Raw genomic sequence first — 144,179 nt, forward strand, 5'->3', positions numbered from 1 at the left:
TTAAGAGGGGAACATATTTAATTCACTTGATCGATCATCCTTAGATACCTTTTTCACACGTCCATTGAAATATGTATTTCTCAGTTTTAGTTGCTAAGTAATCGACGACCCTTATGTAGTTGCTTTCGGTAATCACGTAAAATAGTGACTTAAAGCATGAATACGCCTTTGGGCACTTTGATAGTTATCTTTGAAGAATAACCAAAGACCCGTAATTGACCCCTCTTGGATCCATAAAAAAACACGATTAGTCTTAAAAGGAGATTAATGTGTTGTTGTTTTTTGTCTGCAGATCTTCTTGGACTCTTTTGTTTGCATCACGCAGACCACGCACAGACATTAGTCTTCACAGACTATTTGTTTTTTTCGAAGATTATTGATCTAAAAATGTTTACGCGTCCTCTTCTTAGCACAGATTTGGACCAGAGTCTTATAACCTTTTCAGACACCTTCTTATTTAAAAAACACATATATCTTTGTTTTTATTATTTTTAAAACTTTGGTTTAATCCAATTTTATCTATGATAAACAATTTGAAAAAAAAAAGTTACAATATTTCAATTAAAAAAGGTTTGACGACACAAACATAACCTTTGTGAGAAATTTATAAATAAATATTTAATTACAATAATGATCGTTGGAACTGTTTATATAGATGTGAAAAATCATAATATCGTCTTATATTTTTTGTGTCAAATTTTATAAATCATTATTTAATGTAGTATCATCTATTTCTTGTGAAAAATATTTACGATCAGCTTTTAATTGATTTAATTGAAAAAGTAAAATAAAAATTTTCATTTTAAAATCGAAGTTTATTCCATCATTTTAATATGTTACATTTTTTTGATGCATAATTACAATGTTTAGGTATAACTTTGTCACTAATGCTTATTGGTTTTTTTATCAAATATATACGTTAATTCGTAGTATTTTATTTTCAATTTTTATATAATAATACATAAAGTTTGATCTAGATTTGGTAATTATCTATAATAAAGTCGGAAAAAGTATTGAAAAACATTTTTAAGTTTAAAAAAAATTAGTTTCTTTTGAATTTTAGTTTTTTTTAACAGTCTGCAAACATTAAAAAAGTCTTTTTATTTCAGACTACATATGGTTGCTCTAATCTCTTCTAATGCAAATATTTTGTTTTTAAAAAAACAAACACCTAAAGAACAAACAAAAGGCTGTAAAAAATTAGTCCAACAATAACGGTGAATAACCTGACATGAACCTTAGGAATTTGAACGATGGACCCATATTTGAGGGCTTTGAATATAGCAGAAAGCACATGACTTGGTCCAGTTGAGGCCTGGCCATGTCAACATTTGTTGAAAAAAAATAGAAAACATTGCCAGGCAAATCAAGTTGGGTAGTTATGAGTAAATTTTAAAGAAAGGTTTTGAAAAAAAAATTCGTGATGAAAGAAAATTAGATAAAAAGTTATTTATATTTTTGAAAAATCTATGGATAAACAACTTTTGACTTAAACTCATACATTTTTGTTTTTTAAATTATGATTCTACCACTTATTGTTTTCATGATACCACTGGAAGTTCGTGATTTTGTTGAATCAATTTTGGGACAAGTTTGAGTCCTTATTTTCCTATATGTATATTTTAGGGTTCTTTTAGAGATTAGCATGTAATGAGTGTATTCTTATTATTTGTTGAAAATAAGATTATGTCGTATGGATCAAGAGTTTATTTTTATCATTTTATGTTTAATTATATTTTTTATCTTCCCGATTTATTCTGATTATTTTCTTTAGGACAATAAAATATTTAAGCTTGAGATATTTTGTTAAGTTGCATTTCATGTATATTTTACCATGTTTTATTTAACATTTAACATAATTTAATGTATATAATAATAAACATTATGCATTGAATGACATCTTTGAATTGCACATTATTTATGTGATATGGTTTAGCGGCGGATGCATAAATTTTGTTCGTAGGGGGCACTAATGATAATCGTGTTGGATCAAAATAGTCAAAATGACCTCAAAAATAAACTTGTGTGGAGGCTCCATGAAGCTTAGGGCGTGTTCGACAAAACTAGCTAGTAGAGGGTAACGGGTAACTTGTAGCTTGTAGCGTTTTGTTAAACGCTACATGAAGTAACATTTGGATTTGAAGCGTTTTGATTAAACTAAACGCTAGAAGCTTGTAGTGTCAAACGAGATTTTTTGTTTTAAACGGAGAGTTTTGTCAAACGCTAGAAACTCTCAAACTCTTCGTGCCGAACACGCCCTTAATATAGTCTAACATGTGGTCTAGCGAATCCAAAATTAAAACTCACATAATTTCAAAACAAACCCAATATTGGAATGCTTTTTATTTATTATATTTCATTTAGAAATTGCAATCATACAATAAAACCCACTTTTTATTGTTTTATCTTAATTGTTTTATCCGTATTTTTGTCTAAATATTTTAATATCTTGTTACCTCTTATTCCCTATGTGCTCCCTTTCATTTTATAGTATTAGTATGTGTACATCTATTGTATCGGTTTTATCAACCCTGAGAATCACGATTACAAAATTAATTAAACTTTCATAATAAACATTCAAAATTATTAATCAATTATTTTAAATAAGTTATTAAGAGATATTTTTTTGGTTATATAAAATTGTAATCGTTGATTTAAATAATAAATGAAACTATATCATCTTATAATTTGTATTAATTATATCTTAATTTTTATTGTAATGTTATTAATTTAATGTAATTAAAATGCGTAAATTTAAAATTTGAACTTTGAAATGAAAAATCAATAGGTTGACAAGTGACATGTCATTAATTAAGAAACTTAATAGGATGACATATGGAAAAAAGAAAAATAAAACTATTTTTTATTAGAATATGGAGATTATTTGTTGCTCTAGCTAAACACCACACCTACTGGTATAAACACGGTCTTATAATACAAATACTTGAATGAATAATGCAATCTGTTGAATGTCTTCGACACCTTTTAATTGTAGTTCAAACTTGATGAATTGAAAATAGAGCACCTCATAAGGTCATGTTAAAGCTCAATTTTATGTTTGTTGAATTTTGGGTTTTTGATTTAGAAAATATGTCATATTTAATATGCATTTGTAAAACATGATGAAGTAATTTCTTTGACTAAATTAAAGGTGGAAGGGATGAATGAGATTGTTGGGAAACCAAAAACAACTATTAAGCCAGACAAAAAATATTGCAAAACAAGGAAATATAACTAGTTTTGGTCAAGTGGAAACATAATGTTGGACTAAATTGTACGACATACACAAAAGACAAAATGAAGAATATATATATACACATTTAGTCGATTATGAAGAGATTATGAGGTTAACATCTTTTTAAGGAAGGGTGGGTTATAACATACTCAACTTTTGTTATAAGGCTTACTTGACTTGTATTATGTGCTTAAAATGTAAGAAAGCCCTGAAAGATTCCAAGTACATAACAAGAAGGGAAAATGATTCTAGAGAGTAACTAACTGTTGAGTTTGTTCTCATTTGGTCATTTTTTTCTGTAATATACCATCGAACTTGTTATTTGTGTTTACCATAACCCTTTTGACTGGCTATCATAGGTTAAAGGGTTATGGTGAACACAAATAACAAGTTCGATGGTATATTAGGTACAAAAAAAATGAAATGGACCGAATGAGAACAAACTCAACAGTTGGTTACCGTACATAGTCATTTTCCGTTTACTCATTTAGAAAAAATCTCACGTCATCTCCTGCTTATATTAATGACTTTATGAGATTCATTATTGTTTCTATTCAAAACATAACCCACGATAAAACATTATTCATACATGTACAACTTTGTAATACACCTGAATATTTATTAGGGGAATCTTTATTAAGCAGATGCATTTCATGATTACATTTACATTTCCAATCAAATGATTTATCGTATCATGGATTATGGACAAGTCTACAAACGAGTGGAATCATAAGGGCTGTGATTTTTGAGCTTACTTAGCTTTAAGATTGAATTCATGGGATCAGATACAACATCAATATATACAAGATCATACAACTTTTGCAAACACATCACCATAATATACCTTGAGGTAAACATTTATGCTGATAAAGATACCTCTCATACACAGTCATATCCTTTTTGCATATCCTTTTGCAGAGTGTTGTTGACAGCTAACCACAGTAAACATAACATAGACAATGTTTTGACGAAGCTACCCTTCCGAAACGTTCTTCATGTACATTATGACCTAAGAAGGTTGCAGTCTTTGATACTTTTGCAGCTTTAATTTCATTTAACTTTTTGGGGAAAATGACTCAAGAGAGTAACCAATTGTTGAGTTTGTTCTCCTTTGGTCCCTTTGCTTTTTTTTTTGTACCCAATATATCATCGAGCTTATTGTTTGTGTTCACCATAACCTTTTGACCGGTTATCACAGGTGATAGTCGGTCAAAAGGGTTATGATGAACACAAACAACAGTATATTGGATAAAAAAAAGGAAAGAGACCAAATAAGAATAAACTCAACAGTTGGTTACCCTCCGAGTCATTTTCCCTAACAAGAATGTTGATCATTGTAAAATCCATAAAACACGAAATACAAGTGGAATCCTGATAGATGTTATCCTGTCATTCATGACGACGTAACAACTTTTATAGTATACTTAGTAGAACTTGTATTAGGTATACGTAGTGCAACTTGTACTATATTGTTAAGGCATGAATAAAAGAAGAGTGGGAAGATGTTGTATTTTATTAGGGCGGTGCAAAAATTTCATCTTAAATAACTTTATGATCAAACCTGGACTTTTTGGGAACAAATTGGGCTTAATTGTGTTTACTATTTAACGTACATAGCAATATAGCATATATTTTTATATATTTAATGTACGAAGTTGGTAAGACATGAATGAAAAAAGGATACCTACTTTTCTTTTGTGCCTTTATAATGAGCTTTGAGCCTTTGACTCGCTTTAATTAGCAGTCCAACAACATTGCTTCCACTTGAGTAACAAGTACAAAAAATAAAAAAAATAAAAAATAAATAAGAAAAAATAAAATAAAAGCCTGTTAAAGTTTTTGTGTTAAATAACTTTATGATCAAATTTGGGCTTTTTGGGAACAAATTGGGCTTAACTGTGTTTAATCATTTAATGTAGTCAGCCTTTTAAAAATAATATCGTTAAATGACCAATGCAGCCCTACATATTCCCTCGTACATACAAACAAAATACAGGTTTTGAAAAGCTTGCGTTCTTCTGTGGTTGAGAGTTGAGAATCTAAAAAAATGGATATTCGAGCGATGAGCATTGGGAGCCTCACGTCATCGTGGAGAAATCAAAAACCTCCGAAGCCCTGTTACTGTTCCAGCCGAGATCCTCCTCCTCGGAGGCCACCGTCTCCTCAAAATGGCGACGATCGGAACAACGACGGCAAAGGTATTAGAATTCGGAGCTATTTGTGTACGTTTATGATTCGTCGCTGTTAATTTGTGTATTTCTTGTGGTTACATGATCATGATTTGATTGTTCTGTTCTCGGAGGTCATAAGATCTTACTTGGATTAGGGGAGCTGATTGCTGTGAGTGAAATGAAATTGTAGAGATATACCTAACAGAATCAGTTTATAAGTCCAAAATCACTAAGAAATCATTGATTAATCTAGTAATTGGAGCGTTAGGAAGCGATGCTTCATGATTGTGCCAATGGTCTTGAACTCTTGATACTGTTTTTGCACATCATGTACAGACAAATCATCAACAGATTGGGATAAGGCATGGTCAAGTTTCAAAAAGCAAGGGAAAAAGAGCTTGTTTTCACAGTTTACCCCAAATAAGTATGTAAGCTGGAACCCTAGGCGATCCAACTACCCATTGTCTGAGGAAGTAGATCCCATTAAGAGGGCAGAAAGATCAAATTTAAGTCTATGGACTAGTCCAGGTTTCACCCTTGGGGGTGCAATTGTCATTGTAACCGTTCTTCTTGTGTACACCATTCTTTTTCCCGTCAAGTAATTAAATACATACTCTAAGCATTCAGCCTTCCAGTTTCATAGGAGAGAGGTCTGATGCTGTACATAACTCATGTCTATTCTCATGGAGATTACTCTGGTGGAATGTCTAAAGTTGAAAGTTCATGAAATATGTATATGTAATAATCGATTTCCGCTCTTTCAGAAGTCATTTGAATGTATTTAGTATTTACACTATATATATATATATATATATATATATATATATATATATATATATATATATATATATATATATATATAAACTACGAGAGTAACAAACTTTTGCGATTGTGCACATATATGTGGCGGGTTGACTTGGACTATTCAGATGATGTGGTTCATCATTTCTGTTTAACTACTCTTCTCAAAAAGTTCTATAAAAACAAATATCATTCTCATCTAATATGTATGTGTGTTATGAACAAAATCTATAAAAAATAGCAAGCAAAAGACTGAAATAGTATGAAATCAATAATGAAAGAAGTCTATTCAAACTTTAACTATCTTGATCAACGCCCCTTACTTTAACTATCTTGATCAACGACCCTTGTATGTTTTGGATATCACAATTAATAACACCATCTCAAACCCATTCTTATTTTTTAACACAAAAATGGAGTAAAAAATAAGGTAAATAGTGTTTCATCTTTGATCCTATTTCATCTTTTATCCTATTTTCACCCTAAAAAGAATATTCCAAGTATATTCAATTCTTCCAACTTACATAGGTTGTCAAAAACACTTATTCTGTTAATTTGGTTTTAACAAAAATATAATCTATATTTTTTCATTACAATAATATTAAATAAATAAGATTATATTTATAACATATTTATAAGCTTTTGTAAAATACCTTATCGTTTTTTAAAATTTCATTATGTATTTAACTTTTTATAAGAATTTGATGAACAAAACACAAACTTTATATTTATAATTAGTTAATATAATTTAATATATAAGAAAATATTATAAATACTAAATATTACATTTAAATTATAATTAGTAGGTAAAAATAAATTAATAATGCATAATTATATAAATAAAGGGACTAAAACCGACAACACAAAGTTCATCATCATTTTAGCAGAAATGAATAGTATAATACCCTAAATGGTGTAATACTATTCATATCCCCCAAAATAGGGGAATAAATGGGGGTGGGTTGGAGGAAAATGGGGGTAAAAATAGAAGAAAAAATGAAAATGTAAGTGGGTTGGAGATGCTCTAAACATGCTCGTTGCTCCATAGTTTGTATCAGAAGAAGAGTATGAAATCAATAATGAAAGAAGTGTACCTAGATACTAAAGCACTATTAGACAGATTATTATGAGTATAGAGTTAAATGTGTAAATATTATATATATATATATATATATATATATATATATATATATATATCATGTAATCTTATATTCAATCAATATATAACTTATTTATCACGTTATCTTGGTATCAGAGCTGTTTTTCTCGGCTAGGTTACAACCCTAGCTGCCGATAAGTTACAATTCACCAGAACACTAGAACGATCATCGCATCCCCACATCCTTACAGAGCCTTCACACAATTTTTCTTTAAACGATAATCTTCACAGAGTCTTCACAAGTCCAGAACCATAATCTTCACAAAGACTTCACAAGTCCATAACAATCTTACAACACATCAACAAATGACAATCATCAATCCTTTCTCCACAACCGAGAAGACTTCACACAATTCTAATAAGTTCCCTTTTACCCTAACTCCTACTAATTATGGTTTCTTGAAGATTATGATTCATCCGTTCCTTGTTACCCACAATCTTTTTGGGTATATCGATGACACTATTCTGTGTCCCACTCAAACCCTTCCGGCTGCTGACAAGGCTAACTCTGCAAATCCTACACTAAACCCCTCTTATACTGCATGGCTTGCTAATGATGCTCATGTACGTATGCTTCTATTATCCACCATATATGAAGCATCATATCCTCATGCACAAGGAACGATAACCAAGGACCTTTGGCTCTCTGTACAACGAGCCTATGCCCCTCAATCTTCATCTAGAGAGTATACCCTTAAAACACAGCTTCTTAAAATCGAGATGAGACCTGATGAAGCAACCTCTACATACCTTCTACATGCTCAAGAATACTCAGATGCCCCAACAAACATTGGTGAACCTGTCAAAGAGAAAGACATTGTCATGCTTGTGATCCCTGGACTTTGCGAGGAATACAATGGGCTAAAGTCCGCCCTCTTTGCGAGGAACACAATTGATATTTTTAGCCCAAAAATTATTCTTTGGCAGTTTCAACCCTTCCAGAAAAGTGTTTTTCGGTTAAAGCCCAAATGTTTGCAACTTTTACAATTTTGGCCCAAAATCCAAAAACTTTACATTTTTTATCCTTTTTGGTAAAGAAAAGCATTTTTAAACCTTGAAATATATTTGTTTAACTCTTTATCCCCTGTTTTGAGGAATTTATCATTTCAGCCCTTTGAAAATTATGTTTTTCACAACTTTGGGCTTATTGGGCCGAAAAGCCCAAAAATTTGCCCATTAAGCTAATATTTACATTTCAAGTCCTTTGAAGAGCATAAATTTCATAAAAACATTTATTTTAACTGTTTTGGCTCTTTTGACCCTCAAGAAAACCGTGAATGGCAACTTTTCACCCAACTTTTGTTTATTTGACAATTAAAGCCCCAAAATTTGTTTTATGTTACAATATGTTTATTTTAATCTTAGAGGGTATTTTTCTTGACTTGTTTAGTGTAGTATACCTTAGATCATGTTTTTTTTCATTCTTATGTCATAGATCTCGAGATTTCTTCTCTTTTTGTTGCATATTTACCACATAAACACTTACAATCACATACATGCATAAAATCATACATAGCACACACATACACATAGATCTACTCATTTTACTTGTATTCTCCCCCATAAAACTTGTAAAAACCGAAAAGAGAGGGATATGAACTCACCCTGAGTTTGTGGGTTTGGTTTTGAAGAAGAATGGAAGAAGTTTGATGCTATTCTCGGCCTTGCAAGCTTCTTGGAGGATCTTTGGCTTAGATGTGCTCTAAGATGCAAGATCCCGAGTTTGAATAGATTAGGAGGAGATTTTTGATGAAATGAAGTAGTTAGATCATGGATTTAAGCACCAACTTACCTTGAATGATGATTTTTGTGGAAGAAACTCCTTGAAAAGCTCTAAGTCTCGAAATTTTTTGGAAGAATGAGTGTAAGTGTTCTTGAGAGGATTTGGAAAAAGTTGGAATGAATTTTGTGAGTGTGTGTGTGTTTTTTCCCTTGGCCGAGAGTAATAAGAAGAGAAGAAGAAGAAAAAAAAGAAGAGAGAGAGAGAGAGACAGAGAGAGAGAGAGTTGCATGGATGTATGGGATGTGCATGGAAATCCATAAGGTAATAAGGAGGTGGCTAAGCCTCCTTATTCCACTAGTTTCTTTTTTTTTCTTCTTGGGCCGATAAAAGAGAGAAAAGGAAAGATTTTGGGCCGTTTTGTGCTTAAGCCCATATTATGATCCAGTTAGATGATTTTTGGCCCAATTGGTCTTTGGAGAGGGTTCACGACCCAAAATAAATCAAGGAATGATTTTTTTATGGTTCATTAAGGTTAATTAGGTTAGTTATGGACCAATAAGATCCATTAGGGTATTTTATTTCATTCTAGGCCCAATATGGCCCAAATTATTAAATAAATGGAAGTGGGTCCAATTAGAGCCCATTCTAGAGTTCTAAGCCCAAAATAATCAAATTGGAAGCTTATTGGCCCATTAGGCCCAATAAGGAAGTCCTAGTCTAAAATGGATTTAAATCGGGATTTCTAGGGTTTCCAATTCTTTGTTGACTATTTGTAGTGCTTGTATAAAGTGTTTGATGGAAGTTTTGTTGTTATTGAATAAGCATCTTACATGTTTTCGCATTTTTGGTTCACATTTGTTATCATTGTTGTTGTTACAAAGCATCAAAATTTCCTAGTTGTGACAATTTTACATTGATAATTCGATTACAAAAGATTGGATACAAACTGACTATTTAAGTTAAATATATTACATAACTACCCAGTAATCTGTTATTCATATACATACATGAATACTAAATAGAAAGAAATAGTCTTAACTATTCTAAATCTTGCAACAGTATAAGACTATACTAGGTGCTTACAATTTATTTAAAACATTGAGAGGGGTAAGCGATGACGCTTAGTGAGTTCAATAATAGATACAATATAACATTATGTCATATATATACATCAATATGGCGAAAGCAAAGAGGAACAACAAAGGCATATGTGAAATCATGTGACAAGCTTTCCATTTCAATCAATGACTTGATTCAAAGATATACAGTCAAACAGACTTAACAATTTCAATACTTGATAAACATCAATAACACTTCGGCCCAAATGACACAGAAAACATACAATTTCTGATTAACATTTTGGTAGATTTCAGTCTTATAGCCCTGTCTAACCATCAGCCAATGTCATAGAATAGAAGTCATTCTCTTACGGAGACATGATCTACTTGGCCAGAGGCTACGTACTAGTACCAATGTGAATCTAAGTCCTTTCACTGATCACATGGTCAAATGTATTACTTTGCTATCAAAATAGCGGAAAACAATAACACGGAAAAATAACCCGGAATAATAACACTGAAAAGCACATGACACATATAACACATAACATACAATTGTTCATATATATTGAACTCACCGTGAATTAACCGAATAATGATATGACGATTCAGGCAACACTTCGTTTCTATATATGACTTTCTTTGATGAAACCGATGATTTTAGTTAAAATGCGGACTTTACGCGGGCATAGTTTCGACTGGAAAGATGATTTTCTCGTGAACTTCGGGGCGTCGAGACTTGCTTCGGGTTTTAGGGATGATACCGGGACTTTAGGGGGGGTTAAAAGTAGCTTGGAAGAGAGTAAAAAGTGAGAGAGAGTGAGAAATTGTAACCTAAAACTGGAGGGCTTCGATTCTTATTTATAGGCTGAATTTCGAGATTCACGACGTGAACTATGCTTGTTCACGTCGTGAGGTTTGATCCCAGTCATCCCCTAGGCTTGCCGTGTGTCTTCTTACTTAGTGGTATTTTACGAAATAAATAAATGATGTATAGGAAAAAGTTAAATGATTCTCAGCTTTACAAAAAGACATATGAGAACTAACTTGTTGTGTTCATAAATAATTAACACGATTGATGATAAACATTGCTACAAAATCAAAATAATATAAAATTTATAATAAACCACTTTAAATACAAATCTAATTAAATTTAATTTATGATATCTAAAATTATATATAATAAAACAATAATATAATATAGCACATTATTAAATATGTCATATTATCTGCTAAATAGGGATGATGGTGTTAGGAATAGCCAAAATACCAAATTTAACTTTTAAAAACAATGATATAGAGATCTATATAAATAAGAACTTTGAAAAAACAGATAACAAAGATTCATCATACAATTTGCATTACATTCAACCACATTTTAAATTTTTTAATTTAAATTATTATATATTCACTAAAAAATTCAACATAATAAAGATTCATCATATATATATTTTTTATATAAGTTATACTGTTAAACAAATTTCATTAAAATTCTAGATGTTATACAATTTGAATTATTTTTTTATAAGTTTATAAACATAATGAAAATAATTAGTAGTGCTTTTTAATTAAATATATTAAAATTTAATAATCGTCACTCAAATGTCACACGAATGTCAGTTTACATATGGATTACATTGACTTTTACTTTTGTAACTTTTTTTTCTTCAAAACATAGATATATATTAGATATTTTTCATATTCAATATTATTTTACAATTTTATATCCTAACTATATCCTTACACAAATCAAATATTTATATAAAAAAGAAGATTAATATGTTCATTTGATCAAGCATTTTCTTACCATTTTAATTATGTTTATAAACTTGCATATTACGTGTTCTTTGTAAAATAATATGTTTTCGGAAGAAAACTAATTGATCCAATGTGACCATTCAATAAAAAAACGAATCAACGTACTGTAAGGAAATAAATTAGCAAAACAAAACTGTTAAACACTCTCACATTTGTGTCCCGCTGCATCGTGCGGGTACCCACAAGTATATATATAGGGAGTGGTTCAAATAAAAACCAAAAAAGGTTAAAAACCGTAAGAACCTCTAACTTTAGATGTTTATAAAGGGTTTAAGGTAACCCTAAACCCTAACCCCTAAACCCCAAACCCTTTATAAACACCCTAAACCCTTTATAAACATATAAAATTAGAGCTTCTTACGATTCTTAACCTTTTTAGGTTCTCATTTGAACCTTTACCTATATATATATATATATATATATATATATATATATATATATATATATAAGTTATGTCAAATGTCAAATCATAGGGGGAGGGGTTAAAAAAATGAAGGGCGGTGGTGGATTACGTGGACCATTGTAAAAATATAAATAATGTGAGTGTGATGTGAGTCTTGTCATATAATCTACTATAATAAATAAATGTTTTTTTTGCTATTTGTCACACTCTCATTCAATTTGCTAAATGTCATTTTGTGGTTATTTTGAATTATTTTTTTTTTCACATGTCATTTTATTAATTTTTCTATTTTATTAAATTTCACATGATATTTTAATGTAATAATTGCAATAAATGTAATAATAAATAGATATCAATTTCATTAATTAACTTACCTTTTAATTTCAAATTTTCTAAAATTAAAGCTCATTAGTTTCTTTTGTTTATTTAATTAAATTATTTGTTGAAATTTAAAAGATAAAAAACATTTCTATTATAATAATTCATTATTTTTTTTTTTTTATAAATTCAAAATTCTCAAATATTTTGATTTTTATATTTAATTTTTTTTAATTCACCCATGTAATACATGGGTCTCACAACTAGTTTGTAATAATGTAGGTTTGTCGTTCCTCGAAACATGAGTACATGAAAGTATATTGTACTAGATTTTCATCTAGTCACTTGTGGTTTATAATTATGTAAAGACTTTTAAAAAGTCCTTCTTGTGTATAAATTGGGCGATGCTGAATTAAAAAAACGATGTTATGCATGCACCAAGACACAATGTAGTCACTGCAACGAAAATACAGAAGAAACACTTTTCATGGAAACGATGGATGAATAACAAAAAAGAGGTCGTAAGCAATGACGTTTGAAGACAAGAAGTCGTAAACAATGACGACTGAAGACAATTATAAATACTCATTGTCGTTTGTAAAAATATAAATAATGTGAGTGTGATGTGAGTCTTTAGGGGGGGGGGGGTCCAAGGTGGCCACATCATCGAGGAGTGACACATCAGCCTCCTCCATTGCGTTAAAGTCACGTACCGAATACCGACCAATCTTACGATGAAGTCTCAATGCTTAACATATTTTTTTTTTTATAAAAACACATTTAATCCAAGATTCAATAAATGGTTGGTATGATAGTCTTTGATGTTTTCTTTTAGCTTTTGATAGTTATAGGTACAAAATTAATAGTAGGAAGGTGAACAAAAACTAATGACACAAGAAAAAAACTCGAATTCCTATAAAAGAAAAATTAAATTGTTTTTCTTGGTCAATAAAACAGCGTTTTGTCCCATGAAAGTTAAAATAATAAGTCGACGTTACAAAATTTAAAGCTGAAAATGTTCAAAATTTTATATACATTTTTTTTTTTCTTTTGCAAACAAATAAAAATAAAAAATAAGTATTATCCCTCTATTATTACCTGCCTTTCAAATACAATCTTCGCCCCCAACCAAACAACTGAAAAGTGAAAACCGAACAAATCAGCTCGGCCGGTTAGCCGGGAGATGAGAAGCACCACCACTCTTCTCATGCTTAGCTCCTCCGTTTCCACCGCTCCTCCACCTCTTCCCAAACACACGCTACCTACTACTAACCCTAAACAACCCTCCAAACAATCAAAACCACCACCACCCCCATCCTCCTCGTCTTCTTCTCACTCTCACTCTCACCGTCCTCCTCTCCTATCCACTTTCAGGTGGGGGGAACATCGCCAGAGCCACAATCGGATCAACTACTATGCCGAACTAGCTTCGAAGCTCGTGGAAGATGGCAGGTTCGAGGATTTTTTCATGATTGTGGAGACGGTTACTAGCGGCGGCGGTAGTTCTGCCTTGAAGCCTGTCGAATTTGCAGCACTGTTGAATTCGGAGCTTGTTTCTAAGGGGATTTTGAGTGTGATTGAGAGCGATGGGGGCGTGAGGAATCTGATCAAAGTGTTAACCGGTTTTCAGAAATTAGGGATTGGTGGTGCTGGTGCAGTGGAAGTTTTTCTGTCCGATAGATCTGTTATGGAGGCAATTGGACGAGAATCCATGAAGATTTTGAAATGTGGTGGTGTGGAGGAGGTTGCTGATCTCATGGAAACGCTGTCCGGTAAATTTTCGTAAACTCATTGTGTAATGTGTAGTAGTCCCCTTTGCGTAATACATTTATGATTTATCTTCTTCTACCCCCTCAATGTGGTGCAGGATTTCATATATCTATCGAAGATGTTGTGGAACCAATTGAGGTTATACGAAACTGTGTCAACAAAAGAAATCCACATGCGGCCATAAGGTAAGCTTAGTTTCCTACTTCCGATAATTATATATCTATGATTCTATGCTTTCTGTTCTGCTTCATGTTTCCTGTTCCTTGATGCTAACTAGCTCCTTTTGCAGATACTCGGGTTTGTGTACTCACTCTGATGAGATATTCTGTACTGCAATTCATGAATTTGGAAAGAGAGGAGATATGGCATCTGCACTAACTGTTTTTGAAGCATCCAAACATAATCTGGGTCGTGTAAATATGTATGCTTATCGCACAATCATAGATGTATGTGGTCTTTGTTGTGACCATTTGCAATCTAGGTCCATATACGAGGTATGCTAATGCTCATAAATCATAATATACCAACTTCCTTAAAATTTTGGATGGTGTTTCTTCTATTTATGCATCAAAGATGTTCTTTATAGATCATGGTTCATTTATAGTAGATTTTCTTCTGTGAATTTGGTGCAGGAGTTAAGTGCTGAAAACATCAACCCAAATCTGTATGTATTCAACAGTCTTATGAATGTAAATGCCAGTGACCTGAGCTACACGATGAATGTATACGAACATATGCAAGTAATAATAATACTCTCTTCTTACAAAATCACACATTAGTTTAAAAAGAATTTTGACTAATTCAGTTCACCTATTCAGAATGTGGGCGTTACTCCAGATATGGCTTCATACAATATCCTTCTAAAATCATGCTGCCTTGCTGCTAGAGTTGATTTGGCCCAGGAAATTTACAGTGAGGTAGAGTGCATGGAATCAACAGGAACATTGAAGTTGGATGTCTTCACATACAGCACAATGATTAAGGTATCAAATTCATCTTTATATCCCAAAAATCCAATGTAATGCTTTTTGTTGGGAAAATGGTCTTAACATTTGATTTTTATTCTTCTGTTGTTCTAGAGTGTAGAAAATTGTTAGGAAAATGGTGTGAAAGATTCCCAAGAGTTTTCATATTTTATTATCTGAAATGTCAGGTATTTGCAGATGCAAGAATGTGGGAGATGGCACTGGGAATGAAACAAAAAATGCTTGAAGCGGGTGTGACTCCAAATGCAGTTACATGGTCATCATTAATCAGTGCATGTGCAAAAGCAGGTCTAGTAGATGAAGCATTTGTATTATTTGAAGAAATGATGGTATCCAATTGCATGCCAAATTCACAATGCTTCAACGTCTTGTTATATGCATGTGTCAAGGCTTTCCAGTATGACAGAGCCTTCCGTTTATTTGAGTCATGGAAAAAGAATGAATATGGAAACATCACAAACAGACAAAATCTGTCACAAGGGAGTTTGGAAGTTTCCATGAAGGTTCCTTTTAGACCCACCACTTCTACTTATAATGTGCTCATGAAAGCTTGTGGCACTGATGACTTTCGTGCAAGAGGTTTAATGGATGAGATGAGGACAGCTGGCATTTTCCCTAATCATATAACTTGGTCCACTTTGATTGGTGTTTATGGAGGTTCCGGGGATGTCAAGCGTGCTGTACAGGTAAGACAAAATTCAAGTAATTATATTATATTATATTATTATTAGCTCTAATAACATTTGCTAATTCAGTGCAGATTTTGAAAACCATGCGTAACTCTGGTGTCCAGCCTGATGTTGTTGCGTATACAGCAGCTATTAAGGTTTGTGTAAAACAGAGGGAATTGAATTTGGCATTTTCATTGTTTGCAGAGATGCAGAAATATCAAGTACAACCAAATATGGTAAGGAATATGATTTAATTATAATAATTCAAACTGTTTTAACAAAAATATATATATATATATATATATATATATATATATATATATATATATATATATATATATAAAACATTGAATTCTTGTTTTGAATTGTAGGTTACATATAACACACTTCTGAGAGCACGTACCAGATATGGTTCCCTAGAAGAAGTGCAACAATGTTTATCTATTTATCAACACATGCGTAAAGCAGGGTAAGGGGCAACAATGTTTATCTATATTAATAAGTTGGTGATCATATTTTTGATTAATAATAAATATTAAATAACTTAGCATCTGTGTAGGTTTAAACCCAATGATTACTATCTGAAGGAACTGATAGAGGAATGGTGTGAAGGGATAATACAAGATAACCATCGGCCACAAAACTCTAGCAACAGAAGAGATTTAGGAGGACCTCAAAGTTTACTTCTTGAGAAAGTTGCATCACACTTGCAAAGGGGTAACACAGATGCCCAATCTATAGCTGTTGATGTTCGAGGCCTCACAAAGGTAATTTATTTATTTAAAACAAAAAAATGAAATTCCCACCAACGTTTTCTAACACAACAATGTATTGATTGACATTTGAAAGGTTGAAGCACGGATTGTTGTCCTAGCAGTTTTGCGCATGATAAAAGAAAACTACCATTCAGGTAGAATAGAATTAAATTCTGTATTTTACTATCTTATAGAGACTGGACTACTGGAGTATAAGTTTGATGGTGAACATGTTATGTTTTGGTTGCAGGTGAACTGGTAAGAGATGACATGTTGATAATACTGGGAGTACATGAAGTAGGTGATAAACATGAATTTGATGTAAAGGATACAATAATCAAACTTGTAAGAGATAATTTAGGTCTTGAGATTCTCTCATTAGGACCAAAAATCCCAAGTGAGATAATAAGAATAAATGTGGAGAATCCATTCCATCCAAATCCCGACTTATTATTATTAGATAAAACCCTCCGCCCCCCAAACAGAAGACCAGCAGTTTTTCAGAGGTTGAAGGTCACAAGAAGGTCCTTGTATCATTGGTTACAAAAGAAAATCAAATCATAAATTTTTGTTCATAATTAATTGGTCCCTCAATGTACTTGTAATAATTTGTAACACTACTCTATAATCCAATTTATTGAATATAAATAAAAAGTCATCTATCATACATTCATATGTTCATTTACAATATTTTACATAGAGTACCTCATCCTCATGTCTCATGACTCATGACTCATGAGCAACAAGCTTTAAGTATCTCTTCTATGTTGGGATCATCCCCTGCTTCTTTGTCCTTGTGGATGTATGAGATGTTGCTTATCCCTGGACCTGCAACTATGATTCCACCTTGTTGCCTACACAAGGGTAAAATGGTCATTTACTCTTCTTATTCAAACAGTCGGTCCAAAAAGAAATATGCATACATACCAGCCACCTTTGGTACGAGTATCTTTTTCAAACGAAAGCTTCCAGTCTTGTCGATAACCTTCCATGTATGCTTCTATGATCTTCAAAGCTGCCTGTGTTTCTCAAATGATTCGCATATAAGAAAACTTTAAAACTTGATTTGATGATTAAGCAAAAAACATACTCCGGGTGTAAAAGTGGTTGAAACTCCAGAAACGAAGCTCAGTGCCTTGTATGATGCATAACTAGGATCTGCATATACTTCTGCAACAAGCAACAAGAAATATGTCATTTCTGTTACATAAGTTTTTGATGATTAAATCACATCTCAAATTCTCAATGCTTCAATGTTGAAAACATACCTCCTTTGAAACCAGATTGCTCAGAGAATGTTCTTGCCTGCACATGGTGAATACAGATGGAATTGTCTCATCAACTTCATAAAACACTTGTCATGAACCCTAAATCAAAAGTAACATGATCAATACACACACACACACCTGATCAACACTACCAGGTCCAATCAAGACAAGCGCCACACCTGAAGCATCCATCGTATCCTGATTGAAACGCGATCGAGGAAAAACAACATGAATTTCATCATCGTATGTCTAAAAAAAGTGCAAGATTCAGTTCGTAAAATCTGAATACCTTCTTAGCAGCAAGCATATCAGCTCGTCTGCGACAAAGGACACATCTGCAATTCAACACGTAAAGCAATTGGATTAGGGCACTGTATTCTTGTGTAGATGAATTAGGGCACCAAATTCGCGCTACGATTTCTCCGATGATCGAAAATTCTATAAGATGATATGTCACATGCATACCCGAAATGACGAGCGAATGCAACGACAGCCTTCCGATCTTTCCATAAATCAGAAATCAAAATCGAATTCCCATTCAAATCAAACACCTCTACTCTCTCCAACAGACTGCCCGTTTCTTCGCCAATTCCAATCGAAGATTCAGCAGTTCCTGCGCCATTAATATGCCAAATTACATACCTTGTGGATTAGTATGTGAATACGAGGGAGAGGAATAAAACTTGCCGGTTGAGCTGGAGACGGCGGCGGAGACAGGGCGGCGAGTATGTGATGAAGAAGCGAGGACCGTTTTGTTGGCGGTGACGGAGGGGGAGAGAGTGAGATTATAAGTACAACTACTACTTGTACAACTTGGTGGCGAATTATTAGCAGGAGAGAGGTAAGTACGAGTGATCGGAGCGATTGTTGAGAGAGTAATCGCCATTTTCCGTCTGAATGTGTTCTCGCCGGAGAAACGATATCAATTCTAGCCGTTGAAGGTTCGTTGACTCTCGTGGCGTAGGTCGTTACACGTGGCCCTCTATTCTTGGGAGTCTACGTGTCTGTAAAAAATATTATTTAATCTAAAAACAAAATCAACTTATAATCGTCAAAATTTTAAGAACATGCCTTTTAAAAAGCATATATATATATATATATATATATATATATATATATATATATATATATATATATATATATATATATATATATATATATTAAACTCAATTTATCTTGATATCATCTTCTAAAGTTCTAACATTATTTAATAAAGCTGAAAGAAAAATCTCTCCAAATATATTACATCTTTTGAAATACAAAAATAAGTATCTAAAACATGTTGCATTATTTTTTTATTGTTATTATTATTATTATTTCGCAAAACAAGTACGTAGTATTTTTTTTTTTTTTTCAAAATGTAATATTTAATGTAAATGGGTTTTATAAGTAACCTTTAATCGAACTTTATATTTCATCATCTATACCCATTGGGAAACCCTAAGAATATTAGTTTTTTTAGCTATTAATTTATTTTAAACATATCAATTATATAATTAGATCAGATATTATATTTTTACAAAGTATCCTATATTAACAAATTGCTTTCTTTGTATTTTTTTTTCACTTCGCACCAAACAACCATTATATCTGAACTTTTTCTAAAATAACGTCATGCTTGTTAAATATTTTAAGTTATAAATCATCTAAAGTCGTGAATTTTAACATATTTAACATGTTATTATATCGTAAGAAATTTAATTAATGTTATACATTATTTTGCATAAACATATAAAATTGTTGGAAACCTTTTATTATGGAGAACACACCAATCACGTTAGGTCGAAACCGATGCGTGCCGACGCTTAACTCCCAATTCGGCTTTCCCCCTCCAACTCCATCTCTGTCTCTGCAACTCTGCCGTAGAATCCTCCAATGGCGGCCCTCGCCCGCCTCTTCAAAACCCAATTCCCATTTCTACTCAGGCGATCACTTTCCACCACCACCACCACTGCCACCGTTTCCGAAATCCAGCCTCAACGTCAACGTCCCAATTCTTCCATTCTGTTTCCGCTTACTGATGATCCCAAGGGTTCTAGGAATTTCCAGTGGGTGTTTCTAGGTTGTCCCGGCGTCGGAAAGGGCACATATGCCGGTCGACTCTCCTCTCTTCTCGGTGTCCCTCACATCGCCACCGGTGATCTCGTTCGTGAAGAGTTATCTTCCTCTGGTCCTCTTTCCCATCAGGTATCCTTATCAATCTTCATCCATGACAATCGCTACAATTTAAGCCTTGGAAGTTATCAAGTTATTCATAATTACAAACTGGGATCATATATTAATCCGTTGCAAATCATGGAATTCGTTGATTTTGGCACTAAAATTTTCTCTATTTATTTCAGCTCGAGGAGATAGTAAATCAAGGGAAGTTGGTTTCAGATGAAATCATATTCAACTTATTGTCGAAGAGACTCGAAGCTGGAGAATCAAAAGGTGAATCAGGATTCATTCTAGATGGTTTTCCACGAACAATAAGACAAAGTGTAAGTGGTCATGTAATATTATTCCCAATTCCCAAATTGTGATCGTTATAAACGAATTTAACATACAGGAAATTCTTGACGAGGCGACGGAAATTGATCTAGTGATAAATCTGAAACTGAGGGAAGATGTATTGATTGAGAAATGTCTGGGACGAAGGATATGCAGCGAATGTGGAAAAAGTTTCAATCTGGCCTCAATCAATGCAAAAGCAGAAAACGGTTATCCAGAAATCACCATGGCTCCGCTTCTTCCACCTCCACAGTGTTCATCGAAGCTCATTACTCGTGCTGATGACACTGAACCAGTTGTCAGGGAGCGGCTTCGTATCTACAAGGAACAGGTAATTATTTGTCTGTAGGTTGAGTTCACCCTCCGTTATGTTTATATAATTTCAGATTAAAATTCGAATTATGAATTATGGATCTGTATTTGTGTTTGGGTTTGGGTAAACAGAGTGAACCAGTGGAGGATTATTACAGAAAGCAAGGGAAGTTAATGGAGTTTGATCTTCCCGGAGGGATCCCGGAATCATGGCCAAAGCTGCTGGAAGCCCTTAACCTAGACGACTACGGTGACAAAAGGTCAGCGGCGGCGTAGTTGATCGAGTTCATGATTATGGATACCAAAATATCTGTCAAAATATCCAAGTTTATACTGTAAAAAATTACACTATTTATAAAACTGTTAATTTTGGTGGCACTTCATTCGTCTTGGAATTTTTTTGAAATAATGTATTTTCTGTCTTTGTAATTTATATCATATAATAATTAAATACTAGTACTTAAATGTCTATATATTAATATAAATATGAGTTTTAAATTAGTAAAAATATTTTATTATTAATTAGATCTTTAATTATTTATGTTCTTTTTGTAAATTACTGATACAATATTGGCAGCTAAAATATACCCGTAAAATAACAATATTCATGTTATTGTGAATGAGTTATTTGATTTTTGACGGATCATGAGTCTACTGGCTAGTCCACCCTCAATCCAAGATATCGAACTTGATCGGGAAACTATTTTAACAACTATTTTTTAGTGAGTGATGTTATTTATTAACTGAAGAAATTAATAATATAAATATATGTAGTGTAAGGGACCATACTCTGAATAAAACTAAAACCTAACCATCATTAAACTGAAGAAATTTATAATATTATATTTATGACGTGCAAGAGACCATACTTTAAATAAAACTAGACCAACCATTATTAAAATGGTTCTGTATTTGTTTCTATTAAAATTAGGAAACCAAAATCACATTGGTCTGTTGTTATTCAGTTAATAATAATATGGTGAAGCAGCAAAAGCTGAGAAAGTGAAAAAAAATCGCCATCCGTGGGACTCGAACCCACGACCACGTGGTTAAAAGCCACGCGCTCTACCAACTGAGCTAGAACGGCTTACATTTTGCTTGTTCCGGATAATTTATATATACGTTCACTGATTAAAACCCACGTTATTTTTGGCTAAAACTTTAAATTATGCTGTTTGACGGTACTCAAAAACTATTACTTAAATTAATCATTTTTTATGTAAACAACTAGGCGAATAGCCGCACATTGCGCAACGTAAAATTACGTACTTAAATTTTTGACAAATAAATATTAAAAATAATATATGTTATTGATATTTATATCATAACACCTTTCATATTTTACCCTCATATTACATGTTATTCAAAATACAACATTTTAATTTTTAGAAATATACTAATGTTTGTTTTTTGTATTTGATGAGTTCTTTTCTATCAAAACCAAAACATCCAAAAAATACTACGAAACTTATGTTTGTTTATCACCACACACCTCTATTGCTCTGCTTCAATCCAGATTACGCAACTGCAAATGCACAAAGTGATATTTATATCTGTTAATATATGCTAAGTAAATAATGTGATGTACTTATTATTTGTTAAATGCATATCGATGCATCATATTATTTCATATTCCAACATCGGCAAACTAAAACCATATAGGCATAGTCTGGATACCAACATCTAATTTTTATTAGGGACTAATACAAACACCTCTACCACAAAAATGCTTGGTTGAGACTAAAGGTATATATACAATAAAATGAAAGCAAAAATGATTCTCCTCGTGACTTGAAAATGAGCATGACAACTCATTGGTATCGGTTGTACCTGTACATCATTAAAATATGCATAACCTGACTTTAGTCCACATGTGATATTTTATAGGATCAAATAGGAAATCATGACTTTAATGGAAACTAAGACCAATTGACATGTAAAACAATTTATATGTAGCAATACATTTACTAATATGACTTCAAATTTTCCGATATCCACCTTGTGATGCCAATGATGAATATTTCACAATTTCCATCTTTGTTTTTTATATTCTTAAGTATTAAACTGGTTTTAACAAAAAAAAAATCTTAAGAAAAATAAAAATTCTTACACACATGGATACATATGGAAGTGTCAAATATTGAAGGTAGAGATAATTTCCATTGTTGAAGGAACGATGATAAAAACTGAATCTATTCAAAGAATTTAAAATGATCAGCAAGATTTGTTTGTGTGTGCATGAACAAATATTAATTTAGTACCTGTAGTGAATGGAATTAGATGCATCTTTAAGCAAAAGTTTCTACCCCGAATATAACATGTGGCATACCGGAAGCAACCACATATTGAACAGTTGGTAAAAATGAATTATTGAAATTTATATGAAAAGTAATACACATATAAAAGTCTTTTTTACTTCTTTAAAGGTCCTTAATCCTTTCAAAATATGACAAATATGTTCCTATTATTCACCGTATTTATACTTGGTCTTGTTAAGTTTGATGTTGTTCATGTTATTTTTACATTGAAAAGACAATTAATAATCATTATTAAAAAGTCTTTTGAGTGTTATTAGTTAAATTAGGGGGTTTCAAATGCATAAGAATCAAGGAAATTAAATTAGGGGGTTTCAAATGCATAAAAATCAAGGAAAAATACTTCCTTTATAAGATATATAGATTCGAATTACCACGTTTATTTGAAGTGTACGGATTTTCGTAATTGATGTTATTTGCTTGATTTTAAAACCGAACTAACAAATGCCACAAATCGTTTATTTTTATTTATTTATTTATTTTGTATATGGAGATGACCGGTTAGACATGTATATTCAATGTGAATAAAATATAATAAACCGTCTTGATTACCTATTTATAGTTTTTTTGGAGGTCATTGCACCGTATTTTATCATCATTTCTCTTCCACTTGTAACTTCCTTGACATTCACTGTAACACCCATTTATTTATTAGTTAAATAAATAAATTAGTGAACGAGTGGTAGCCTAAAATAAATAATTATATATGAAATGATGGTCTCGTAGAGCTAATTGTCACACTACAAGAGATTGGGGGTTAAAAGTGTGAGTTTGGGACTCATTTTATAAATATCTATGAAGACAGGGGCTCTGTGGTAATTACTGGGAATTATTTTTTAAAAGAAATGAAGTGGAGGGGCTGAATATGTTATAATTAAGACATTGGGGGACTGTTTGGTAAATTGTGTACCTAAGTTGTAAGGATTTTAATGGTGAGGGTTCAAAGGGTAATTATTGGATTTACTTTGAAAGAATAAGAAAAGGGAAGGACCAAAGGTGTTGTTATGGGGAAAAGTTTGATGGGCTACGGGACTGTAAAACCCATCACCCGTTAACCCTAACCCTAGCATGAAGGCAGTCGCCATCATCGGAAGACCTCCAGCAGCCACCCTCACCTTCTCTCTGCTCCAGCCGCCGGAGCCAACCCTGCTATGTCGGAAAGAAAGCAAGACTGTTGTTGTGGATTACCGCCGCCTCCCCTCTCCGTTGTTAAGGTCGCAAATAGCGTTTCCGGCAAGGACGTTTTTGCCAAGATCCTATAGCCGCCGACGACAACAACCTCACTATCGTTGTTACCATTCATGGATAGAGAAACGACCCTATCGATCCTTCTTCCCCGTTTCTATTTCGGCGGTACGCTGCTACTATTCCATTGCCGTTCGACCGCCACCTCCCTGCTATTACCACCATACCCTCCGCCACAATCATCACTGTTGAAGACGAAGGGCCGCCATGGAGCGCCAAGGCAGTATGTGGCCGGAGGAGACCCTTGGTTGGTCATCGTCGCTGGTTTGCTATCGCCAATGTGAATCAGCCGCTTGATCCAACTGTCGTACGCCGCCACGCGAAGGTTGTGCTGGAGTGTTGTATGCAGTCTAAGGTTTATGTGTGTGAGTTTTTCAAGCCGGAAAGACAAGGACCGCCACTGCCACCACCGTGAGGTGGTGGCTGCCGCCATGTGCTGCATGTGTGTGTTCATTTTGTGGAGTGTGTGTGTTTGTGTTTATTTCGAGTTTTAGCATTGTAACATGTAATTGGAAATGGAATAATGAGAAAGAAACTCAAATCACCACCTTAGGGTGGTGGTTGCCGCCACCGGCCGCCATGTTGGGTGGCGGTGTGCTTGTCTTGTGAGTTGACTCGATTAGGGATGCTTGAAACCCTAATGGGCTCAAAGGAGCTCTAATGGGCCCAATAAAGCTTAATGGACTCTAATGGACCCAATAAAACCCTAATGAGCCTAGTAAGATTTTAGTGGGCTTAATAGGCCCAATAAAGCCCTAATTGATATAAAAGGCCAACAAATTGATAAGTGGGCTAATATTTGGATTGGAAAACCCTAATGCCAATGAAAACCTAACTTTAAGAATTAATCAGATCACACACACGAGAATTATTTAATAACTTGAGATATTAAATAATAATCATTTGCAGGAATTAATCTAAGCAATATTAGAGTTAATGAATTAAGTCCTTAATGGATTAAGTCCTTAATGGGTTAAGTAGGAAACTTAATCCTAATCATCATTTTATGTGAAACCCTAATTTCACTTGGGTATATTATTGGGCCTTTATGTTGGGCCTAAATGATTGAGATAATAATGGACCATCCAAGACCAAGCAATTGAACTAGAATAGTTTAATGGGCCTAGGGTAAGGCCCATGTAAGGGGCTTGGGCCCAATTTGGAAATTTGGGCCATAGATGGGCCATAGTTTGGGCCTTAATGATTATATGATGTTGGGCCTTAGAATGAGACCATGTATAGGCATAGGCCCAATTTGGAAAATTAGGCCATGTGTTGGGCTTTGATTCATAATTGACTTTGGGCCTATGGATCGGGCCTTGGGCTTGAATAAGCCAAGCTAGGGGTAATGTAGTAATTACCCAAAGAATGTACTTATGGTAATGTATTGGGACCCAATTATTAATTGGGTGTTATTTTGGTGTTGACAGTTCGGGAATCTGTTAGCCAGCAGCTAGGGTCGAGTCTGCGGGACTTCAGCAAGTGTGGGATTGTGTCTTCGGGACTTCAGCAGTGTGAGGTGAGTTACCTTCCAGTAGCGGTGGGTCTACGGCCACAATACCGGCCCACCAGTAGGAGTTGTATGTTAGATGATTGTCTTTGTGATATCATCTAGGTTTGCTACTACCTGATATGTTATATGCTGGCATGATATGTTATATGTGATAGTAGTAGAGTTCGGTTGTTAGGACCGAAGGGTAGGTCAGACACCCCAGATATGTCTGACAGCATGTGATGATATGTTTATATGTTGGCATGATATGTTATATGTGATAGTGGTAGTAGGAGGGGAATAGTCCCCATGTTCGGTTGTGAGGACCGAAGGGTAGTTCGGACACCCCAGGTATGTCTGATAGTATGTTTGTGTTATGATATTTGTGATAGTAGCTGAGTGTAGGCAAGGCCCGTATCTCAGAGATAGTGGAGTGTGGGCGAGGCCCGTATCTCCCAGCTAGCGGAGTGTGGGCAAGGCCCGTATCTCCATGAGTGTGGGCGAGGCCCGTATCTCCTAGCTGTTTAGTATATGATTGTATATACTTGCATGTTATGGTTTCATAGCTGAGTGTGGGCAGAGCCCGTATCTCAGAGATAGTGGAGTGTAGGCGAGGCCCGTATCTCCCAGCCAGCGGAGTGTGGGCAAGGCACGTACCTCCATGAGTGTGGGCGAGACCCGTATCTCCTAGCTGTTCATTATATGATTGTATGGTATGTGGTACGATGGGGGAACTCACTAAGATTTGTGCTTACGGTTTTCAGTTTTGGTTTCAGGTAGTTCGTTTTCAAAAGGAAGGAGTCGGCTTGATCGCAGCGCATCACACTATGGTTTTCCGCACATGAGATCCTTGGGATTACACTTTGATATTGTTTTATGATAACATGTTTGATTATTTCTACTTTGGTTTTGACATGACATAATATTACAGATGTTTTATTTCACTGTTGGTTTTAAAATGACGTAATTAAAAATAAAATTTTTGGCCTGTATTTTGGGATGTTACATTCACCTTTCTTTTTTATGTCTCCACCTTCGTGCCCGTATTCCCTATTTCACCTAAAACCAACCACCATACTCTTATATATCTCACACCTACACGAGAACATCCATTGTCGATCGCTGCCCATACTCAAATTTCTTTCAATTTGGTGCAAAAAATTTCAAAAAACACTACTATGGGCCTTCCCCTTAAAGATGCACCACAAGTTGACGCTCTCTAACACTCGACTACATGCAAACTGATTCAATTTCTTTTTATATTCAAACATTACCTTTTAAATAGTTGGATTATTTTCAGATTGAAAAGGAGAAAGAACAATTGTGTGGAAGACCAATGTCTCTATTACTAGGGATGTCAAAAAGTCCCGTGGGGGCCCCGTCCCGTATGGGGGGATTTGTTGAAAAAAATCGGGGACGGGGGCGGGGGCGGGGGCAAGGTTAACCCCCATTTTAATTTCGGGGGCGGGGGCGAGGATTGGTAGTCCCGTCCCGAAACCCCGTGGGGTCCCCGTTAATAAATTATATAAATTGACATATATTAATTATATAAATATAATAAACAATAAAATGATTTTTACATGCAAAAATTCAACAAAAAACATGTTTTTAAGTTGCTTGTAACATGTAAAATTATGTTATAAATATCTATTTGTTACCCCAAAAATAGTTTCTTTTAACCCAAACAAGAACTTATTTTAGCCCATATAAGTTAGCTCAAAATCAATCGGGGGCGGGGGAACGGGGGCGGGGGCGGGGGTGGAAAGGATGGAGATTTCGGGGGCGGGGGAACGGGAAAATTTTGGGGGCAGGGACGGGGGATGCAATCCCCGTCCCGTTTGCCCCTGTTGACATCCCTATCTATTACTGATTTTCTTTGTTGACGACCATCCAATCACCACCACCTCCTTGAGAATTGTCATTGAAGCGGTAACATAGTGTGCACGATATAACTGATACATTGAAACATCAGACACCGACTACACCAACATAAACAAAATGTTTGCATTTTCTTAATCAACCGATCACACCTCACGTAGATGTAAGTGTTGTGATTCTTTTCAAATTAAAGATGTAACATCATTTGGTTTATGTACCTGACAAATATTTTCTTACTTCTACTCAATATTAAATTCGATTTAATGGTGTAACATCCTATTTTTCAAGTAGCTTCAAATTCATCCCTTGGATTTTAATTATGTCATTTTTGGCCCTTGGTTGGAAGGAAGTGGCAAGAAAGGACCATGCATGCAAAGGTGGCAGTTGGGTGAGTACGCCCAACGTAGAAGGTTAAATGGTCGTGGGTGTTGTAGACGTACGCCCAACGTACGAGATGTGACACTAAACCCTAATTTTAGGGTCAAGAACTATATAAAAAACATGAGGACTTGAACCCTAGCCCCTTATCAACCTTCCCAACCTCAGAAAGATCCTAGAACGTCTCATCCCTTCATTCTTGTGTGATTTTAATCTTGAGAAGCCTATCTTGGTGATTTTTAAGTTTGGAAGAGGAAAGAAGAAATTGGCAAGGAAGGACTTGGGAAGTTTGAGCTCATAGATTTGGAATAGCATCATCATTTGAGACTCTTTGGAGGTATAAAGTTCATAACTTTCCTCAAGAATGCTTAGATCTAGTGTAGTTTGATTTTGAAGTCATTTTGGTCCCAAATATAGAACTTTTTGGTGGATCAGAATGGATCAGGTGGACTGAAGGCCCGGTGCGGGCGGACCAGTCACACTGTAGACTCGGGATGCATTGTTGTTCTGTGTTGGTTATATGATATGTTTATGGTTGTATGGGGTTGTTATTTTGGGGGTAACTCACTAAGCCTTCGAGCTTACATCTATCGATTTATTGTTTCAGGTACAAAGGATGATCGCGGAAAGGCGAAGGCGTGACCGTACACTTCCTCATATTTTGATTTGGATTTCTGGGATACTCTGATAAGAAACTATTTTGAAAATAAATTTATAATAACTATTGATATTTGAAATATTTTCAAAAGTTTAAATTTGGCATGAATTTTATGGATGTTATAATACGAACAAAAGCATTTGAAAAAATTTCCTCAACGAACTACACTTAAAATGTGGCCTTTTGGCTTGAGTTTGTTTTAATAGTGGATTATGTATTCAACTTGCAGGCTTTGCATATACAAGAGTAATATCTTGTTGTTTTATGGTTCAAGGATACCATTAAACCTTGATCGTTGTCTATTATACACCTACAATCTATGTAATCTTTAAGCATTGACCTATATTGTTACCTTTTATTATTCGGCCTTGACCGAGTATTTGGTTGCTAGGTAACCTCATTGATGTTCTCTAATGGTATGAGATCAACTTTGAGAATGTTAAGAATACACAATAAACCGACCTGTTGTTGAGTTATAAAAGGATTAGTTTCGGATGAATATTCAAATACACATCATATCATCATATCATATCATCATATCATGTCATATCATATCATATCATATCATATCATATTATATTATAAAAGAAGCATTTTTTCTTTCACAACATTCATTTGAAACTCTCATGCATTTTTCCTTTCACCACATTCATTTGAAACTCCCATGACTTTTCATTTTCTTTATAATAATGATTATAAGTTGTTTAATAAGATTAAATAAATATCAAACCTAAAATGTAATCATATATAAACTAAAACTTAATATTAAAAGAATACATTTACTTCTACTTATAAAGTTATATTTTTTTAACTTTTTACATATTATACTTAATTTATTAGTTTTAAAGTATTGTTGAATGTAAATCATTATCATTTTAAAGCTACAACTTTTGAACAATCTGTATAAAATATTTAAATTATAAAGTTAAATATAACATTACAGGACAAAGTTAAATACAAATTTTAGTGTAACTTAAACACTCCAAATAATATTTTATAAACAGTGAAAAGTGATAAATTATAGTGACTTTCTAATAATGATTATAATTTGGTTAATAAGGTTAACTAAATATCAAATCTAAAGTGTAATCATAAATAAATTAAATTTCAATATTAAAATAGTATCTTTACTTCTACTTATAAAGTTATGTCTTTAACTTTTAACATATTATACTTAATTTATTAGATTTAATATGTTGTTGTATATAACAAACCATTATCAATTTAAAGCTACAACTTTGGAATAGTTTAGATAAAATACTTAAACTGTTAATTTAAATATAACATTATAGTGTCAACTTAAATATAAATTTCAGTTCCACTTAAAAAAACCCAATGAATGTTTTGTGAATAGTTAAAAGTGATAAATTATAGTGCTAACCGCAAAACCTAAATTATAATATCAATTTAACTAAAATATTTCCTAAAGCTATTTGTATAATCGTTAAAAGTTTTCAAATAACGAGCTTAAAATAACTTACAATGACAATAGTTAAAAATAACTTTATATAAATGATTATATTGTTATCTTTGAAATAAAAAAATAATGGTTGATGTTCTAAATAAATGTAATGATAGAATACGTTAAGAAAATAATTTTTAAAAAATTAATTAATAATAACAAAAACTATAAATAACATTAAGCCATATATTATATTTAATTTTATTTATCAGTAACTAGCGGGTAGAAGTCATTTAAACGGTTGAGATTATACAGTTATAATATATATATATATATATATATATATATATATATATACACACACACACACATACTAGTAGTGTACCCGCGCAAAGCGGCGGGGCGCATAAGCTCTTTCGGTGATATGTTTTCTTTACAAAAATGTTATGTTCCAAAAGAAAGTACATGTCGAAGACAATATAATCAAACTATGGTGTTATTTGTTACATGATACATCAAATAACCGATAAAAAGAAACCGGTCAAGACGACACAAAAGAAATGTTTAAGTTGTTCAAACAAAAATAATAAAATTATATAAGAATACGCAAAATATGAAAATGTGTAATAAGACATGACTGATTATACATTATTAATCGTGCAATACTTCTTTATACACCGCACTAGGTGTAAAACCCGTGGGACCCACAGTTGATTGATTTAAATAGAATCATAATTTTGATTACATAATAAACGAAGATACCATAGTTAAGAAAAAAAGATAAATACATAATAATAGTATATTTATTTTATTAAGATTGGCATTTGTAAGTATTTAAAATTTATAAATTTTAAGCAATAAAGAATTTTTAATTATAAAAATTTATTTAAAGTAGTGTAATTAACATGAATAAAGCAAAAACAATGAAATATTATAAGTTAATTAACATGAATAAATCAAATACAATATATTAATATAATTTAATCAAGTTATATAATTTAATTAATTAATACTAAAAATAAATAAAAGATGATACAAAATAATTGATTATAAATTACCAAAAACTTCCTTATAAACAACATTGGAAGTTTTATTGGTTAGCTTACCATCCTTATCTAAAATTAACAATTTTAATCCCTCTTTGCTTTGAACTCTAGATAAGGCAACATATAATTGCCCATGTGAAAAAACAGGATCTTTGAGATACAAGCCAACCTTGGATAACGACTGTCCTTGACTCTTATTAATAGTCATAGCAAAACATACAGCCAAACTGTCTTCTTTTGAATTTGAATGGAATTTTTTTCTGATCGCGTTAAAGACATTCTTGGAATAAATGTCTGATTTCCAATATTAGTTCCAGATAAGATACGTGCCTCGATAACACGTTTGCCCAATGATATCACTTGGAGTCTTGTTCCATTACATAAGCCATTTTTTTGATCAATATTTCTTAGTAACATAACCAGAACACCGATTTTTAAAACTAACTTATGATTTGGTAAACCCGAAACTTTGAGACCATTTAAAACATCAGGTGAGTATAAATATGCATCAAACTGATCATGTACAAATTCAGATTGGCATATACTATCTGAACATAAATATTCAACCTCATCTCCTGGAAACTTCAATAGAAAACGGTCATTTATTTCCTGAACCACTTCATTCTTTGGAGCTAGTATTGCTCTTTCTTGAAAATAACTTGTATTGTTGTAATTATCCAAAATCGAAGTATATACAAACTCAATTAATGAACCTATAGGATCATTTGGATCACTAATGAGAATATCATCCGGAATATCAATAACCGTTTCACCGTCATTCTGACCACCAAGTTTTCCTTCTCCTATATCCAATAGCCATTCTACAAAATCTTTTATTTTTTCTACAGCAGACGGATCCCTTCCAACCGTTAGCCTCATGTTTTTTGTTAACTTATGGATTTTGCAATGTTACCATAAATATGAAGAACTTAAAGAAGCATTAACAATGTTTTGTCTGCTGCCACCCGGAATAACATGCAGAATTTGTCTGAAATCTCCTCCAAAAACAATAACTTTCCCTCCAAATGGAATATTCGACTCAGTAGAATTTTCAGACCTCAATACATCTTTTAAACTTCGATCTAAAGCTTCAAATGCATGCTTATGGACCATAGGTGCTTCATCCCAAATTATCAAAGATGTTTTTCTCAATAAGCTAGCAAGCTCACTACTTCGATTTATTTTACATACAAAATCCTCAATAAGTTCAAATGGAGTTATAAATCGAGAGTGGGCTGTTCTACCTCCGGGCAATAATAACGAAGCAATTCCACTTGAAGCAACATTTAAAACGATATGACCATCACATCTAATTGTTGCAGATATTGTCTTCCATAAAAAAGTTTTACCTGTTCCACCATAACCATAAACAAAGAAGACACCTCCTTTATTTTTTTTAACTGCACCCATGATATCAAGGAAAATGTCACGTTGCTCATTTGTTAATGCAAGAAACATACGGTCAAACTCAGTCTTTATAAGGAAATGTCATAATCTAGCTCCTCGGTGATAAGTCGATTGTTTGAAGAAGAAACAAAATCAACGTCCGGGTAAGGCATGTTTTTATAATTTTTGAGAGTGTTGTTGTTACGAAGTAAAATATGTTCTATCTCGTACAGAGTTAAGTTTATAAGCCGATCTTCACTAAGAGTTAAGCCTGGATGACAAAATATCAAATTAATTACATATATTATTAACAATATTTAGTTATAATTAAAAATTTATCAAATGCATGTTAGAAAATAAGTAATTTAATTTTTAAATAAATAATAATAATAAAATTTTAATACCTGATAACTTTAATCTCTGTCGTTGATTATAAAGAATTCCATCCACCAAATACTCCCATGTATTTTCCCAAACAACTTCTGGTTTAGACATATTGTTACACATCAACAATGTGGCAAATAAGAATCGTAGATAAAAACCAGATCCAGAATGACTTGCTTCTTTAATTGCATCGATGTATTCTTTGTCATCATCCAAAAGCCCAAGAGCATAACAAGCATCTCTAAAAGACAAATATTCTTCACCATTTACTGTGCGGATCTCTTCAAATGATCTCGGACCTTTCACCTTATTTAAAAGAATCCTTAAGAAATAAGCTTCCTCTAGATTAGGTGAAACCGAATGAATTCTACCAATGCACTTTCCTACTTTCTTAGGCTTCCAAAACCTATCCTTACGATTCCAAACAAACTTTGTAGGAAACTCAACATACGTAAGTTTTTGTGCATCACGAGAAATTACATTACACTCCATCCAAGCTGTGAACATTGAAGCAGCAACAGAAGGTTTGTCCAAAACATCATCAATATCATCGTCTTCCCCATATACAATCTGCTGTTGGCCAGGAAGATGAAAAGGTAGTCTAACTACAGAAGGATATATGTAATGAACATCATATGTAAAAATTCGCCATGATGCTTCACATGCAGATAAATATCTACAATCGTAATATTCATTTATTTCATCGACCGCATCATGATTATCACAATCATTGTTGCTTCGTACAACGACAATTGTAGCTCTATCAGGTCCTTTGTTTATGTATTTGAATAAATACTTTATAGATGATCCCTGATTGCACCATTCAACATTAATATGTGCCTGATATCTTTTCAATAGATATTTGTTGTAGGGGATAACATTTCTATTATCCAACTTGACACCTGATTTTTCAACAAAATGACCATTGTTTCTTCTCCTATATAAGGGAAAACCATCCTGATCAACAGATGTATGATTGCAGAATTGCTTTGAAAAGTTTTTAGAGCACTTTTTGTCCACCATGCATGGGCAATTGATATTTGCAGCTCCACATGGACCATGAATCATGAACTCATTCACAAGTGAATACAATTCAGGATCTTCATCTTTGTTTGGTATTTCGGCGGATATTATGGGATCGATTAATTCAACAGTGGGTAGCTTGTAGTCAGAATGCATGAATAGACATATATGACTATGTGGCAAACCTCTTTTTTGAAATTCAATTGTATAAACAACTGCAAAATATTTTGCACAAAAAAATATGGTTAGACCATAAGCAAAATGTTAAAAATATGAAATAAAAAGCATTTAATCTCATGAATTATGAAATAAGTTAATTTTAAATACCTGCTTGAACTATGCCGAAGATATGATTCTTCCTTAAGTCTTTAATAAATGCATCAAACTTGATCTTGAACAACCTACATAGTATATCAGGTCTGTCTTCTGGTTGAAGTGAAGTATCCTTAAGAAACCTTTTCACCTCTGGCCATTTGGGATTACACGTAAAGGTTATGAAGAAATCAGGATATCCAAACCATTTACATAACGACATGGCATCCAAATAGTTTTGAAGCATATAGCGTTCACCACCAGTAAATGATGAAGGTAATATCACACGTTGTCCGACGTTGGAGATACTTGTAGCTCCTTGAGCTTTTTGCTTACGTAAATTCTCATAAGCCTCGCATCTAAGAACATGTTGTTGTCTGCGTATGTAATGCAATCTCTCACTTTCAGTCATAGTATACGCATCTACCATAAATTGTTGAAACAATCTTTTTGAAGTAAGAATCAGTGAGAACGAATGATCCCTGTCTTGAATTCTAAAAGCGAAAAATTCTCTCATTGTACATGTCACCCGCTTGTTGTTGGTTGTGTCTGTAATACCTCTATGAAGAATGTCAACACTGTAACCATCATCCCCATATGGAAATAGTAGTGGATATTGGAGAGGAAGGTAAGAAGGATGCAATTCATTGATACGTTGTAGAAAACCCGATTTTGTTTGAACAAAGATATCTCTATTTTCAATCGAATCTGAAATGTCACCTACATTTAAAGCTGCAACCTCAGAAGCAGTTGGTAGGTTATATGTTCTTCCATCACAATTCCTTTTCCCGATAATTCTTAACTTCATATCAACGTGAGGATTTTTTTGAAAAGCATCTCTTACCATTCTATAAGAGCTAACCAAGACATTATTTGAATCTAGCATGACCTTCAATTCTTCAATAATATCATTATCAAATGATGTAGATTGATGGTTTTCCCCACTAAATGAATGGAAAATATAAATAACATCAGCAATATATATATATATATATATATATATATATATATATATATATATATATATTAAAATAGAGTATGAATAAGAAAATTGAAAATTTACCGAAAACATCTCTGCCTATTTGAATTTTCATTATCAGTATCATAAATGTATAACTGAAAGAATTTTGGTTGCGATCCTTTTGCTGGTAAAAGACTTCCAATACTATGATAATTTTGGCCACCAAGTCTGAAAATGTATGGAGCATTTCCTCTATTGATTGAAAAATCAATCTTACCACCCATCGATGTAAAAGAAAACATTGAATTGTAACGTCGTATATTTTTCCTGAAGTTTTTGCTTTTACAATCGTTTGATTGAAACATTCTTTCATAAGTTGGTGGTGCCTTTTTTTAAATCAGGTAGTTGAACCTTGCCATAACCACAACATAATGAAAATTTTGTGCTCTTTTTTTGTTTGCCTCTAATGGATTCATTTGTCCATAACTTTGCACGACATGTTTGGCATACAACAATCTGATCACCATGATCCAAATATTCTGTAAAAAAATTAAGTGTTATTAATATAATACTAACTTTATAAATATATACCATATAGGATTTGATTTGTAAAAAATAATAAAAAGGATATATTTTTGTTTACCTTTGGAAATACCAACGATTAAGTTTTCAGATACGACCTCATGTATATTTTCTACATCTGCTGTCAAGTCAATTAATGAAATATGAGATAAATGTTTCGATTTCCTTTTTAATTTATGACATCCTGGATTTAACATGATCGATGATGAAGATTGACATATTGTAGATGCAATTCTGGATGTCATATAAAGCACAGAGTAGTTACTTTTATTTGCTAACGTTGAAGTGTGGTAGTTATTGAAACCAATGTTAGCTGAAACAAATAATAGTAAATTAAAAAAAAAAGATTATAAATTTATTAGAGAATGCATCATAGTAAATTTAAAAACAAAATTATTACCATTTGTAATGTTAGATAACGAAGTTCTAACATTTATGTATGAAGGAGAAAATTGTAAGGGCGTATTTTCATTTCCTCGAGATCTATATGAATGAACATTTTCATTTTGAAGAACAACGCTCTTAAATTGATCTGCAAAAAAATATATTATAAAAATTGAAGACATGACGTAAAAAACAAAGTAAGAAGGTAAAATTATATAAGATTATAGGGTAATAACATAAAAAGATGAGAATTTATGTATTGTATTTTTCAGCTAAAGTGTAAAACGTGGTTGATTTTAATAAGAAAATTACAGCTATCCATGTTTTTTAAGACATGTGGAGTTGATGGATTTAAAATGCTGGATCTTGTATTTGTTGTCTTCAATCGCTTATTATCCAAATATAATTTTCTCCGTCTTCTATTCTCTTTTGCTTGCAAGTAGTAGATATAGTTGTTTTTTTTTTTGCATAAGGAATATAAGCATATGATATAAAGTTAACAATAGGTAGATAATTGTATTGATATAGAATATTAATAATAGTGAAGAAATAAATGTACTTTTGTAACCTTTGTTAAAAAATATTCCAGATGATGAAGATTCAACGTACAACGAAGCATATAATATATTTGCTTTTTCTTGTCATGTTAATACGGGTTGGTGTTAGAATAGTACATATTTTTATGCTATTAAAAAATATACAAAGAACTTAAAAAATATGTAAAAATAAAATTAAAAAATGGTAAATGATAAACATACCGTTGTTAATTGAAGAAAGAACATTAGTAGCGGTTGAAGATTGTTGGATTGATGTAGCAGACAAATTAACGTGTTGTCTATTTTCTAAGTAAAAAGTATTTAATTTTCTAGTCTTTTTAGAATTAACCGACTTCATGATCTGCTTGTGTTATGAACAATTAACACAATTTAGTTAATAAAATAAATGCTATGCACATAATTAATAAAACAACACAACCGGATTTATTATTTAAAATTAGACGATAGCCATGGAAAAAAATAATTAAAGTAAATATAATATAAGTGGGACCATAGTTGTAATGTAGTTACAATCTAATATTTTTATGTCAAGAAAACATAAATATAAAATAATGACAATACCACTAAATCATTTGTCTTAAAAATGATTTGTACATCAATATTATATACATCAATACCACTAATTTTTTTTAAATTATAAATTATAATATATAATTGCAGTTTAGTATTGTCATTATAGTCATAGATTTATTATAGGTTAATAATTTTTTTTTTTACTTTATACACTTTGAAATGTATAATTTATCATTAAGATCCCCTATTTTCAAATATTGGCAGCCACGTATGAAACATCCCTAACCTCCTAAACCTAACGTACGAATCTACATTTCTCCATTTCTAGGTATTCGAAAAACAAAGAAATGATGAATGGATGGGCACAATTAAACATAGCCCTAAACATATCTATCCAATTGACTACAAATCTCGTATGTGGCGTACAAAAAATGAAATGGAGCTATTATTCAGAATGTGTATGTAGGTCAGAACCTTGACGATTAAACAACATAGAACGATTTGTCTCGATATTCTCCAAAATCAGGAAATCAGAAGGATGCGATTAGTTACATATTATCGTGTGTTTTGAAATGGAATGTGGAACGATTCGGAAGAGGATATCGTCACCAGCATGAGTCAACATAAGCAATGATGAATCAGAATAAAGTATGAAGGCTAAGAAATGATGAATCAGAGGAAGTTGTCAACGTTCTACAAGTTTGTCCATTTCTATCGATGAAGGAAGTGACGAAGGTAAAAGATGTCGAAGAGAAACTTACAACCAAAGTCGATGTCGAACTCAGAGACTTACATCAATTAATAGTCGATGTCGAACTCAGAGACTGAAGAAACGAAAAATTGGGGGTTGAAGACAGCAAGATTGAAGGTAAGAGATGGTCAAGTGTTTGTTAATGTTAAGTTTTATTAACAGAACATACATTATTGGGAAGAAATTTACCTGGTTTTGTTTTTGCAGAAATCTTGTTTATAAAGATATTAGCGAAAACTGAAGAACTTCAAAAGAATACCTCGAAATCGATTAAGAATGGAAACACAATCAGGTATCTTTCAATTTGCTAAAAGTTTTGAATTTAGGATTGTGTGAGTATTATTTTAAAATTTTGAGATTTGAATTTGCTAAACATTAGGCTTAATTTTGTGCAAAATTATTCACTGATTTATATTAATATGAGTAAATAAAAGAATACCTTGAAGTTTCATTTTTTGTGATATTTGTTAATATTATTTAATTTAGATTGTATTTTAAAATTTTATTTGTGCAAAAATAATTTCATATTAAAAAAAAATCACCGTGTGTTGAAAACAATATATATATATATATATATATATATATATATATATATATATATATATATATATATATTTAGTATTATGCATAATTCTTGTATTTGGAAACTAAAACTTATTAATTTGTTTATTGTACCTTACATTTTTCTTATTTATTCAAAACAAAAGAACCTAAAAAACTAATTATTATGTTATCATATTTGATTCAAAAGTAGATACGGATATCTGAAAAGTAATTATATGCTCAATAAATTAATTGTTTTAATCCTGAATAGGAAAATTATGATCAGATACCAGAAAGGGAGATCCAAAACTCTTAGGTTTTACTTTCAAATATAATAATCTTATAAATCACAATGAACAAACAATTGTCAACCATCTTTTGTTTAACCTATTAAACCCTATTGATGTGTTGATTGATAAAGATTACAAACCATTGAGCTGATGTTCTCTTAGATGGACTGTTTTGCCCTTTTGGTTTTGCTATAAGTTGGAATGTTTTTCCCTTTTGTGTTGGGTGGCTTCATTTATGTTGTTTACTACTTGATTTTGTTGTCTTTTTCTTGCTAGACCCCGGTATACTTGGTTTCAGATGTCTGCTGATTCTTGCTTCCTTCATATGAGGTTTATTGGCCTTTTTGCCTTTGTTGATGCTCCTGGTATGTTTTATGTCGCTTTATAGTTGATTGCCTTTTTTTGGTTCATTCCTATTAGTTCATTGCCCTTTATGTGGCTTTATATGAAAAGTAGGCCGCTATATTATGAAATAAGTTATTTGGTAAAACGGTCCATATATAAGGGCAGAATTGTCCTTTTCTATTAAAAAGAAATAATGATAGTTTTTTTAGTATACGACATAAACAAAAAAACAAACAATGATAGGAACAAGGCAAGATTAATAGGAAAGGGCATAATTGTACTTTTCTATTAAATACAAAGAATAACAGATTTTTATTTTTATTTTTATATTTTACACGACTTTGAACTTTTTGCCATTTGGCTAAAAAATTGCAATAATGAAAAGTAAATAGCCATGGAATGTATATGAATCCATGGAAAGTCACCTGTGTTAGGAAAATAATGAAAAAAGGTTGTTGTAAAAAACTGCAATAATTACATTTTTGCATGTTTTTACATAGGTATGGATGCAATAAATAGCAAATCACTTTGAATAATTCAAGCAATTTCAGAAATGTAATTGTGATACAAACAAATTTTAAAGCGAAAGTGTCAAATAAGTAAAAATGTACTGTTAAACCACTTCAAATAAACAAAACAAACGTCTAAAAACAAACGAAAGTCCCCAAAATACTTGAACGAAACAATGAAATAGTCTTTAAAACAAAACCAAACTTAATAATTGTTTTTAAAAACCATAATCAACTCACTTCTCCACTTTTGGCACCCAAACCGGAGTATCTTCACCCAAAGATTCCCTATTTGATTTTATAGAATTTGCATCACCATCATCTTCTACATCATAAACGTCATCACCATAACAACTCACTTTTCCACTTTTGGAACTAAAAGTGGGTTTCCCTCTCCCATTGATTTTCTTTTAGATTTTATTGAACTCAAATCACCTCCACCATCAACATCATAAATGTCATGGAGGTTACGCTTTAAATCACCTGATATTTTCAATGGACTTGTTGCGGATGTTATCAATTGTTGAGGGAGTAAAATTCTCATCCGTTTGTGATATGACATCCTAAATTAAAAAAACATAAGCTGACAAGCGATCTAATTAAATATAAATAAAAGTTAATATGAGAATATAACATACATTTTGAACATTTTGAACGACATCATCTGATTCCAGGGGTACTTCATTTAAGGACACTGATTGAACACTCTAGAAAATAATATGGAAATATGTAAAACGTTATGTATGTAAATAAAAAACAAATATAAATATTGAACATTAAAACATTTGAAACAACCCAAAAATACCACCCAAAAATTTCGATTTTTATTATAACAAAACCCATGAGACTGAGTATCACATAATAAAACCATATGTTGCGTGTTTCAAAAACCATGATAAAATACTATAAGAAAAACTGAATCACAACTGTATCCAAACATATCAAGAAAACTAAATCAACTCCCAAGACAAAACTAAAGTTGTGGTGTGTGCGATGCCATCATTCCGAGGTCTTCCCTTTCCTTGCGGAAGTACCTGAAACCAAAACTGAAACTGTAAGCACGAAGCTTAGTGAGCTCCCCCAAACTACCACATACCACATAATAACATATAAGCACATACTGGGCCTTGCCCACTGCATCGGGCCGAAGTCCGGGCTAACTGGGGCATTGCCCCCTACATCGGACCGAAGTCCGAAGCTGACTGGGACCTCTGTCCCCTACATCGGACCGAAGTCCGAAGCTGACTGGGACCTTCGTCCCCTACATCGGACCGGGGTCCGAAGCTGACTGGGACCTCTGTCCCCTACATCGGACCGAAGTCCGAAGCTGACTGGGACCTTTGTCCCCTACATCGGACCGAAGTCTGAAGCTGACTGGGACCTCTGTCCCCTACATCGGACCGAAGTCCGAAGCTGACTGAACATAGCATAAACATATCAACTAGCATAAACACATAAATCCCGTCTGAGCCACGGAGGCGTCAAACATACTAGCTACTGCATTGGACCGAAGTCCAGAAACTACGGCTAACTGAACGGGCCAGCATTGTGGCCTTAGACCCGTTCCTACTAAAGGGAAACTCACCTCGTGAACTGGCTGTTGTGTGAATGGCTCTGGAAGCTAACTGCTGCTGCTCCGGTATCTCCCCGGCTACAAGTCCATAAACACACTCAATCAAAATGCTAAACACTGCACTGGGGTAAAATGACTCTTTTACCCTTGGTCAAAGTCAACTCTCTCGGTCAAAGTCAACCCACAGTTGACCTGACTCACCGAGTTGGGCCGCCAACTCGCCGAGTCTCTAGTCTCACTTCTCAACCCTACTCGTGGCTACTCGTCGAGTATGGCATCGACTCGACGAGTACCCTCTTGATCCAAGAACTCAGACAATCTTCACCCGACTCGCCGAGTCATATGAACAACTCGACGAGTTGTTCTTGAGCTAAGAAGATTGCCTTGGACTCGCCGAGTTGTATGAACAACTCGTCGAGTCCCTCCATTACTGAGTCTGCCCTCCAACTCACTGAGTCCAATCTACTACTCACAGGCTTCCACTCAACATCACTCAAAAAGGGGAAAAACGGGACTCGCGACTTGACTCGCCGAGTCGTTCTTCCGACTCGCCGAGTCACATCCATGCAGCTACTCTAAACTCGATTATGCTTGAATCCAGCGTCTGAAACTTATAGATCTGGGCTTCCTTAACTCGATTAGCACGTAAAGATTCTATCTTTACGTGCCCATAAGCAACCAAGAAGATAATAAGGCTCAAAAAGCATAATAAAGGCTAGATCTAGGGTTCTTATGCAAAGCATCATCAAAAAGGCAATAGATCCGGGCTCTACAACTACTAAATGAACAGATCTAGGGATATCTCGACCTATTAAGGCATCCATACAACTATAAGGCTTGGAAAATGCATCAAACTAGCCCTAGAAGAGTTCTAATGGAGGTCTAAAGCATAAAACAGAAGGAATCCGAAAAATACCTCAATGAACTCTGCTTTTGCCCTTGGATCTTTGCTCTACACCTCTTCTCTTTGCTCCTTTCTTCTTCTTCTTCTTCTTCAAGCCTTCAAAATCCACACACAAAAGCACTTAAAACAATAAGGGATGGATTAGGGTTTTCTCACAGCTCTCTGAGGGTGAAGGAGGCGAGTTTGGGGCACATAGCATTGCTTAAATAGTGAGCAACCCGGGGATTTAGGGTTTCTTCCAGGCAGGCAGACTCGCCAAGTCCCGAATATGGACTCGTCGAGTCGCCGACTAACACGTGCACAAAACTCGACCCTACTCGACGAGTCAGGCCATAGACTCGCCGAGTCCCTCAATGAAACTTTTAAATAAATGCCACAGGAACAACATACCAGAGATGGGGCGTTACAACATTATTTACCATAAGTTCTAGTTTACTTTCCAATTCTAAAACAACGGACTCATCTTCTGTAAGTTTGACAACGGTGTAGATATTGTTATAGTTGGTGACATTGTAGGATGTAATATCTACAAGAAACACAAATTTGCGGTTTTTCAAGGCGTTCATTTGATTTGGATATAGTTCCAAACTGTCGTCAGCCTGTAAGAAGATTGTTTAATATATTAAAACAAATAAAATGTTATTTGATAGAAAAGTATGAATAAAATATTATACCTCTTCATGTATTTTTTTTCAACTCGAATGCACTTATATCCAACAACCTTTTTGCTTCCCTATCAAAAAGAGTGAATCTGATGGTGCCAGTATGATCTTGTACGTTGATTGGAATTATATACCTAAAAAATATTAGATTATTAGTAATTTTGTTGAAGGATTGAAATGATTAATATAAATGGAGGTATGTGTATACTTTATAACAGTATGAAAATTCGAATCGTTGCTAGCTGCATTTTTACACTTAATTACAACACTATCTTCCATCTTGCCGGGGGCGGTATAGTAAATATCGGTTTTGGGCACATTGTTTATCCTTCTTCCACATTTGTAGCACGCATCGTAATACCAAGGCAGATTCTGTCTTATATTGACGATGGAAACAACTAATAGAAATTTCATTTCCTATATCAAATAAAATGTAAAATTAAAAAAAAAAAATACAATGTTCAAATAAAATTAAAGGATATAAAGTAAAGAACATATACCTTAAGTGGTTTTGTGATCTCACAAACAGTTTTTAAAGGGAAATCGCCTTTAAAATCATCTATATAAGAGGTAGAGTAGTTTGGGGGTGTAGTAATGCTTTTTTCAGACATATCTCCTTTGTTATTAGCCTTCAATCTGCAATGTTTAAAATTAATTTATTAAAAATAAGAAATTGTATTCATTTAAATAAATATAATAACATAAATAAGTTTAAATAAAAATAAAAAAAAAACTAACTCTTTCTTAAACTCATTAATTTCAACAATGTCTGAATTAATGAACATTTTGGTTACATCAAAATGACTTTGGGCTTGACCAATTCCTGTAAAAACAGATTAGTCAATAAAAATAGATTGGAAAACAAATTAAGTAATAAAATACAAACCATTCTAAACGTTAAGTTTCACGAACTGCATCACTATAACAACACAAGTAATCGTGGTGTTACTTTTCAGGTAATGTGACATCTCATGTGCCTGACTTCCAAATATAGTGACATTGAGGTGTACAGACCTAAATAAAAAATTAATTTAATTAGTATGAAAAAATATGACTAAAAATAATAAATAAATGAAATAAATATCATCTCACTCTAAGTTGCTAATAGTCATCTTCATGTAATGTTTTGATGGATTATGATTGGTTGTCTCAAGTGGCCTAAATGAGACAATTAGCCCAATAACATCTACAGAATTTTAATAAAAAAAAATATAAGATTAAGTTAAATACTAACATTTATAATTTATTCCATTTAGTTATAAAAGTGAATGGAATAAAATTAAACAACTAACCAAATAATGTGTCTCTTGGGCATTTATGTTCGATGATAGAGTTGAAATCAGCAAACACAAAACCATTAACGGGACCCGAAAAATCATCATATTTTTTTACGATACTTTTCCAATCCAAAGTTAATGTCTGTTTCTGACCGGTAACACAAACCATTTTTAACACCCGCCAAGTTTGGTTTTAAAATGATATAACTTTCACCTTCCTTTAAAAGGTCACGAAATCTTGAAAATTTTTGGTGGAAAACACGAGATTGGTATTTTGTACCCTGTTAAAACAAAAACAAAAAAATTATTCTTTGAAACATATGAAATATTTAGTGGGTTTAAAAAAAGTTAACTAACCTCCTCGTCCATGACGATCATTTCAATCGATAAAACGTGGTTATTTTTTATAAAATTCCAAATCTTTAACACCCGTAGTTTGAGATGTGAATCATCAGCAATATGTTCAATGTGTTTTAGATATAGTTTATTGCCGATATTCATTATCTGCGAACAATTGATAGCATATTGAAATTATTATCAATTTTGCCCTTTTCATTATAAATTGAAAGCATATTATTAAACAGTTAGTATTAAATGCAAACAATTATAAACATATTACATCATATATTACAGCACATATATACACATATATAGATGGAAAACATTATTGTTTCAAATACTGTTAAAAATACATTCACTTTGTCTAAAATATATACATTCACAAAGTTGACATGGGTAGAAATAGGACCTAACATAATTTTGTAAACATTTGACAAGTTAGAAATAGAGCAAAAACAGTAAATATTTGTTTATTGAGTACTTGGATTTGGAGTGTAACAGATGCACAGAAAAAAATGACAAACATGACTAATAAATCCAAATTGTAATTGTAATGACTAATAAAAGATTAGTCAAAAATTTATTTATTTACGAATATTTAAAATTAATATATACAATGAATATTTAAAATTAATATATACAATGTTATCTGTAAGTTTATAACGAATATTTAAAATTAATATATACAATGTTATAATATCATATCTATGTTTTGTGTGTACACATTTGATAAAATCATGAGTTTGTACAATATAATATAAATTTATATCGAGTGAAAAAAAAAAAACACAATCAATATATACAATAGTGTAACCGGTTAAATATGTATTTAGACAACAATATTTCAGTATTTTACCTTACATCCAACATTGTATCAATTTTTAGGCAAATTTATAGAACAATTATCAAATGCTTTACATTGAAGAGTTTTTTTTTTTTTTTTTTTTTTTAACAATCACCACGTGCAAATCATGATATCAAATAATTCCATACATGGGCAATATTGTTTCACTCCACGTGCAAATGATGATATTTTCCATCACTAACTAATATGATTAAAATCAACAATTTTAGGAAATTCCCACAACTAAAAACAACTATTCACATACTTGGAAGGTTTATTAGTAAAAAAACCAAAAAAAAATAATAAATAAAAATAAACAACAACAATAATGCTAAACATAGGTATGATCATCAAAAAATGATTTTGTCTGATTCTATTAATTTTTTTTATGAATAAAATCAATAACACAACCTTAATTCTTAGCTCATGAAACCCAACACAAAAAGTAAGAAGAAAAGGAGTGAGTTGACTCACTTAAATAAGCAGATGAATATGTTTACTTAAAACCTAAAACAAAGGGTTAAATTGAGGAAATAGTAACATACTTTTTTATTATTATTATATTATCCTACTTTCTGATTCATCATAAAAGTACATTGTTAAATTTTGAACGTGTTTACAATTTCTTTTTGTCTGTTTTTCTTATTATTATTTTCTGGAAAGTACTTTGTGTATATACAGAATAAAAAAACAGTTTAGCATCACATTATGCTAATTGCTATATTATTTCGAGCAAAGTATTATTATTTCGAGCAAAGTATTATGCTATTTGCTATATTATTTCCAACAAAGAAGGATGAATTGAATGTTTAATGCTAATTGCATTGATCCTTTATAGTAGAATAAAAACAGAAAAAAAAACGGTTTAGCATCCCACTACAATATTAGCTATATTATTTCCAGCAAAATATGATGAATCAGAAATGCTGAGATGCATTCGATACAGAAACCATGAAGAAGATGAAGGAGAAGGAAATAAATGCAGAAATAAATCACGATAGAATAAAGACTAACCTTATGCGTTGAAGTTTGATGAAGCAGAATTTCAAAGATGCAGTCGATACAGGAAGAATACGAAGCAGAATACCATATATCCAAGTAACCGGTGAATATATAATTCAAAAACTGAAAGAATCGTGATGTTTACGATATTTAAGGTAAGATGTTCTGTTATCTTTTAATTGAAAAATTCTTCCTGATTTTATGTGATTTTTAATGCAGCTTTATTGGAATAGGAAGATTTGAAATTTCAAATCCGAAAAATTAAGGTAAGATGCTTCATTATCTTTTAGGTGATTACATTTTGAGTGCTAAATTTGTATAGATTATTATTTCCGAAAACTGATACTGATTTTATTTATGTACAGATATATACGAAAAATAATTGTAAAAATCTTCCTGATTTTATGTGATTTTTAAATATGAATTCCGTAAATTGAGTATTGAAGAATAGTTTTTTTCATTAAAGGGCAAATAAGGAATTTAACTTTAACTTTTTGAGCGGGAAAAATTGTTGGGGGGAAGCTTATTGATTGCCACGTGGCGAGTTGGTACCGTTTTATTAGATTAGGAGATTTGTCGGGTATGGATATTTTATCTAAAATTTAGTTTCTAGAGAATATTACTTCTTTTAGACAAATAGTTTATTGCATCTAAACAATTATCATTAAGTGTTACGCTAACAGAAATAAAATCAATTAGAACTAAAAATGAAGAGTTGAAATTCTTTACAAATAGACATGAATACTTTATTGATTGTGCATTATTAATCGTACAAAACTTTTATATTACACATTTGATGTATAGACTGCACTGTCGTTGAATTCTTTATCAGGGATCAGTAATACTTTTGTATTGGCACGTGATATCTCTCTAGATAATGCCACATAAAGTTAGTTATGCGAGAAAACCGATTATGAAAGATAAATTCCTACATTTGGTATTGTTTTTCCTTGAGCTTTATTGATTGTCATCTCGAAACATAATCAGATTGGAATTGTTTTCTCATCAACTTGAACATGAACATGTCATCTTAAGACGGACATAGAGGAATCGTTGACAAAAAATACCATCTTTCTAGCATGTTGACCAACAACAATTTCATCATCAATGACATTGTGCTGAAAACTTTTACATATCAATTGAGTATCATTACACAATCAGTTTAATGGGTCGAGATTTTGTAACAGTATGATCGGGCATCCAACTTTCAGTCGTAGGTAATGAGGAGGTAAACCACTAACACCGACGGTGTTCAAGAATTCCACGAGATGGTAATTATTTATATCATCTAAGATTTTAAAGATTTTAGATTTAGTGACATAAAAAGAAATTTTATTTTATTAGACATCTTGAACATTGGTTAATCACAAAAGAAGTCCTTATATTGTTTTGTATTAGATTTAGAAGTAAAAAGTTGTTATAGATCGAATCTTTTCTACTTTTTTCGTTTTGAATAATCATAACATTAATAAATCAACACAAGTTTTTAGTTGATACAAAATTATAAGAACGTTGTATATATTAAAGTAGAAAAGTTATAAGAAATAAGATAATTATTTAATGTAGAAAAATGTATCGTTGCTATCAATGAGTTCCATTTTGATGAAGTGAAAAAAAGAAATTAAAATCGTGTTTTTTATGTCTAATGAGTGATGGGTTCAAATCATTACCCTACAACTTCACTTTCAACTACAACTAATTATGTAACAATGTTGAAATGTGTTCTCATTATATTTGAATTCTTTATTTATTAATAAAGATTTTTTTCATTTTCTTTCTTCCTGTTAATTCTTGTATATGTATCAAAGTCTTAAACAATCATATTAAAATAATAATAAGATCATTTAATATCTTAAATTGTTTACATCATAAAAAGATAAAAAAATGTTATTAATTTCTGCTAAAAAATCACATGCATTCATATATAGAGCAATGAATTTATTATAATAAAAGGTTATAGGTTACAGAGGACAAAGTATACAGACAAGATGAGAAAACAGTAAAATAAATATATAGTACCTTTTCAATGAGAAATGTAGGCAAAGGAAACAATAAAGTAAATATATCTAGTACATGAAAGTATAGAAGCTTAAGCTTAACGATTTTCTTATAACTCTATTTTTTTTCTTATAACTCTATTTCTACATAAGTTCATATGCATTGGTGTTAATAATCATTTTATGCATAAAAATAGTAGTGAATTTAAAATAAAAATAACATGGTATGCATTTACATCGTCAGCAAGAAATCTCACAACAGTCAGGTGTGGCTATCTTCTACAATAGTAAATAAACATGAATGTTGCTTAGCAAATTGTTCCGATTCTATAATTTTGTTTCAACTTTGAATCCAATTCTCCTTTTACAGTATCCCATAAAAATGGAGCATATTAGAGATGGAAAATGATATAGCATGTAATTTCATTGATTTGTTAATGAGTAGGTAAAACAATAAAAATAAAGAAATATAAAAAAAAGTGTGTTAAAAATCTTTTAGAAAAAAAAACACTCATTCAACAGGAGCCATAATGGCAACAGGAACGACAATAGGAGCATGCAAAAATAGATCTTCTACGATCTCTTCATCTTAAGAAACACAACAATGTTCTACATTAAAAGCCTTTGACATACCTTAATCAGGTACCTGCAATAAAAAAACAAAAAGATGTGTAAAAATTATGGTTCAAAATACTTTTGAAGACCACAAAAAGGACAACATTATGGACTAAAAGAAATGTTATTATTTTTTAATAGAAACAATTATGGGGATAGTTTTGTCAATAATAAACAAACATTATAAATTAACAACAAATTATTAATGAAAATAAACTACCTTCAACATATGATTAGGGTCGTCCTGCTCTTTCTGTTACCCACACTTTAATTAAGTTCTTCGTATAACCTACAAGAAACAGATGTCAAATAAGTAAGATAAGTAAAATCCATCAAACCAATGTTTATCACTTCTAAAAAAGTAGAAAACCTAATAACTCCATCTGCAAGGAAATCATTCCCAACACATCAAGAAATAGATTAGTTTTTAGATTCAAATTTAGAGAAAAAGAGACAAAATAAACTTTGAATCATAAAAATACCAACATATTGTTCAACACCAACACAATGAAGATCAAATGAATCCTCCTTGGAATAAAGCTACTTCATCTTATTTAGTGGTGTGGTCCACCCTAAACATCTATGACCATCTGGAGCTTTTCAATAAAGTCATATGCACCTTCATTGGGGCTTTATTCCACCAGAACAAAAAATATATCCAAGAAACTGAACTACTAAAACAAAAATAAAAAATAAAAAATAAAAATGACTCATTCCTCGTAAAATAAACCAAGACATTTATCAAACAGTTTGTATGCATAATGTTATCCCAAAAATTGGTTCCACACAATACAATATGTTGGGGCATAAAGACCCAGAGATAGATTTGTGTTCCTTCGTTAATCCTCTCTGTAAAAACAATGTTGTAACAGAAAGCCTAGACTAAAAAAATAAACAGCCCCTTAGATTCAGCTTCAGCAAAGTAGTAAAACAAATATCTCCATTTTGATTCATGAATGGAGATGTAGTCTCATTAATTGCTTCATGAGACATGTTGGAAATGGTAGCCCAATCAGACCAAAACAACAATAAGGAAACTTAATTATCTCTTCCATGCCCCAAAACTTTTGTGATGTTATATAATAAAGGCTATATTTTTCAACATCTATATTTCTCTTTACCATGATGTATATGAGTTATCAATCTTCATGCTCTTTACCAGAATCTGTAAACGTGGCAGAGTAAGTCCATCCAGATTGATAGGCTTTAAAGCTGGCTTTGCATAAGAATTGTCACTTCTAGTAGTTTTAGGAGCACATGTTGGATATAGAGAACTAATAATTAAGCTTCACTAAGGTAAAATAGAAAAGATAAAAAGAGTTGGAGATCTGCCTTCAATATTCCTGTCTAAACTGGCAGTCATTTTGAAAAATTGATACGCTATAATTACTTGCCTGCAAGGTACACAGTGAAACACATAAGAATCGAGACATAAATTGTATTTCTAGTGGCAAATAAGCACTATTACTTTTGAAGCTATACATGCATTACAAAAAGCAAACAGTCTTAACATAGTAGATGTAAAAATTCCAGTTTACCCATAAAGTTCAAACCTGTGATGTAGTTGAAGCCAACAAAGATGAGATTCATGAAAACCTGCTCAAATAAACATTTTAATATTAAGATATTTCTTACTATGGAAAATGGTGAAAATTCATGGAAATAAAAAGAACTCCATATGGAAAAAAAAAAACACATAGATCTAGATGCAACGTGAAGATTTGTGATCAGGGACATTTCCAATCACCCAATACCTCAGCTTCTAAATTATGAGAGGATTCTGTCAAGACCTAATCACAAAATTTATAAACATAAACAAAAATAAGAGGAAGATAAACAATTATATGGGTTTAAAATCATACATCTTGTTTGTATAATATTTGCAAATCCAGTGAATGTGGTTAAAACAAGATATATAGGTGTTTCTATGCAACGCACGAACATTGTCTAGTTATAATATAAACTCGACACAAAACTATAAGATATATGGTTAAAACAAGGCTAACAAAAGTTTGCAATAACAAATTCAATGTCAACCAGAAGGATTTCCCCCACGTTGCGAGGGTCGGAAGGTGTCATTTTTTGTGAAACTATAGTACGTAGGCCGAATTGGTAGCCACAGTAAAGTATGTTGCTATTCTTTGCAACCAAAAACCACAAGCTATATAAAGAATTGTAAGCATTAACGGAATTACTCAAGATGCAAGAGCACTTGGAAGTATAGTAATGTGTTTCAAGGGATGGGTGAACTGCTATGTTGGTGTTTTGGAGTATATGCAAGTACTTTATTACTTTGAGACCTTTGTTGACAACAAAGCATAATACAAAAGAAAATTTTACAAACATGAGTACAACTTCACTTATCATTCAAATCTCAACTAACTTCATTTTTTTCATCCCCAATAATCATTCACAACACACGGATGACAATACCAAGTAACTAATCTTCAAGAATCTTAAAGCAAACGGGTTGGTTGAAAATTTGAATCAAATGCATATTTAATCATTTGATGATTCAATTTGCAATCAAAGATAAAATCTATTTAATTTGTTTTGTGGCTCTGGGATCTGTTAAGTACCTCATGCATGTGCCATAAAGAAGTATCCCATACAACTCCATGCGTTCATCTCACCCAATACACATTCTGGTCCTACTTATGACCACTCTTCTTTGGGAGTCTCGGTTTTTTCAGTTCCCATTCATTTGTGAAAATAGATAATAAAGAAAAACATACTTTTTGTCAATAAGCAGGTTATCAAAATAGCTTAATGCAAGAAAAAGCAATGTACTTCATTTAATTTTTTATAGCTCCCTACTTTCATTTGTTCCCATTGCGACGTCATGCCTGGAAAAATATAACCAAATATAGAAAGGTCATCAAACTGTAATGAAATTTTCATTGATATGCTAAGAAAGAAAATTATAGGTAGAATATTATAATTGAGTAGACAATCTAAAGTACAATGCTATAACAAAATTTAAAAAAAAATGGAAGTAGAATGTTATGATTGTGTATATTAGTAAAAAAATGGAAAGTGTAATGACGCAAAATGTAGAAAATAAGGATGAAACATGAAGCAAACCCGATTGGTGTCAATTTTGCCAAAAACTTTAAATTTGTCAAAAACTTGTAACTTTTCTAAATTTTAACATAACAAATTGTAGTATGGTCAAAGTGTATGTAGGGGTAACATGGTAGAGAATTTTTGAAAATAATGTATATATGTGTGTATTTTCTATTTTTATCCACTCATCCAAACACTACACCCAAATCAAACCAAAATCACCATTTATGGTTCAAGTTGCAGTTTAACCGAAGTGAATCATTTTTATACAAAATAAAATATTATCATCACATTTTTTAGTTTTTTTGAATCAAACAAAAAATGCATTTCGGTTAAACACTTGTATATAAATCTCTTCCTTTTTAGTTATTTCATATAATTTGTAGTGGTAAATGTATGAATTAGCAATGTACATTTATTTCTGTTATAAATAATAAAAGTGGGAGGCTATAAAAAATGAAAATATAAAAAATGAGAATTCAGGTCAGTTAAGGTGCTTAAAGTTAGGGGTAATTAGGTAATTGTACATTTGTCTAAATATTCATACCTGAGCCATGTCTTCTAATAAACCATTGCCAACTTTAAGGTCTGAAACGACATGAATAAGTAATTAGCAGCCAACACTTAACACTAATTTAAAGAAACAATAATATTTGTTAATCTAAATTAAAATTATCGTCTCCTTACTTTTTTTGAAAATTATAAATGTGGTTATCAGACAGAACTCGTAACATTTTTTTCATGGGCAATATGTCCATGAAATTGATGACAGAGATAACGGTTTACAGTAACCACATGTAAAATAACCATTTCCAGATCAACATATAATAATGAACAATTAATAAGATTATAAACAAAAAATTAATTATTTCCATTTAAACCTCAAAAAGTTATTTGAACCTAAAACTCGAAATGAATTTGAAGTCGTTGTTTGAGGGATTTTATAGAAATTTCGGTTCCTACTTGAAGTATAATGAACATATTGCCCTTTTTAATAAATATTTACTATTTTTTATTTTTATTCTATAATATTATTGTATTTGTATAAGATAAAAGGACATCATGTGTTGATGTTGTCCCATCAAAAAGAAATTAAGCATTTGGAGGAAATCTAATATATTGATGCTTGCTTGGAAAATACATCATTAACCAATAAAGCTAATTAAGAAACAAAGGAATACTAATACACTAAAAAACTGATTTTATATAAATGACCATCTTACCCTTACCAGATGTGAAATAGAAACTGGAATATTTATCTTTCTAGCAGTTTCCATGTTATCTAATACAAAACCCATGACTTCCTTAATCTGAATTCTTTATAATGTCAAGGACTTAGGGCATGAAGCATATCATCATATTCATCTCTTGGTGCATCAGATAGTTTTTCTTTCTAAGTGAGTTTCATGTTCAACTTTTTTAGCTTCACATACCTTGAAGAACCATACATCGAATGTTTTATAAGATGAAGACCTGAAAAGAAAACTCCATACAAAGTTGAAACAAATTATCTATTTTTTTAATTGTAATTTTATAATTTCAATTCATATACAAATATAGGCACTATGCTTCGGTTTTAACCCATAATAGCAATGTACGTTTGATTAAAAAGCAACAACCATTTATCAACATTCAAAAGTTGTCCGGAACCTGTGCACAAGGAAAAAAGATATTGGTATTTATAATGCATTAAAGATCTCACATTTTTATATTGAAAAGCAATAAACGTTTAAAAAGCTTAAATGTGAACTGGTGCAAATGTAAAAGTGATATAAAACTACTAATTGTTTGATAAAAAAAACTAAAAGTGATAAAAAGCTCACATTTATTTAATATAGTACCAAAACATCAATAAAATATCTGTAAATGACCATATACTTGTCTCCATCCCCCAACCTACAAAAAAAAATTAGCTTAATTAACCCTTTTTGTATAAAATAAAATAACCACACTCTAATAAATAAATATAAACAAATTTATAAAAAGTTAGTATTGAACAAATTAAATTGGTTGCCATCAAACCATATCATGTGGGTGTGATTGCTAGTTCACCACCTATTGACAATGAGAACATTAAGAGTTGTAGTGAGGCTTCTTGTAATTCTGAGCGACTGGTTTTCATGTGTTCACCACCTGTTGATTTAGTTTCACAGTTGTGAACCTTCAAATTGCAACCAAATACTGTAGAATAAAATGGAAAACTGAAACATAATTAGAGCTTTTTATCAAGTAATTATAAAACAAAACATTGATCTAATTAAATTAAATGAATATTAAAATCTAAACTATGGAATATATCCCCTTTTGTTGCTCTTGATGGCACAGAGGAACAATTAAAGAATAAAAAAACATATAAGTCATATGATACCCAAAAACCATTGGCAGCTGAAATTAGAAGAACCTAAAACACAAAAAAAGCAATAATACATAAAAGAGACTATTTAAACGTACTTGTGGAGTTAAGAGAGACAACTGCTAATTCTTGGTTGGACTCCGGAGAGCCAAATATATATTTTCCTGCAAAATATAGTTCCCTATTCATAGGCAAATCGTTTCCAAAATAATCAAATGTAAAAGATTCAAAGAAGAATACATACCTCAAACCCATCAACCATCAAAGAAATTTGTTTGTTTGTCTGCTATCAATATCATGTCTCTTTTCTTCCGATTAGCCAAAGAAGGAAAACCAAACATATTAACTGTAAATGTTTACCTGAATCCATGTTGCCTCCGTTTTCCTTTTTCTTTTGCTCGACAGATGAGCCCGCAAATATAAACCAAAGGCCTTTGGAAAATTATTAATCATGTCAGTAGCTTCATCTTCATCTGTAACAGCAAATATAAACCAAAGGACGAAAAGGAATAAAAGAAATCAATGCAATAGGTAGATGGAGAACAAAATGAACAATCACCGGAAAAAAATTGTCGATTGAGCATGTACAGTTTTCACTTCTTACAAATACATCAAAGCTTAGGGCATTCTTTGGTTGATACATGATTTCTACAATTGGAGGTGTGCAAAGCAAAATCGATCAGTATCGTAACTGGATTTGCAAGGAGATGCAGAATCGACAGGTTGCTGATACCGTAGAACTTGAAGTCAACGATTCTCAGAAGAAGAAGGCATGTGATGGTGGTGGTGGTGTTGTTGTTGTGCCGAGCGAGCACCATCCAAGAACACTATCTCTTGACCCAAATTCACCACCGAACTCGTCTGTGGTGATCTCGGATTGTTCCCTGCCCTTTCCCACTCGACGAAATCGCCGGGAACGAAGCAACAGGAGCCGTTGGAGCAGCTCCTGCCGCCACCGTGACCAGCCCCTCATCGAAATTCCTCAACCTCTGGCCTTTGTCTTTCCCTCTCGTCGGACTCATCGGAATAGGAAAGTGGAAGCAGCGGAGCTGCCATCGCCGCTGACTGGAGTCCCGGTCACACCCGCCTTCACCGAGCTGCTATCGCCTAGTCACCGCAACCATGAACTGCTACTGTGAATTCCGACCCCCACCCTTATACTTTCGTTCCTCGGTACTAATCAGGTAGACATGGGAGATAAATTGGTCTTGTGATTTTCTCCCGTTCACGATCTGTAAATGAATTGGGGGAAACGATGGCCATGTATAAACCAAAACAGATAAAATGGAAGCGAAACCCGGTCGGTTGTACCAGACGATGAGAAACCGTCGTTCAATTTTGGAAGCAATCCTGGAAGGGGTTTGTTGATCGATGGGATTTGTTGATACTGTCGCAAAAAGGGGAAGACGAAAGAGGAATAAAGGTATCCAAGCATTTGAGGTGGTTCTTCTACCATAGATTGTCAGTAACATCAATCCAAAGATGATTGGTTAAAAAAAACAGTGAACCAAATTAAAAAGAACACGTGTAAACAGACAAACTATATAATAAATACATAAATTAACCCTCTACAAAAACAAATAACAAATGAGAAAGCATTGCAAAACATTCATACATAAGGGACCATTTTTGTCAAAACCACTTTACCGTAGCTAGCTAAGGATAAATAATTTTAATATATAGTATAGTTATCAGTCCCACTATTATATTTAATTATTATATGTTTGATAATTGTTTCTAAACTAATAAGAAATTTAGATTTTAAAATATTAATTTATGCTTCCTTCTTCAAGATGAAACTCTTGCTTCAAAATATAGGGTGGCAAGATGAGAAGAGTCTAAAGTTGAGGGGGGTAATTTTTATACGTAGTGCAAAGTTTCCAATCAGAGAAGATCTTTTTAGAGCCAAGCGACAGCTACGTGTCACCACTATTCACCCCCCGTATGATTTGGTTCGAATCCATTTGGAACGCTCCATTTTCCGTTTCAGTTTTAGTCCAACTCACCTTCCACGTCACCACACAACCTGTCCACGTACATCACAGATCGGACGTGTATCCCCACGAACCTAAACTTTGTCCACGTAATTTGACATGTAGGATCTCATAAAATCTTTTTAGGCAGTCCTTGGATTTATCCAAATTCAAGTCATCAGTCCCTCTGATTTCTAAACCAGTCAATCTCATTTCCCCTAACCAGATTTTTTCTTTGTATTCCTATTTCGAAACCCTATTTTTTAACTTGCTAATTTTGTTTTGTTATTGTAATTCTGGTTGCTCTGGATCTTGAGTTACAGGGAATTCGATTCGTTTAGCCAAAGCTTTTACGGTAACTCTTAAGCACTTGTTTTTTACCTGTATGTTTAATTTTAGTTGAAGATTAGCTTCGATTCGCGAAATATCTGCAGCTGTTATCACTTAATTAGTAAAATATGTCCGATTAAGAGAATTTGTCGAGTTTTTCTTGCTTTTGTAGTTTCGATTGTAGTGGTTATCCAAAAAGGTCATGTTTTCAAGTGGAAAACTTCATATGGATTCTGCTAGTTTTTGGTCTATCAATCTCGTAATTGTATTGTTAAAAGGCTTAAGATTTGTATTACAATTTGAGTTGAAAACTAGCATAGTTTAACATCAAACATCAAAGTGTATCTGTATTTGCCACTGAACGAGTATTTGGTAAAGTGTGGCTAATCTGCTGTTTTGTTGTTTGTAACAGGGATAAATAGTGCGTATAAGAATTCACTCTTGCAGGTATAGAATAGTTTGGCTCAGTTTTGGTATATTCCTTGATCATAAGCTATGTCCATGGTATTGTTAGTTTGATATTCTCTCCTTGGGTATCTGCTTTTGATTTAGGGCAGAAGGTTTTGTATTTGACCTTTGAAGGGATTCGATAACTTGATGTGTCAGCTATGTGCTGCATATTTTCTTGCATTAAGAAGGTTTGACAAGTATCAAAAGATAGTTCTCCAACCTTTCTCATCATTGATGTTTTTGAATATCATTAGCAGGAAGTGTCTTAATGAGCAACAGCCAAGGAGGGAGCAAGGGTCAACAGGTGAATAATTGTGTGAAATCTGAGTATCAGGGAGATGTGAATAGATTTGTGAGTATAGGACCAGGTTCACAGGGAGATGATGAGTCAAGAACTAGTAGAATTGATGAAAATGTTCAAGATAGATGCAATCAGGTAGCAGTGGAAGTGAATCCCAATGCCCCTCCTCAAGCACCTCCACAACAACTTCAAGGTTCATTGGTCCACTGGGAGAGGTTTCTACATGTTAGATCCATTAAGGTCATGTTGGTTGAAGATGATGATTGTACACGTCACATTGTAACTGCATTGCTTCGCAACTGTAATTATGAAGGTTAGTCAAATGTTAACCATTTGCTCCATATAATAAGTACCTAACACATATTTTCTATCTTTTTTCTTTCTCTTTTTGGCAGTTATTCAAGCTGCCAATGGACTTCAAGCCTGGAAGATCTTGGAAAATCTATCCAATCACATTGACATTGTTTTAACTGAAGTAGTCATGCCTTGTCTTTCAGGAATCGGTCTTTTATGCAAGATTATGAGCCACAAGACACGCAAGAATATCCCTGTGATCAGTAAGTACTTATGTTATCCTTTCTATAAAACAAAATTATCAGCAAAATTTGTCTGTCTTTCAAAAGCTTTTTACCACATTGACGGTATTAACCACCATGCATAATGAGATTGTGTGCAGTGATGTCTTCTCATGATTCAATGGGTTTGGTTTTTAAGTGTTTATCAAAAGGTGCAGTAGACTTTTTAGTGAAGCCTATTCGGAAAAATGAGCTTAAAAACCTTTGGCAACATGTATGGAGGAGGTGTCACAGTGTAAGTCATTTATACCAAGTTTAATCCTCCTGCAATAATGTTTAATCATATGATTATTTCAATTTATTGGAAATATATTTCCCGTTTCCATCAGTCAAGTGGTAGTGGAAGTGAAAGTGGTACACAAGCTCAAAAATCTGTAAACTCAAAAAGCAATGTAAGGTACGATAACAGCAGCAAAGATGGGGATGACAATGAGAACACCAGTGGTGGTAGTGATGATGGTAGTGGCACTCAGGTAATTATTGCAACTTTCTTTTTGTTTGTTATTATTATTTTTTTTTTTCAGAAAGATTAATTTAGACATGAGATGCAGAGTTCTTGGACAAAACATGGTATTGAACGTGAAAGCCCGGAATCAGCAATTCCATCCAACCAAATATCTGAGCATCCAGACAGCACTTGTGGCATAGTTATCCGTTCTCTACAAACTCAACCAATAAGAGACACCAATAATCACAAACCACAACCCTATACAGGTATTCATATGAAGTTGATCCAGAAAATGTCATTCCAAAACATTTTTACTATTTCCATGACAAGTTTTGTGTTTCTCAGATAACGATGAAAATGGCAAAGAGATTGCAACAAGCATGGAAAATGGGAAAACTGAAAAGATTATGAATGCCAACGGAATCCATGATTCCAATGGAGTAGAAACTGAAGAGCTTGGCACAAAAAGGGCACGTCCTCCATCTAACAGTGACGAGGAAGAAGTTCAAAATGGCTGCAATATATTGCGACATTCAGAGCTTTCAGCCTTCACAAGGTCAAAACCTAAGAAAAGGGCAGTATTGTAATTTGATAAGATATGAGTAATAAGCTACCGAATATGTTACAGGTATAAAACAACCTCAAATGCTATAAAGTGTACTCCTGGAATCATTGCTAGCTGTTCTCAACCTGATAATAGATCCAACATGGTGAAGAAAGAATCCAAACGTGATGTGCATTCAGAAGGATATCTTATTTATCAAGGCTCAAGTGAGGTTCGTATGAGTAAATTTCAGATAGTTTGTTGGAAATCATGTTTGGTTGCCATGAAGGAATGGAATTGAGCATTCCTTGGAGCCAACCAAACATGACCTTGCTCATTCCATTCCGGTATACCAAACAAACAGATCCTATATATTATAGTTAAAAGTTGGTATCAAAAACTGATCTAAATTTTACTCTGTTCAGCAAGTGATACCAAATGACATGACACCTGGCAATGGCAATGTGGTCCATGATCAAGAGCTTCACATCCATCATCATCACCATGTCCATCATTACCATAACATAGAAACAGATGAGCCATTGCCAATGTCAAATGATGATGATGATGATGATGATGATGATGATGATTTTGGTCTAACACAGTTGGCTGCAGATGCCCCACATTGTGGATCATCAAATATCATGGGTGGTGGTAATGGTAAAGCAGAAGCTAACCTACAAAATTACAGTTTAAACAAAAGTGCATCAGGCAGCAGACATGGAAGCAACGTGCCAAATGCTGTGAATTCTGAAGTTGCAAAATTAGAAAATGATGTTTGTTTAGGTGACAAAAATAAAATAACAGACAATGACAATGACAATGGCAACGACATATCTACACAGAGAAAAGCAGCCATAACTAAGTTTCGCCAAAAAAGAGAACTCAGATGCTTTCAGAAGAAGGTAATTCATTTTGCATAATCAAATAAATTCAACATCTCCCTAATCATAAAATTATTTTTTATTTTTTATTTTTTTTCCAGGTGAGATATCAAAACAGAAAGAGATTGGCAGAACAAAGGCCACGTGTACGAGGACAATTTGTGAAGGGAAAAAGTCGCGACAGTTCCATTAATGCTGCTGATGGCTAGTTATCAGGTTGGTTGGTGTCAAGACTTGATGTTAAATACTTAGAAACTTGAAAACATAATAAACCTTTATAACTTGGCTTTGCAGATTTACTGCTATGTGTATGATTTAATATATATGTATATGGCAATTTTAGTATTGTTGAGGGAAATAGCAATGTACTCTCATTGATTTATCTATTATAACATCATACTTTTTATTTTGAAAAATCTACTTGGTTATAACTATGTTAATGTCATCTTAGTTTTAATACTTGTGATCAGTTTCTATTAATACTTGTGTGTTTTTTGTCATTTCAAAAGTAGGCTAATACACTTTGCAAATTTTTTTTTTGAAAATAGGAAATTGACTACACATTTAAAATACAGATCACTCTATGACTTTTACTGTCGAAATCCACTCTATAGTCATACTGTTCTAAAATCTAAATTGCAAATCCACTTTAGAAAAAGGAAAAATATATGTGTTTTGTCCCGAATTGGGCAAGTTATTTCCTTAGGCAGGTCATTAAACTTTTAAAAACGATGTCAATGAAGCTATTATTGAAAATCTGAAACAATGCTTTTTGTGGCAATAAATATGGCTACGTGCAACCACGTTGGAAATTGGCAATAAAGTCATCCAAATTTGTTCTTCAATAGTAAACATGATGAACACCAAGTGTTGTTGGTGTTTGTGTGTGTTAGAGGGATTGGTCTTAAAATCTGGCGATGAACACAAATTGATTTTCAAAGACACACACATAGAGAAAATCGATTTTCTGATCTATTCCAAAAGCACAAATAGAAACGATTTTCGGACATGTTCCTCCAACCCACCATGAACACACCAAACCTAGATTAGCAAACCTAAACTTGACCACAGAAACAAAGTCAAACCCACCAAAACCCAAATCTTCAAAAACGAACAACAAACCAAGATCTACAAACCCACACAACCTTATGTTTTATTGTCCAACTTTGTAAAACATAAGTTGTTGTGTATGAAGAAAAACAGTTTATATATGAATCACTTCCTATTATATTATTTGCTTATACATATTAGATGATTTACATCTACTTATTCCATAACCCATTTAATGAATGCATGAACACATAATCAATCCGTCACCATCATCATCATCATACACGTAATATGCAACATGAATGATGTTGGTCCCATATGATTGAATTTCAAAAATTGTAGAAGGTGGTTGGATACAATTCAATGTCATATTAACTGAAAACTTGAATAACAAGAGGTTAAAATTCAATGGAAATCTCATTAATATGAATAAAAATTACAAACAGTTTAAATGACGACACATTTGACCTTTTCTTCTTCCATATAAACATTCTAGGACTTGTATCTCCAAAACAGAGTTTGTAGCACCACAATTTACTTGAAAATAAGCTTAAAAATACAAATAAAGGATATAATAATTGCATAAAACACCATCCATCTAGACCAAAATTTATGAACGCCAAAATAACTATTTTTTCTTGATATACTTGATTTTTAGAAAGATGTCCAACTCCAACTAACTAAATAAGATGTGTAATACTTATTATAGACAAAAAAGAAGTAACATCAAAACGAAAAATAAATTATTTGTCACATCATTTACTTTTTAAAGACAGTTGTTGATGAATCTATTTAAGGAGTTATGTGTAGTGATTAGATATCGACAAAAATATCTATTATTTATTTAAAACGTTTCCAACTATTCCATCCATACATGTCATGTCAAGAAGATGACTCGGACCAAATTGTGATATCTATCAAAATCAAAGATGAAGACACAATTTTGTATCATTTTCAAAAACCATGTTCTCTCAATTTTATTATTCTCTTAAAATTTAAATAAATCGTAATTAAAATAAATTAAAATTGTTAACAACTGAAATGGTCGACGTGGCAGTGGCTTCTTCATATCTTTGCAGAATAGAAACGAAGACAGGTAGCTGAAACGACGGTTAGTTGGCTTGACACACAGTCGTACCAACAAACAACTGGCCTCTTCCCAATTCTCCCCTTCAATCAAAACCTAAAAGAAGCTCATCTTCATATCTTTTTGAGATTTTGGAATCCACATATCCACAAATTCTCTCAACAACAAAGGTATACACTATGCTTAAGTTTTTTCGACTGCATAACTGTATCCATGCGAAATTGCTTCTCGATAACAAAAGCCCTAATTCCTCTGTTTCTTTGTTGCGAAAATGCAGTATAAGTTTCGAAATTAGACGCACGATGCTTATGTTATAATGTAAAGTTAGAGTTATGTCCGCGTATTTTAATTACTGTTTATATTCATGTAGTTAAGCGAATTATTAGTTACATGAAATTTCTTGTTACTTTTTCCTTCATCTGCTTCTGCTTTCTGTGGTCTCAGATGAATGTGAACGGATAATATATACTCCGTCTGTAAATAGAAGCTCTGATTAGATTTACTCTATCTTATCGATTTCTGTACTTGAAAATGTAACTTTTATCAAGTTTCGTCACTCAAACTTTGTGCATTTTGGGCATTTATTGATAAGGAAACATTTGAAGAACTAGAGACAACAAACACCAGGAGATGGTGAGAGTCGAATATCCTTTTCTAATCTAATCAAGAAACACTGATTAGATTCATTAGTAAAAAAATGGAGGTTAAGGAGGCGAAAAGGACAATCATAGCAAAACCAGTTGCTTCAAGGCCCACCATTTCCAACTTCGGATCCTTCTCTGACATCCTTCCTGGCGCCATTAACATTTCACCCTCAACAGAACCCACAGTCACTGCCATCAGACCAAAAACATTGAGGTTCAAGCCTGTTATGAGTTCTCCAAATGTTGAGATCTTGAAATCAGACCACACATCTCCATTTCTATATAAACCCTTGGCAAAGACAGTATCAAGAACAACCATTAGTCTCTTGGCAAACATGGTCAGTATTTATCGAAAACCAACTGAAATATATATATGTATATGATTGAAGTTATTTAAAACGTTTCTCTTTTTAATGTTATAGGGAACTTGTAATACAAGCCATGTACAAGCAGCAACTCAAAATCTTGAATCAATGAATCCCCCAAAACTGAAGTCAGATGATAAAAGATTGCAGTCACACACAAACAACTCAGATCGACCTTCTTATGATGGATATAATTGGAGGAAATATGGTCAAAAGCAAGTCAAAGGAAGCGAGTTTCCAAGAAGTTACTACAAGTGCACACACCCAAATTGTGTTGTGAAAAAGAAGGTTGAAAGATCCATAAATGGTGAAATAGCTGAAACTGTTTATAAAGGTGAACATAATCATACAAAACCCAGGCTTCCTAGGCGCCATGCTTTTGATGGAACTATCAAAGATTCAAGCTCTCAATTGCCAAGTAATCAACTCAAGAATGATAATAAGTTGAATGAAGTTGTTGGATCATCTTTACGTTTGACCAATGTGGTCAAAGTCCATGAAGAATTTGATGCTAGTTGTATGCCAACTCTTGAACCCATCACAAGTAAAAGAAGGTAACAATTTGGTCAAAGTCAAGATCATATGATCATTCATGCTGTTGTATTCAAGTTTAAAGTTTGTGTTTTGCAGGAAAATTACAAGTGAAAGATATGGAGAAGGTTTAAAAGAGGGTGGAGTTGTTGTTCATGATGGGATTGATTCAGAGGCAATTGCTGATGGTTTTAGATGGAGAAAATATGGGCAGAAAGTTGTGAAGGGCAATCCTTATCCCAGGTTAAATAATATAAAATTATTTTTAAAAAAAAAATTATATATTTGTTATATTTAAAATTTGGATATTAAGTCTAATATGAGAAGATATTGTGCAGAAGTTATTATAGATGCACAGGAGTTAAGTGCGATGTGAGGAAACATGTGGAAAGAGCATCAGATGATCCAAATGTTTTTATTACAACTTATGAAGGTAAACATAACCATGAAATGCCAATGAAGAAACTAAATTAACTGATGAATAATCAAGGTATAAATCATCCTTGAATCCCATAGGCCTTTGTTTATTTTCAAAATGTTTAATGTTAGATGAAGGTAGTTGTTAAGGAATTCAAGATTTTTAGATTAATAAAGATGGAAATCTTTTAATCATCGATATCGGATATCAAATGTTTTTGTTTCTTAGGTTGTGTTTGACAGATTAGCTAAAAAACTAATTTTTGGTTGATAAACTAATCGATAAAGTAACAACGTTTGGTAAAAAAATAATCGATAAGCTAGATGACAAATGTAAAATGATATAAAAGGACATTTAGATATATAATTAAAAAGCTAGCATATAAGGGTATATACGGAAAACTAATGGAAAAAACTCAATGAGTTTATCAATAAGATATACTTTTTAAAAAGCTAGCTTACTGCCAAATAAACTATTTTAGTGGTTTCACCAAAAATTACATTGCAATAAACTCAAAAAATAAATTAGCTTATGCTCGTCAAACATAATCTTGATTGCAAAGTCGGTTCTTGGTAGTTACATAAAAATGAGAAGTTAACTAAAACATGTTATCATATTTTGTAATTTTCATTTTATGTAAATGAGGTTCTTAACACCATGATTTGTGTGTTCTCTGTGTATATTTCCTATTTTTGTTAAATTAATCATGTTTGTATTTTCCTAAAAGTAAAGGGTCGTTTGTATGAAAAGAAAACCAGATATAATGTTTTCAAGATGGGCCATTGGCGAAATTCTCATGGGCTTCTCATAACAAACAAATGATCAATTTAGAGGAAATAGCATATAAGAAGAAACATTGTATTCTGCAAAATTATTTAATTTTAGACAAAAAAAAATATCTTATAAATATAGTGGTCCTTGATATTTATGTTTATATGATTCACCCAAAATTATTGTTACAAACTTTATTATGTATTTTTCTTTAAAATTTTCTCAAGGTGGATATTTAATTAATAAACAAAACATTAGATACGCAAAACTAATATTTCTCTATGCTAAAAAAGGCGACATTTTCTCTTTAATAAAATTCGCCGGTTCAAAAAACAAAAAAGGCGACATTTAGTTTTAAAATGATATAACATTTTCAATTTTAAAAGATTCGTAATAAAATTAACTTGTGTTTATTGTTAATCTTAGAAAATGCTTGAGAAATTACTCGAAAGTTTTTCTTAGTTTATGATTAAAACTATTTAAATACTAATTGGTTAAGTATTTGTATTAAGAGTTAACAATTTATTTAAGTAACGAACTCGTATGTTCTCAACTTCTCATTATATCATGTAAATAGATTTTGCAAACTTACAAAATCATGTTTCAACTTGTTACTAGATATTTTTGTTAATTTATGGAACAACTTGATGTTCTTGACAATTTATGTTGCATAATTTGGTAATGTGTTAATTAATGACTAACGACTTCAGGATTATTAAAAATTAAATTAAATAAAAAATCAATTTAATCGCATAGCTGTTAAAAATGAATAAATTCGTTTTCTAGATAAATCAATATTAGATTAAAAGTTGTTTTCTAGAAAAATAAAGGAGGCAATCAATGTTCTATGGAATTGCCGACGAGTGACCGCCAAATGTCATACCACCACGTAAATCATTTTAAAGTCAAATTGAATCTTTTGATTTGACTTTTAGTAACCGTTCGATTAACAATTTATATATAAGGTGTATATTTTTTTTAGAATATGTTTGGCACGTAAAATTTAGAAATGACGAAATGTTAGTTTTTGACAAAACGTTTAATTTTGAGCATAAATCTTGATACTACAAATTTTTAATGTTTAGTTTAAACAAAATATTCTAAATTTATATATAAGGTGTACATTTTTTTTAGAATATGTTTGGCACGTAACATTTAGAAATGTTAGTGTCTGACAAAACGTTCAATTTTGAACAAAAATAAAGTTTGACACTATAAAGTTTTAATGTTTAGTTTAAACAAAACATTTTAACTGAGTGTTTGGGGTTGCTTTTTAGCCTAAAAAGTCATTTTTAAGAAAATGACTTTTTGTCTTATAGCTTTGTAAAAGAAAGTTTTAAAATGTGTTTGAATTATCTTTTAAGGGAACAAAGGGTAAAAAACCAAAAGTTACAAAAAGTCACAATTTCTAGCTTTTAAAATCACTTATTTTTCTTCTTGCCAAAAAGTCATTCTTTACTTTTAGAATTGACAAACACATTTTCAAACTTCTAACTTTTTCGAAAAGCTAAAAATTCAAAAAGTCATTTTGAAAAATAATCTCAAACACCCTCTAAATACACAAGCTACATCTTGTAAGTCTAATGCTACCATCTAGTTTTGTTGAAGTCACTCTTATTTATCCTTCCACTCATCAAATCAAGACAAATTCAAAATAATTAGTTTTTATCTTTTCGAATTTTTATAGATAAAACCTACGTTTCGTAGATAATATATTCGATTTTTTGAGCCTTTTCAAAATGATGTCTTTTAGTGGCTATTTTGGTAATTTTTTTATTTATAACATGATTTATCTTTTTCTTTTATTTATCTAATATAGGGTTCAATTATGTGTGTTTGAGATTTTACTGTGGGACATGTTAGTTTTGAAAGTTGTATCATGTAAAGCGAAAAAAATAAAAGATTTGCTTTCACCAAAAAATGTAGAGGTCTATATTTAATATAATGTCATTAAAATAAATTCACCCACAGTATGACGTTTGTATCCCATGATACAAAATGTAGAAGTTATTCTTCGAGATCGTCGAACCTTGCTAAGTTCGGATATTACCTTCAGTGTAGCAAGAAAACGCAAAAACAAAAACATGTAAAAAGAGGTCTCGCCTGAATTTACGAGTCTAATTCTTGTGACATAAATGTTGTATTTATAAACAAAAAAATGTAACTGATATTATAGGCATAAAGACGTGATTAACAAAAACTAATCACAAACATTAATCAACTTGGATTTGTATATGCTTAAAAACTGAAATTGCAAAAACGCCTTTGAAAGTATTTGGCCAATCAAGGGTGCATTCATATATGTAGTTCGTGTTCACGCATAAATTTATTGTTTCGAAGCCATTTTGATTCACATTTACACACAAAAAATAACATTGATAATATAAATCTTATGATACTAAAGAGGTTTTCTATGAATATCTCTCCCTTTTCATTTCCTCATCTATGTGGGATAACATATAACTAATAAACACAGGGCCGGTCCATTAGTTTTTAATACCCGGGGCGAGACAATAAATAAATGCCCCAACAGAACAAAGCCAACGCCAATCCATTTTCGTTAAGTAAGTTTGGAGTGTTTAATGTGAAGTTTATATAGAAAAGGAGTTCATGTAGTATTAAATTTGTCAAATCAATACAAATGCTACTAATTAAAGAGTTGTAGTTGCTTTCATGTCTACTAATTAACTTTTGTTGTAATTGCTTTCGTTTTGACAGTAATATCAAACACCCATAGACAAATATATTTAAATCCTCTTATGTAAAGTGCCAGCAAAGCTATAAAGACAAATATATACTAGTGCCAACAAAGCTATAAAGACAAATATATAGCAAACAATAAAAGATCTGAAGAGGGCTAATTAAACTCCCCATATCCAGTATGTAAAAAGTAAAAACATGTTTCTACAATTGTAGCGAATCTCCAGCCGAAGTAAACAACAATCAAGCAAATTAGATTAAGACATACTCAAAATAGCAATGAGCTTTCCAAATCTCTAACCACATACTTCAGTAAAAATAGATCACCCCAGCCATCCAAAGCTCTTAAAATATAGCAAAAAAAAGACCACCTCGTAAAAGAAGAGCTCCAAACATGGCCAAAATATAGCAAAAAAAAGACCCCGCGTTTCCAGGCTAGGCATTTTCGTTGATGTAATAGTCTAGGTTAACCCTTGTAACTCTTTTTGAAGTATTAATGATGAAATATTTGAGTATTATGTGAATTATGTGTATTTGTGTGCTTATTACTTAATTATAAAGATATAATTAATAAAGGATAAAAATAAGCGTCAAAATTAAAGTGTGAGATTTACGAAGAAGTTACGACCTGTCGAAGTTTCGCGACAGAACCGGCAACGTTGAATGACGTAAAAAGTGAAATTTACGTTAGAGTGATATTTAGCCTTAGTGATCTAAACAGAAGTTGTAGAGTTCGTTAAACCGAGAGCATGCATAAAAAGAACACCCAAATCTGACTTCGTATGAGTAAGTTATGATTTTCCGAAGTTTCGACTTAGCAATATGCAGCCCGAATCCTCGATTTGAGATCGAGTGATTTTTAGCCGAAACAATCTAAATGAGAATCAAATATCTCATCGATAGTAGTGAAACGATAAAAAGATAGGCGAAAATGGACGTCGGATGAAGAAGTTATGATTTTCTAACGGAGTTTTCCTGTCCCGGCATATTAAAAATAATATATTAAAATTAAAGTCAAAATTAGACAATGGAGTCTAAACGAGAGTTGTAGAGCATAATCTCACCTATGCGTGGATATAAAGAACGTCAAAAACGGAGCTCGTATGCGAAAGTTATGATTTTCTGAAGTTCGGAGCGTGAACCCCAAGGTTGTGTCGAGCTCACGAGGTGAGCAGATGATGGACGTCTTCCAGGGTAAGTGGCCATGACGAACGCAATGACGAATCGAGCTCACAAGCTGAATTTTAGAAACTCACGAGGTGAGAATTGCAAAACTCACGAGGTGAGCCCGAAATTTTTGCCCTATAAATAGAATTCAAGGGGCAGCCGATTTTGGTTGCTCCATCTCTTTTCTCCCACTCCCGATACTCTCTCTAAGCCCTATTTTACCCCCCCCCCCCCCCCCCGAAGCCCCGGTGTTCATCCCGAGACCCGAAGCAAGTCCCAAAGCCCGAAGATCCCAAGAAGAAAAGAGTTTCCGAGCCGAAGCTCTGCCCGCAAGAAGCCCGGTGCGTGAAGTGATCCCGGTTTCACCGAAGAATACTACTCTTAGAGCCGTAGTGCTGTCCGATCATCTTCTGATCAGGTGAGTGTGTAGTTACTTTCTTCTAACGCATAATTATGAAGTATTTTATACGAAATATGTGTTATGTGTATATTTTGTGGTTATATGTGTGAATGTATATTCACTTTCTTTTATCTCATAGATATGATTTATTCTCTATGAAATACGTGTTATGTGTATGTGTCTCATCTGTTGTTTGAAATATGTATTGAATGAGAATGCTATACAGGTTTAAACTATGTATAAAAATATATATTTTTATTTACTAATATGTTGGGTAGAACATGTGTAGATAGTTGATGTGTGATAAACATATGAGAGTCCTCGTTGTTGTTGCTGATTCAGTCATCTAGCGGAGTTTAGATGACGACCACAAACTTTTCTAGACAGTCTTGTGGAACGCTAGTAGGCTCGCCACCTGTAGGTGTTAATGAACTTGGGTGTTCATTCGTTGTACTCCATCCCCCTTATGGTTGCCTTATTTAACTTATATTGCTGAGGAACCCTCGAAGCATGTGTTGTCGCCCCGATGAAATATTCTTAGACTAGGTCCCTTGTGTTAGTTGTTTTAGGGACATAAAGTGAGAATAACGGTAATGGGTAATTGGGTTATTGTTGATTAATGAAAATAAAGTTAATTACTTATTGTGGGTCTAAAACCCTATATGCTCATCAGGCTCCCAAGCCTAACCCACTCAGTTTTATTTGTATTACAGGAAGTGACGCAAGGGCATAAGATGGATGAATCATCAAGTTGTTTTGTTTACAAGTCTGTATATGTATATATTTGTTGAACGACTTGTAATGTTATCGTTTATGCTTTATGGTCTGTATCGGAACATGACATCCCGAGTGTTGATTATATAATGAAAATACATTTCTTTATGAAATGCCTTGGTAAATATTATTTTATCATACTTTGTTTTTGGGAACAAATTCCGCAACTCTTTCAAATCAAAAGGATTTACTCTGAAATTATTTTAAAAGCATAAATGAAAATCGGTCTTTTCTGGCCGAGATTTTGGGGATGTCACAGTTGGTATCAGAGCATTAGTTTAAGCGAACTAGGAATTTGTAGGATTTCTAGACTTAAACTTAGAATGCTAAGTGAAATTTTTAGATGTATGTATGTTATATTTTAGACACGAGCACTAGTTTATTTTAGGAAAATTGCCTAAAATGCTTTTATGTGCTAAATGTTATATGTTTGCCATATATGATATTATTTGTCCGGATCTATGGTTTGTTGCCGACCGGATCTGGAAACCTTATGTGTTTAGGATTCTAAGCGTACGTCTACGATATTAGAACTAGCATGTAAACGTTTCAGAGTGAAAAGGATGATTTGAACGTCTATCGAAATAGAGATCTAAATTCACCTAATTTGGTGTATAGATCGAAATGGAAAACACACAAAGTGGATTGGGAAACGACAACCCGCAGATTGAGCCACAAATGATTGGGAGTGCACTAGAACTAATAGTTGCACCTGAGCCAATCACGATGGCGGGAGTATATGCAATGGTGCGAATGATGTTGGATCATCAGATGGAAGAAACAAGGCGTTTACTTTAACAAAGTAAGGACGAACTTACTGTGCCAGTACGCCAGACACCTACTCTTGAGATAACTATCGGGGTTGCTAAGTCAGTCGAAGAAGTGATCAACGGTAGTATCGCCAACAAGGTTGAAGTTGGCAAGAAGAGGAAATTTGAGGGGTCTTCAAGGTCTGACAATAACAACATGCTCTCAAGGTATGGAGGAGTAGGTGAAGCGACATGGTGCGATAAGTATAAAAGAAAGCACAACGGGATATGCCCTAAGGAAGTGACCTGCTTTAAATGCGGTATGATTGGTCACTATGCCCACGAATGCCCAATCAAGGAAGAAGTCTGCTTTAAGTGTAGTAAAGAGGGACACTACAAGAAAGAATGCCCTATGAGAGTTACAAAGCCAAGTGTACCACTAAAGCACTATGAGAGATGTGACGAAGATGTGACTTGTTACAAATGTAGAAAGACAGGGCATTACGCCAACAAGTGTGTATCCAAAAAGAGGGTGTGCTATGAATGTCGGGGAGAAGGGCATTTATCTAGGGGCTTCCCGAAGAAGAATGAGGGAGCAAAACCAAATGCACTGCCACAGCCAAAGGCAGAAGCATTTTAAATGATCCTTGACGAAGCAGATGACAAAGCGAGGAATCAAGGATAAAGACTTTGTATCAAGGTATAGCTAGTATCAGGAAGTGTAGCCTATTAAAGGCATAGTATAGGGTGAACTTGAACTTTTGTTGTAACGACCCAATTTTCACAACCAAAAATTTTGTTTTAAAACATTACTTTAGAAAATATTAATAACTAAAAACATTGTTTGATCAAACAATAACACCAAGTGAACCATGTCTAAAAGCCAATTCATACACTTAATCAAAATATCAGAGTACAAATCCCAGTGAAGCTCGTAAATGCGGAAACCGGAGAATGGGTGTGTGACATGCTGCTACCGTGCCGGCTCCTTTCCCCTAGCTGAGGAGGTACCTGAAACCAAAACTGAGAACCGTAAGCACAAAGCTTAGTGATTTCTCCCACCGTACCACATACCAAATAATCTCATAAAATACATATATCGTCAGGCATATCTGGGTGCCCAACCTTCCCCTTCGGCCCTCTCGAACGGACATTGCCTAGCATATATGGGTGCTGGCCTCCCCTTCGGTCCTTTCGACCGGATACTGCCTAGCATATCTGGGTGTTGGCCTCCCCTTCGGGCCTACCGACCGGATACTGCCTAGCATATCTGGGTGCTGGCCTCCCCTTTGGTCCTTTCGACCGGATACCGCCTAGCATATCTGGGTGCTGGCCTCCCCTTCGGTCCTACCGACCGGATACTGCCTAGCATATCTGGGTGCTGGCCTCCCCTTCGGTCCTACCGACCGGATACTTCGGGGACTATCTCCCCTCTACTGTCACTAGCACATAGCATCATAACATACTAGCACATAACATAACGCAGGCAATACCTAGATGAATATCACAGAGACAAACATCTACGAATAACTCCTACTGGTGGGTCGGCATTGTGGCCGTAGACCCACCGCTACTGGACGGTAACTCACCTCGAAGTAGCTGCTGATCTGATCGGGAACTGACTGCCTACTGCTGCTGCTGCTGCTCTGGAAATCCTCCGGCTATAATTCCCACAACATACTCAATCAAACACTGCTTACTGACCTTTGGGTAAAATGACCATTTTACCCCTGACCACGCCCTAAGTCAAAGTCAGAGTCAACTTTCAGTTGACCCGACTCGCCGAGTTGGCTTTCCAACTCGCCGAGTCCTTACCCAAACAACTGCCCTGAATCCCGATCCTACCCGTCGAGTTAGGCGACGAATCGACGAGTTCACCTTCTTAACCAATATTCAAGTCCTTCATCCTACTCGCCGAGTTCATCTTCATCCGACGGACACTCATGCTAAGACTCGCCGAGTTGTATGAACAACTCGCCGAGTCCATCTTCATCCGAAGAACACTTATGCTGAGACTCGCCGAGTTGTATGAACAACTCGCCAAGTCTGTTCTTGATCTAAGGAGATTGCCTTGAACTCGCCAAGTCAGGGCATTGACTCGCCGAGTACCTCCATAGATGAGTTAAGCTTCCGACTCACGGAGTCACACCCCGTGACTCACTGCTCACTCGACACTACGAAAAGGGGACAAACTCGAAGACTCGCGAACAAACTCGTTGAGTCATTGCCATGCACCCACTAAATACACAGATTTGCTCGATTCCAGTCCATTCCATTCACAGATCTGTACTTCTAGGACACGAATCACACGTAAAGTTTCCAACTTTACGTGTGGATATTCACCAATATGGATTTTAGGGCTCAAAATGTCTCAAAAGGGTAGATCTAGGGTGAACAAGCAACATGGGGCCATAAAGCTAACAAATCTGAGCTCCTGAAGCTCAATCTTGCCTAGATCCAGAGGCCAACATCTTATTACGACATATAATGCACATACAAGCTTGGGGATTTGTCCAAGAAAGACCTAAATGAAGTACTAAGCATAGAATCATGGGGAAAACGGGTTATACCTCAAAGGAACTGCTGGAAGAACACACAATAAGGCCTGGATGGCTTCCCTTCTTCTGGATCTACTTCCTTCCTCCTTCAAAACCTTCAAAAGCACACAACAAAGCTTCAATTCTTCAAAGAACAAGCATAAACGAGGGTTGGGAGCTCTGGGGAGAGAATGGGGGTTGGCCTGGGGCGGATAAGTCCTTTAAATAGGGTGCAAACCCCTGAAACTTAGGGTTTCATCCAACAGCTGTGACTCACCGAGTCCAGGATATGGACTCGCCGAGTCGCTAACTTAAACTTGTCCCGGGTCCCGCATCCACTCGGTGAGTCGGACCTATGACTCGCCGAGTCCAAGGCTAAAAGAAGGGAAATACTGAAATAAGATTTACGTACCAGGAACCGGGTGCTACATTTGTGTAATAGTTTCAAGAATTAATATAAACCCTGGTTTTGTTATCTGATGTGTTGAATGACACCTATCGAAGGATAACGTAAGAGTGTTATCTTGCCTTTAGAATATGTCTGATAAAATAACAGAACGTTTAGAGGAGTACGATACGTCTGAAGTACACCTGCGATTGGCAGGATGATGGAACGATTGGTGTAACTCTTGAAGTTGTCCCATCGTCTGGAATTTCCATCACCAACCGAGTTGAAGTAGAATTAATGATTGAAGATATGCATGGAAGAAATCCTAGTAGAGTTTGGGAGAATTTTTATGATTAACTGGACATATTAGTATGTGTTAAATTGTTTTGTGATTTTAGGACTTGGGGAATGCGAGACAATACTAGGGATGAGTATGAGTAGGTGTGAATAGTAGTAGAGATCTATACTACTGGAAGCACAAGACTCACGCTTGGATCAGGGAAAGTCACAAGGTTACCAAGAAGCTAGTAATTGGTCTCGTTTTATTCAAGTATGTCGTTACCATTGTTTCAGTGATGACTAAGGAGATTATTGTTATTCCGACCCTAGTGGTCATGTTAAATTGAGTCCGACTACGATGAGTTTGTTATGTGGTTCAGAGAACCAAGTTCGATGTAACATTTGGCCTAAGTCAGAAGATTGAAATCAATGCGATCGATAGCATCATGCTTGTTGTTAAGGAAGCTTGTAGCTAGAAATGCTACATGCAAAAAAATGTGATTATTTCACATTAGAATATGAAGGAAGGTATATTCCATTCTGGAATTTGACTCTAAGAGACCTGAGTGTAAACATTGCAGCACACAATGGTAGGTCATTAGAACATAACCCATCAATCTGTTACAATAGATAAGGGAAAGTACTTATCCTAAGAAGAAGAAGGAGTCCTCAATAAGGATTTATTTTGTAACTTGAAGGTTACGAATGAAAGTCCAATTCTTGAGTCACGTGGTCAACCAAGAAGGGATAATGGTTAATCCATCGAAAATCGAAGTTGTGATGAAGTGGGAACAATCGAAAAGTCCCACGGAGATCCGAAGCTTTTTAGGATTAGCCGGATATTACCGAAGGTTTATCCAAGGCTTTTCTTCGATTGCTACTCCATTAACAGCTTTGACCCACAAAGGAGCTACTTATGCTTGGAGCGAGAAGTGTAAGGAAGCATTTGAGAAGCTAAAGAAGAAGCTATGTGAGGCACCGATTATTTCTCTACCCGATGGAGTTGAAGACTTTGTTGTTTATAGCGATGCGTCTGGCATTGGGTTGGGTTGTGTTTTGACCCAAAGAGAAAAGGTGATAGCATATGCGTCTCGACAACTGAAGGAGCATGAAAAGAACTACCCTACTCACGATTTGGAGTTGGCAGCGGTAGTTTTTGCTTTGAAAATATGGAGGCATTACCTCTATGGCACGAAGTGCAAACTTTTCACTGATCATAAGAGTCTTCAATATCTCTTTAATCAGAAAGAGTTAAATATGAGGCAACGACGCTGGCTAGAGTTACTCAAGGACTACGACTGTAAGATACTTTACCACCCCGGTAAAGCTAATGTTGTTGCTGATGCTCTCAGTCGGAAAGTCAATGTTGAGAGAAAAAGGCCAAGATCGTTGAGAATAGAAATTGTCTCGACAACTGTGGAAAGTATAAAGAAAGCTCAAGAAGAAGCTTTAGAGAAGAATGACCGAAAGGAGGAACGTTTGGGTAAAACGTTAGTGTTTGGTATAAACAGTCACAGACTGAAGGTTTTCCAAGATCGGATTTGGGTACCTAAGTCTAGAGGAATTAGAGATCTTCTGGTGGAAGAAGCTCACAAAACCATGTACCTGATTCATCCTGGCAGCACTAAAATGTATAGGGACCTGAAACCCTACTACTGATGGCTAACGATGAAGCTTGATGTTGCAAAGTTTGTGACCGAGTGTGTGACTTGTGCGAGAGTCAAGACACAACATCAGAAACCATATGGGAGTTTAGAACCTTTACCTGTACCTATGGGTAAATGGGAAGACATTGCCATGAATTTTGTCACTAAACTGCCTAGAACAAAGAACGGTCACGACATGATATGGGTGGTCGTTGATCGCTTCACTAAGAGTGCGCATTTCATAGCAGCCAATGAGAAATGGTCTATGGATACGCTCGCGAATTATTGTATGAAGGAAATCGTGAGGCTTCACGGTGTTCCGTTAACGATTGTATCGGATTGTGATAGCCGTTTCACATCAAGGTTTTGGAAAAGTCTACAAGAGGAAATGGGTACCAAGTTGTGTTTAAGTACAGCTTACCATCCACAGACTGATGGTCAGAGTGAAAGAACAATACAAACACTTGAAGATATGCTGAGAGCATGTACCATAGAATTCCTAGGTAGTTGAGATGAGCATTTACCTATGGTATAATTTTCCTATAATAATAGTTTCCACTCGAGCATAAAGATTGCACCTTATCAAGCTTTGTACGGACAGAAGTGTTGTACGGCGTCTTGTTGGCTTGAGGCTGGAGAAAAGCAATTTATGGGACCCGAGATGGTCAATCAGACTGCTGAGAAGTTGAAAGTGATCAGGGAAAGAATGTTAGCAGCTCAAGATCGTCAAAAGAGCTATGCTGACAAGAGGCGAAGACCGATGACTTTTGAAGTTGGGGATTCAGTTTTACTTAAAGTGTCACCGTGGAAGGGACTTATAAGATTTGGTAAAAGGGGAAAGTTGAGTCCAAGTTTTACTCAGAGAATTGGGAACCAAGCTTACAAGCTCGAATTACTAGAAGAACTAAATGGTATTCATAACACTTTTCATGTGTGTTATTTGAGGAAGTTCACGGGAGAAGTTCCTGACATAATTCCAATTTCTAAATTGAAAATTGATGAAAACAAGAGGTTAATTGAAGAACCAGAGGCAATTGTTGACCGAAAGACTAAGAAGCTTCGACGCAAGATGGTCGAATTAGTGCTTGTCCGTTGGAAACATTCGAATGGGCCAAATCTCACCTGGGAAACGGAGATTGACATGTTGAGTCGCTATCCGCATTTGTTTGTTGATGTGTGATTCTGGGGACGGAATCATCCTAAGGGGAGAGAATTGTAACGCTCGCCTTTCCAGGCTAGGCATTTTCGTTGATGTAATAGTCTAGGTTAACCCTTGTAACTCTTTTTGAAGTATTAATGATGAAATATTTGAGTATTATGTGAATTATGTGTATTTGTGTGCTTATTACTTAATTATAAAGATATAATTAATAAAGGATAAAAATAAGCGTCAAAATTAAAGTGTGAGATAAGCCCGATATCTTTACATAAACTTGTAGTGGTCGAAACAAGGATTCCGGGGATATAAAGAACGCCGAAAATCCGAGTTATAACGAATAAGTTATGACCTGTCGAAGTTTCGCGACAGAACCAACATCGTTGAATGACGTAAAAAGTGAAATTTACGTTAGAGTGATATTTAGCCTTAGTGATCTAAACGGAAGTTGTAGAGTTCGTTAAACCGAGAGCGTGCATAAAAAGAACGCCCGAATCCTCGATTTGAGATTGAGTGATTTTTAGCTGAAACAATCAAAATGAGAATCGAAGATCTCATCGATAGTAGTGAAACGATAAAAAAATAGGCGAAAACAGACGTCGGATGAAGAAGTTATGATTTTCTAACGGAGTTTTCCTGTTCTGGCCTATCAAAAATAATTTATTAATAATATATTAAAATTAAAGTCAAAATTAGCCAATGGAGCCTAAACGAGAGTTGTAGAGCATAATCTCACCTACGCGTGGATATAAAGAAAGTCAAAAACAGAGCTCGTATGCGAAAATTATGAATTTCTGAAGTTCGGGGCGTGAACCCCAATGTTGTGTCGAGCTCACGAGGTGAGCATTAAGTGATTCACGAGGTGAGCAGATGATGGACGTCTTCCAGGGCAAGTGGCCATGACGAACGCAATGACGAATCGAGCTCACGAGGTGAATTTTAGAAACGCACGAGGTGAGAATTGCAAAACTCACGAGGTGAGCCCGAAATTTTTGCCCTATAAATAGAATTCAAGGGGCAGCCGATTTTGGTTGCTCCATCTCTTTTCTCCCACTCCCGATACTCTCTCTAAGCCCTATTTTACCCCCCCCCCCCCCGAAGCCCCGGTGTTCATCCCGAGACCCGAAGCAAGTCTCGAAGCCCGAAGATCCCGAGAAGAAAAGAGTTTCCAAGCCGAAGCTCTGCCCACGAGAAGTCCGGTGCGTGAAGTGATCCCGGTTTCACCGAAGAATACTACTCTTAGAGCCGTAGTGCTGTCCGATCATCTTCTGATCAGGTGAGTGTGTAGTTACTTTCTTCTAACGCATAATTATGAAGTATTTTATACGAAATATGTGTTATGTGTATATTTTGTGGTTATATGTGTGAATGTATATTCACTTTCTTTTATCTCATAGATATGATTTATTCTCTATGAAATACGTGTTATGTGTATGTGTCTCATATGTTGTTTGAAAGATGTATTGAATGAGAATGCTATACAGGTTTAAACTATGTATAAAAATATATATTTTTATCTACTAATATGTTGGGTAGAACATGGGTAGATAGTTGATGTGTGATAAACAGATGAGAGGCCTCGTTGTTGTTGCTGATTCAGTCATCTAGCGGAGTTTAGATGACGACCACAAACTTTTCTAGACAGTCTTGTGGAACGCTAGTAGGCTCGCCACCTGTAGGTGTTAATGAACTTGGGTGTTCATTCGTTGTACTCCGTCCCCCTTATGGTTGCCTTATTTGACTTATATTGCTGAGGAACCCTCAAAGTGTAACGCCCGGGTTTCAGGGCTAAGCATTTTTGTCAATGTAATAGTCTAGGTCAACTCTTGTAACTCTTTTTGAAGTAATAAAGATGAAATATTTGAGTATTATGTGAATTATATGTGTTTATTATTTAATTATAAATGTATAATTAATAAAGAATAAAAATGAGTGTCAAAATTAATGTGTGAGATAATCCCGATATCTCTACATAAAGTTGTAGAATATGTCTCAAGGTTTCCGTGCATATAAGGAACGCTGAAATCCGAGTTATAACGAAGAAGTTATGACCCGTCGAAGTTTCATGACAGAACCGGCACGATACCGGGAAGCGTGAATAGTGAATTTACGATAGAGAGAGATTTAGCCTTAGTGATCTAAACGAAAGTCGTAGAATATGTTAAACTAAGAACATCGATAAAAAGAACGCCCAAATCTGACTTTGTATGAAGAAGTTATGAGATTTTAAACAGACCAATCCTGTCCCGGCTTGTTAAAAATATAACTTTAAAAATAAAGTCAAAATTAGCCGACGGAGTCTAAACGAAAGTTTTAGAGTACGTCTTCACCTACGCGTGGATATAAAGAACGTCAAAAACGGAGTTCGTATGAACGAGTTACAAATTATAATAGCATATTTACGTATTAAAATAAAGTATAAATCATGTATACGTACACATATATATACATATGTATATATCATTAGAAAGGTATCGACGATGCGGTCATTATAAGACTAATGTTGAGTTCTTTCGACATTAGCTTAGTACAAATATCATTAAATCCATTTATAATAGTATTATAGAGGGGTGTTTAGTTGTTTATATAACTAAAAGGTCATTAAGTAATTATGGAGGGTAGTTTTTGAAAATTCAATTAGTATAAATAAGAGCCTTGGGCTCTCATATTTCTTGCACCATTCTCTTGATTCAAGAGTCTTTCTCTCCTTATCCCCCGAGCATTTCGGTCCCTCGTGATTCGACTTCTCTTTCTGTAGCTTAGTATGGTAAGGTGAGCGCTGAAGCGCTGCACGAATCTTTCTTAGAAAGATTCAGCGACGAAGTTCTGCCCCTGCAGAGCCCGACTCCTAGCTAAAACCCCCTTGTAAGTAAGTTATGCTTACCTTATTTTAATATAGCTTATATTTAAAATTAGTATTGCTATTATGAACTTATAATAAATATTTGAGCTATTATTATAACTTATATAAGTGTCGTTATAATATTTTTTTTAACTACTCGCGGTACGGAGAATCTGGTTTAAAGGGCCGCATAGGGTTGTTGGATTTCAGAAGTGCTATATGCCAAAATGGTCCTGCCTTCCGGTGTTTTATGTCTGGCCCCTGTCTGTACATAGTGGTTAGAAAATATTGTTTAACGCTTATATAATAATAATAATACTAAGACTAATAGTTGGTCACGGTAAATATTAGACTAAAATTTAGCGATAATAATGCTAGGTTTCGTCGAAGGAAAATAAAATAGTTAGAAGCAAGCGTTGCCCGATTTTGGAATCATCACCTTAACAAGTGAGTGCATAGTTACTTTCAACTTACACATAGATATGAAGTATTTTATATAAATTACGTGCTATGTGTGCATATTATCTGAATACTTGCTATCTATGCTAGATGAACGTTGTTATATATGTTTTCAATGATTTAAACTGTATATGTATTTTATATCTACGAAAATGTTGGGGTAAAACATGGGTAGATGCAATAGGTGATGTGTGATAAAATGATGAGAGGCCTCGATGTTGATGTTGTTGATTCTGTCATCTAGCGGAGTATGGATGACGACCACGGACTCTTCTAGACAGTCCAGTGGAACACTAGCAGGCTCGCAACCTGTAGGTGTTTGTGAACGATATGTTCACCGGTGTACTCCATCCCCCACATGGTTGCCTTTAGGACATTTATTGTTGAGGAATCCCCTTAGCAGTAGTGTCCATCCCGATGATGATCCTTAGGCTAGGTCCCTTATGATAGGTGTTTAGGGACGTAAAGTGAGGATAACGGGAACGGGTAATCAAGTTATTGTTGATCGATGAAATTAATAAACTTATTTATTGTGGGTTGAAAACCCTATGTGTTCACCAGGCTCCCAAGCCTGACCCACTCAGTTTTATGTATTACAGGTAGTGGCGCATGAGCATAGGTGTGATGTTTTGGACGAGGGATTACGGATATAGGCCTGTAGATATGAAATAATGTAGTAAGGCTTATATTGTACTGTTTATGCTTTTGATCTGTACGAACATGACATCCCGAGTCTTTTAATGAAATACATTTCTATGGAAATGCTTTTGATAAATCTTTATCATATTTTTGTTTTAGGACAAATTCCGCAACACTTTCATTTAAAATGTAACTCTGATTTTTAAACAAAGCATAAACAAACCGGTCTTTTCTGGCCGTGATTTTGGGGATGTCACACGAAGCATGTGTTGTCGCCCCGATGAAATATTCTTAGACTAGGTCCCTTGTGTTAGTTGTTTTAGGGACATAAAGTGAGAATAACGGAAATGGGTAATTGGGTTATTGTTGGTTAATGAAAATAAAGTTAATTACTTATTGTGGGTTGAAAATCCTATATGCTCACCAGACTCCCAAGCCTGACCCAATCAGTTTTATTTGTATTACAGGAAGTGGTGCAAGGGCATAAAATGGACGAATCATCAAGTTGTTTTGTTTACAAGTCTGTATATGTATATATTTGTTGAACGACTTGTAATGTTATCGTTTATGCTTTATAGTCTGTATCGGAACATGACATCCTGAGTTTTGATTATATAATGAAAATACATTTCTTTATGAAATGCCTTGGTAAATATTATTTTATCATACTTTGTTTTTGGGAACAAATTCCGCAACTCTTTCAAATTAAAAGGATTTACTCTGAAATTATTTTAAAAGCATAAATGAAAATCGGTATTTACTGGCCGAAATTTTGGGGATGTCACACATATTACTTATTACTTAGTGGACTAAACTTATGCCCCTCCTTATATGTTGCCATGGGCCTTGGCCCAACTCGCCCATGTATTGGGCCAACCCTAAATAAACCTCATGACCAATTCATCCCACTATCTCGTTTTAATAATTAATTTCTCATTATCTATAATCCGTTTTGGACATATAATACATCAAAATGGAGGTATCATGAATGACTACACAAATATATAATTTTTTATCCATTTTAATAATGTAGTATGTACTGAATTTATGTTCAAAAATAGAAAAATGCTAATTTTAAAACACTTTATCTACATAAAACTTATCATCAGAAACATTTCAAGATAACTTTTATAACTTTCAAAACAGTAATTCATAATTTTTAACTTTTTATTAAACCATCAAATGGTTAACATCTCAAAAGTTTTTTTACTATTGCCATATTATTTTTGCATTACCTTTTATTTATAAAAACTTTTATCAAGTAACTTCTCTAATAATTAAATATTTCCGGAGTTTTTTTTAATATTAATTAATTGATCTGTTATCTATCTTAAATGTATTTATTAGACCAATCATACCATTTATCATTTTTCTAACATTTGTTGAGTATTGTTTTTTGAGACTATAAAGATGAATTTTTTTCACACATATAGTTAAAAAAAATAAAAAAATTATGAAAGATTTTGTAACCACAATGTTTTTATAATATTTGATATTTTTAATTTTTAAAGCTTTTAACAACTATTTTTAAGTATATAAAATATATTAATTTTTATTTTGTTTGTTAAATCAATTAATTATCTAAATATAAAACCTAATCAATATCTAATATCAAAATATATTTTGGTGATATAAAATAGAATGTTACTAACTACAAGGGTTAAATATGACAAAGCTTAAAAGAATATAAAAATAAATTTTATTTTGTTTAAAACTATAAAACAAAGGTCAAATTAGGTATATTTTAGAAGTATGTTATATTTTCGGTTTAAAAAAAAAATTTACAAAAGGTTTTTTAAATAGTAAAAAACTTTAAAAAAACTACCATTAAAGTCAAGGATAACGATAAGATAAATACGTTAACTTTATAAATTTGTATAATTTCTTGTTAAAATACAGAATAAAAAGATGAATTAAAAACACTTTTATTGTTGTTTTGTAGCCATAAATTCAATAAAAGAAACAAGTTTTTTTGGTTTCATTTTCTAACACATCGGAGCTTACCAATAAAATATGTGGGCGTCTCTCTTATTGAGCTGTTGACTGCCCTCAGTTTACAAATCACAACTGTCCGAGAATAGCAGGAGGAGAGAGAGAGAGAGAATGGGGTGGTTTCCATGCTCTGGACATTCAAAGCCAACATCAAAGAAGAAGAAGAGGAAGAAGAATCGCTCACTCGATCCGATTCAACCCTCCTCAGGTACTCCATCTATATCTGCTTCTTCTCCAAGTTTTCGTTTCCCCTTTTTTGCCGTAAAATCGCTAGAAAATTCGATGTAGTATCATTATTTGAACCATCTTCTGATGATTTTACGGTAACCATTTCATATAAGTTGTTAATTTCTTTGATTTTTTGGAGTTTAAAGAAGATTATAACTACCGATTCTACCTGCTTCTCTTGCTTTTCATTATCTAAACTGTGTTATTAGGTTTTCCTTGAGAATAATTAATTCGAATATTGTACGCCTTCTTATAGACATATTCTTGTTCCTTTTCTTCTTCTTTTGACTTCAAATTCATTCCATTTTGTGTGTGTACAAGTAATTAAATAATGATGCAAATCAACTGAGAATTGAGAAACCTTCAGCTATGTTTTATAACTCTATTACATATCGGTTCAATCCCTAAACTGAATGCTGTTCTCTTGAGCTATATGCATAATATTTTGCCTCAAGCAGTTTCGTATTTCATATGTGTTTGATTGTTTATTGTTCTTTGTTCTCACATACACATCTTTAAGTGAGCATTAGGTCAAATCCATCATTCAAAACAAAGGAAGGAGCGATCAAAGATGGGGGATCAGGTCATATTGCTGCTCAAACATTCACATTCCGTGAACTGGCAGCTGCAACAAAAAATTTCAGGGGTGGTGATTGTCTTCTTGGAGAAGGAGGCTTTGGTAGAGTATATAAAGGCCGACTTGAAAGTTCTAATCAAGTCAGTTCAATTTCATTACACATGAAAAAGATTGCATTTTCACTTTGATTCTAAATCTGTATTCATAGTTTTCCATTTTTGTAGATTGTAGCCATCAAACAACTGGATCGCAATGGACTTCAAGGAAACCGTGAATTCCTAGTAGAAGTGTTGATGTTAGGGTTACTTCACCACCCAAATCTAGTTAACCTAATTGGTTATTGTGCTGATGGAGATCAAAGACTATTGGTTTATGAATACATGCCTCTTGGATCTCTTGATGACCATCTCCATGGTACAAACACACAGACATTTAAATAAAAGACGAAAATACCCTTTGATGATGGACTCATAACTCCTGTGTTGTTGTAGATCCGTTACCTGGCAAGAAACGAGTGGATTGGAATACAAGAATGAAAATTGCTGCTGGAGCTGCGAAAGGGCTGGAATATCTTCATGATAAAGCAAGTCCACCTGTAATATATCGGGATTTAAAATGCTCAAATATATTACTTGGGGAAAATTATCACCCAAAACTTTCTGATTTTGGATTAGCAAAACTTGGGCCTGTGGGGGACAACACACACGTGTCAACACGTGTGATGGGTACATATGGATACTGTGCTCCGGAATACGCGATGACTGGGCAATTAACCCTAAAATCAGACGTGTATAGCTTTGGTGTTGTCCTTTTGGAGATCATCACAGGCCGAAAAGCAATTGATAATTCCAAAACAGGAGGCGAGCAGAATTTGGTTGCATGGGTAAGTCATTACTCAATAGTCAATAGTCAATAGTCATCCCAATTCCCAAACAAATCATTTGTCTGGGTAGGCCAATGCATATTAAATTGAGGAATGCTAATAATTTAATGTGCTGATATTGTTGTCTCTCCATCATGTTACTTAAAGTCTCATGTCACATCACATCAAAAACATGTAAAAAGTAAAATTGTAAATCTAATTTTGATTCCTTTTTTTGTAATATTATTGTTTAGGCAAGACCTTTGTTTAAAGACCGAAGAAAGTTTTGTCAGATAGCGGATCCATCACTTGAGGGCCAGTACCCAACGCGGGGTCTGTTTCAGGCTCTTGCGGTTGCAGCCATGTGTGTCCAGGATCAACCCAACATGCGACCCGTTATAGCTGATGTGGTTACAGCCTTGACCTATCTTGCTTCACAGCAATACGACCCGGTTTCAAACCCAAACCCAAATCCAAACCCAAACCCACAGTGGTCACCTTCCACTCCTCCAAGATCAAAACGTGACAATCATAAAAAACAGGGCGGCAGTAGCGGCGGCAGTAGTGGCGGCAGTGGCAGTGTCAGCACCAGTGGATCTGAGAAAAATCACACCAAAAATTTCTTTTAAGGTTTTGGAGTTTCATCATCATATCATATGTATATTGAATCCCACTTTATCATCTTGCTGTACAGTAGTTATATAATTATATTAGATACGTGTATATTTACATATTTATTAATTTTATAAAGACAAACAGCATCTGTTTGATTTATATGTCATAAAGCTTTGTACTAGTGGACACTGGACAGGTATATCTATTTTCTACTGGAATATCAGTTGTTACTATGTTTTTATTTTTCAGTTGTATGTGTTGACAAATGGTTTTACTTATAGGCATGTTTATATTATTCTTAAGTTGTGTTGTTTTTATTCGGTTTTGATTAGATTAACGAATGCATGTAATTGATATGAAATATGATTGTAGAAACACAAGCTTGATCTTTTTGTTTTAGTTTATATTTAAGGAAGGGTCAGTCTAGTTCCTAAATTTTCTATTTTTCTCATCCCCAATTTTATATTGAGCAGATGTTTACCCAAATGTTGTGTGAAAATATTAATAGATGTCTTTTGATTAGAGGTGCACAATATCGTTTTCTTTAACCAGCCCGATAAAGTTAGGCCGGCTTTTTTATAACCGTTTCAACTGAACCGTTGATTTGATATATGTTTACAAAAAATTATTATTATTATTATTTTAAATTACAAAAAATACCGAATAAACTAGTTTTTTTAATAAAATTTTACTTAAAAAAAACCAAAAACACCAAACCAATTATAACCGAAAACGGTCTAGAGAAAAGCAGATTTGTTTTTTTTAAATCAAAACCAGTGTAAAACCTGTATTTGTGCACCTAGTTTTGATAGAAATAAATAACCTAGTTTTGATAGAAATAAATAACCAAATGACGTAACTCATACTTTTTTTTTAATAACAAAGATTTTGTTTCGTCTTTTCTTTTATATTAAAAAGTTAATATGTCGTTTATGGAAAAGCCATGTCAACTTTATACTATTTTATAAGTTTTTTCTGTCCATCGTTTTCCCACTTCCATCCAATATGGATTTTAAAAAAAATAAAAGTTTAAAGAAACAATGTATTCCACATTGTCTCTTGAAAAGAAAAAAACCCAAAACTGTTCTTAATCAAAGAATCCTAACATTCTAAAGACTTATTTCTTGGCTTTGCTTTCAAATCTTTAAATAAATTTTAATCCGAAATTCAAAAAAAACAGATAAACCACTATTGAGGCCCCCCGATTTTTTTGACAACACAAGTCCAGTGGTGATGGTTCAGTGGTAACGCGCAAACGTTTTTTTCATTTTAGTATCATGATTTTCAGAATTTACATTTTGACCCCTTAAGTTTCAATTGTTAAACCACCAACCCCGGCCCAAGGTGAGAGGATATAGTACCTAAAGGGGTAAACGATCACAAATTAGGGCACAGAAATCATCTCATCATCTCTCTTCTTTCGCGGAAATCGAATCGTTTGGACCTCTTCACTAGTCACTCATCACTCATCAGCTCAATGACGACGCCTGCAGCGAATGCGACGACGACGACGACCCAGACCGACGACCATCATGCGAAGACCCTAGACCCTCCTGCCACAACAACCGAAGACGTATCCACCGAGAAATCACCAGCATCCTCCACCGACAGGAAAGACGGTGATTCCGGTGACACAAAGTTGAAAACTACAGATCCGGCCACCGTCACGGCGGACAACAGCAGCGACGATGGTGCTTCTGTTACCGATACTCAGAGGAAGATTCGCCGTGCGGAGCGTTTTGGTATGCCGGTTCAGCTATCTGAAGAAGAAAAACGGAATTCTCGTGCGGAAAGGTAATTATACTATAGCAGTATTTATTCCTCTTCCTATATTTATACATGTTTCTCATGTAAAGGTTTGTTTATGATAATCTAGGGTTCTGGATTTCTTTTAACAAGGATTCTATATACTAAACTAGGGTTTCGGCTTTTCATATTCACCAATTTTTATCATGTAATTTGTTTTAACTTAGGGGCTTCAATCAGGCTCTTATGCGCCGTGGCCACTCTCATGCTTTGTGGTTCCCGTTTTCAACCGTTTCAGTTCATGGTTTCTTGTTTGTATGGGTGTTTAGTGATTATAATAATGAAGAGAATAGGGCTAGGGTTTAACTTTCGTACGATATTGATAGAATAGAAGCAGTGGGGATTCGCTGGAGAATGGTCTCAACTCCATCTGTAACATACCAAGACATATACAAACCCATTAATCTAATGTCTAACTAAACAGCCAATGTACCCATTTTCATTTATTAGCATCCAAGTATACCAAAAGTGAACCCCAGTCAGTTTCTCATGATAGCAACCAGCTTTTGCATATTCCTTCTTTTCCATTTATGACCCCAGTTTATCCTTAATTAATTTTAACTAATTATAATTATAAATGGAATTAATTTTTAAAGGCATTTGGCTCTCATGAGGTTCCTTGCTTTACTCTCTTGAAGGATTTTTTACTTTAATTTTCAAAGAAATACTTATGGTAGCTAATTTCATGATTTATTTTTATTTTGTTAAAATTACATTATCTTTGCACAAAATAAAACTAATTTGGTGAAAATATGTGTCATTTTGTGAAAAAATCTAGAATTGTTGAAATAAGATGCCTGAAAAAGCAATCACACAAATATGATATCTCATTTGAAAAACATTTTGTCTAGTCAATCAGAAGGCTACTTGTTGAGTATAAATATGCTGCTATTTTGATTGTAAAATGTGATGAATTATCTAAAACATTTTGTACTTTAGGTTTGGTACTACACCTGGCACACAAGGTTCAGGAGCCACAAAGAAAGCTGAGGAGCTGAAAAGGAAGGCTAGAGCGGAGAGGTTGTTATGACTTATGAGCACATCATCAAATAATAATAATAATAATAATTTATTGTTTTTCTTTGTAATCATCAAAATATTCTGTGTTTTCAGATTTGGGATCACCCAAGCACCCGAAGAAGATGAGAAAAAGAAGGCTAGACTTTCTAGATTTGGTTCAGCTTCAAGTGCTGATCCACTTGAAGAACAGAAAAAGAAAGCTAGGGCACTCAGGTAATTGACTTATTTTATTAATACAGATAATATATTTTTTATTGGCATCTTTCATGAATACTATGAAGTTTTGTGTTATGAACTGGATTCTAAGAACCGATTCAATAACACATAAACAATCAAAGATTCTAATATCGATTGAAAAACACTCGATAATACCAAATGTTTACAAGAATGAAGATAGTTTAGCTGATTCGAGATAAGCCAATCTCCTATTAGGAATGAATTCCAATTTTCACACAAGAGATAGATAGATCACTCCCTGCCCACTATCTGACAAAACAGCTAATAGTATAAAATGCCCCTTCCACTAATAAGATACTCTTTAATTAGATGATTTTCTATATTATATCTAACTAACTTATTTGCCTAATATCAGAGTTATACCATTTTGTTGTTGTACAGGTTCTCAGGGACACAGAAGGCAACTGTTGCTGGCAAGGCTGGTGGAGAAGCTTGATGCCTGCCTGCTTGCCTGCACTTTTTTTATTTTTCAGTGAGACCTTTATTCACTTGAGTTTAACTTTTTTTTTTTTTTTTTTTTTTTTTTCTTTTGCCTTTAATTTAACTCTTATTTATTTTTTAAATGCAGGTTAGAATTGTGAAATCTTTTGATCCCCAAACAACCCTTTTGTTGATTATGGAGTTACAGTAGTAGTTCCTCTTCCTGTGGTATTGGTAAAGCAGGTGTCCCCCCTTGTTAATTGATAGCAATCTCCTCAGTCAGTGTCTTTAAAAATTTTATAAAAAAAATATACAAGGTATTATAGATATGAAATAGTGAGTGAGGTTAGATTTTAGGATAATATGATTTAAAAGAAGCAACAAGTACCTAAGCTGCATTTGAATCTCTAATCTATATTCACTAGAAGTAACTAGTCTTCAATCCATGCCATGCTCAAGTTCTCAATTTTTGGGGTTTCAAATGCTAGCAGTAGCGTCAAAGTTAATGCTTCTTGTTTAAAATATATTTTGTCTAAATCTTGAAAAATGGTATTCTCTGTAGTGTTGTAGTTTAAAACGTATATAAATATTAACACATGATCAATTCTCAGTGTTTTGTTTTGGTACGCACGGACATCCTCAGGTAATGAGAATTGCATCATAGTAAAAGTAATCGAACCAACAATCATGGATCTGATGCCTGGTTGGACAATATGCGTTAGTTACTAATTTATTGTTTTTCCTTTTTTGGATTTTGATATTTTAATAATAAAAGATAGGAAGATCTGATTTGGAAGATTTGCAGGAAATGTTGGTTCCATTATGGTGAATCCTTTTTTTTTTTTTTTTTTTTTTTTTTTTATTGTAGTTGTAGGAGGAGATTGCTATTAATTTTGTCGGGGATGCCTGTTTTATTAAGAAATTTAGGGACTGAGAGGGAGGGCTTGTAATTTTTAATCAGACAATGGTTGTGTTTATGTTAATGTATTATTATATAATGCTATATTGGAACCTAAGAGAGTTGTTGAAATAGGAAACAGGGGGATTTAAGACAAAGATGCTTGTTTAATGATTTTATGCCTTCTATAAATCACACCACCATAAGATGAATTCATTAAACGGTGCAGCTTGAGGTTGAGTTAGGTTGTTTGTTTAAGCTTTACATAATTTGGTTCTGTTTTGATTTCAACTCCTCTCCTTTGTTTTTAAAACTAGAAAAATATTAAAAAGTCCAACTGAAATTTTATCTATACTTGAAACGTTTCATGATAATGTTTCATATTATCAAGATAGTATTCATATACGAGACCACAAATCCTACTATCTTGTTAAGGTAACTCTACTGTATTTTGAATCGCTTTATTTTCTCTCTTATATGAATCCATCATCATTCTGTATTTTGGGGTTCTGGTTCTTAGGAGTGAAATGTATCCTCATACGGTTTCCCAACACTGTATTTTTTTTTTTTTTTTTTTTTTTGGTTTTTATAAAATATAACTAATTATTATTTATACTAATAATATTAAAGCAAAAAACTGAGAATTTCGTCTATATGCTTGTATTTTTATAAATATGCCTATATCCTTGACTCCTTGTAAATATATTCTTATAAAACATATAAATTTGCAAATATACCTAAATACTTATTTCAATGATAAATAATCTATTTAACAATCAAAAACATTATTTTTAAATTGACTATAACTAAATTACTAAAATACCTATATGCAATAACTATGTTTTACTTTGGTTTTGCTAACTGAATACACAATCACTAGGTTTTATTAAAACCGATCGAATATGCAATCACTAGATTTTGCGACTACAGTCGATTAGAAATATACAATCACCAATTTCGTTAACCGATTATGCATAATATGAAGTGACAATGAATATGGGTGACAAATCGGGCAGTCGTATCGTTTTTTTGTCTGACACGACAGAGTATTATATAACACGAACACGACGTAATGTCGTGTTTTTTAACTAATATGAAAACGAACCGATTAAAAAACAACAAATACGACACCACAAAGATAACATAAAATAACACTTAGTTTATTTAATTAATATTTAATCATATATAACACGACAAACACGAAAAACAAATGCTAAATCATGTCAATTTGATTTCGAATTTTGAACACAAATACGACACGACACGGCGTTGTGTCAATTTGAACACAAATTCGAATTTTAATTTCGTCCAAATTTCGTTTCGTTTCGTGTATTTTTGTCGTGCCATGTCATCATTTGACACCCTAACAAAGAATAAAAATCGTTAATAACCATATTGAGACTAAGGATATTGATTATAGAAATGATTATAAATGGGTATTAAAAATTTAGTTCTAATCTAATTTAAAGATAATGTTTTTAATTTTTAAAAAGATTAATTATCATTAAAAAGGATAAATTGTTCTTTTTAATTTTTATATGGACTAAAACCACAGTAAAATCTATAAATAAGAACCATTTTACAATTTTCAACCCATATGAACCAAAACCAAAAAAAAAAAAAAAAAAAAAAAAACAGAACATATAAACTAAATTTCCAATTTTCTCTTATTTATATGAAGTTCTTTTGAAAAATATCCCTCCAACTTGACATGTGTAAAATCATTTTATATCATATTAACATAAATATGTTCACTTGCTCCTATATAATTATTTTCCTGTAAACAAAAAAACACAAAAAAGTTTGACATAAGAAAAAAATGAGATGATGCCAAACGAAAGTAACGTTATGGACCAATCTTTGGCTGGTTCGTCAAAAATTAAATACTCAGTATTACGTCTAAAATCATTACCTAAAATAATACACAACTGTTAGAAATCAGTAATTGATACGATTTTCTTAAAATTTAAAAATAAACAAATTCCAAAACCAAAAACAGCGACTACTTTTTTAACTTGCTATGTGTTTAAAAATTAAAAGGGTAAAAAAACTTGAGCCCCTATTGTCAATTGATTGTGATACCGGTCCAGGCCATGTGGCATGGACTTGGATTGGACACTTGATAAAAACTTAAGTTTGTTATGTTTTTTCTTTTACTTAATTTTTACTTTTTAGTTTAATTATTGCAATTTTAAGTTTGATGTAATAATTTATTTGTTGTGATTCTTATTTATTGTTAGTTTTATATTTAAATAAAGTTGGAATTTTTTGACGAGAATATATAACCCATCGATACTCTAAGAGAGAACAAATTCTTGTTTATGATTTTGATACATAATCATTAATCACATAACTTGATGCAAAAATAGCAGCAAGAACATAAAGAACACTATGCGGTTGGGACCTCGGGAGTTTACGAATATAAAAATAATTATATACCGTACTATATATAATAACAATTTTGAAAAAATATTAATAGTTCTATAGAATAGGTTACAATTAGTAGTTATGGAAGAGACTACTCATGTTTTTCAATGGCCGAAATTAAATGCATTATGTTACTAGATGACAAACCAGTGTAGGCTGGTCCAAGTAAATGTCTTAGCAATATTGCCATGCCATGCCACTTTATCATCTAATATTATTATTATATTTGGCAATATACTCTTCTGACTTTTGAAAAATAACTTAGGATTTCTTCACTTAAAATGACAATAATAAATATATAAGATATTCTAAACATCTAAAAAAGAACCTATCAATTTATAGCTTTTTCTACCCTATAAATTAATCCAAACATCTTTTAATTTTTTTTTTTGTCACCACATGAGTTAATAAACATATTTATCAAAAAATGTTTGTTGAATTAAATAAACAATCTCAAACATTCTTTAAGTTGAAATTGTAGTAATCAATAAAAGATTGTAACCACATTGCTATTACGAATAAAAGTCACCGATGAAGAACAACAATGTACATTGTGATTTTCTCTAATTAATTTTATATTAAAAGCAACACGTGTATGAATAATATAGTTTGGCATTTTAGACTTTTGTAACAATAGTTATGATTTTTAGACTTTTGTCACAGTAGTTTCATAAGTTGACAAGTTTGTTCTATATGTAGAAAATAAATTATGGAAGTTGTCCTGTAATTTATAGAAAAGGCTGTTGTTTATTTTTTTAGGTTTGAGTTTTACACTTTGACTACAATATTTTTATATGTTGGCAGGTTTGGTCCCCATGTAAAAAATAAATTACAAAAATTGTCCCTATAATTTACAGAAAAGTCCCTATGCATTTTTTTTACAAAAATGGTTCATATGTTTTAATAGTATACTCTTTGGGTTTGAGAGTTTGATCACAAGGCTTTTGTATGTTGACATGTTTGATCCTTGTATAGAAAATAAATTATAAAATTATCCTTATAATTTAGAAAAAGGCCTTTGTGCAAAATTTTATTAAGATTCATGTGTTTAAAAAATTTAGAAAACTAGAAAACTAGTCCATGACTAATAGAAAACTTATACATTAACCACCCCCTCCCCCAAAGTGGACATAAGTTGAGTTCTGGCCTGCGTCGAGAGAAGACAATGTCTAATTTATTAAAAATTACAAGAAAAGTGATTAAGGGAATAATTGAAACAAATATATTTAAAACCCGGGGTGTGACAATTGTAGATCAATGAATATCTTCTCCAATAATATTTGTGGGATTGGGTGTGAAATAAAAAGGTGCAGGATTAGAGACTCTCGGATTCAAAATTGTTCATTCTTTGTTGGGCTGCAGGAAACTAAATCCACAGAAGTCAAAGGGAAGCTAGATAGACAAATTTGGGGTTCTACAAATTTCCAATGTGAGGTCATTCACCCTGTTGGATTATCTGGTGGAATTGCTTCCTTATGGGACCCTTCCTTATTTGGGTAAAAGTCACTGTAGCCCAACCAACTTACTGATTTTGGTTTAAATGATCCCTAAACTTATTTTTTTGCTTTTTAGGGTCACAAAGTGTGTGCTGACCAGTTTAAATGGTCCCTTTCACCGTTGAAAACCGGTTGCTTATGCCACCTCTACGTTTGAAGCTGATGTGTCACCCACATCAACATTGTAATTTCAGCTTTCCTTAATGACTATGATTTTTTCACTAAAAAAAAGAAATAAAACTAAAATCATTCATCTTGTTCTTTTTCAACAGAGTTTTTTTGTAGCTCCCCATTCACATAATCCAACCATCCATCCTCCTCAAACAACTTAAGATTGGAACCTCATCGGGACTCTACAAGTGCACTCTATGGCTATAAGTTTTGATTTTTTTGGGTTTTGTCGGCATTCCATCTCATTTTCCCTGCCATTGCAAGTGATTGTTCAAGGTCTTATCAGATCTCTAAAAAACAAATCTCAGTGGTGGCTATGAAGATAGAGTCTTTGGGGATCAAACTAGAGAATCGATTCAACGAGTATCAACTTCTTAACCTCTTACATTAAATCAATGAAATGGGTATTGACTCTCAAGCGAGCTCAACGAGTCTTTCCATTACGGAGATTCCAACCATTTGACGACTATGGTTTCTTCTCCGATGGAACCTGATGCATCAGTCGATGTACTTTCCTTCATTATCACTGTATCGTCATGTGGATCCTCATTATTGACAACAACGTCTTCTGAGGGTGTGTGGTTAGTATAGAAATTTTGATAATGAAGATGATGTTTGTTAGTGGCTAGATTGTCTTCTGAGGGTGTAAGTTTCTTGATTGATTAGGTGGTGAAGGTGCAGATGGGGAAACGGATGTTGAAGTTTGGTAAGGGCGGTTGAAATCGATGAAGTGATTTCTGGTCACTGTGGCAACATAGTCTTTTGGTAAGGTAAGGATATTTATAGGGATGTGTCCTAATGAACATGAATCCTATTTGAAATTGGTAGAGTTCATGTGATCTAGTAGTGAAGGAGAAAGTGAGAAAGAGATGAGGGAGAGACATCGCCTTTAGAATAATGGTCTGGTTCTGAACGATCCACCAACTTCTTTTACTTTTGTACTTACATGGATCTAAACTGAAACAAAGAAGGCGATGAAGATGAAACTTAGCAGGCGGTGAGCGGTCAACAAAGGGAAGGGTTTCAATTGGGGTCGGTGGACCTCTGATTCAGAGATTCAGATGAAGCCTTCGATTTAGGTGAATTAGATACCGGTGAATACATGTTTTAGATTTTGGCTTCACGATACGGATTCACTGAAACAAGAGGAATTTGGATGTGGCTGTCGATTTGTCTTCTTCGTGTTGATGATACGAGAGAGAGAGAGAGAGAGAGAGAGAGAGAGAGAGAGAGTTTTAATTCCTTTTTTTTATTACTCCAAAAGTAAAAATGATATTTAATCCAAATTTAACCGGTGAAACCGGGAAAAATGAAATTCAATACCTTTTTTAATAAGTCAATTCTAAGTTTAAGGACCTATACTACCAAAAAAATATGTAAGGGATCTTTTAAAACAAAACCGAAAAGTTGGTTGGACTACAGTGACATTTACCCTCCTTATTTAATGCCACTGATTCTATTAAAGGGGAAGGTTTTCTTGTAATCAGGGGTATGTGGTTAAGAGTTAGGAAAAAAGTTTGCTTTGTCAATGTCTATGCTCCACAAGAACCAACAAAGAAAAAGATTCTATGGAGTAAGCTGTATGACCTTATAAACTCAGATAGTGAATCCTGTTGGTTCGTTTTCGGTGATTTCAATGTTGTTCGAATGCCTGAAGAAAGACTAGGCTCCGTATTTTGCCATAACAGCGCATTTCATTTTAACAATTTTATACATTCCAGTGGACTGTTGGAAGTTAAAATGGGGGGTAGAAGATTTACTTTCATGAGCAAAGCTGGTGATAAACATAGCAAACTTGACAGATACCTAGTCACACCAAATGTTTTCGACTCATGGCCAAGCCTTAGTGTCATGGCATTGCCAAGAGTGCATTCTGATCATTGTGCAATCCTCTTATCCTCCAATCAGCTTGATTTTGGCCCATCCCCATTCAAGTTTTTTAATTCCTGGATGAAAGAACCAGGTTTTGAGGGGGTACTTAGAAACGGGTGGTCACTTAGCTCTAACTCTCGCCTGCATATATCCCCATTATCCCTGGTTGCAAGTAAGCTAAGGAATCTAAAAGAACATATCAAATCTTGGAGGAAAGAGACTATAGAAAAAGCTCGAAGAGAGCAGGTTGATCTTGTGAGCAAGATCAATGGTATCGATCTGTTGGCTGAGACGGGCCAAATCAGCGATGACCTACTTAGAGATCGACAAAATGCCTACCAAAAAATCATGGAAAATGAAGCCAGGCGCATTGAAGACTTAAAACAAAAGTCTCGAACCAAATGGGCTATTGAGGTGGATGAAAATAGTGCTTTTTTCCATGGTCTGATAAATAAGCATCAAAGACTGCAAAGGATAAATGGTATTAAGGATAATGGATTCTAGATATGCGATCCTGCTGCAATCAAAGAGGTGGTATTTAATCATTTTGCTGGAAGATTTGCTGAGCCAAATAAATTAAGACCCAAGTTTATTAGCCCAAACTTCAAGAAGCTTCCTCCACAGGTGGCTAAGCATTTAGAGGATCCGTTCTCGCTAGACGAAATTAAAGCGACCATATGGGCATGTGGCTCGGATAAGGCACCAGGGCCTGATGGATTTTCGTTTTCGTTTCTAAAACAACATTGGGAGGTGATTGGTGGTGATTTCTATCTAGCAGTGAAGCACTTTGAAGCTACCGGGTATATTGATAAAGGCTGCAATTCATCCTTTATCACCCTCATCCCAAAAGTTCAGGATCCAATAACAATTAATGACTTTCGCCCCATAAGTCTAATTGGTTGCTTGTACAAAACTATATCAAAGGTTCTAGCTAAGAGATTAAAAAAAGTGGTGCATCTGGTAGTTAGCGAGACTCAGACAACTTACATCAAGAATCGACACATTCTCGATGGGCCCCTCATACTAAACGAAATAATCAGCTGTATAAAGAAAAATAAAAGGAAAGCTTTCACTTTTAAAGTGGATTTTGAGAAGTCCTTCGATAGTCTGAGTTGGGGGTATCTTGACTCAGTCATGCAACAAATGCAGTTTGGGTCTAAATGGCGAACTTGGATCCAAGGATGTTTATCATCAGCTAGGGTGTCGGTGCTTCTCAATGGCTCGGCAACTTCAGAATTTTGTATGGAGCGAGGGGTAAGGCAGGGCGATCCCTTATCCCCTTTTCTATTTATCATTGCAGCCGAAGGCCTCCATATTGCAATGGAATCGGCAAAAGAAAATGGCGTTTTTGATGGAATTCAATTACCCCGTCACGGTCCATTCATTTCTCATTTGCAGTACGCGGATGATGTAGTATTCATGGGTATGTGGTTACCGGAGAATTTAAAGAATCTGATCAGAATTTTAAGATGTTTCGAGTTGGCATCAGGTTTGAAGATAAATATGTCTAAATGTAAACTGTACGGGTTTGGTATTCACAATTGTGAGCTGGAGACGGTGGCTCGAAGTTTCAGTTGTTCGATTGGCTCCTTACCGTTCACTTATTTAGGCCTCCTGGTAGGCGTATCTATGGCAAGAACAACACATTGGAGACAAATCATCGAAAGATTTCAGATGAGACTCACAAGATGGAAAGCTTCCACTTTGTCCTTTGGGGGGCGTCTGACTCTTTGCAAAGCAGTGTTGAGCAGTCTCGGTTCCTTCTATTTCTCGATTTACAAGGCGCCCATGAAGGTAATAAATTCACTTGAACAAATCTGTATGACGTTCGTTTGGGGTGGCTCCATTGAAACAAGGAAAATGGCATGGATAGCTTGGGACAAAACCCTTGCAGCAAAAGATAGAGGTGGGCTCGGAATCGGTAGTTTAAAGGCACAAAACATAGCATTGTTGGGGAAATGGTGGTGGAGATTCAAGAATTTTCCTGATAGCAATTGGGCGGTAGTGATTAAGGCCATACATGGTCCTGATGGTGGCTTGGCTAGGCCGTCGGCAGCAAAAAGGCGAAGTAGCTGCTGGGGTACTTTTGTCAATATCCAAAACTCACTTGATAAAGATCAGGTGTCTTTTTCGAACCATTTCCAACAGGTTTCAAACGAGGATGGCTCACAAAAATGGACCTGGACACTTGGCCCTGCTGGGTTATTCACTGTTTCATCGCTGAGATCCCATATTGACAATATTACCCTTCCCTTTAGCGATGGAAATTGGATGTGGAATCCACTTGTACCAGGGAAGTTAAACATTCTTGCATGGAGAGCTGGTAAGGACAGACTTCCATCTATGGATAATCTTTTCAAATATGGTATCAACTCTTCAAACTTGTGTAAAATGTGTAATGCGGCTCCAGAATCTGCGGATCATATTTTTGTGGGTTGCCTGGTCTCAAAGGAAGTATGGCTGCAAGTGTGTAAATGGTTGTGACTATTGGATTGCTCTTACAACACATGTCGTGAATTGCTAGACTGTAAATTAAAGATTGGTGGACATCAAAGGCTGCTGAGGATTCATGAAGCTATAATGCTAGTATTCATGTGGGTAATCTGGAGGTACAGGAATGTTAAGGCTCATGGACCTAATGCAAAATCACACACGATGTTGGCATCTGAGGTTCAAGCTCTGTCTCATCTATGGATAAATGCTCGGAAGAGGAGAGGTCAAAATCTATGCTGGAACGAATGGTGCTCTGACCCGGTTTTGGAATGCTATAGAAAGTTGTAGTTTCTTTTTTCCAGTCTTACGCTTTGCTTTTGTTGTGTTTTACTTATGTACTTCTCCCTTCTGTATCTCTAGCCCCTGACTAGCTTTCTTTTTTAATATTATGCCTGCCGTTCAAAAAAAAAAAAGGAATTTACTTTCATTAAGTAACCGACTTTTGCTATTAATGACATGTAGAAAAAGTACAATACGTGCACCATTTTATTTTAGAAGGTAAAGTATTTGGCTCCCACTAATCCGCCACCCCCTATCCTTTGTTTATCCCCCTCCCTTATGATTTGACATTTGACACACACACAAATATATATATATATATATATATATATATATATATATATATATATATATATATATATATGAATATAATTTTTTAATAAATATAATTATAAATAAAAAAATTATAAATAATTAATAAACGTTGCAATTAAATTGTCAAACAATAATAATTATTATAGATATTTAATTGTTAAAACTAGAACGATAATAATGATTATAAATATTTAGTCGTTCAATTGAACGGGGTTACCCATTCAGCTATAGTTAAAAAATTTCAAGTTTTAGAAAATAACACCACTACGTGGGTGAGGGAAAGAAACGCGGGAAAAGAAGTGGGGGGAGGGGGTGCCGCACTCTCTCTACTCACGCTATTGGTCAGCTTTTTTTTTTTTTTTTTTTGTTTATCTTTTTTAATATTTATAAAATTATACACCTACTATAAAAATATAAAAAATATATTAAAATTCATGCTTTTTAATTCCCTACAAAATGAGTATAATATATGTATGAAATATATTAAAAAAAAATGAAGGAAAGACTTCCCACCTATTTCTTGGCTTTTAGGTGAGGGAAAGGGGGATATGACCCACCAAAAATGAAGGAAGAGTCCCTCCCACACCCTCCCGGTCTAACATACCCCAAAGTATTTTCATCAAATTTCATGGCTTTCGGTCTTTAGCCGTACCTCAAAATGGGTCACAATGTCACATCTTATTTTGTTTTATAAAGCTTATTTTTTTGATAATTAAGAAAATAATGGTTTTCAGTAAGTTATTTTATAAATTGCACATAACTGTTAGTTATTCAAGTTTCAAATAATTATTTTTTAAATATCAGAATGTTCAGTTAAAATCATAAAAAATAAATATAATTAACAAAATGACTTATTAGTTATAAAGTAATATTTTTATAATATACTTTTTTTTACAAAGAAAATATTTCAAAGGTCTCACATAAAATCCTTAATAAAATTGATACAATTAACATGATTTTTTTTAAGAAATTAAATATTTTCTTTTATCTTTTGTTTCTATCCACGTAAAATAATCACATATTGATACTATTTTTTTTAAATCTTTTTTTTTTTTTTAAATTTTAAGTATAAAATAAAAAAATAAATAAAGATAAGAGATCTTTTCATTCTGTTGCTTTTAAGTAGATCATTTATATCAATTAATATGACAAGAACATACCAACATAATACACGTGTTATCGGCATAACCTAGCATCTATTGTCACAAATTTCACAAAGGCAGCATGCAATGGAAAAGAGGGTACACTACTCATGTGTCCCTTGTGATATGTCTTCATTCTTTAATTTATTTCTTTATATATATATATATATATATATATATATATATATATATATATATATATATATATAAGTATTTTTAATTTTTATAAACGAAACCATTAAAACATGATACTTTAACATGATATCCCATTGAGTCTATTAGCTTGAGCAATGCTTGATCTCATGTGTCTTCTCATCTCCATTGATGCTTGAAGGCTTTCTCTAGCATACCTTAAAGCATCAAGAACATCTTTAACATTGCTAGTAGAAATTGGCATCTCTTGTTTCTCTTCTTTGATCACCGAATCAACCACGACTAATGCCATGGAGTTGTTGAAGCTATCATCACAATCTTCTTCACGTTTTGTTGTCATAAGTGCCTTTTCTTCAACAATAACCAATGCCATTGAGTTATCGACATTATAATACGTGTCTTGATCATGTTCTTCATAATCAATGTTCTTTGTAACTGAAGATTTAGATCTAGTACATAAAGATCGAATATTAGAAGAAACAAAAGATTTTGTGATAAATGGTTACAATACATGATTTACGACACACTATGTCTTGAAACATTATTATTTAAACAGTCACACCCAATATTTTTATTATTAAAGAAGCTTAAGAAGTTTCAAAATGTTTCTATTATCATCTTTTAATTCGGGAAATATATGATTTCACATATTATATTTGAAGACAAAAAATAAAAATAAGTCAAATTTTCATTATTTTTAGGAATTTATATATGATACAATAATAATTATATATGATATAACATTTTTCATATTCGGAATTTTAAGTAACTCCTTTATCTTTTTAATATATAAAATATATGTAATCCATGTTATCTAAAATATTATAAATTATCCTTGTCAAAATTTTCAAGTAATACAATATTTTGTTTGACTTTCAAAAGTCAAGTGCAATTAGTTACGTGACAATTTGCTAACCTAATGAAGTTGATGCATGGGCAAAAATCTATTTTATCTACAAACATCTTATTTTAAACTTATTAAATATATAGTCTATGTTGACAGAAATACATAAAAAAAAAATAATAATAAGATTATACATTATACCATAAAATCTAAAATGACAATAATTAAAATTTTAAATGTCTTGTCAATCAAATTCTAAATCCAAGAAACATACCCATTGTTTTCATCTTTGTTTAAAGCATCTTTGTCACCATCTTTTTGACTGGATTGAATCACGTTTGTATTGGAATCTCCAGAAATAGCCTCGTCTAAAGACCCCTGATTATCTTCATATGAAGGGCAATTACGTCTTTCACCAGTGTCCTTGACGCATTCCGGCATGTTACTAAATTGGGTCTTCTGCAACTCCATCTGATCTTGAGATCTGGAAGACGATGAAACAGATGAAATCTCACTTTTTTCAGAAAAACTTGAAGATTCATCTGCTGAAACATATGATATGTTCAGAGAATTAAGCTTTTTCATCAAAAATTTCAGCCTCTTTTCAGCTTTGTTTCTTGATTTGATCTCCATTTGCAACTGCTTCTCGAGCTCAATCACCTGCAATATTTAGATTTCACAAAACTCAAATCAAATCAAACAATGCACGTAAAGAAATCCAAACTCAAACCCACTATTGAAACACACACACACATACACATTTGAGTGTGAGAAAACAGATTCAAACATACAATGATATCGAAAAAAGCAAACCTTTTTGCCAATTTGTTCAGATTCATCGTTAGCAACCTTGGAAGCTGCTCTTTCAGCAAGCAATCTGCCTCGTAAACACTCCACAGTTCTCAAACCTTCATCTCCTTCCATCATTTTGTCACTGAAATCAAAAACCCACATCACGTTTTAATGATAATCAGAGATGAGAGAGAGGGTAGAGAGAGAAAGAGAAGGACCCACCTCCATTTTGCTGTGAAGGTATCATTAGCCATCATTGATTTTCGCTTCTTGTTTTTCGGCCTTTTTTTTGGGGGATTTTTCTTATTATCTCACAATACAAAATCTACGGATGTCTGCACCCGACACCTAAGAATTTAGAGCTCAAAACAAATCGAAATTCTCTTTGAAGTTGCTGTTGTTTATATATATTTTATTTGAATTTTTTGAACAAGAAACAGAGATGCGAAGAGGGTTTATATAATTTTTATTACAGAGACAAAGGAAAGAGATGGGAGAGGAAAGAAGTCGGTGTGTCTGTGATTCTTTGGCTCATGTTTTAACTGTATCTTCTTCATTGCTGCTTCACTTGTGACTTGTTGCTTTTATTGTGAAGGTCTTGTGTTAATTTTGGACCCTTCCCTTTCACCTCCATATCTTCTCATAAAACCAAACATAAAATAATGATAAGTTATTCACAAAAATTACCCTATATATAGGAAAAGTATATTTTAAGGTAACAATCATTTTGTCATTTTATGATTCTTAACAAAATAACTATGAGGTATGTGAAGAATACTATTTGATAAGACAAAATCCGTCTCATAAGTTTCTATATTTCAAAATTTTAACTGGGAGCCATGTATTAGTATACTATTTGATGTTAATTCACTATTATTTATTGTCTTTGTTTATTAGGATGTTAAGAAAGCATCCACGACAAAGTCAAGTTGTCTGTTGCATGGTGGATTGACAACTCCAATTTTTAGATTGCTTTTTTGAGGGTTCTAATCAAAATAACTATGTAAGTAATGATGTCTTGCTTACTAACATTCGATAATAGTTGCATAAGTTTTCTGAACAAACTTTGTAACAAAACAATTTCAATCATTATTTATACTTGAAATTAATTTTAAAAACATCATTATACTAATGAAAAGTTGACCAAACCATAACAAAATATTAATCACATGCATGTTAAATTAAAAAAAAACATTTCTATCAATACAGATCCTTGATGATTTATTAATTTGTATGTAGTGTAGAACAACAAAGAATCATCATTGCCAGATGAGCCTAGAAGTGCCTTAGAAGTTAGAACTTAGAAGTACACCAACACGATCATTATGGTGGATGATCACCAATTTTACCACTTCAAAAGGCAAGCATAGTGGGTAATGGTTTGGTAACACCAGTTCAATGATAAGCATTTAGTTCATGCTGAATACTTAAACATGGATGAAATTGTGATTTAATTTAAAAAACACAAGACTTGCCCCACATATTTATGATACCATACCATGCCCACCTTCTTTATATCAATCTATTTTAATTTCTTTATCAAGGCTTGCAATCCATGATACGTGGAAAGTGCACCCATGCATTGACATATGATTACAATAGAGAAAAGACCTTTGTTTGTTTTAAGTTACGACCATAAGTTCAAAATTACTAAATCGATTTGGTCATTTTTGTTATGTAGCTTGGCCTTTATTAACCGAGTTTTATTATTAACTTGTATTGGAAAAAAACTACTTTTGACTCACATTTTAAACTAGAGAATGACTCATACACACGCTTTGGCCCAACCTTCACTACTTCACGAGTCCTAAAGATTTTGTATGCTTTATTTGACACATATATTATTTGTAGTATCACGCTATATAATGTATTAAGAAAAATCGTGTTCAAAGACAATACATGGATGCTTATGTTTTTTCACAAGTTTGCATTCAAAACAATATATAGATATGGATTTGTGGTGTGAGTAAACTATAGATACTCACATGGATACTTACGTTTTTTCACAAGTTTTTATTCAAAACAATATATAGATTTGGATATGTGGTATGAGTAAGCTATAGATACTCGCATGTATAGGGATGGCAAAAAAACCCGAACCCGACGGGGAAACCCGAAACCCGATCATTTCGGGTCGGGTAACGGGTCGTTATCGGGTTTTTTATCGGGTTCGGGGCAGGGAGTGGGTTATCCTCGCCCCGCCCCGCCCCGCCCCGATTATATATATATATATATATATATATATATATATATATATATATATATATATAATATGTTCAAAAATTTTTGCTGTTAATTGTACGCGTTCAAATATAAAATACTTATCGTGGACAATTTTTTTAGTTATTAACAATCTGGTGTTAATGATCATTTTTATGTGTTTTGACGTATTAAAAAAAACTTAAATCAAATAATTTTTAATATAACGTCCAGTTTATTTTATTAAAGTGATGCATCATGTTTTTAATTTAAAAGAGTTGCTAGAACATGTATATTTTATAAGACATTGGGGTACCCTAAAAGAGAATAAAGATTTCGTTATCAATTGTTGTAAACCCGATAAGATACCCGAAACCCGACGGGGAAACCCGAAACCCAATGGGGCTCCCCGATAAGATACCCGAAAGTTATCGGGGCGGGTTTGGGAATCCATGCCCCGCCCCGAACCCGCCCCATTGCCATTCCTACGCATGTACAACAATCTATGATTACATGTGGGTTACCGGTTGCCTTAAACCTATAACCTGTAACATCCGTAAAATCAAGTCAATTTAAAATTTTTTAGAAATCCAAAAATACTATTAATTATTACAAAGTGTTTTCAAAATAGTCTAAGCATCAGAGTTCCCAGAAATCATAATCATAAATCGAGGAAGTGTACGGTCACGCCTTCGCCTTCCTGCGGTCATCCGTTGCACCAGAAACAATAATCGATAAACGTAAGCTCGAAGACTTAGTGAGTTACCCCCAAAATACCCATGCACCCAACGATACATATACAATAACAAACATCATACTATAGGTCCAATCATCCATCAGGATGAGATACCCTAGACCCTCAACCATCGGGTTGGAATGCCAACACACAACAAATATATAATAGATACTATGGGTCTAATCATCCATCGGGATGGAATACCCCAGACCCTCAACCATCGGGTTGGAATGCCAACATACTGTGAGTCTAATCAACCATCGGGTTGGAATACCCCAGACCCTCAACCATCGGGTTGGAATGCCAACATACTATAGGTCCAATCAACCATCGGGTTGGAATACCCCAGACCCTCAACCATCGAGTTGGAATGCCAACATACTATGAGTCCAATCAACCATCGGGTTGGAATACCCCATGCCCTCAACCATCATGTTGGAATGCCAACATACTATGAGTCCAATCGTCCTCGAGATGGAATACTCTCGGCCCACAACCATCGGGTTGGAATGCCCCCTCCCTCTAACCAATCAAACACATGCACCTATATCAGATAATCATATAACAGTCTATAAAGACAACATACTAGGGTCCTATCATCCTCGGGATGGAATAACCTCAACTACCAATCAATCATGTGCACATATAACAGGTAATCTCCTACCGACATACAGACAGTTAGACCAACTATAGGTCACTAAGCATAACAACATCCGATCTACCAGGATATCGATCTAACAGATCATGGCAACATATACCATCCTATCTACTAGGATATTGATCTTACAGATCATAACAACATATAACATCCTCTCTACCAGGATATTGATTTAACGGATCATAATAGCATATAACAACCTATCTACCAGGATACTGATTTAACAGATCATAACATCATATAATATCCTATCTACCAGGATACTGATATAATGGATCATAACAATACTCGAGCATATAACATATCAGGATAACAATCCAAAAGGGCCGACCTTGGTGCCTTAGACCCTTGAGTATAGTGAGGAAAACTCACCTTGCAAACCTGATCTGAACTGAAGAATCGAACTCCCGAATCTTTGCCTCACCAAAGATCCCGAACTATCCAAATAATAAATACCAAGTCATTACACAACATAACAATCTTGACTAAGGGGTCCACACAATCCATCATGTCCATTTTCTTTATTGGGCCAAGGCCCAATGCCAATTCCATAACCTTGAAAGTCCTTATGCTGTAACGCCCCAATTCTGGTATGTTATTTAAATAATTATTTTTCAAGTTTTCAGAAGGAACTCGACGATTCAGTAGCCAGACTCGTCGAGTTGAGTCGAGACTTTGAGCACGTGTAAGTTGGCAACTCGACGAGTCCATATTCCGGACTCGGCGAGTCCGCCAGTCAGGATGAAACCCTAATTTCAAGGGTTTGCACCCTATTTAAACAACTTTTGGGGCCTCAAGTCAGCCCCCATCACCCCCTTAGAGCACCATTCTCGAAACCCTAGAACCCTCTTAGCATTTTGTGTGGTTTGGTGTGTTTCTTTGAAGATTTTGAGAAAAGAAGGAAGGTAGATCAAGAGGAGAAGAAGGAGATCCAAGATCTTTGTGGCATTTCAGAGAATAGTGAGGTATAACTCGCCCCTTTTCTGTTTTCATGCTTTAATTCCCTTTGGAAAGCCATTAAAGTTATTCTTGAACCATTTCTTGGCTTGGTAATAGCATAGAGGACTCATTGAGATGAATAGCCTTCAGATCTAGCTAGGTTTGAGTTCCAGAAGCTTAGATCTAGTACCTTTTTGGAGCCTTTTTGCATGAAAGCTCTAGATCTAATCTTATAGTGTGCTTTGGACCCTAAAACCTTCATTTGATGTTATTTACACGCAAAGTTGGAAACTTTACGTGTTAATCAAGCCCCAAGAACCCATATCTATGAATGGAATGAACTGGTTTCAAGCAGAATCGAGTATATAGTGTTTGCATGCATGTGACTCAGCGAGTCGTTCTTCAGACTCGGTGAGTCGAGTCGCGAGTTCCCTGTTTTCCCCGTTCGAGTTATGCCGAGTGGAACCAGTGAGTGAGAGAAGGACTCGGTGAGCTAGAGGGTTAAACTCATTCGTGGAAGAACTCGACGAGTCAATGCCCTGACTTGGCGAGTCCAAGGCAATCTTCATGCCTCAAGAACAGACTCGACGAGTTGTTCATACAACTCGGCGAGTCACAGCTAGTGTATTCATCTGATGAAGGAGAACTCGACGAGTTGTTCATACAACTCGGCGAGTCGGATGCAGATTGTCGGAGTGTTAGTAACAAAGAGGAACTCGCTGAGTTTGTGCCAAAACTCGACGAGTAGTAGCGAGTAGAAGCATAAAGTGAGAGTAAGGACTCGACGAGTTGGTGACCCAACTCGACGAGTCAGGTCAACTGAATGTTGACTTTGATTGATAGATTGACTTTGGCCGAGGGTAAGATAGTCATTTTACCCTCAGTGTTATTATCAGTGTTTGATTGATGGTACTTATGGAAATTGTAGCCGGGGTGAAACCGGAGCAACAACAGACAGATTCCGGAGCAGTTCTTCCAGCAGCTAGGCTACGAGGTGAGTTTCCTTCCAGTAGGAACGGGTCTACGGCCACAATGCCGGCCCGTTTAGCTAGTAGTTGTAATAGCCCGAAAACCAGGTACCCTTCTATTTATCCCTTCATCCTTATTATGTTCTCTTTTAGGGTTGCATGATTAGCGAGTACGCTGGGCCTACAAGGTGTACGCTGCGCGTACTCGTGCGCTTCATTTGGACGCGTTCACCCTCAGGTACGTTGGGGCGTACCCAAGGTTATGCGGGGCGTAACCGGTCCAGACCTAAAAACCCTAATTCTTTTGGAGGGCTATAAAAGGAATGTGTGGCTCGACTTCTCAGCCACCATCCCTCAGAGAGAAACCCTAAAGAGAGTGTGCAACTGTTCTTAGGTCATTTGTGAGTATTCTAAGCTTGGTGGTGCCATTTCAAGGTAGCAAAGGAGAAGAGGAGCTCATTGGGGAAGGCTAGAAGTGGTATTCAAGTGTAGATCTGAGCTTAGAAAAGGTTGAGGCTTCATTTCAAGGTAAAAAGCTCGGATCTTGTCCTATAGTTCTTGTAATATGCTTCATGTACCATTTTCTAGGGTTTTAGTCCCAAAGATGGAGACTTTTGAGCAAATTATCTCCATAAGCTTAGATCCTTCGTATTTCTGGTCTATTTTGAGTTGTAGACTCATAAAAATGCAATCTTGGTCGTGAACATTGCACCATGCATGAGATCTAGGCCCTTGAGTTGGAATAGAGTGATGTTATGAAGTGTTGGAGCCTTTACAGCCATGCCAAGGCTTAAAGGTCTCGACTTTATGGGTATAGACGCATAAACAAAGCCGGATCTAGAAGTTGGAGTAATGGCTTAACCGATTAAGACCAGAAATGAGGAATGCTAAAGTCTGACGGTTACGCTGGGCGTAACTTCCAGTACGCGCAGCATACTGGGTGGAGACCCCGATCCATGGGTTGGCGACGTACGCCTTGCGTACATCAAGCAGTACGCCCCGCGTACTCGTAGGGTTGACTTTTGGTGACTTCTTAGGGTTTTGGTCAACATGAGGACTTTGGGTCAAGGAGGGGTAAAATGGTCTTTTACCCTCTGAGGATTTGTGTTAAGGGGTAAAAGTGTTGTTATGAAAGTATTTGAGTATTAATATGATATTTTTATGATTAGGCGAGGTAGAGTCGTCGTTGGATTTTGGGAGATAGCGAGTACGCGAGATCTTAGACTTTTCACGAGGTGAGTCTTCTCACTATACGTACCTTGAGTGGTATTCTGAATTGACCAGAGGGTCTTATGTGCTATGTATGAGATTATGTGTTATAGTTGAGATTTTATATTATGTGTTATTTGTATGTTGTATGACTATATAGACCAGACCGGAAGGTCCAACGATTCAGACCGGGCCAGAGGGCCCAATGAGCTATGATCGGACCGGAGGGTCCAACGAGCTGCGAGGCTGGAGGGTCCCGTTGAGACATCTTGACCGGAGGGTCGGGTTAGCCTCGAGAGGCATATTTGTGGTATGTGGTATATTGGGGAACTCACTAAGCATTATGCTTACAGTTGTTGTGTTTGATGTCTCAGGTACCAACGAGGACCGTGGAAAAGCGACGGCTTGACTCGTACACACTCACACCGATGGAGTTCACTTTTGAGAGATCTTGGGAATTTGTTTTGGAAAACTGTTAGGGTGCAAAGTCACGCTTGGATGAGGCTTTACCCACTTGTGTGTGTAATGAGTTGCCTTTCCTTTATAAGGAAGTGAGTGGCACTCATTTTATGTAAGGAACACTTATGAGAGCATTAGTTTAGAGAGAGAAATATTGCAAGACCCATTTGTACTCTTTCTATGAAACTAATGAGAGCTTAAAAAGAATTATTTACTTCTTGTGTTCTTGATTTTACATGATGATTCACTAGATCTTTTCTATTCCGCACATGCCATCATAATCAACACCACTACAATTGGTATCTGAGCGGGTGTTCTTGAATCTCATCAAGAATTGATCCTTGATGGCTATTTTGATTTGGTGATTCTTCTTGTTCATTGATCTTCTTGTTTAGAGAGTGTTTTTGTGTTCTAGAAGTTGAATTTTTCTTTGATTTGATCCATAATTCGACTTTCTCTCTCTAGAATACTTGTTTGTATCACTTTATCTCTCTAGAAAACCCATTCAAAATCACTTTCTCTCTCTAGAATTCTTCAAGTTTTTGTGATCATGGTGGGTTTGCCATATGATTCTTGGATTGTGATTGTTAAAGATGTGAAATACAAAGTCAATGAAGATCAATTTTATGGGTTGTTGTTAAGCAAATTGATTTCATGGGGTAATTTGGTTTCTTATGGAGGTTTGAAGGATGATCATGGAAGCTTGGTATTTCAACCAATTTGTAAGATTACATGGTTGAATAAAATTGCCTTGTCCATATTAGTTCGTAGTAGAAATCAAAAAGAAGGAGAAGAAAGAGATTTGTTCAATAAGAAATTCATTTCTCTTGTTGAAAACCCAAGTGATCTTCATGCTCTTATGTTTGTTGAAGATGTTCTTGATGATCATCATGTTCTTGATGTTCAAGAAAAAGGAGTTCAAGTTGATTTTCATGATGAAAAAGTTTTTTGCTCAATTGGAGTTCAAACCAATGATGTTTTGTGTTCTTGTGATTCGTTTGAAGGAATGATTCCTTATCGGAAGCCGTTGATCCAAGAAAATCACAAATATCAAACTCCAAAAGATTTGATTCAAACTCAAAATGTTCATGTTGTTGAAAGTGGGTTTGTTCATGGAGTCAAGTCTTCAAGATGCAAAAAGATGAGAAAGAAAAAGAAGAAGAAGATGAATCGGAAGAACAAGCGGGTTTACTCACAAAAATCGTCATATGTTGTGAAGCCAAAATCCGTGAAGCAAATTTGGGTTCCAAAGCAACAATCTCCAAAAGTTGCATTGAATTTGAAGTCAAAACCCAAAAGTGTTGGTGATTCTTTTGAAGATGTTCTTGGATCGACGAAGAACAAGAAGAACGAGTTGTACATCTCGCATGGTGGGTGGTACAATGTTCGATTTGGAGATTTTCTCATTCCGACAAAAGAACCAAGATCTTCCAAATTTGATTCGTTCGTTGAAAACGGAACTCAATTCGTCAAAAAGGTATCACAAATTCTCAAATGGATTCCAAAACGTCCATGATTTCGATTCGTGCTTTGCGTTTTTCATTTTTGATCGATTTGTTTCATTGGATCTAATACATTTCAACCCCATTGGTGATTCAACAAATTTTTTTAGATCAAACAAAAATCAAACTCTCAATTTTTTTTTACAAATCATGATCTGTTTACTGTTCATTAATCCAATTTGAAGCCCAAAATCATTTTCATTCGTTGTTTATCTGATCCATAATTGGAAGCCCAATTTGGTTACACGAATACTGTTCTTTACTCTAGTCAGTTTCTTTATCAAATCCTTTCGTGTATCACTGTTTCTTTGAAGTTCGATTTCATATCAATGAGTATCAACAAGTTTGAAATCAAAGTCAAATGGCTGATGATTCTAGTTCGGATCTGAAATTAAGTCTCGAACTAGTTGAAGTCAAAATAGATTCAACCGAAATTCTATTATTCACTCGTTTATTGTTCGTCATCAGTTCATCGAAATTATATCATGATTTTCAATTCACTGGAATTTCTAGGCTGAAATTGTAATGTATTGGCATCGATTTTCAACTAGAAAGCAAAACAGGAACCAAACTGTTGCTTTTGATGCTAGAAATCCATTCGATATTATTTGTTGTTAAGACGTCTTCATCTTGTGCATATACGAGTTGTACATTGACATTCCAAGCGATTATTTGTTGATTCATCGTTCTTGAGTTTCGATTTCATTTTGTTGATTCTGAATAAGCGATTGATGTTGATTTTACTGTGTATTGAGAACTGATAATCGAAGTTTTTGGTTATCAATCGAAGATTTTGGGAGTCCGTAGTCAATGTTTGGAAGTTATCGAGTCGATATTTAGGTTTGATGTGCGAAGGATCAATGTGCTAAGAAGTCGATAATTTGGTTTGTGTATTAAACGCGAAGGCAAGATAATTGAAGAATTTGATTTTGAAAATCGTTTGATTGATTTGAAGTCAAGATCGTTTGTTGTTCAGGGTGAATGCGAAATTGTTTTCTTGTAAACGTTCACATCAAACAGGCAAGCAGCTTCAGTTAGAGATTGAAAAGGGTTCTCATTTGATTAAGAATGTTCGCAAATGGTGATATGGTTCGCATCAAAACATGAGTTTGCATTTGGTTGATTGGGGTTAAAAATGCGAAGGTGATTAAGGTTGTAATACTGTTCGCAACTGGGATGTTTATTCGCATTTTGTTTTGGTTTGAAGATGTTCACATTTGTTTAGAAGGATATACGATGCGAAACTTTTATAAGAAAGATGCGAAAATTGTGTGACTAAAACATGCGAAGGAATAAATGGAATATGCGAAGAATTTAACTGTGAAATATTTGTGAATTGGGGAAGACAACATAAATTTTCGAAAATAGTCCCTGGAGTTTCGTATTTTTGGAAATAAATACCCAACTTCGCAAATGGGGTCATAAAATATGAAAAAATGCAGAATTTTCAGTTTTGGTCCCTGCAGTTTGTGCGAATTTACGCTTTATGCCCGGTTTCGCAAATGGGCTAGAGTTTCGCATATTTGACTGTTTTTGGTGCAACGGGTCCCTGCAAGTTTCAGAAAGTGACAATTTCTACCCGGATTTTGAAAAATCTTGCAACTTTCACCCAAAAAGTCAAAAATTTTCATAAATTGAAATTTTTTTGTGACTTTTTCGTGATTGTTTTTCCGTGCAAGATTTTTGGTGATTCATTTTTGGTACACATCAAGGGGGAGTATTGTGAAGATTATTCCTCGGGCGCTTCTCATCCTTAGTGGGTTTTATAATCATTTTTTGATTATAAAAAGGGGGAGAATGATGGGTATTCGAAGCTTCTCGGGTTTGTCGAATATTCATTTGCGGATTTAAAGACCGGTGTTACTTCGAGGGGGAGTTTGGTCTTGATCGCGCTAGCTCGTTGGAGATTAAAGCTGGACATCCAATCCTAACTTTGAGGGGGAGAATGTTAGGGTGCAAAGTCACGCTTGGATGAGGCTTTACCCACTTGTGTGTGTAATGAGTTGCCTTTCCTTTATAAGGAAGTGAGTGGCACTCATTTTATGTAAGGAACACTTATGAGAGCATTAGTTTAGAGAGAGAAATATTGCAAGACCCATTTGTACTCTTTCTATGAAACTAATGAGAGCTTAAAAAGAATTATTTACTTCTTGTGTTCTTGATTTTACATGATGATTCACTAGATCTTTTCTATTCCGCACATGCCATCATAATCAACACCACTACAAAAACACTGTTGTTTCGGATTTGAAATTATGATGTGATATACATTTTGTGGTTTTAAAAATAAAAAAATTTAATTGGGATTTTACGTTGTTACAGTAGTAGTTTCCGGACTTCGATCCGACGCAGTAGTTAGTATGTTTGATGCCTTTGTGGCACAGACATGATTTATGTGTTGGGTGTTCCGGGCTACTGTCCGATGTAGTATGCAGTTATGTGTTCATGCTAGTTGATATGTTTATGCTATGCTATGTTATGTCAGTTTCCGGACTTCGGTCCGATGCAGAGGGCAAGGCCCTGGTTAGTTCCGGACTTCGGTCTGATGCAGGGGATGCGGTCCCAGTCAGTTCCGGACTTCGATCTGATGCAGTTTCCGGACTTCGTTCTGATGCAGAGGGCAAGGCCCTGGATAGTTCCGGACTTCGGTCTGATGCAGTTTCCGGACTTCGGTCCGATGCAGTGTGCAAGGGCCCAGTATGTGTTATATGTTATTGTATGGTATGTGGTAGTTTGGGGGAGCTCACTAAGCTTTGTGCTTACAGTTTTAGTTTTGGTTTCAGGTACTTCTGCAAGTAAAGGGAAGAGCTCGGGATGATGACATTGCACACACCACAACTTCAGTCTTATTCCTGGGCGTTTGTTGATTCATGGTTTGATTTGACACAAATGTTCATGAAATTTTATTATGGGTTGAGATATTTGACACATAGTTTTATGATGTGACGATCAGTATATGATTTTATTATTATTAAAACAAAAAAAATTTGGGTCGTATTTTTGGTTGTTACATATGCCAAGCCCATTATTGGCCCAATTTACCAAATTGGGTCTAACTCCTTAATTGGGCCTAATTCCAAGATCCATTATCAAAACTTGGCCCAAAACATAATATTCATAAAGTCCAGCAAAGGTTTAAATCCAACTAGCCCATAAACAGCCCCAAACCGGAAGCCCAATTGCCAAAGGCCCAAAACATAATGGCTTAAGCACTGAAGCCCAAAATCCAGATCCTACATGCCACTTTGCCAACCTGACAAAATCCTGATAATCCAAAGTATCAAAAGCCCAACTTTCCCTCTTCCTGAAGCGAACCCTTTGTGCTGACAGGATAAACATCCTTCAGCTCCTAAAATATCATACATAATCAATCCACTAACAAACACGAACACTCATGCCTGGCCCAATCAGCCTCGGGCTGGAATACCAGGCATGCCTACGATGGGTCCAGTCATCCCTAGGATGGAATACCCTCGTATCCAACACATGTTTGGCCCAATCAACCCTTAGGTTGGAATACCAAACATATAAGGTCCAATCAATCATAGGGTCCAGTCATCCTCGGTATGGAATACCCTAGATTGGAATAGCTCTATGAACATAACTCAGGTCTACTCATAACTTGAGATCCAAGTATCTATCCTTACGTCTCATCCGCAATCCTCTGATTCGTCACAACCGAGTACAACTCCCATGAATTTCAACAAAACATCCATTCCGAACGCGCTTTAACAAGGGACATAACTAACACAATCTCTATGCCCACAACCTATGACTGGAATACCCTTATATGATCCTCAGCATAGGTCTGGATTGCTTCTGAGCCCATAACATGAGTATGGTATGCCCTCTCCAGCCCTCAGCTCATGACTGGAATGCTCCCGATAACCTATTGACAATGCTGTCGTCATTTCAGATGTCCAACACTCCATCCTGGAGGTACTCACCTCCTCCATTGCCCAAGAAGGCCTAAACAATGTCCTTCACAACACCAAAAAGTGTCACAGTGCTGAAACCTCACCCTACACTATTCACTTGTAGAACAAGTTGCTACCCCATAACACATATATACTCAGAACCTGATCATATAACTAACAAAACCCATACAAAGTCTTCAGCATACTCCATCAACATGTTCAATACTTGGGGACAACCCCACTGATTGCTATAGTATAGCAGCATACTCAATACCTGCACATAGATCTACAAACACATACAGAGTCTTCAACATGACTAGACCACCTCACCATGTCTTCAGTCTATCTAGACCACTCTAAGAACCTTCAGCATGTCTGGACCGCCTCTCTGGGCCTTCAGCTTGTCTGGACCGTTCTACGAACCTTCAGCATGTCTGGACCGCCTCTCTGGGCCTTCAGCATGTATGGACCGTTCTCCGAACCTTCAACATGTCTGGACCGCCTCTCTAGGCCTTCAACCTGTCTGGACCATTCTTCGAACCTTCAACATGTCTGGACTACCTCTCTGGGCCTTCAGCCTGTTTGGACCATTCTCCGAGCCTTCGACCTTACTAGTACGCCCCACCGACCTTCAGTCTATCCGAATCGCTCTAAATTGTTGAGCATCTCCCTGGACAACCCCTCCTGGTGATCTTTCCTATGCAGACTATTCTCACCCACTTGGGGTTTCAAACTCCTGATCCATTCCGTAGACTCTAACCCCGGCCTAACCGTAGGCTTCATGTCGATCATCCACATTCTTGGAAAACCGTGGTCTGATCCCTAACCCGCGTATCTACCACATTTGCTAAATAACCTGCACATCCGTGTTGAATGTACTACCGAGCCCTGGCAGCTAACAAAACCCTCAATCTATCAATCCAAAAATCCTTAGAGTCGAGCACACACTCGACTGAACACCCAAACTGAACTCAATTCATGACTAGAACCCCAACCTGGTTCCCCAAATTTTGCTATCAAGCACCAAGAATGTGTTTCTTATGCTGGGGAGTTTTACCAAACCCCCAACCAACACAACCTTCAAACCAAGCAGCCACTGGGGCCTCTATTCTCCCTGTCGGGTTGTGAAACTTATCCCCGTTTCAAAACCTCTCCCGCTTCTGCATCCTGGGGTAACTCTCCTCCACTTAGATTCGACTAAGCCTTCACAATACATGAAAATTGGAGGATTCCCAATCCTTCTCACTTCCAAATAATCGATCTGATGATAACCAACTCTTTCTAACTAGCTCTCTGTTACTAGCCAATCCCAAATGATCACACACTTCTAAGAACCAGATGAACACTTCCTGAATCCTAGTAAAACCGACAGTCACTAATGTTTTAATGACTCGACACTCAAATCCTGAAGACCAAAAGATAGATGCTCCAACTAATACCTCGACGACGAGCTACTTCCCTTGGTGCTTTCGTCCCTCAATCACGAACGGTTGCTAAAACCACTGAATCCTGATAACGCTGAATAACCCTTCTGTGGAATCCTATCCACGGACCTCCCACATAATACCCCTTTTCCAAAGGTGTTCCAAACAAGTCTCCCGCTCTCGGGCTCTAGAAATCATTATATTTAGGGTTCGTACCCTGACTCACTTACCTGCTCAAACATCCAAAGCTGAATTGCAGTAGCTAAAGCAACCTCTGCCCTAAATCGGGCTACAAACTACTCCCAAGACATAGTCTACAGTCCCAAAAGTGCAATAGGTTGCATATTCAATCCTTACCGCCTGATACAAGTGATCTAAGGCAAATCGGACCTCACAAAATACTTATGCCACATCGACCCACCTACGCTCACTGGCGCTGAAATAATGTCACCAATCCCTGCAACCAACTGACCCCGAGCTGGAATACAAACTGATCCTGGGGTCACAAGCATGCTCACTCCTTCGAGCTCGAAAAACTGAAAGGGCACAATCCTTGCCCTATAAAACGAAAATCCAATCCATCAATTTACCATTCCACTTCCAGCTACAAAACCCTAACTGAATATAATCATCACTCCTTTCTGGAGTCCCCGCGACTCACATTCCAGCCTCAAGCAAAACCCCCGAGCCTCATATCTTGAAACTCATGTGCTAGCCTCTCCCACTCAACCTGCAGAATGCAACGAGTACATAATATCTCCTTGATCTCAAGTAACTGCAGTCCTCTGCTCATCAGGATATGTCCTAGCAACAAGCCCCGATACTAGAAAGCCCGACTAGCTCCTCCCCCTGCCGTCGTTACAACTTCTGCGACAGTCGTCTCAGCAAGGTCTGCATAGCGCTCGTAGAAATACTCAACCATAGAGGTCTTAATAGACCCGAACATCTCCGACAACTGTCCCCGGACAATCTTGATCACCTCCTCCCGAATGATCTCACTGACACGATCCTCTAACAATACTGGCCTCTCCTGGTTGCCAGCTTCCGATCCTAACCCGGATCCGGTCTCAAGATGTCTCGAATAATCCATACAATAACAGGGAACCAACTTCCAACTAAACCCCAGGGGTTGTGACTTCCTTGATACGTGTATCAGTCCTGTGCTTTCAGTAGTACGGGCCCATACTACCTTCCACACCTACCCATATTTGTCTCAAGTATCACCACAACACCCTAAAAATATACATAAACATAGCGAGCGCTCAATCCTCACTCCTAGAGGAATGATAAATATCTCATAACTGACCTACCAGCCTCACACAACTCACACATCCATGAAACTTCCACCAACCCTGCAGCATTAGTGTATGCTAGCCATACATAATGTTGGACCCTATAGACTTTCGAATATCCGATCCTAACCTAAGCCCCCAATTAAACAAGAACAAAACATAAGGCCAAACCAAACATTCTCAGGTTATATGATCTTAATTATATACAACCGTGATGCATACACAAGCAACTACAGTAATGATTTCAATCTCATATAAGGAAAACCCTATGCTAGCAGGCATCATGTAATCAGACAATTCTATCATGCAATTCCTGAAGATCCTTAGCCTAGTACTAGCATATTGTTCTAACATATCATAATATCAAATAACCGTATGGTATTTTGGGGTCTACTTACTAGCTCCGGTTGATCGTACACTTCGTATCCTCTTTTACTTATTTTGAAAACCATTTAAAATCATTTTGAAAATCCTTCCTTCATTTGAGACTGGATTCACACGAGTGTTCCTCTAATTCACTCAAACCAAGGCCCTGATACCAACTTGTAACATCCATAAAAATCAAGCCAATTTAAAACTTTTTAAATATCCAAAATACCATTAATTATTACAAAGTGTTTTCAAAAAAGCTAAGCATCAGAGTTCCCAGAAATCATAATCATAAATCGAGGAAGTGTACGGTCACGTCTTTGCCTTCCCGCGGTCATCCGTTGCACCTGAAACAATAATCGATAAATGTAAGCTCGAAGGTTTAGTGAGTTACCCCCAAAATACCCATACACCCAACGATACACATACAATCACAAACAACATACTATGGGTCCAATCATCCATCGGGATGGGATACCCCAAGCCCTCAACCATTGGGTTGGAATGCCCACACACAACACATATATAAAAAATACTATGGGTGCAATCATCCATCGGGATGGAATACCCCAGGCCCTCAACCATCGGGTTGGAATACCCCAGGCCCTCAACCGTCGGGTTGGAATGCCAACATACTATAGGTACATTCAACCATCGGGTTGGAATACCCCAGACCCTCAACCATCGGGTTGGAATGCCAACATACTATGAGTCCAATCAACCATTGGGTTGGAATACCCCAGGCCCTCAACCATCATGTTGGAATGCCAACATACTATGAGTCCAATCGTCCTCGAGATGGAATACTCTCGGCCCATAACCATCGGATTGGGATCCCCCCTAACCAATTAAACATGTGCACCTATATCAGATAATCATATAACAGTCTATAAAGACAGCATACTAGGGTCTTATCATCCTTGGGATGGAATAACCTCAACTACTAATCAATCATGTGCACATATAACAGGTAATCTCCTACCGACATACAGACAGTTAGACCAACTATAGGTCACTAAGCATAACAACATCCGATCTACCATGATATCGATCTAACAGATCATGGCAACATATACCATCCTATATACTAGGATATTGATCTTACAGATCATAACAACATATAACATCCTCTCTACCAGGATATTGATTTAACGGATCATAATAGCATATAACAACCTATCTACCAGGATACTTATTTAACGGATCATAACATCATATAATATCCTATCTACCAGGATACTGATCTAATGGATCATAAAAATACTCGAGCATATAACATATCAGGATAGCAATCCAAAAGGTCCGACCTTGGTGCCTTAGACCCTTGAGTATAGTGATGAAAACTCACCTCGCAAAGTTGATCCTAACTAAAGAATCGAACTCCTGAATCGTTGCCTCACCAAAGATCCTGAACTATCCAAATAATAAATACCAAGTCATTACACAACATAACAATCTTGACTAAGGGGTCCACACAATCCATCATGTCCATTTTCTTTATTGGGCCAAGGCCCAATGCCAATTCCATAACCTTGAAAGTCCTTATGCCAAACCCATTATTGACCCAATTTACCAAATTGGGTCCAACTCCCTAATTAGGCCTAATTCCAAGATCCATTATCAAAACTTGGCCCAAAACATAATATTCATAAACTCCAGCAAAGGCCTATATCCAACTAGCCCATAAACAGCCCCAAACCCGAAGCCCAATTGCCAAAGGCCCAACAGAGGACATATACGGGGCGTACTCCTATGGTATGCGGGGCGTACTCGTCCAGATGTTGACCACCATTAGGGTGGTTGACCCAGTATGCTGGGCGTACACGGGGTATCGCTAAAACCCTAATAAGTGCTTAATGGCTTAAGCACTGAAGCCCAAACTCCAGATCCATCGACCAAATGTGCCATAGGACTATAAAGTCTCGAACTTTATCACTTTGGACATCCAAAAAGTTCTTAACACATGGTCTTAATCCATTAAGATCTTCCTACTTCATCCACGAGACAAATCTAGCTATTGGGACACCTCCGACCATACAACATATCAAACGGGGGTCGGTCGATACTAGCATGATAACTATTGTTATATGAGAACTCTGCTAGTGGGAGGTATGTATCCCAACTCCCTCCGAAATCCAAAACGCATGCCAGTAGCATATCCTCGAGCCTCTGGATCGTCCGTTTGCTCTGGCCATCTGTGTAGGGGTGGTATGCAGTGTTGAAGTGTAACTGAGTTCCCTACTCCTCGTGGAACTTCCGCCAAAACCTGGATGTAAATTAAACATCGCGGTCCGAGACCACCGATCCTGGCACTCCGTGCCTGACCACTACCTCCTGCATATAGATATCTGCTAATTTCTTAGGAAAATACTCTTGGAGATCGGAATAAAATGGGAACTCTTCTTCAATCTGTCCACGATGACCCATATGACATCCACACCCCTCGCTTTCCTCGGTAACTTCGTGATGAAGTCCATGGTGCTCTCTTCCCAATTCCACATAAGAATGGGTAGTGGTTGAACCTTTCCATGAGGCCGCTGATGCTCGGCCTTGACCTTCCTGCAGGTTAAGCACCGCTCCACAAACTAGGCGATCTCCTGCTTCATGCAGGGCCACTAGTAACTCAGCCTTAGATCTTTGTACATCTTTGTAGCCCCTGAATGTATAGAGAACATGGGCTTGTGTGCCTCCTCTAATATCTTCTATCTCACTCCCCCAGACACCGGTACCTACACCCGACCACACTATGTCAAGAGTCCCTGACCATCCCGTACAAACAAGGGGAACTGACCCCTAATCCACTCTATCTTCTAGTTCTCTTTCTTCAAACCCTCCAATTAAGCCTTCTTAATCATATCTAACAGTGGAGAGACCACCGTCATCCTTAAACAAACGTTACCGATCAGAGAACCCGCGACCTTGCAGCTCAAAGCATCGGCCACCACGTTGGCCTTCCCTAGATAGTATTGTTGGATAAGGTGTCTAAGTCCATAACTATTTCTGGGGTGTACTTGACCCGACCCGGCATGGTCCATTTGGGTTGCATGGCACCATGCAGTTGGATAGACTAAATGAGAGAAATATCACTTGGAGATTATTAATATATTATAAGTTCTAATATATTAATAATATTATTTGATTAGTTTGATCAAAGAATTAATTTGGAATTAATTAAGTGATCAAAGGATAACTAATTAAATATATGGGTTGATTATGTAAATCATTCATATCTTGTATAGTGGGCTAAAAGGCTCCATGGATTATCAAGTTGGGCTTTACCCATAGGATGCTCCATGGATGCTCCATGGGAGTTACAAACCCATGGGTCATGAAAATGAAGAGTCATGACACAACACTATATAAAGGTCCCATTCTCCACAAATTGGTAACACACACAAGACATATAAGAAACTTGAGGGCTAGGCCAATTTCAAGAAGTGTGAATTCTCTCTAAAGTCTTTCCAAGAGCATTTGGTGTTGTGTGAAGCATTTGAGGCATCACACTTGGGGTGCTAGGCTCACAAGGTTTCAAGGAACACAAGCAACTACAAGGTAAGTTATTCTATCTTTTATTCAAGAAAAAATTGTTCCCCATGTATGCTAGATAGGAATATAACCTTGGAATTCAACTTTGCATGATAATTAGACAAACATAGATCCAAGGTTATTAGGGTTGCATGTACACTTAGGAAGTGTTAGAATGCTCAAAACCCATCAGTGGTATCAGAGCCTAGGCTTGTTTGCTTTTTATTTGTGCTTAAAAGTTGAAAGAAAAAGTCGAAATCTTGCTGTTTGACTGATGGACTCGCCGAGTCCATGGGGGGACTCGCCGAGTCCACTTGTATCTTCAACCTACTCGCCGAGTAGGTTCATGCACTCGGCAAGTAGGGTCGACAGAGTGCAGAATTTCGACTTTAGTTGCTGGAAATGGATTGGATACATTACCCTAAACTGTTTTGGTACTTGAAAACTTGTTTTAGATGGTGTAATGTATTTGCTAATTCATTTACAACAACTAGTTATCAAAATTACAAGTTTAATGTGATTTTGATTCTTGAAAGTGTTCATATTCATATTCTTGTTCTTATGATGTTTAGATGATCATAGGAATTATTTGTAACCTATGTGGTAGTTTAATTCTTGATCATAATGTGTTTTAATGGAGTCCATAACTTGTCCTCAAGTTATGGAAAACCAAAAGTCTCTTGGATTAAAAACCATTAAAAGAACAAAAGAGTTAGAAAAAATGAAAAGTCCTTATTTTATTACTCTATTAAACTCATAAGTTACAAGAAATGAAAAGTTTTGAAAGTTTACAAAACTTGCCCTCAAGTTTTGGAACAAGTAAAGTTAAGTTAAACTTTAGTTCCAACCCTTAGAATTTTAAAAGTTAAAATTCAACCCTTATACTTATAGTATGATGATTTAATAATTATATATATGTATAAAAAAAAAGTCGTCTTACCGCTAGTACGCCTCATTCACGAAGCCGGTCTATAAGGTGGGTATAAGGTTGTTGCCTATAAAATGGTGACTTAATGGGTGTCTATTCTCACCCACCGCTTGCTTGACTGGTGGAGGGTCGTTAGCCGAACGGGTAAGACAAGGACTTATAAATTCTCATTCAAAGTATGATGAATATTATAAAGTAACTAAATGTTTTTATTAAATTCCCAATCTTAGTTACTTTAGGAAAAATGTGAATAAGGTGCTAATCCATGAAATTACACTTTACACTTTGATTAAGTCGTTGGTGGAGCGTGTGTGGTTAACCGGCACACTAACTTGGACTTAACAAGGTAGGTAAAGGGTGACTTAGGGTTTATTATAGTATCGATGGAGCGTGTGTGGTTTACCGGCACATCGATTGAGTGATAAACTTTAAGGGTATCAAGTGATTTGCATGGTTACTTCACACCTCGTTTTGTGATCCTCGGCATCCCAGTCACAAAACTTGGAGGGCACACTCGAGATTGAAACATGCCTTTGAAAAGTTCATTGAATCTCAAAGTATCTAGGAATTTCTAAGAACCAATCAAAAACCTAATACTTAAATATTTCGGTTTTCGTGGTGGAAATTGGTGAATCGTCATTCACCTACCTTTCAAATATGGTATAGCTTAGATTACGGCATACCTCTTCTAAGTTATATTATATTGTGATTGGATCCTAGCCTTAATATTACATTTGGGTGTTTTATTAAGGACTCTCTTATATCTAAACTAATCTTGTCATTTTCTTTCAGATGTCTTCAAACAATGCTGCTTCTGGCTCTAATCCTAATAGCTCCTTTACTCTTATGAGCTTGTGTGGGAAAGTCACCTTTGATGGATCCAACTTCAATGAGTGGATCAGAAACATCAGGATGATTACCCGCTACGAGGACAAATAATATGTCCTTGACAAGGAGCTTAAGGAAATTGATGAGACCACTGCAACTCCCCAGGAGATCGCTGACTTTCATACTCATGAAAGAGATGCTACTAAGGTGGCTTGCATTATGTTGGCCACAATGACAGCTGAACTCCAAAAGTCTTATGAAGATTTCTACCCTTATGAAATGCACCAAGATTTGATGGAAAGATACCATCAGAGTGCACGACAAGAGAGGTATGAGATCATCTGCTCCATGATAACAGCCATGATGAAGGACGAGGAATGCGTCACGAGCCACATGCAGAAAATGCAAAGGTATGTGGATCGGTTGTTGAAGCTTAATGTGAACTTCCCTGAGGAGCTTGCAATAGATATCATTTTGCACTCCTTACCATCGTGTTATGATCAATTCCGCATGACATATCACATGAATAAGGAAGAGGTCACACTCAGCAAACTTCAGGGACTTCTCAAGACCGCAGAAACAGGTCTTAAGGGGAAGTCGGTTGCTATCACTCCTACTCCAAACTCAACTCCGATTTTGGCAATTGGGAAGAATCGATGGAGGAAGAGAAAGAGATCCTCGAAGGGTACCAAGGCTCGGACCCTTGATGGCTCTTCTTCAAGTGGAACCAAGAAAGGTTTCGTCACTCCTTCTTCTGACCCAAAAGAGGCTGAATGCTTCTATTGCCATGAAAAGTCTCATTGGAAGCGGAACTGCCCAAAGTACCAGCAGGATGTGAAGGATGGGAAAGTTAAACCCAACCACGCAGGTATTTACACTATCATTTCTAATAACTCACCCCATTCTAAATCTTGGGTCCTTGATACCGGTTGTGGTATTCATATTTGTTGTGACTTGCAGGGACTAAGAAGAAGTGAGAATGTGGAGCAAGGAAGAATAAACTTGATCATGGGGAATAGGAAAGCTTCACCTGTCACCAAGATTGGAGTTTATACTTTATCGCTAAGTAGTGGGTTTAGTTTAGATTTGAATAAATGTTGTTATTCGCCAGGAATGGCAAGAAATATTATTTCCTTTCATGCTTTGTACAAACAAGGGTTTACCTTTTCATTTAATAATGAAGTTGGTTCTATAGATGTTTTCTATAATAATGTCTTTTATTTTAAAGCATTACCTTGTGATGGTGTGTATGAAGCTGTATCTGTTGTAGATAACTTAGGAAATAATGTTTTGTGTATTGATTCTACTAATCATAATAACTTGGATAAAGCATCATTATGGCATTGTCGTCTTGGACATGTAAGCAAGAAACGCATAGGCCAACTCCAAAAGGATGGAGTCTTGGAGTCTTTTGACCTAAAGTCAGATGATAGTTGCGAATCATGCTTACTTGGAAAAATGACAAAGTCACCCTTCACAGGCTCATGTGAGAGGGGTGAAGGTTTGTTGGACCTTGTACACACGGATGTGTGTGGACCATTCAAACATGCCACAAGGGATGCTAATCGTTATTATTTGACTTTCACTGATGATTACAGTAGATATGGATATGTCTACTTAATCAAGCATAAGTCAGAGACTTTCGAGAGGTTTAAGGAATTTAAACAGGAAGTCGAGAATCAATTGGGCAGGAACATTAAGATGCTTCGATCCGATCGAGGAGGTGAATATCTTAGTTCAGAGTTCCTCGATTATCTTAGGGAATGTGGGATTGTCTCACAATTGACACCTCCCAGGACATCACAGTTGAATGGTGTAGCTGAGAGGCATAATCGAACCTTGTTGGATATGGTTCGTTCCATGATGAGTCGAGCTACGCTACCAATCTCATTCTGGGGGTATGCCTTAGAGACTGCCGCCCATATTCTTAATCTTGTCCCTACAAAGAAAGTTGCCAAAACTCCTCACGAGACGTGGACTGGTAAAGTACCTAAACTAGACCACATCAAGATTTGGGGTTGCGAGGCTTTCGTGAGACGCGAGACTCATGATAAGCTCGAACCTCGAAGCGAGAGGTGTATTTTCATCGGCTACCCACAACAATCCTTTGGTTACCTCTTCTACAGACCTAGTGACAATGTGGTCTTTGTAGCAAGAAGAGGAGTCTTTCGAGAGAGAGAATTTATAAGCCAAGGAGACAGTGGGAGGCAAATTGATCTTGAAGAAATTCAAGAATCAAGCGGTGAAGGAACTTCAAACACTAGCCCTCAACTTGAGGAGGAAACTCTTGTTGAGCCAATTGACGAGCCTGTACCTCTGAGGCGTTCCACAAGGGTTAGGAATGCTCCTAAGCATTACTATGGTTTCCATATTACTGCAGAAGGTGATACACTTATCAGTGATGAGACACTGATAGGTCTGGATGAACCTAAAAGTTACGCGGAAGCCATGGCAGGCCCTGAGTCAGCCAAGTGGAAAGAGGCAATGGATAGCGAGATACAATCCATGTATGACAATCAAGTTTGGAACTTGGTTGAGAATGTACCAGGTCGTAAGACTGTAGGGTGCAAATGGGTCTTCAAGAAGAAGACCGACATGGATGGTAAAGTACACACTTATAAGGCTAGACTAGTTGCAAAGGGCTTCTCTCAAATTCCTGGAGTGGACTATGATGAGACCTTTTCTCCAGTAGCCAAGATTAAGTCTATTCGGGTTCTGTTAGCCATAGCTGCATTTCATGACTATGAAATATGGCAAATGGATGTCAAAACCGCTTTCCTTAATGGAAAGTTGGTTGAAGATGTTTACATGAGTCAGCCAGAGGGTTTTGTCAGCAACGAGTACCCTAATAGAGTGTGTAAACTCGAGAAATCCATTTATGGATTGAAACAGGCACCTCGCAGGTGGAATCTTTGCTTTGATGAGAAAGTCAAGGAATTTGGCTTTTCGAGGAGTGAAGATGAATCTTGTGTCTATATCAAGGCTAGTGGGAGCATAGTCAGTTTTTTGGTACTGTATGTGGATGACATACTACTCATAGGAAATGACATCCCAACCCTGCAGGAAGTAAAGTCCTGGCTTGGGAAGTGTTTCGCTATGAAGGACCTTGGTGAAGCTGCCTATATCCTAGGGATAAAGATTTTGAGAGACAGGAGTAAAAGACTAATTGGACTTAGTCAGAGTACATACTTGGATAAGGTGCTGAAGAGATTCTGCATGCAGGATTCCAAGAAAGGAGAGTTACCTATCCAGAGTAACGCCAGATTGAGTAAGACACAAAGCCCTAACACTGAGGCTGAGATAGTAGAAATGAGTCGAATACCTTATGCTTCGGCTGTAGGATCGATCATGTATGCTATGACGTGTACTCGACCTGATGTAGCCTTTGCCCTAAGCATGGTTAGCAGGTATCAGGGGAACCCTGGCAAGGCACACTGGACTGCGGTAAAGAATATTCTCAAGTACCTACAGAGGACTAGGGACTGGGTCCTTACCCTCGGTGGGAGTGATGACTTGAGAGTTGTAGGGTACAGTGATGCTAGCTTCCAGACTGATAGGGATAATTTCCGCTCTCAGTCGGGCTGGGTCTTTACCCTAAACGGAGGAGCAATTTCTTGGAAGAGTTCCAAGCAAGAGACAGTGGCAGATTCTACTTGTGAATCAGAGTATATTGCAGCTAGCGAGGCGGCAAAGGAGGCGATATGGCTGAATAACTTCATTGGAGACCTTGGAGTTGTACCAGCTACTAAAGAGCCAATGGAAATTTTCTGTGATAGTGAAAGTGCTGTTGCCTTAGCCAAGGAACCAATGGATCACGGGAGATCCAGACACATCGACAGAAAATACCATTTTATCAGACATCGAATCGAAGAAGGACTCCTCGTGGCGAAGAGGGTATCATCGGATTAGAACCCAGCAGATCCCCTCACGAAGGGACTGAGTAGGGTTAAGCATCTCCAGCATGCTCGGAGCATAGGACTGAAGGATGATATAAGTTTTAGTAGTTAGATAACTTATGAAATTTGTAAAGTGTAATTGACATTTGATGATGAATAAAAGGTGTTTTATTTATGAGTAAAGTGTTGCTATCTCTTGTCGATCTTTTACTATATTTCTTTTGCATGTTTTGACTTCCAGAATAATTTTGGTTGGTATATCATATTATTCAAACCTCCACAGTCGGTCATATGTCGGAAGTAGGTATGAATCAAGACTGTCATGATTGGTTGCAGAGGTCTAAGGTGTTGGACATGGCTACAACAATCATGAGTGCTCATAAGTTCTGAGCATTGGACTCAACCCACGCTCACTGGAATCACTTCATGGAATTTTATATCGAGTGATCGTGAGACGGTAATATCATATAAGTCTTCAAACCTAGAGATATGATTTGTTACTTACGAGTTGGTTATGCATTGATTGTACGAAAACGCATTGGTAACTCGATGTTATAAAACGTGTTTTTGTGTGTAATTCAATGAGTGGTAGAACAAACATATGAGTCGAAGTTTATCTGTTCCTTCTTGGATTAGAAGCTGATATCTGGGCCCCTCGATGATTTTGTTTTGACCTATGTACCGGGCCCGGACAGAACTAAGTTGATGTGTTCAATAAGTTCTTTGTCAAACAAATCGGAAATCGGGAAACAAACTGCTGGACAATAAGTAAGACATTGTTCCATGTATTTGTCCGGCTGATATCTAGAACAGAGGATTATATGATCTCTTATCTTAAATGGCGTACCATCATCTTCTCAGTTCCGAGAAACCTTGAAAGAGCTACGATTGCCAGTCGGTTCCTGAAGTACTAGAGTTATAGTTATTAGACTTATCCAAGTGGGAGACTGTTGGATAAGGTGTCTAAGTCCATAACTATTTCTGGGGTGTACTTGACCCGACCCGGCATGGTCCATTTGGGTTGCATGGCACCATGCAATTGGATAGACTAAATGAGAGAAATATCACTTGGAGATTATTAATATATTATAAGTTCTAATATATTAATAATATTATTTGATTAGTTTGATCAAAGAATTAATTTGGAATTAATTAAGTGATCAAAGGATAACTAATTAAATATATGGGTTGATTATGTAAATCATTCATATCTTGTATAGTGGGCTAAAAGGCTCCATGGATTATCAAGTTGGGCTTTACCCATAGGATGCTCCATGGATGCTCCATGGGAGTTACAAACCCATGGGTCATGAAAATGAAGAGTCATGACACAACACTATATAAAGGTCCCATTCTCCACAAATTGGTAACACACACAAGACATATAAGAAACTTGAGGGCTAGGCCAATTTCAAGAAGTGTGAATTCTCTCTAAAGTCTTTCCAAGAGCATTTGGTGTTGTGTGAAGCATTTGAGGCATCACACTTGGGGTGCTAGGCTCACAAGGTTTCAAGGAACACAAGCAACTACAAGGTAAGTTATTCTATCTTTTATTCAAGAAAAAATTGTTCCCCATGTATGCTAGATAGGAATATAACCTTGGAATTCAACTTTGCATGATAATTAGACAAACATAGATCCAAGGTTATTAGGGTTGCATGTACACTTAGGAAGTGTTAGAATGCTCAAAACCCATCAAGTATAAGATCTCGCAGCCATAATCTTCCAGTACATCCAACCACCTCCTTTGTCGCATGTTGAGGTTCTGCTGATAAATCAAATACTTCAAACTCTTGTGATCGGTTAAGATAGTGCACCACACTCCATAAAATTAATGCCTCTAGCTTTTGAGAGCAAACACCATAGTTCCCAGTTCCAGGTCATGAGTAGGGTAATTTGCCTCATGAGGCTTCAGCTGCCTCGAGGCGTACACGATCACATGCCCCCTCTGCATCAAGACCTCCCCTAACCCTGAGATCGACGCATCACAATACACTACCAAATCATCCAAACCCTCGGGTAGTACCAAAATAGGGGCCTTACACAACCTCTGTCTCAAGGTCTCGAAAGCCAACTGCTGGTCCGGGCCCCACCAGAAAGTCACATTATTCTTGGTCAAACGGGTCAATGGCAGGGTGATCTTGGAGAAGTTCTAGATGAATCTCCGATAATACCCTGCTAGACCCAAGAAGCTACGAATCTTAGATGCATTCTTCGGTACTTCCCACCGCATCACTTCCTCAACCTTGTCTGGATCAACCGAAATACCCTCTTGGTTGATGATCTGCCCCCAAAACTGCACCTCTCGCAACCAGGAATCACACTTTGAGAACTTGGCATAAAGCCTTTCCGTCCTCAGTGTCTCCAATACCTCCCTTAGATGCTGCTCCTTGGTCTTAGAATAGACCAAGATATCATCAATAAAAATGATCATAGACCGGTCCAACATCAGCCTACATACCTTGCTCATGAGATCAATGAACGCTGCTGGGGCATTTGTGAGCCCAAATGGCATCAACACAAAATCATAGTGACCGTACTGAGTTCTGAAAGTTGTCTTTGGTATATCATTATCTCTAATCCTCATATGATGATACCCCGACCGATGATCAATCTTGGAAAACCAAGATGCACCTTGAAACCGATCGAACAAATCACCGATCCTCGGGAGCAGGTAACGGTTTTTCACCGTTAGCTTGTTCAGCTCCCTATAATCGATACATCCTGTGTGACCCATCCTTCTTCTTCACGAACATGGTTGGTGCTCCCCACGGAGAACTGCTCGGACGAATGAACCCTCGGTCTAACAGCTCCTAAAGCTGCGTAGACAACTCCTACATCTTGGGCGGAGCTAGCCGATACGGTGCCTTAGCTATCAGAATGGCACCCGACGCCAAGTCAATGCGAAAATCTACTTGCCTCTGGAGGCACCCCAAGCAACTCCTCGAGAAATAAATCCCAAAAATCCTGTACAACCGGTACACTATCCAAATCTGTTGGAGTCTCAACCCTCGTATCCGAGATATACGCCAAGAATCACGAATAACCCTGATGGAGAAGTCTCCTAGCCCTCACAACTGAATAGAGGGTTGGCCCCTATGAGGCCCTCTTTCTCTGAATAACCAGTTCTCCCCCACTTAGGGTTCGAACTCTCACCAGCTGGCGCTCACAATCTATCATGGCCCCCAACTAGTCCATCCCGATGATCACCTTCAATCCTTGCAACATAATCGGAATCAAGTCGAGACAAACTCTCCCCAATCACATTCAAGACACAGTCCCGATATACCCCTCGCGGCACTCACAGTACGGTCATCTGCAATCTCAACCTCAAGTAGAGAATCAAAAGTCCCCGAAGCATCCCGGAACTTCTTGCTTAGCGCAAGAGATACAAACGATCGGGTATCCCCGAATCGAAAAGAACATGGGCCGACATACCATTGACCATAAAGGTCTCTATATAAGAGCACATATATACATAAGCGTAACAAATCAATATCGAGCATAAAATAAATTACGTACCAGTCATGACGTTTGGCGCTGCCCGAGCCTCCTCGGTAGTCAACTGAAATGCGCGCCTCTTCACCGTAAGAGCATTCGCCTTGACAGGGCGGCCATCAGTAATCCTCATCATGGCGGGCGCAAGCACCGACACTGCTCCTCATCCTCCCTGCAACCTCGGACAATCGAACTTTTTATGGCCAGTCTGGTTATAGTGGATGCAAATCAAGCTCTTCTTCGGGCAGTCCCTACTCACGTGGCCCGACTGACCACATGTATAACATACCGGGCCTGTCGCCCGACAAACTCCACTGTGCGATTTCCCGCACTTGGAACACTGGCCACGGCCCGGCTGGCCCCTACCCGAAGAATCAGAGGTCTTAGACTTTTTAGCCTGACCCACAACTACTTGAACCTGTTCTGGCTTTCTCTTAGTGCGAAGCTCCAACTCCATCTCCCGCTCTCAGGCCTTCCCCACCATCTCATTCAGGTTCTTGCACCATGTAAAGCTCACAAAATCACGAATATCATCCCTCAGCATGGAATGATACCTCGTCCTCCTCATATTCTCATCCATAACATACTGTGGGATCAATAGTGCTCATTCCCGAAACTTGGCAGTGATCTGCGCCACAGTCTCGGTGGTCTGCTAAAACTCCTGAAACCCCTTCACTAACTATTGTACCTCAATAGATGGTGCAAACTCTAGATCAAAGCGTCTAACAAACTTTGCCCGTGTCATCTCAGCCACACCGGCTGCTCCCATCTGGCTAGTTACCTCCTCCCACCAATCCCTAGCTCGTTCCCTCAACATACACGAGGTAAAACCCACCTTTGTCGCATCAGGGCAAAAACTCGTGCGTTGGGCATTCTCCATGTCTTCCACCCAACATCAACTAGCTATGGGGTCCCTGACCCCGAAGAAGTCAGGCGCTCCGCACGAATTGAACTCCTTAAACGAGGGAGTTCGGTCCCTGAACTGGCCCGCAACAATCTCGGCTCGGAAAGACCTGAGCCACTCCTCCATGATCTCCATCATCCTTTCCTTGACTGTCCTAAAAATCAATGGGGTAGCGTCAAGGATGCCTCTCGTAACCTCGGCTGCGATAAGCTCACGCAACCTCTCATCAACGGGCTCTGTAGCATAGCCCGATCCAGATCCGGATCTTGATCCTGATCCTGATCCCCCTGCTCCATGTCGTGTCACCACCATTCTGATCTGAAATACCATATGACAGAATGATCAATATATACAAAAGGGGATCCTTCCACACCAGTTCTCCTTAGAGCTTCCAGATCTAAAATTGGTTTGGGTACAGGTCTTGTGCTTTCAGTAGTACGGGCCCAATACTACCTTCCACACCTACCTGTACCTTCCCCAAGGCTCTACCTGAAAACTCCAATTTGTCCCAGAACAAAACATAAGTTCTTTCCAAATGGTTCAACATTTGAAGTTCTTTCCTTTGTCTTCATATCCCTCAGGCTACCGCATAAGTCAAATCCTAGGCTATCCTAAGATTTGTTCCATCCATATCAAACCGGAACTCAGATCAATCATAACCGGTTGGCTTATGTATGCAAATTATACACAGAACAAGATTAAATAGACTTTTGAATAACAGACTCTACCCTAGGACCACAACCAGACAAGGAACAGGAAATAAGGCCAAGTCAATCATTCTATGGCTTTAAGATCCTAACTGTATACAATTTTTAAAGCATACACATAGCAAAATCCATTCGACTATCATAATCCAAATATTAGTATAACATGGCTAACATAATGGGGAACTACTTACTTGAGCTCAGCCGATTGCGTGCATTGCACTCTCCCTTTTTCCGTTTAAGAAGTTTTAACTTTGATTTTTGAAAACAATTTTACTATTTCCTTAGTTTGAGTCTTGACACACCCGAGAGTGTGCCCGAATCCCTCAAACCAAGGCTCTGATACCAACTTGTAACAACCCAAAATTTTCCAATTAAAAATTTCATTTCTAATTAACAAAATTGTTTCCAACGATCATAAAATACCAACAACATTTGTTTTCAAAATCCACTATATCAACATTTTATTCAGAATATCAGAGTGCCCCCCAAATAAAATCGCCGAAGAGTGCATGTCGCGCCATCAAGTCGGACCCTTGCCCTTAGGCTTTGAAGTACCTGAAACAACCAACAAACTGTAAGCTAATGCTTAGTGAGTTCCCCAGAGCATACCCCACACAATCCACATAATCACGTAATCCATATTAGCTCTATAAGTTACACATATCACATAATCCATGCATACAAACATATAAGGATGCCATGGAAACCTTCCAAGGTGTTATACCGAGTGCTACTGGAACCCCCACGTGGTCTTGACTACCTGTCATGGGAACCCTTACATGGTCTTTGCTAACTGCCACCGGAACCCCCATGTGGTCTTGACTACCTACCGTGGGAACCTCCACACGGTCTTCACTAACCAAAGAAATAACATGCGAGCTAAACATGAAAATATTCTAGGAAGCCGTGGAAACCCTCCAATGACTTATACCAAATGCCATAGGAACCTCCTCATGGTCTTAATCTACCTCCACGGGAACCCCCCAGGGTCTTCCATACAAATGTCATACCGACATACCACATAATCAACTAACAATCCACATATCATATAATGGGCCGGCCTTGGTGCCTTGGACCCATTGGTATGGTGAGAAAACTCACCTCTCACGAAATGCTGAACTGATAAGATTACTCCCAACTCGCAGGTCCAAGTCAACTGCCTACAACCATCATGAGACTAACTTTGTCAAAATCCTGAAATACCAAAAATACCCTCAAAGTCAAACTTGGTCCACCATGGTCAAAGTTAAGGTCAGCAGTCCATGTTGACCCCAACTCGTCGAGTGCATCTAGTAACTTGTCGAGTTTCTTCAGTGTTCAGAAAACCAGGAAAAACCCTAACCAACTTTTCGAGTTCACTCAGTATCCAGAAGACGGGAAAACCCTTATCCAACTCATCGAGTTGACTAAGCAACTCGTTGAGTTCCTTTAGCCTTTTTCTCATTCAGACGCTTTTAAGCAAAACCAAAGCTCCAAACTGTAGTTGTAGTTACCATGTAAAGTTGTAAACTTTATGTGCATGCAAGGCCTAAAGAGGCTAAAACACCCAAAACAAAGCTTAGGAAGAGGTTTAGGGCATGGAGAAGGACCAAGACTAGATAAAGTCGGCAATTTTATGTCCAGATCTGAGACCATGTCCTAATGGCAAGCTCAAAACCGAGAGTGACTCCATTTTGCACTAGAAATGACCATATTCTTGCATAAGGGAAGATCTAAGAAATGGAAAGCCAAGGTAAAGAGTTTTTACCTGCAAATGGTTGCTAACACAGAGTAACTGTGGGATCTATTGCTTCTCCCTTTGCTCCAACCTCTTCAAGCTCCAAGTTCCTTCACAACCACACCAATCACTCTCCAAGGCTCTCATACACACTAAAGAAGGTGTAAGGCTCGAACTAGGGTTTCTCTGGGCTGTAAAGACAATGGGGGAGGCCACAAACGAACCATAAGTTCTTTATATAAGGTGCAAAATCCGCAAAATTAGGGTTTTCCTTTTCAGCGTCTACTCGTTGAGTAGACCCTTCATCCCGCGTCCATAATGATTCCTACTCGACGAGTTGGAGCTCCTAACTCGTTGAGCCCCAGTCCAAAACCCTAAAATATTAGAGAAATAAATGATACCTAAAACAAGTGTTACAAGATAGCTTTTGATAAATTTATGAAGTTTTTTTTAATTAATAAATATTCTAAATACGCTCTTAATTATTTCTACTTTTAGTTATATATCTAAATGTGTATTTATATTATTTTATATTTGAAATATAGCTTATAAATTACTTTTTACCAAACACTATTAATTTATAAGTTAGTTTATTAACTAACAACTAGTTTTCTATCTAGTCTGTCAAACATGGCTTAAGTCTAAACTAGAAAAATCACAATTTTAAGGCAAAAGCAATTATGTAGGCATAGAAACTAAAAAAATCTAAAATTTACCTTTCAACTATAGCTATAAAAAACCATTTAAATTAAGGTTGTGTATGAAACGGTTTGGTTCAGTTATTGGTCAAAATCGTGTCATAACTATTATAATTGGTTATTGTATTTTGGTAACCATTACTTATGGTTAGTGGTTAGCGGTATTAATCTGTTAATGGTTAATATCGGTTAACCAAATTGATGCAAAATGATATAAAAATTGAAAGTTCATTGATATAGAAAGTGAAAAAATATATAATACATTGATATAAAAAATGAAAGTAAGAAAATATGTTGCTATAAAATGATAATAAAAAAAGTTAGTTGCTATAGATATGATTGCCAACTTTGTAACTGTCAACTATTTAAACAAATATAAAGCATCATTTTAAAACAGTTAAAAAAAACACAAACAACAAGAACAAAAAAACATTTCAAGAAAAACATCATCATTTTAAAACAGTTTAAGAAAACAATTCAAGATAAGGGAGGACGGAATCATCCTCGTGTTTCTGTTGAAGCAGGTGAACCCGCCAAACCCTTTATGAAGACCCTCCCAACCCATATTACTTATTTTCCTTCTTTAATTCAACCCTCCAACAGTTTTTTGGACCCGCTCGACACCCTTCTTTCTCTCCTGGTCTCCTCCCGGTGCTCCCTCTTCTCCTTTCTAGTCAAACCCATTCAACAAAACCGTTACCATTCCGTCCTCCCTAACAAGGGAGAGCCGGCATGATGTGGTACCATTTGTTGAATTGTTTATTGGGTATATGATTCAAGAATCAAAGCTACCCTTTAATTCCTTTATGTAAACATATAATTACAAATTATATAATATATACAAAATATTTTTCAAAGTTCTATATGTTAATTGGTTCGGTTTCACAGAAAAACTAAAACCGAATCATTAAATGAGAATCATAATCATATTCTTTTATATTATAAATTGTCATATGACTTATATCAGTCATAGTTCGGTTTTTGGATTACTACGGTCACCTTTTAACTCCTGATTTTAGAAAAGATTTTAAAATTCGGTGCAATCCGATTCCACATATTCACATACTTGGATGGATAAGCTGGTCGGGTTTTGACAAAATCCAGTCTTTCCCCTGACCATTTCGGATCCAATATGAATCCAATTCGAATAACCCGAATCCTTTTATGAGGTCATTTTCCTGAATATGAACAACATCGCTACATAAAAATTGAAGATAATGATTTTAGGGCTTGAATACAAATAGTTGAATCATATCCATTATTTTTGAATGGAGATTATAATATGATGGTCATTGTCACCGCAAGATCTGCATAATACCCACAAGAAAATTGCGAAAAATACCCAAGACAAAGACGTACAACAGATGATGCACAAGGTATCACAAATCATAGCATACACGTAGAACTGCCGATGTTATAGCCATCGCAATCCCTTTTACATGCCCAAATCACATTGGTCTCCACGGCGATCGACGACCTATTGAGGCAAAACTTACCGCCACATCGACGACGGATTGACGCAAAATCACAGCCATGTCGCGAGAAAGATTTAGGAAAGCTCTATTGCCTCCTGGAGCTGAGGTAACAACCTAACCTAACATCGCTATCTTAACCAAATTCATTTGTTTCTTTTTGTCAATTTGGTTTATTCATCTATATGATTGTGTTATTTGAATGTGGATTCCAGATAAACATTTTCTTTTAGTTCTATATATCTGATCGATACTCAAACTTCATATAGCATCGGGTGATGGTTTGATCTTATGAAACGTAAATTGAACTTGAGGTTGTTGCTTGACTGGTTAATTGCAGAATATCGAGAAGTTAAAGAACCTTGTAAAAGAAGGGAATTACTATGGGGCTCAACAGATGTACAAAACTATTAGTGCAAGGTACGTATGGCTACAATCGACACTCGTATCTGTGAAGGAACATATATATGCACTTCTCAGATCTAGAATGTGTTACAAATCTTGTTAACCTACTTGTGTATTGGCTCCTTATACATGACCTTTTGCTGATTTTAGATATGCTACAGTAGGAAGATTTTCTGAAGCCTTAGACCTTCTTCAGTCAGGTGCATGTCTCCAATTAGAACACGAGCAGGTAACTTTCTACCACTCATTTTATCCATTTATCAGAAAATCTGTCCATGAAAAAAAGGTTAGAAATAAATTCAGATCAAAGTAGCTCACTTATATAGAATTGGATACATGAAACCTGTAGGTAACATGTGGGGGTGAGCTTGCTGTGTTGTTTGTGGAGATGCTAGTCAAAGCTAAAGTTGACTTTGATGATGACTATCTTGGTTAGTTATTTCCTCTTGTTCCAGATGCTCTATAGTTTTTGGGATTTTATAGAAGCCTTCACTACCTTTTATTTTGTGGTTGCTGATTGTTTTTCATGAATCATAGATCGTATCAGAAAAATCTACAAGAAGTTTCCGCGAATTCCTTTGCCTCAAAACTTGGGGTTGGAAGATGATGATGAGATCCATCGATTATCTGAAACCCTTGGAGCTGCAAAAACACGGGTTGAAAGCTGCACATCATTTCTGAAAGCTGCTATTAAGTGAGTGCTTCTGCTTTCTTCTTATTTGCTTCTTTCAGGTGTTGACTGTAATATTAGCATACTGATTCCTACCTTCTAGATTCTACTACATGCTTTGGGTGTTATTATTTTTTTTAAGGGAAGTTGAAATTGAACCTCTGATTCTTTTTCTTGTGTTTGTAGGTGGTCTTCAGACACTGGACCTCGTAAACTTGGATCTGCAGAGTTACATGATATGTTGGCTGAATACATATACTCTGAATCACCAGAAGCTGTATGTTTTTTTTTTAAACTTTAGTCATCAATCATAACACACCTTTTTATAATTTATATACTATTACATTTTATTTACAGGACATGACTAGAGTGTCGTTGCATTTTGCAAGAGGCAGAAATCCAAAAAAGTTTGCTTCAACCCTCGTGAATTTTATGGGCAAGGTTAAGCCTTTTTTTTTTTTTTTTTTTTTTTTTTTTTTTTTTTTTTTTTTTTTTTTAAGAAATGTTATTATAAATAAACAATATCTTAGTTCAGTAGCAGCTAATGTTATTTTATGGTTATTCAGTGTTATCCAGGGGAAGATGATTTGGCAATTGCAAGAGCAGTTTTGATGTAAGTAATCTTCAAGTACATATTAAATAAGGCAAAAACTGAAGAGTTTTTTGATTTTTTTTTGGTGTGTGTGTGTGTGTGTGTAGGTATCTATCTGTTGGTAACCTGAGAGATGCTAATAATATTATGGATGAGGTAAAGAAACTTGCTTGGGCCAAAGAGCTTGAGTTTCCAGAGTCTGAATTAATGCGCTTTATCGACTATCTCTTACAGACGTTAGTTTTTCTTCTTTATTTATTTATATTGATTCTTTTTCTACATGTTTCAGAGAAATTTAATATTATTTCAACTTGTGATTGCAGGTTAATGAGAGATGCATTGCCACTATTCAATATGTTGAGACAAAAATTCAGCTCCAGTATAGAAAGAGATCCTATGTTTATCGAGGTTGATAATCCCTTTTTTTTTTTTTTAAAAATTATTAGCTAATTTATCCATCCCCATAATATTCTCAAAAGTACTTTTTGGTGCACAGTTGCTAGAAGACATTGGGGAAAAGTTCTATGGTGTACGCCGAAAAAATCCCTTACAAGGGATGTTTGGAGAATTATTCAAGGTACATTTTTTTTCTTCTCATTGTAACAATATTTAGTCAATTTTATTTAGTCATTCGTGTCTTCATTGAGTTAAAAGAGGAACAAAACTTAATTTTTCCTTGTTTGCAGATGTGACTTGAGGGAAATATCATGTTCAAACACAACAAAATGTGTCGTAAACTTTCCATATCAGTGTCATGTAAACTTTATTCTATTTGCTTTGCTTCAAATTTGAAATCTATGTAACATAATAGTATAATGGGTTTATGAAATCTATGAAAACCTAAGCTATCTAAAGCTGCTCTTAACAAAGCATTATGGTTGGTCTGGTAGAAGAAGAAGCCTGGATGTAACACAATGTTCATAGTCAACTTTAGAAGCTATATAAAACGGGTACATCTTGTTTAAAACCTAGACTGATTGATAACTTTTGTAGTTCACACAATGATATATTATGACAATGCTTGTATTTTTTACTAATTGCAAAAACATAATTTCTTTTTCAAGCCAAATATTTTTCACTTATTCTTGATTGAACACATGAAGTTCGTGGGAAAAAGTTTACTCAAACGAAATCACTAGTCCACTGAGACTATGCCTCTCATATAGCATGGCATTAGGCCTTGTTACATGAGAAATTTATGTTGTTTGTTGGATTGTTTTAGTATTTGGATATTTGAATATTTGAATATTAAACGGTGATGATTTTAGTATGAAATAATATACTTGGATACAATTGTTTTCATTAATGTTGTGATCTATATTAGCATTAGCATGTTTTAATCCTTGAATATTCTGAATATTGGGATGATCAACATCAAAAAGTCATTTCATTTCATGGATGAATTTCATTAAACGAATCTTGAAAATAGTTCAAATCTCAATGTCCTTTGACATGCAATATATATATATATATATATATATATATATATATATATATATATATATATATATATATATATATATATATATATATATATATATATATATATATATATATATAGGTTACAATTATGTGTTAGTGTATGTCAAATGCTATTTCGAGCAAGGCAGTTATAAATGCTACTATAAGACATAGTATGAAACTTGATGATGAATACATATAGTAGGGAGGGATTCACTCATTTAATTGTTGGAGTGTGATATCGTTTTGGGCACCTTGACGAGTGAATAGATCTAAGCGTGAGGTCAGACTAAAATGATTATGTTGATCTTATTCATCCACATATCAGGAAACCAATATTGATGTTATATGAAAATGATTCGATTCATAAAGATAATGAAGTAATATAAGATGGAAAATCATTTACCATTAAGAAATTAAGAGATGCTTTGTGAGGACAAACATACACATACATTTAAGGGTATTGCCATGTTTTCGGATGCTTAACACCGTCTAAACAATTAATCTCTATTGTCTTTGTACATGCGAGAGTCTTTTCAAATAATGTACAAAAAACAAAGAATCAACTGTATTGCTGTTCGTACGTGAACTATATGGTCATACAATAAAAACCATGAAAAAGAAATAATGTATAAATGTATTATTTTGGTAATTATGAAATAATAGTTGTCTATTACTTATTTTTCAAGTACAAAATAAATAAATAAATTCTTTATTTTTATAAATTAAATAAAAGATTATTTATATAAGTTCATTTAATTAGTTCAAAATTAATTTTGGGCTTTTAAATTAAGAAGTATTGAAATAAAATCCACCATTCTTATATAAAAGATTATTTATATAAGTTTTATATTTATAAATTAAATAAAGCTTCTTTTCCTTTACTTGTTAGTTGTTAGACACAACCCTTCTCTCTCTCTCTCTCTCTCTCTCTCTCTCTCTCTATATATATATATATATATATATATATATATATGTGTGTGTGTGTGTGTGTGTGTGTGTGTGTGTATCTCAAGCAAGGAAAGAAGGAAACCAATGCTGATCTTGTTGGCAGTCTAATAACCGACTGTTTTTGCTCTATGTGGATTAACCATAGATATTACCAATATGTGGTAATTGTTCTCCAACACCGAAGGAACACATCAGTCTTGGGGTAGTATTTTCTAACAATATATGGTTGGTTTTATGTTGATCTATTACGTGTTCTAATTGGATCCATGGTTCTTGGATATTAAAAATGTTAACCTGAAATCTTGCTTCCGTTTCCATGATTATTAAACTGTTTTGTAATCATCAATCCCCAACACCCTCATGTATGCCATGTTATAAACCAGGCCAAAATTTTCGTATATTTGATCATGAAAAACAAATATCAACATAATCCTAATTAGAAAAATTAGATTGATGTAAAGAACATTCTAATGTAATTACAAAAGGCTAAAGATATGTTCTTGGTTTATTAAGGTTGAAAGGCAAGCTTAGTGCAAAATGTTACACAAATGTAAGTTTCTAAACAAATCAAGATGATTTTCGTTCCCAATCATGCTACGTCTCCATCACGAATATATGAGCGGTTGATTGGTGTATCTCCAAGCAGAGCACAATTGCATAGTCTTCAATAGAGTCGGAGTATATCGTCACATCAAAGTCAACTCAAAATGCAATCTGGATGTGGAAGGTCATCGCTGACCTAGGATTTGTTCCGTGCATGTAAAGCCCCATGAAGATATATTATGACAACACCAATGCTATACCGATTCCAAAGGAGTCAAAGGTCAACAAGAGAATCCAATACATCGAGTGGTAGTATCATTACATTTGTGGTGTCATGAAGTCCACATTGGTTATAATTTTGAAAATCATATAAATCATAATGTATCCATTCACCAAGCATATGCCTAATCCCTACCATGACAATGATGTTGCATGCATTGAACATTTTCTTGCTAGTAGTATTCTTTTTTTAATCATTTTAGTAGTTAGATATTGAAACATTAAACAATTTTGTTATTAAGATGAATTAATGTCGCTAGTATGAAATTGCTCATCAATGCGACTATATTCTATATTAGCATGTTTAAATCCATACTAAGTTGGATATTTAAAAATCCATAGTTGATCTTGTTATGGCAATAATTATGAGTGAAGACTATTATAATGGTTGGTTAGTATACATACGAAGTATTGTTGAGAGCTAAATTCACATGTATTCATTACTGATGAATATTAAATTTACCCACCTCAATATGTTACTTCATGGATCGACATCATTAAATGAATCTTAACAAATGAATAGAATTTATATATCCTTCTACTTGAGATATATGTTGATACTTAAGTAGACTTGACAATGTCACAAGCTAGACACAAATATTACTTAACATGAACACAAGAAAAAAATCCAAAACGCTTCAGTATATCAAACACAAATACACCATGAAATTAATCCATGTAACATGTGACATGAAATAAACACAACATATTTTACCGTATTACAAGAAATAATGGATTTACATGACTTTTGAACATGTGTTTATAACTTTATATTAAGTTATTGAACATGAACCAAAAACTAACATGTCAAAAGATATTCATTCATATATTATATGTGTCTTATATGGGTTGTGTGTCACATAAATTTTATCTGTGTCTTATATGTGTTTAATCAAGTAAATTCATGCCTCACACATGTAAGACACGAAACACGAACTTGAAATATGTGTCGACATGAATAAACACGAAACATGAATGTCCAAAACCCATATACAAAAAAAGCATGTCATATTCATATCGTGTAGTGAATTGACGAGTCTAATCCTAAGTATGCGTACTTCAATTTCTTTATGTAGTTAAATGTTGTCCAAACATGACAATTATAAATGCTACCATCATATATAATATGAAACTTATGACTTATGAGGGAAACAAATAGTCACAAAATGGATTTGTTCTTTTAGTTGGGGTACTATATCAATTGGGTCCCTTGGTCTAATAGAGGGATGTAAGTATATGACCATACCTAGGTATTGACATGATGGTCAATAAAGTCTGATATCTTACCCGGATTTTTAGATCAAGAAACAAATATCAAATAAAGGGAAATCAAGATGACAATGAGTTTTACATTAAATAGTTAATAAAATCTTTATGGAGACAAAAACTCATATATGATTAAGATATGATAGAACCAATGACATGTTGTTAGGACTTAACAATGTCCGTATAATTTGATTAATTGTTTTGTTCTTACACAAGTGAGAGTTTATTGGATATAACATGCAAAATAAAGACAATTACTATAATGATAATTTTACATGAGACTATGAGGTCACACTCTAAAACTATAGAAAGATTCGAAAACACATAATATATTTATATGTGATAAATTATTATCTACAAGCTAAAATAAATTAAATAAATAACTGATTATTTATTATATATTATTTCAAAGGAAACTAAAAACAATTTATTTAATAATTAAATAAAAGAGTGTATTTAATAGAAAGCTAATTAATTAATAGTAATTAATTAGATGGACCCAGTTACTCAAATTGGCCGACTTGAAAGGGTTTTAAAAGCCACCTAACATCATATCATACTATATTATAAAACAAACATTTTTCTTTTTACCACATTCATTTGAAACTCCCATGCATTTTTCCTTTCACCACATTCATTTGAAACTCCAATGTCTTTTCAATTTCTTTCTAATAATGATTATAAGTTGGTTAATAAGATTAAATAAATATAAAACCTAAAGTGTAATCATATATAAACTAAATTTCAATATTTAAAGAATATCTTTACTTCTACTTATAAAGAATATCATTTCAAAGCTACAACTTTTGAACAATTTGTATAAAATACTTCAATTATAAATCTAAATATAACATTACAAGGTCAACTTAAATATAAATTTTAGTTTAATTTAAACAACCCAAAGAATATTTTGTAAATAGTTAAAAGTGATAAATTGTAGTGTCTTTCTAATAATGATTATAAGTTGGTTAAATAAATATCAAACCTAAAGTGTAATCATAAATAAACTAAATTTCAATATTAAAATAATATATTTACTTCTACTTATAAAGTTATATCTTTAACTTTTAACATATTATATTTAATTTATTAGATTTAATATGTTTTTGTATGTAAACCATTATCAGTTTAAAGCTACAACTTTTGAATAGTTTGGACAAAATACTTAAATTGTTAATTTAAATATAATATTATAATGTCAACTTAAATATAATATTTTGTGAATAGTTAAAAGTGATAAATTGTAGGGCTTAATGAAAAAACTAAATTATAATCTCAATTTAACTAAAATATTTCCTAAAGATATTTTTATAATCGTTAAAAGTTTTCAAATAAGTAGCTTAAAATAACTTACAATAACAATAGTTAAAAATAACTCTATATAAATACTTATATTGTTACCTTTAAAATCAAAAAATAATGTTTGATGTTCTAAATAATTATAATGATAGAAATTAAAACGTTGAGAAAATAAATTTTAAAAAATTAATTAACAATAACAATAACAACAACTATAAATAACATTAAACCATACATTATATTTAATATTATTCATATGTAACTCGCGTGTAGTAGTCATTCAAACGTTTGAGATTATGCAGTTATAATAGATGTATATATATTATCATATAATTATAAATAATCAATACATTATATCAATTTAGTATACGAATTATTATATGAAATTTAACAACATTATTGCTATATTAAAAAAAAACATATATTTGTAAATACTTCAACTATATAGGTGTTTCTACGCAACGCGTGGGCATTCCCCTAGTTAATCTAATAAATAAAACCAATTTTGCCAAGTGGCATTGTACTAAGCCCTCCCAATCGATTTATCCCGCCTAAAATACTTAAGTGATTTTCCAAAACTATCATTTGTGCCTCTTATTCATTCGTTATTATCGGGAGACAGCCACTCATCAATTTGAAACCCTAATCTAGCTGTTGTCCACTGTGTGTGTGTGTTTCTTGTGTGTTTCTTCGAAGACGATTGTCAAGAATAACGAATTTCTAGAAGTTGTTAATCTCGATTTCAAGTAAGTAATCTTCTTCTTTAGCTTTTTCAACTCATTGTTTTAATTTAGGTTACTTGAAGTAGACCGATTGGGTTTTTTTTGTCTATCTTTCTTTTCGATATCTGTAGTTAAGTAGTTAGTTTTTATTTCAACTGGATTGTTGATATCATAATCATTGTTTAATCCCATGAAATACAAAACATTTTGTTGATAAAGTAACTTACAATTTTTGTAAAACTTTTACACTGAAGCAATTTTCCTCAATCGAGAGTGATGTCATGAGAAATGAGGAGATTTTCTACAAATGTTTAATCCGATGGTCGAGGTAAGGTTTCTCTATGCCTAAATATTAATGACCTTTATGTGTTTGATGATATACCCTTTATGTGTTCGATGATATGTCTCTTACGCATTGTGCGTCGTAAAATGGTGTTTTTCTAGTAGTCATGAGAAATGAGGAGATTTTGGAGACATTCTCAGCCAACTCACCAGCCTGTAAAACCAATCAACTTAAAAAACTAACCAACTCTTTTTAACACAGGAAAGGCTTTCTAATAAACCTAAAAACCAAATGTAACCTTATTATTTTTAAATTGTCACATAACAAATACATAAACACAACATGATAATGATAGGTGAAGGCCAAGGCTAACTGTTTTATGGCAATATTCTGTTGTATTCACAATATAACATATCATCCTCTCGTCTTTATCAGATGTCTGCATTAATAAGATTCACACTACATAAAAAAAAATATGAATTAAAATAGTTAAAAATAAGGTGAGAAAGTAAAGTGGATGATACCTTAATATGTCTATCCATCCCAGTGGCAGCTGCAACAATCCCTGTGCCACCTTTAGGCAACTTCAT

The 144,179-nt window shown here is 34.9% G+C and overlaps 13 protein-coding genes, 3 long non-coding RNA genes and 1 other non-coding gene across 49 annotated transcripts; 10 read left to right on the forward strand and 7 right to left on the reverse strand.

Moving 5' to 3' along the window:
* Positions 1-5,216: 5,216 nt before the first annotated feature.
* On the forward strand, positions 5,217-6,176 carry LOC145088243 (2,3-bisphosphoglycerate-independent phosphoglycerate mutase). Its single transcript, XM_079026504.1, has 2 exons — positions 5,217-5,433; positions 5,743-6,176. Exons 1-2 carry the CDS (start codon positions 5,283-5,285, stop codon positions 6,006-6,008), a joined length of 417 nt encoding a protein of 138 aa, XP_078882630.1. The 5' UTR covers positions 5,217-5,282; the 3' UTR covers positions 6,009-6,176.
* Positions 6,177-13,779: 7,603 nt separating this feature from the next.
* Positions 13,780-17,535, forward strand: LOC145088244 (Tetratricopeptide repeat (TPR)-like superfamily protein). Its single transcript, XM_079026505.1, has 11 exons — positions 13,780-14,458; positions 14,554-14,641; positions 14,746-14,950; positions 15,089-15,196; positions 15,275-15,439; positions 15,610-16,128; positions 16,203-16,349; positions 16,485-16,582; positions 16,673-16,880; positions 16,963-17,023; positions 17,119-17,535. The coding sequence occupies exons 1-11, from the start codon at positions 13,870-13,872 to the stop codon at positions 17,430-17,432; spliced, it is 2,502 nt and encodes an 833-aa protein (XP_078882631.1). The 5' UTR covers positions 13,780-13,869; the 3' UTR covers positions 17,433-17,535.
* Positions 17,474-19,135, reverse strand: LOC145088245 (Thioredoxin superfamily protein). The gene is made up of 8 exons (XM_079026506.1): positions 18,824-19,135; positions 18,602-18,749; positions 18,426-18,471; positions 18,275-18,334; positions 18,137-18,173; positions 17,959-18,038; positions 17,796-17,887; positions 17,474-17,722 (listed from the first exon to the last, which is right to left on the reverse strand). The coding sequence occupies exons 1-8, from the start codon at positions 19,020-19,022 to the stop codon at positions 17,602-17,604; spliced, it is 783 nt and encodes a 260-aa protein (XP_078882632.1). The 5' UTR covers positions 19,023-19,135; the 3' UTR covers positions 17,474-17,601.
* Positions 19,136-19,817: 682 nt separating this feature from the next.
* On the forward strand, positions 19,818-21,319 carry LOC145088247 (adenylate kinase 1, chloroplastic-like). The gene is made up of 4 exons (XM_079026507.1): positions 19,818-20,323; positions 20,479-20,619; positions 20,688-20,960; positions 21,074-21,319. Exons 1-4 carry the CDS (start codon positions 20,012-20,014, stop codon positions 21,215-21,217), a joined length of 870 nt encoding a protein of 289 aa, XP_078882633.1. The 5' UTR covers positions 19,818-20,011; the 3' UTR covers positions 21,218-21,319.
* A 636-nt stretch (positions 21,320-21,955) lies between these two features.
* TRNAK-UUU (transfer RNA lysine (anticodon UUU)) lies at positions 21,956-22,028 on the reverse strand. The gene has a single exon. It is a non-coding gene; the product is annotated as a tRNA-Lys (tRNA).
* Positions 22,029-31,559: 9,531 nt separating this feature from the next.
* Positions 31,560-32,234, reverse strand: LOC145089992 (uncharacterized). The gene has a single exon (XM_079028354.1). The coding sequence runs from the start codon at positions 32,232-32,234 to the stop codon at positions 31,560-31,562; it is 675 nt and encodes a 224-aa protein (XP_078884480.1).
* Positions 32,235-32,264: 30 nt separating this feature from the next.
* LOC145089993 (uncharacterized) lies at positions 32,265-32,813 on the reverse strand. Its single transcript, XM_079028355.1, has one exon. The coding sequence runs from the start codon at positions 32,811-32,813 to the stop codon at positions 32,265-32,267; it is 549 nt and encodes a 182-aa protein (XP_078884481.1).
* Positions 32,814-32,830: 17 nt separating this feature from the next.
* On the reverse strand, positions 32,831-35,705 carry LOC145089994 (uncharacterized). Its single transcript, XM_079028356.1, has 4 exons — positions 35,524-35,705; positions 34,476-35,404; positions 33,146-34,363; positions 32,831-33,012 (listed from the first exon to the last, which is right to left on the reverse strand). The coding sequence occupies exons 1-4, from the start codon at positions 35,703-35,705 to the stop codon at positions 32,831-32,833; spliced, it is 2,511 nt and encodes an 836-aa protein (XP_078884482.1).
* Positions 35,706-37,733: 2,028 nt separating this feature from the next.
* On the forward strand, positions 37,734-47,942 carry LOC145088248 (uncharacterized). Of its 4 annotated transcripts, none has more exons than XR_013701022.1 (6): positions 37,734-38,325; positions 38,416-38,500; positions 39,318-39,406; positions 46,398-46,651; positions 46,716-46,762; positions 46,862-47,942. It is a non-coding gene; the product is annotated as an uncharacterized LOC145088248 (long non-coding RNA). The 4 variants fall into 4 exon arrangements; XR_013701019.1 differs by having other exon boundaries at positions 37,735-38,325; positions 46,441-46,651; positions 46,862-47,939; XR_013701020.1 differs by having other exon boundaries at positions 37,735-38,325; positions 46,441-46,651; positions 47,329-47,936.
* A 948-nt stretch (positions 47,943-48,890) lies between these two features.
* On the reverse strand, positions 48,891-55,997 carry LOC145088249 (uncharacterized). 21 transcript variants are annotated; one of them, XR_013701034.1, is made up of 8 exons: positions 54,772-55,997; positions 54,626-54,691; positions 54,197-54,355; positions 53,998-54,070; positions 52,722-53,647; positions 51,688-51,954; positions 49,329-50,898; positions 48,891-49,139 (listed from the first exon to the last, which is right to left on the reverse strand). It is a non-coding gene; the product is annotated as an uncharacterized LOC145088249 (long non-coding RNA). The 21 variants fall into 21 exon arrangements; XR_013701027.1 differs by having other exon boundaries at positions 52,722-53,824; XR_013701035.1 differs by having other exon boundaries at positions 49,329-50,502; positions 50,662-50,704; positions 50,863-50,898; positions 52,722-54,355.
* A 681-nt stretch (positions 55,998-56,678) lies between these two features.
* On the forward strand, positions 56,679-60,448 carry PRR7 (pseudo-response regulator 7). 9 transcript variants are annotated; one of them, XM_079026514.1, is made up of 12 exons: positions 56,679-56,855; positions 57,243-57,277; positions 57,383-57,894; positions 57,977-58,138; positions 58,258-58,391; positions 58,486-58,629; positions 58,708-58,870; positions 58,950-59,160; positions 59,233-59,380; positions 59,574-60,053; positions 60,134-60,248; positions 60,327-60,448. In XM_079026514.1, the coding sequence occupies exons 3-11, from the start codon at positions 57,549-57,551 to the stop codon at positions 60,239-60,241; spliced, it is 1,896 nt and encodes a 631-aa protein (XP_078882640.1). In that variant the 5' UTR covers positions 56,679-56,855; positions 57,243-57,277; positions 57,383-57,548; the 3' UTR covers positions 60,242-60,248; positions 60,327-60,448. The 9 variants fall into 9 exon arrangements, with proteins under 9 accessions (XP_078882640.1, XP_078882636.1, XP_078882635.1 ...); XM_079026510.1 differs by having other exon boundaries at positions 57,383-57,468; positions 57,535-57,894; positions 60,134-60,448; XM_079026509.1 differs by having other exon boundaries at positions 57,383-57,468; positions 57,538-57,894; positions 60,134-60,448.
* A 1,671-nt stretch (positions 60,449-62,119) lies between these two features.
* Positions 62,120-64,321, forward strand: TTG2 (WRKY family transcription factor family protein). The gene is made up of 5 exons (XM_079026517.1): positions 62,120-62,339; positions 62,762-63,151; positions 63,236-63,732; positions 63,809-63,952; positions 64,048-64,321. Exons 2-5 carry the CDS (start codon positions 62,867-62,869, stop codon positions 64,181-64,183), a joined length of 1,062 nt encoding a protein of 353 aa, XP_078882643.1. The 5' UTR covers positions 62,120-62,339; positions 62,762-62,866; the 3' UTR covers positions 64,184-64,321.
* A 14,948-nt stretch (positions 64,322-79,269) lies between these two features.
* Positions 79,270-81,297, forward strand: LOC145090748 (uncharacterized). 2 transcript variants are annotated; one of them, XR_013701743.1, is made up of 4 exons: positions 79,270-79,563; positions 79,915-79,983; positions 80,595-80,671; positions 81,102-81,297. It is a non-coding gene; the product is annotated as an uncharacterized LOC145090748 (long non-coding RNA). The 2 variants fall into 2 exon arrangements; XR_013701742.1 differs by lacking the exon at positions 81,102-81,297 and having other exon boundaries at positions 80,595-81,093.
* A 1,344-nt stretch (positions 81,298-82,641) lies between these two features.
* LOC145088254 (putative serine/threonine-protein kinase PBL7) lies at positions 82,642-85,156 on the forward strand. Its single transcript, XM_079026518.1, has 5 exons — positions 82,642-82,834; positions 83,375-83,571; positions 83,656-83,845; positions 83,923-84,314; positions 84,548-85,156. The coding sequence occupies exons 1-5, from the start codon at positions 82,738-82,740 to the stop codon at positions 84,920-84,922; spliced, it is 1,251 nt and encodes a 416-aa protein (XP_078882644.1). The 5' UTR covers positions 82,642-82,737; the 3' UTR covers positions 84,923-85,156.
* A 1,110-nt stretch (positions 85,157-86,266) lies between these two features.
* On the forward strand, positions 86,267-89,447 carry MOS11 (Protein MODIFIER OF SNC1 11). The gene is made up of 5 exons (XM_079026519.1): positions 86,267-86,702; positions 87,654-87,734; positions 87,828-87,947; positions 88,353-88,443; positions 88,540-89,447. Exons 1-4 carry the CDS (start codon positions 86,386-86,388, stop codon positions 88,405-88,407), a joined length of 573 nt encoding a protein of 190 aa, XP_078882645.1. The 5' UTR covers positions 86,267-86,385; the 3' UTR covers positions 88,408-88,443; positions 88,540-89,447.
* A 10,175-nt stretch (positions 89,448-99,622) lies between these two features.
* Positions 99,623-101,921, reverse strand: LOC145088256 (uncharacterized). Its single transcript, XM_079026520.1, has 4 exons — positions 101,496-101,921; positions 101,295-101,415; positions 100,756-101,141; positions 99,623-100,086 (listed from the first exon to the last, which is right to left on the reverse strand). The coding sequence occupies exons 1-4, from the start codon at positions 101,528-101,530 to the stop codon at positions 99,738-99,740; spliced, it is 891 nt and encodes a 296-aa protein (XP_078882646.1). The 5' UTR covers positions 101,531-101,921; the 3' UTR covers positions 99,623-99,737.
* Positions 101,922-134,857: 32,936 nt separating this feature from the next.
* Positions 134,858-137,848, forward strand: LOC145088257 (golgi-to-ER traffic-like protein). The gene is made up of 12 exons (XM_079026521.1): positions 134,858-135,227; positions 135,459-135,538; positions 135,674-135,752; positions 135,873-135,954; positions 136,061-136,217; positions 136,380-136,470; positions 136,551-136,634; positions 136,760-136,806; positions 136,893-137,021; positions 137,109-137,193; positions 137,282-137,362; positions 137,472-137,848. The coding sequence occupies exons 1-12, from the start codon at positions 135,180-135,182 to the stop codon at positions 137,475-137,477; spliced, it is 969 nt and encodes a 322-aa protein (XP_078882647.1). The 5' UTR covers positions 134,858-135,179; the 3' UTR covers positions 137,478-137,848.
* Positions 137,849-144,179: the final 6,331 nt, after the last annotated feature.

The sequence above is a fragment of the Lactuca serriola genome, chromosome 2, assembly GCF_051521515.1.
Source record: "Lactuca serriola cultivar US96UC23 chromosome 2, Lser_US96UC23_V15, whole genome shotgun sequence".
NCBI classification, from domain to species: domain Eukaryota; kingdom Viridiplantae; phylum Streptophyta; class Magnoliopsida; order Asterales; family Asteraceae; genus Lactuca; species Lactuca serriola.

Bases quoted from the DNA above. Each gene is read 5' to 3' on its own strand.
- PRR7 (XM_079026508.1), top strand. From the start codon at position 57,549: ATGAGCAACAGCCAAGGAGGGAGCAAGGGTCAACAGGTGAATAATTGT. The intron at 58,139-58,257 runs GTAAGTACTTAT...GATTGTGTGCAG, and splicing joins CAAGAATATCCCTGTGATCA to TGATGTCTTCTCATGATTCA. The intron at 60,054-60,133 runs GTAATTCATTTT...TTTTTTTTCCAG, and splicing joins TCAGATGCTTTCAGAAGAAG to GTGAGATATCAAAACAGAAA.
- LOC145088244 (XM_079026505.1), top strand. From the start codon at position 13,870: ATGAGAAGCACCACCACTCTTCTCATGCTTAGCTCCTCCGTTTCCACC. The intron at 16,129-16,202 runs GTAAGACAAAAT...AATTCAGTGCAG, and splicing joins ATGTCAAGCGTGCTGTACAG to ATTTTGAAAACCATGCGTAA. The intron at 16,583-16,672 runs GTAAGGGGCAAC...GCATCTGTGTAG, and splicing joins CAACACATGCGTAAAGCAGG to GTTTAAACCCAATGATTACT.
- LOC145088247 (XM_079026507.1), top strand. From the start codon at position 20,012: ATGGCGGCCCTCGCCCGCCTCTTCAAAACCCAATTCCCATTTCTACTC. The intron at 20,324-20,478 runs GTATCCTTATCA...TATTTATTTCAG, and splicing joins CTGGTCCTCTTTCCCATCAG to CTCGAGGAGATAGTAAATCA. The intron at 20,961-21,073 runs GTAATTATTTGT...TTGGGTAAACAG, and splicing joins TTCGTATCTACAAGGAACAG to AGTGAACCAGTGGAGGATTA.
- MOS11 (XM_079026519.1), top strand. From the start codon at position 86,386: ATGACGACGCCTGCAGCGAATGCGACGACGACGACGACCCAGACCGAC. The intron at 86,703-87,653 runs GTAATTATACTA...TTTGTACTTTAG, and splicing joins CGGAATTCTCGTGCGGAAAG to GTTTGGTACTACACCTGGCA. The intron at 87,735-87,827 runs GTTGTTATGACT...CTGTGTTTTCAG, and splicing joins AGGAAGGCTAGAGCGGAGAG to ATTTGGGATCACCCAAGCAC.
- LOC145089993 (XM_079028355.1), bottom strand. From the start codon at position 32,813: ATGTTTCTTGCATTAACAAATGAGCAACGTGACATTTTCCTTGATATC.
- LOC145088257 (XM_079026521.1), top strand. From the start codon at position 135,180: ATGTCGCGAGAAAGATTTAGGAAAGCTCTATTGCCTCCTGGAGCTGAG. The intron at 135,539-135,673 runs GTACGTATGGCT...TGCTGATTTTAG, and splicing joins TACAAAACTATTAGTGCAAG to ATATGCTACAGTAGGAAGAT. The intron at 136,471-136,550 runs GTATGTTTTTTT...TTTTATTTACAG, and splicing joins ACTCTGAATCACCAGAAGCT to GACATGACTAGAGTGTCGTT.
- LOC145088256 (XM_079026520.1), bottom strand. From the start codon at position 101,530: ATGATGGCTAATGATACCTTCACAGCAAAATGGAG. The intron at 101,142-101,294 runs GTTTGCTTTTTT...TAAATATTGCAG, and splicing joins CTGAACAAATTGGCAAAAAG to GTGATTGAGCTCGAGAAGCA. The intron at 100,087-100,755 runs GTATGTTTCTTG...TTTATGTACTAG, and splicing joins AACAAAGATGAAAACAATGG to ATCTAAATCTTCAGTTACAA.
- TTG2 (XM_079026517.1), top strand. From the start codon at position 62,867: ATGGAGGTTAAGGAGGCGAAAAGGACAATCATAGCAAAACCAGTTGCT. The intron at 63,152-63,235 runs GTCAGTATTTAT...TTAATGTTATAG, and splicing joins TTAGTCTCTTGGCAAACATG to GGAACTTGTAATACAAGCCA. The intron at 63,953-64,047 runs GTTAAATAATAT...GATATTGTGCAG, and splicing joins AAGGGCAATCCTTATCCCAG to AAGTTATTATAGATGCACAG.
- LOC145088245 (XM_079026506.1), bottom strand. From the start codon at position 19,022: ATGGCGATTACTCTCTCAACAATCGCTCCGATCACTCGTACTTACCTC. The intron at 18,750-18,823 runs GCAAGTTTTATT...TTAATGGCGCAG, and splicing joins CGCCGTCTCCAGCTCAACCG to GAACTGCTGAATCTTCGATT. The intron at 18,335-18,425 runs GTATTCAGATTT...CGTTTCAATCAG, and splicing joins ATATGCTTGCTGCTAAGAAG to GATACGATGGATGCTTCAGG.
- LOC145088254 (XM_079026518.1), top strand. From the start codon at position 82,738: ATGGGGTGGTTTCCATGCTCTGGACATTCAAAGCCAACATCAAAGAAG. The intron at 82,835-83,374 runs GTACTCCATCTA...CACATCTTTAAG, and splicing joins TCCGATTCAACCCTCCTCAG to TGAGCATTAGGTCAAATCCA. The intron at 84,315-84,547 runs GTAAGTCATTAC...ATTATTGTTTAG, and splicing joins AGCAGAATTTGGTTGCATGG to GCAAGACCTTTGTTTAAAGA.
- LOC145088243 (XM_079026504.1), top strand. From the start codon at position 5,283: ATGGATATTCGAGCGATGAGCATTGGGAGCCTCACGTCATCGTGGAGA. The intron at 5,434-5,742 runs GTATTAGAATTC...CATCATGTACAG, and splicing joins TCGGAACAACGACGGCAAAG to ACAAATCATCAACAGATTGG.
- LOC145089994 (XM_079028356.1), bottom strand. From the start codon at position 35,705: ATGGGTGGTAAGATTGATTTTTCAATCAATAGAGGAAATGCTCCATAC. The intron at 35,405-35,523 runs GTAAATTTTCAA...CCATTCATTTAG, and splicing joins AATAGGCAGAGATGTTTTCG to TGGGGAAAACCATCAATCTA. The intron at 34,364-34,475 runs GTATTTAAAATT...AATATTTTGCAG, and splicing joins CTTCGGCATAGTTCAAGCAG to TTGTTTATACAATTGAATTT.
- LOC145089992 (XM_079028354.1), bottom strand. From the start codon at position 32,234: ATGAGGCTAACGGTTGGAAGGGATCCGTCTGCTGTAGAAAAAATAAAA.